Source organism: Phocoena phocoena, chromosome 6, assembly GCF_963924675.1.
Source record: "Phocoena phocoena chromosome 6, mPhoPho1.1, whole genome shotgun sequence".
In the NCBI taxonomy this organism is placed as follows: Eukaryota; Metazoa; Chordata; class Mammalia; order Artiodactyla; family Phocoenidae; genus Phocoena; species Phocoena phocoena.
Window position 1 is genome coordinate 94,604,965 of NC_089224.1, and position 143,833 is coordinate 94,748,797.

Sequence of the window (143,833 nt, forward strand, 5' to 3'; positions counted from 1 at the left end):
ATGTGTCATAACTCCTCTTATCCTGGGTTATTTCAAAGGCCAGAAGATCCCGACTCACGTGCGTGTCCTAAAGCCCCCAGCCCCAAGCGTGGCTGCACCTGGGCGCAGCAGTAAACGCGGGTGGAATGGAACAGGATCCTCCAACGTCTTTTTCCACCTCTGATTTCCGTTAAACATTAGCTCCGGGGTCTGCGCGCAGCCCCCTACGGGCCAGGAGGCGAGCTTGGACTCTCGGTGGACAGCGGCGGAGGGCCGAGAGCGCACTTCCTGCGGGACGGCGGGAGAGGGCGGAGCTGCCCGCCTCCCCCCCTCCCCCTCCCCCGTTCTCCCCGCCCCCTCCGTCTCCGTGGGCTGCCGGGGGCCGCGGGGGCGGGGCGGCGAGCGGGCTGGGCGGCGTGGCGGGGCGGGCTGGGCGCCCTGGCTAAGGTGCGAGCGGGTCCGCCGCGGGCTCCGGCGCGGAGCGGAGTGGAGCAGAGCGGAGCAGTCCAGCCCAGTCCAGCCCAGCCCAGCCCAGCGCAGGCAGACGCGAGCCGGCGGGTGGCGGTGGCGGTGGCTTCCAGCCCGGCTGGTGCTGGGCCTCCGACCGAGCTGCGGCCGAGCGGGGCCTTGGCCCGGGCTCTGGGGAAGCCCGCCGCGGCGGGCTGCAGGAGGAAGCGGCGGCGGCGCGTCCCGAGCCGTGCGCGCCATGTCGGGCGGGCCCCCCAAGGCCCTGCCGTCCACTGGGCCCCAGTCCCTGCGCGACATGCCGCACCCGCTGGCCGGCTCCAGCAGCGAGGAGGCCGTGGGCGGCGACAGCACGCCCAGCCCAGACCTGCTGACGGCCCGCAGCTTCGGCGACAAGGTGGGGCGCGCGGGGCTGGGGACTGGGAGGCTCGTTTCGCTCCCGAGCGGGATGAGGGATCTGGAGCCCCGCTGGGCACCGGGCCGCGCCCACTCTGGCGCCCCTTTCCGGGGGACAGGCGTGCCCTTGCCCCAGAGCCTTGGGGAAAAAGCGTCTCCTCCCTACCGCCCCCGCGGGGTCGCAGCCTCCGGCGGAGCGGCCAGAGGGGACGGGCTTGCCCGGCTGTGACTGGTCGCGAGGCCAGTGACAGCTGGTGGGGAGGGGTCCCGCCTGCCCGTTGTGGCTGGAGGCGTGCGTGCAGTGCTCAGAGCCTGTGTCCTGGGATGGGGTCCCGGTTCCTCCAGGTGCATCTCTGAAGGCTGAGCTGCCGAGTCACTTGTAGCTCCTCCAGTTTGCTGCGACTGCAAAGAAGCAAGAGTTAATGGTTTTCCGTGGTCTTACTGCCAGAGGCTTCTTACCCCTGTCTGTCATGGGGGCAGTGATCTTTGTTTAGGTTTGCTTTGTGCCCTGAGGAGTCACCTGACTCCGACCCCAGCCGGCAGCGGGAGGAGAGTGGCCCTGGGGTTTTCTGTCTGGGGCTCCATTTACCTCTCACTGTCTCCCACGCTGTTTAGGTTTGGCAGAGGCTGGTTTTGTGGCTGAAGGGAAGAAAGGTCGCCCTTTGACCTTTTTTGCGTAGAGGGGGGCTCCTGATTTTCTTAGAGCAGCATATGACCCTCCTGCTGCTTTGAGAGACAGTGAGGGGTTAGGGGCGGCATCTCCCTTCCTCCCCGCCGCCCCGTTGCCACTTCAGCTGTGATCAGGACTTGAGCTGATTGTATCAGCGCTGCTGTTGCCACTTAGTCAATAATTGCAGAAATTAGAATTGTTATCCACACCTGTGATCAGGTGTAAATACTAAGTGAATGCCTCTTAGTAAAATACTAAGTGAAGGCCTCCTTGTCCCAATACTGAATGGAATCAGGGGACCCAAATTTCTTTCCCCCTTAGATGGGAGGGCATGTGGTACAGTAAAAATGAGTGTGAGTGCACTGAGCAGTCAAATTAGCCAGGAAGTGGGATTTGATGTACCTTCCCAAGAGGGTTTGTGAAAGCAAAGAGTGGGGCAAGTTGTGGGGGGGGAGGCAAAGCATTAGTAGCAAGTAAACTTTAAAAAGCTAATAAAACCAATGGATTGAGCAGCTGGGTGTGTGTGTGTGTGTGTGTGTGTGTGTGTGTGTGTGTGTGTGTCTTTGTAAGTCTCTTTATTTTATAGACGATTATAGACTATATGAAGGCTTGAGTTGCTTGGAAATACCTTGCCCATATTTGACACTCAATAAGTAATTGTTGAATAAATAATTTGCTTTCTTTTTTTTTGTTTTTGTTTTTGTTTTGCGGTACGCGGGTCTCTCACTGTTGTGGTCTCTCCCGTTGCGGAGCACAGGCTCCGGACGTGCAGGCTCAGCGGCCATGGCTCACGGGGCCCAGCCGCTCCGCAGCATGTGATATCTTCCCGGACCAGGGCACGAACCCGTGTCCCCTGCATCGGCAGGTGGACTCTCAACCACTGCGCCACCAGGGAAGCCCAATTTGCTTTCTTATGTACAGAGAACTTGGTCCTATGTGCATGTAGGATAGGAATTGAGGTTAAACTTATAATTTTTTTCTCAGCTCTGTGTAGGATAGTGAATTAATTATATATTGCTGTGTAACCAATTACTGCAACATTTATCATCTGAAAATAGTGTCTGTGGGCCAGAAATCTGCAAGCAGCTTAAATCTGGGTGGTTCTGACTCAGGTCTTTAATGAGCTTGCATTCAAACTTTGACTAGGGCTGCAGTCACTGAAGACTGGGTTGGGGGTACGTCCTCTTCCAAGCTCACTCTCTTGGCTGTTGGCAGGCCTTAGTTCCTCTCCATAGGGCTTCTTGATGTGGCAACTGCTTTCCCCCAGAGCAAGTGATCCAAGAGATGGAGAGATCCCAAGACTCAAACCACAGTCCTGTGTAATCTAGTCTTGGAAGCGACATATCTCTGCCGTATTCTGTTGGTCACACTGGCCATCACTGGTACAACCTGGGAAGAAGGTATGAATAATACCAGGAAGTGGGAATCATCGAGGTATCTTGGAAGCTGCCTGCTACAGATGGCTCTTTTAAGTATCTGCTTAATGATCCGTTCTTGGAGGACACCTGATGCAGAAGTGTGGGCATTTTGCTACTAAGTACTGGGAGGACAGATGCCCTGTGTCCCTGAGATCTAGTTGGTGGACAGGAAGTCGAGCCTAAGTCTAATTACTTCTGGCTTCCTTCACAGGGACAGTTCCATGAGAGAGATGGTCTTGAAGGCATTATTATTAATTATTGAATATTTAATAAGTATCCTTAGAGCTGTGAGGAGCATCAAAATGACATGACTCCCAAAGGCCTGATTTATAGTTAGCCACTTTTCCTTAGAGGGCAGTATAATTTCTTCCTCTGACTGGGAGTAACATTTTCCTTGAAACTTGGCATACACATATGTTCTCGTAACTCTGGAGAAATTTCTGCAGAGAGAAGCTACCAAGCAACAGAGGTGAGTCAGGACCAGTGGAAGGAAGCCTTCCCTTTGCTCTTTCTCTTGCCCAGGCAGTGTGGGGTTCACTGGAGGGGAGGTAGGAGCGTTGAGTGCTATGGTCTGTCTTTGAAAAGAAGCCTGTGTCTTCTTGCCTTTTATAATGGACCTTGGGGTTGTGATCCTGGATGCCTGATTCAGAGTCAGTTCTGAGGGTTTGACAGGCTGCTCATAGTACAGGGTTATTGTATTATGCAGAGGGGAATTGCTGAGGTGCCAGGAACAGGAAAGCCTTTCGTCTCGGTCCAGTGGACACTTCTCAGTGGCCTCTGGGGTTCTGGGAAGGAGGAAAAGACCAAATGTCATGGCCTCTTCATCCACAAAATTGAAAATCATTCAAACCATGGTGTGAAGAGAAGAATCTTTTCTATCCACCAAGGGTTGCTAGGAATTCTTTTGATGCTGGCTATACTCCCCAGGCCTTCTAGCCCTGTATCTTTCATCTCCACCTGAAATGTAAATACACCACTTGGCCCTTTCTGTCTTTTTTTACTTTCATCTGCAAACCACTTTGGGCTTGCTTCTCCCCTGACTCAGCCTCTAACTCCTGTGTACCTCCCAAAGCTTAACACCAAGCCCTCTCAAGCCCCACCTGTGGTTAACACCTCTACCCACATCCTCAGTCTCTTCACTGAACTCTTCCACCTACTTCCTGCCCCCTTAAGTCACTGCTTCCCCTGAAGTCTTCAAAATGGAGGTGCCTTTTCCTCCTACACTCCACTTATTTCAGGTTCAGGAGATGCGGGTTAGTGTCCTTTCTCTCTCCACTGCCTTTTTTTTTTTTTTTTTTTTTTTTGGCCATGTTGGTCTTTGTTGCTGTTCGCGGGCTTTCTCTATTTGCATTTGCTGCGAGCGGGGGCTACTCTTCGTTGCGGTGTGCGTGCTTCTCATTGCGGTGGCTTCTCTTGTTGCAGAGCACGGGCTCTAGGTGCACAGGCTTCAGTAGTTGTGGCACGTGGGCTCAGTAGTTGTGGCTCACGGGCTCTAGAGCGCAGGCTCAGTAGTTGTGGCGCATATGGGCTTAGTTGCTCTGTGGCATGTGGGATCTTCCCGGACCAGGGCTTGAACCCGTGTCCCCTGCATTGGCAGGCGAATTCTGAACCACTGCGCCACCAGGGAAGTCCTCTCCACTGCCTTTTAATGATCAAGTGCTGCCCCTTTGAGGCTCATGTCATTGTATTTACTCACTCAGCAAATATTTGAGGGCCTCCTATGAGCCAGGCACTGTTTTAGGAACTCAAATGCACCAGTTGAAAACCCCTGCCCTCATTGGGTATATTTTAGTGAGTACGTACTATTTTATGTAATAAATGCTGTGAAAGGAAGAAAAAGTTGGGGGGGGGGAGGGAGTGTTCAGGATCACTGGCTGAAGGGAGGCAGCTTCAGTTAGACCCTACTGAGAACTTGAGATTTGAGCAAAGACTTGAAGGAGGTGAGGCAATTGGCGAGTGGATGTCTGGAGGAGTGTCCTGGTGGAAGAAATGGCCAAAGCAGAGGCCTGGCAGCTCCTGCCCGCTGTGACGGGGACTACCCTAGAAGCCAGTGTGGTTGGGGCAGAGTGAGCAATGGGGAGTCCTTGGCCAAGGGCTGGGAGGAAGGGGGCCAGATGGTCTGGGTCACTCTAGGAACTTCGGCCTTTACTTTGAGTGCCATTGCAGGGACTTGAGCAGAAGGAGTGTGTGATTTATGTGTTGAAAGGATCACACAGGCTGTTGAATTGAGAATCCTTTATTTGACTATTCCACTGAATTAGGTTTCTTTTCCGTCAAAAACACATAAATCCAATGCAACCTGGCTGAAGAAAAGAAAAAAATCTATTGGCTCATGTTGAAAAGCCCCAGGTATTTTGGTTTCCGGAATGGCTGGAACTAGGTATTCAAATGATGCTGGGAGTCTGTCACTTTTCATCTCTTGACTCTTTCTCCTCTCTGTGTTAGCTCTGTTCTCAAGCCGGTGAAGGGATATAGCTTTGCAACTCCAGCAGAAAGAGAGCACCTCTTTCTTGATAATTCCAGCAAAAGCGCTGGGCTAGTGTCTCCTGGGCCTAAATTGGGTCAGGTGCTGAAGCCAGTCTTTGTAACTGACTGCCCAAGGCCTGGACCAGGTCCTTATCTTTGGAGGGTGGAGAAGGGAAGTTTTTGTGTGTATGTTTTAACTGTGAAATATAAATATGTGAAGTATAGAAATGCATCTGTATTAATAAAATGTATCTATACAGTTTAAAGAATAATAAAATGAACACACATACAGTTAAGGCATAGACTCTTACCAGTATTTTGGAAGCCCTCTCTGTGCCTGGGGAGGAAGGAGGTGGTTTCCAAAGCAAAGTCGGGATGCTCCTCCTAGAAGGAGGAGGAACGAATGAACGTTGGACCAGCGTCTGTTGTTTCACAGATGTCCATTACAGACCTTCCACTGCCTTCTTTGCTGTCACTTTGTAACTTCCCTGTTTCTCTTGTTCATTAAAATCTTGAAACCCCCCAAGTAACTGTCTTCTCAAATCATGCCTTTACTTCAGGGGACTCTGTCCAGATCTCTAAAACTATCAGTTTTTTGACCTTTTATCTAGTCACCTTCCCCTTTTTTCCAGTTCATTTGCCCTCTCCCCCGGCCACGTCCCTGCATTATAATACCTACAACTGTTCCTTCCCTGAAATAGTGCCATTACAAAGCTCTCATCTTGCGGTGCCCTCCTCCCAGTCAGTGAGAACTGCCTACACCTGTTCCCTGACGCCTTGTTTTCACCTGCCTCCTTTAGATTCCACGGCTTAACTTGTCAGTTGCTCCTGCCACTGTCCTTTACGCAGTTCCCTTGCTCTCCTTTTACATCCAACTTGGGTCATTCCATTTGTTCCTGTCTTTTGCCTGCACCTCAGGTGCGGAGTTACCTTGAGAGTTGCTGCCAGTGTAACCTCACAGCTTCCAAGCACAGTTGGGGCCTCGGTGGTGCTGAGCCATCCTTTCTTTCTTTCTTTTTTTTTTTTTTTAATGTGGGGTCCTAGTTCCCCGACCAGTTGCCCGTGCCCCCTGCATTGGAAGTGCAGAGTCTTAACCACTGGACTGCTAGGGAGGTCCCATGGGCCATCCTTCCTTTCCACAGAGGCTCCCACTCTGTACTGTGGCTGGTCTGAAGCTTTTCTCTGCTCCTCACACCTTCCACGCCCCTACCCCACCCTCCTGTTCTGCTGATGGCCTCACTTTCTACCTTAGAGAAGATAGAAGCCACTGTAAAAGAACTTACACCAAACTCAAAATGATCAGAATCTGTGGCCGCCCTTTCTTTGCCCCCGTTTGCTAAGGCTGATCCTGGAGTATATAGCCCGCCCCCTCTGGCCTCTTAGAGACCCTGCTGTCACTCCTGTGTCTTCAGACTATCAACTGGCTCATTCCCATTAATTTTTTTTTTTAATTTTTAAATTGAAGTATAGTTGATTAACAATGTATTAGTTTCAGGAGTACAGCAAAGTGATTCAGTTATATATATATATCAGTATAAAACTGAATCACTTTGCTGTACACCTGATGTATATATATGATATATATAAATATTTCAGATTCTTTTCCCTTGTAAGTTAGTACAAAATACTGAGTATAGTCACCTGTGCTATACAGTAGGTCCTTGTTGGTTATCTACTTTATATATATACTAGTGTGTATTTCGATCCCAACCTAATTTATCCCTCCCCCTGCCCCTTTCCCCTTTGGTAACCATAAGTTTGTTTTCTGTGTCTGTGGGTCTGTTTCTGCATTCCCATTAATGTTTCAACATGCTCAAGTTGCTCTCATTTCTAAAACAAACCAAGTAAAGAAAACTGTTGTGATGCTTCCTTCTCCTCCATCTCTGCCCTATTTTCTGACTCTTCACCTTGTGAAAAAAAGGTTTGCTCCTCTTGTCTCTACTTCCTAACCTCTGGCTTACTTCTCAGCCTACTGCTGTCTGGTTTCTGGCTTTACTACTCAAGGTCCCTCGTGACTTCCTTATTGCTAAATCCAGTAGACGCTTCACATCCTTGTCTTCCTTGACCTCTTGGTAGGTAGCACTTGATCCTGTTGAGTAACCCGCTGCTTGAAACTCTCCTTGCTGGGATTTGTGTTTTAGAGCGTGCACTCTGGAGCCAGGTTGTCTGGATTTTAATCCCAGCTCCACTACTTACAGTCTTTGTGACAGTAAATTATTTAACCTCTCGGAGCCTCAGTTTCCTCCTCTGTGAAAAGGGGATAACAGAAGTAACCTACATCACAGGGTTGATATGAAGATCCATTGCATTCATACTTAGCATAGTGAGCCTTTAATAACTGTGAGACGGTGGTGGTTATTCCCTGATACTGACCTCTCCACATTTTCTTTGTACATTGTTGCCTATTCTTTGTCAATTTCAGTATCATTTGTGGTCTGGTCAGGAGATAAAAACCACTGTAGGTTTTTCAAACTGAGAGACTTAATACAGGGAATTAGCTACATAGGTGCTGGGAAACATGTGAAGTCAAGCAGAGGACAGGGAGGTAACCCAGAGAGTAGCGATAGCAGGAAACTGCAGTCACCCTCAGGGCTGGGGGCGTCAATGGGAGGAGGTGAGATTAGAAGAATCCAGGAGCTTCTGTGGGAACTAGACCATGGCAGGGCTGCTCAACAAGAGTAGGGACCTCAGGCGGAGGGAGCCCTGGAGAGGAAGCAGCTAAGGCCAGGGATGCTTATCTGAACCAGAGAGGAGGGGTTGGGGTAGGGGAGAAGCACCCTGGCTTCTCTCCTCCTCCTGCTCTTGGTCTTTCACCTGTATCATCCGTTGGCCCAAATAGCTTCCTTGGTGGACATGTGACCCTCGCAGAGTCAAATAGCTAAAAAGAGATTTGCTCAGATGGCTGCTGGGGGAAAGAATCTCTCTTTTTGTTAGATTGTGAGCCTTTGTTTCTTGTGATGTGGAGGGTGCCTGCTTAAGAGTGAAGCCAGAGAGGAATGTGGAGCTGGAGAAAAAGAGGGCGACAGGCCCTGAAGATCCCTTGAATCCCGGATCCACCTGTGCCAGCTGTGCCTGAAGCTGGCACCGCTGCTCCGCGGGCATCCTGGTTACAGGAGGTCATGAATGCCCTTTTGTTTATACTATTCAATTTGATTTGATTTGTCACTTGAAACTTAAAAAAAAAGACCAATACGTCGACCTTAAAATGTTAAGTGACAATTAAGTTTGACTTTGGGGTCGTTAAGAGGAGGGTGCTTTGTTCCTGTTGGTCAGCCCCACTCTCAGAGTGTATTATCTGCAGATCAGCTTTGGTGGCGGAGGTGTGTTTTCACCAGCTCCTTGAAGTTTGAGGAGGCTTTCAGGTGCCAGGTGGGGAAGGCGTCATGGGCCAGGGGAGCAGCTTGAGCAAAGCTCCTGAGATGGAAAAGACTTGTGCCTGCTGGGGTTGCACTGGGTCGGCTCATGTGTTGGGAGTGGGTTTGGAGAGTCCAGAGGTGGGGATTAGTGAGAGAGGAGGTGGGAAGACACAGCAGGAGGAGGCTGTGACTGCTCCGAACGCTCTGATGTGGAGGTTAGCTTTTATTCTTTAGGCAGGAGCCAGCCGTAGAGGGTTTCTGAGCAGGGGTATGTGTGATCAGTGCTTGGGACGGGGAGAGACTGGCAGTGAAAGAGGTAAGTTAGAAATGTGTCGGTTTGGTTTAGGTTGAAGTTGTCGCCTGGAAGAACAAAGCACAGAAAATGTAAAGGTGACTAGTTTTGATACAGTGGGGATGACTGGTTTTCTACTCTAGGAGACTGGTGCCGACTGGTGCCCTCACTGAGAGGGGGAACACAGATTGGGAAGCAAGTGTGAGCAAGTGTAAAGATGACTAGAATGCAGCGTGAAGTCAGGAGCTGGGTCAGTTTGTCTGAACACCGCCGTTGAAAGCCCCCTCAGACTTCAAGGCTTAGCACACATGCTGCCTCCTGGCAGCTCTTCTGTATTATATAAATGTGTAACCCCAGCAGATCCAAAGAGAGATGGGAGTGGAAGATGTAGAGGTTGAAGTCAGAATTTAAACAAAGTGAATATTAGCAATCAAATGTAAGGCGAGAGGTCATAGCAGTTTGTAGTAAGAAGGGTGGTAGCTTGGGGAAAAAGCAGGGTTGAGGGAAGGACAGGGAAGAGTTGGGGGTTAGTGGAGGTTACCGGGAAGAAGGCAGATGAGAGTCTCTCAAAATAAGTACATAAATAACAGCTTGGCAAAGGTGCAGTAGTTCATATATGGGCAATTGGGTTTGTTTACTAGATTCTAGAGGGGGTCATATGCTCTCTCCTGTTTGCCTTGCCCAGCAGAATTCCTCATTTTGGCTGCCACAGAGCAGGGATCAGGAATTATTGTCGTGTGTGTGTGTGTGTGTTGGGGGTAGGAGGAGACAAGGGCAAGAGGTACATGCAGAAAAGGTGTTTCAGGGGTCCTGTTTGAGAAAAGGCACAGAGGCGGGAAAAGCACACGGCATGTTTGGGCGGCAGAGTGCAGACACTTTCCGAAACTTGAATCTCTTGAATGTCTGCTGCATGCCTGGCTCTGTGCTGGATGCTGGAGAAGTTGAGAAGGATTAAAAAAAAGTACTCTCTTGAGAGGGTCATTGTCCAGTGCAGAAGAGAGACGTATATCCAGAGGGTTGCAATAGAATCTGAAAAATACTAGATATATTTACTAGTTCTGAGGCCTTGGGCAAGTTTCTTAACCTGGTAATGCCTCAGTGTCTCCCTAGTTAAATTTTGGATTATTTCGCAGTGGTGTTCTGAAGATTAAATGAGTGGGTTTTTTTTTTTAATGTTTATTTATTTATTTGGCTGCGCCGGGTCTTAGTTGTGGCACATGGGATCTTCATTGCCACGTGTGGGATCTTGCAGTTGTGGCATGCGGGATCTAGTTCCTTGACCAGGGATTGAACCTGGGCCCCCTGCACTGGGATCACGGAGTCTTAGCCCCTGGACCACCAGGGAAGTCCCTTAAATGAGTGTTCAGAATAGTGTCTGGCACACAGTAAGTACTATGAAAATGCTAGGTGTTGTTATTGCCTTCGAAGCAATAACTGGGACCTCTGGGAGCCTGTACAGAACACGTACCTCGGTCATCCCCACCTCAGTGAGCGACCTGGGGTCTTCAAACAGCAGCCCGTGTCAGTCATTGGTTGAGCGCCCCATGGATGGGGCGTTTGGGCATTAATTCCGAAGCACTTTCCAGCCTGCCCCATGGGTGGGCGAAGCAGGTTGAGCAGCCGGGGGAGCAGTCGGGCCAAGAAGTGCGGGTGCTGGCGTGGAAGTCAGGCCAGTGGGCACTGAACTGGCCAGTGAGAGGGGATAGGTGGACACCCATGACATCTGCACGGTTATTATGGAAATAACATGTAGGGAGTGGGGCAAGGAGTGACTGTGCTCAGGAGGGTGGTGGCTTTTCCAAAGGAGATGATATCTGAGCCGGAGAGTGAAAAAGTAGATATTTCCCAAACGGACAGAGGCAGGAGGAGTAACTAGAGCAGAAGACCCAGCCTGTGCCCAAGCCTGGCAGTGTCAGTTTGCAGGTGTGGAGGGTGAGGGGAGGCAGTTTCACAGGGCTTTGACCTCCTGGATTCAGGGGTGTACTGGTCAGGAGTCTTGTTTGCAAACAGTAGGAATCTTACTCACACTACTTCAAGCAACACCATACGCACATACCCTAAAATCCACCTTTTAAAAACATACAGTGTAGTGATTTTTAGTATATTCACAAGATTGTATGACTGCCGCCATTATGTAATGCCAGAGGGTTTTTGTCAGCCCCCAAAGACACGTGATACTCAGTAGCAGACGTTCCATTTTCCCCACTCTCAGCCCCTGGCGGTCACTCGTCTGCTTTTGCTCTCTATGAATTTGCCTATTCTGGGTATTTCATAAAAATGGGATCATAGAATATGTGGCCTTTTGTGTCTGGCTCCTTGCACTTAGCCTAATTTTTTAAAATTAATTAATTTGTTTTTGGCTGTGTGGGGTTTTCGTTGCTGCGCGTGGGCTTTCTCTAGTTGTGGCGAGCGGGGGCCACTCTTCATCGCGGTGTGCGGGCCTCTGACTGTCGCGGCCTCTCTTGTTGCAGGGCACAGGCTCCAGACGCACAGGCTTCAATAGTTGTGGCTCACGGGCTCTCAAGTGCAGGCTCAGTAGTTGTGGCGCGCGGGCTTCGTTGCTCTGCAGCACGTGGGATCTTCCTGGACCTGGGACTGAACCCATGTCCCCTGCATTGGCAGGCAGATTCTCAACCACTGTGCCACCAGGGAAGCCCCCCAGGATATTCTCTTTTAAAACTGAAAAATATTCCGTTTTATGTATATACCTTTTTTTTTTTAATCAGTTACCTATTGATGGACATTTAGGTTGCTTCTACCTCTTGGCTGTTGTGACTAATGCTGCAGTGGACATGGATGTGCAGATATCTCTCCAAGATCCTGTTTTCAATTTTTTTGGACATATAAACCCAAATGTTTATATATAAAAACTGGACCATATGGTAATTCTGTTTTTAAATTTTTGAGGAACTTGTATACTGTTTTCTATAGTGACTGCACCATTTTACAGTCGCATCAACAGCGCACGAGGATTCCAGTTCCTCTGCCTCCTCACCAACGCTTGTTATTTTCTATTCTTTTGATAGTGGCCATCCTAATGGGTATGAGGTTATATCTCATTGTGGTTTTGATTTGTGTTTCTCTGATGATTAGGGATGCTGAGCATCTTTTCATATGCTTGTTGGCTATTTGTGTACCGTCTTTGGAGAAATGTCTATTCAAGTCCTTTGCTCATTTTAAAATCAGATTATTTGATTTTTTTATTGTTGAGTTGTAGGAGTTCTTTTTATATTCTGGATATTAACCCCTTATCAGGTATATGATTTGCAAATGTTTTGTCCCATTCCTTAGTTTACCTTTTAACTCTCTTGATTGTGTCCTTTGCACAAAAGTTTTTAAGTTTGATACAGTCCCATTTGTCTGTTTTTGCTTTCGTTGCCTGTGTTTTTAGTGTCATGTCCAAGAAATCACTGCCAGGTCCAGTGTCATGAAGCTTTTTGCCCTATGCTTTCTTCTAGAAGTTTTATAGTTTTGGGTCTTAGGTTTAGGTCTTTAATCCATTTTGAGTTAATTTTTGTATATGGTGTAAGATGAGGGTCCAATTTCATTCTTTTGTGTGTGGATATCCAATTTTCCCAGTATTACTTGCTGAAAAGACTGTTCTTTACCCTTTGAGGGTGTATATACTTTTAAATCTAATTTCTAACTAGAATCGATAAACCACATTAATACTTTGAAGCGCTAACATGAATTTTGTACATGTGTTTGAGTGGCTTCTCTGTACTATGTGCCGTGTGAGGCATTATGTTCCTTGGGAGTTAAGATATCTACATTTTGGAAATAACATTAGCCTGGGACAGGTCAGGTCTCAGACATTCCAGGAGAAAGATGTCTTACTGTAATTAGTATAAAAATGGTTGTGGAATAGTTGTTTTATTGCAAAAATGGAAACCTAGACCTTCTTTTGGGCTATTTTATTTAATTCGAGCAGAGGTATGTTCTGAGGAACTGGGCTTATTATCATCTTGCTGCGTCAGCATCTGTCCTGCAAGAATGTAATATAGCAGGCGTTTTCTGCACTGTCCGGTCCAGTAAATCTTGTTTGTTTCATGACTTGCGTCAGCAATTGTGAAGGACACTTGGACTTTTTTTTTTCATTTCTCAAACATTTATATGAGCCTCTCTGTGCCATGCTCAGGAGATACACAGATGAACAGATGGCCTTACCTTTTAGCTACCCAAGGTCCAGGAAGGGAGACAAAGAAATACAAGGGAGTCATTGCTGTTTAACATGATGACAGGGGTATGTGCAGAATGCCATGGGGGTAATCAGAGTGATTTATTAGCATTAAAGACATTTTTGAGTGAAGCACGTTGGAAGGAGGTCTTGGGTTACCTGTTATAGGTAACAATGGTCAATGTTGGGATATGAGTGAGAATTTGAATTTGAATCCAAGATTGGCCATGTAATTTGTGGGACCCAGTGCAAAATTAAAATTCTTATCCCCCTGTTAAAAAAATTATTAAGAATTTCATGATAGTGACTGCAGAGCATTAAACCCAGTATGGAACCCTTCTGAGTATAGGATCCTCGTGAAGCTGGCCCTGAGTATATCCTTTGGAGGTACTGGTTTCCAGGTCCTGTTAAAACCACCTCTTACCCATCTTGGTGTTCTGGGTCAGGACTGCTACCATCCTGAGGGTGTGTTGTAGTGAGTTGGGGTCCCCAAGGCGTGCTTCTCCAGTCTGGGTTGACTGTGGGGCTTGCCTGGAACACTCCATCCGCTGTCAACATCCTAGCATCTTAACACGCTCTCCTGTATGCCCAGCCTTTCATGTTTAACATACGCTTGGGACTGTTGTCATTTCCCTAACTGTTGCTTCTCTTCTCTTTTCCTTTTGTTCTGATTTCTTCCCCATCAAGAGTGTCCAGCATATGTCCCCTCAGTTATCCTCACCTTTACCCAGAGATAATAGTAACGTGTGTCCACAAGATCCTTGTGAACCTTTGGGGAGCACTTCCTTTGGTTGGGAGCTGTACTGCATCATCTTGAAGCACTCCCCAAGTTACTGTCTCCTTCCCCTTTGACAGCTGGGGAAATGTAGGCTTTGAAAGGTGAAGTAACTTGTTCAAGGTCACAGAGCTAGATGAGAGTGGGGCTGGGATTTGAACTAGGGTTTGTTCAACTTTAGAGCCCACTCTCTTCACCACCACCACTGCTACAAATTGGCATCCTTTTCCAAACCTGCTTCCCACTTTTTCGAGTGCTTACATGCATTAGACACTGTAGGTTGCATTTCTTAGGCGAAGCACAGTTTCAGGCCAAGGGAAATGAAACCAGCCCCTTCTGTATCTTAGGCTGTGTTTCTTCCCTCATCTCAGTTTGTTTTTTTCAGCCTCTTACTCCTCACTGTAGCCGGTCTCCCTTGTGAGAGAAGTTTCCCAAGGCTTTCTGCCTTCTGCCTGCTCACTCTCCCGTCACTGCCAGGCTCCTTGGATGAGCGGTCTTTGTGCACCGCTTCCATCTGCCTTGCCATCTGCCTCCTCTTGCCTCAGCATCGAGCCCCATGGGCCAGGTCCTGCCTCTACCACTCACGGAGAACTGCAGCGGCTGTTCTTCTGCTGTAGCATCCCAGGCCTTTAGAGCTGCAGAGGGCTTGGTGGTCACTCCCTCCAAGACCCTCTTTTTACAATGGAGGAAACTGTGGCCCAGGGAGAGAAGTGATTTATCAGATCAGGGTAACCCAGCTAGTTTGTGGCAGAGCTGAGGTTAGGACCCAGGTTTCCAGACCTTTGGTTCAGTGCTCATTTTCCTTGACTGACATCATTAACCAACTTCCCCTCAATGCTTTTTTCCCTGTCTTTTTTCTCAGGGTCTTACTCTGTTCACTGCTATATTCCCCAGCCCAGTGCCTGGCACATAGCAGATGCTTCATTCACTGAATGAATTGGTTCTCTCCTCTCTTGACCCTCCCCTGGTCTGCCCCTGCTTCTCTGGACCCTCCTCTTTTCTTTTTTTCTTTCTGAGCTCTAACTGTGAGCCCACCCAGCCATGGTTCCTGGCCTTTGCTAGTTCCTTATGTACCATCTCTGGATGGACTTTACTACTGCAGCAGGGCTTAGGATTTCTAGCTTTAAACCCATCTTTCCAAGTATTTCTGTGATTCTTGTTTTTAGCACCTTATAATCACTCCATGGTGAGAGTATTTAAAAACCATGCTTTTCTTCACCTCCCCTTTTAAATATCCCACTTTTGTATATAAGCGTCACTGTTCTTTAATGTCTGTCTTCATTTCCATTGTCATTGTGAATATCCTAATCAAGATGTATGATTATCTAACTGGCTTTCCTGCTTTGAGTCAGTCAGGTCCCTCCTCCCCAATCTATTTTACTCTGAACACTGGAGCCAGAATTCACCTTCCTAAAATATTGTACGTGTCTGAGTCCTTAGTCTGGCCTTCGGTGATCAGGTACCTATTTACCTCTCTGATCCTCTCCTAGGAAGTTATGTCCCTGCCAAAGGATTTTACTCATGAGCTGCCTGGCATGTCATGTGAATTCTTGCTTGCCCACCTTTGCTGAGCTTTTGTCCTCTGTGTGCCTTTCCAGCTGCCCCCTGCTATTGCCATAGACCTTTGCTATTCAAGGTGTGGTCCATGGACCAGTGGCATTAGCATCACCTGGGAGCTTGTTGGAAATACAGAATCTCAGGCCTAATTCCGGACCTACTGAATCAGAATGTGCATTTTGACGTGATCCCTAAGTCATTGTATGTGCATTGAAAATAGAGAAGCACTGTTTTAGAACAAGGTTATGGAGCTTAGCTAAGTACTCGCATCATCTGAGGACCTATTACAGGGTGCTCATGCCTAGGGCCCACCTCAAGAAATGTGGATATAATGAATCTAGGATGGCCCAGGGAGCAGTATTTTGTAAAAAGGCTTTTCCAGGTAATTCTAGTGTGCGGCCAAGGTTGAGATCAATTGCCTTAGAAGAATTTTCTGATTCACTCAGGGGGAATGTGCCATCAGATGTATGTCTCCTACACTGTGCTATAAACTCCTTGAGGGCAGGGGCTCTATCTGATTGCTTATTGCTGTAATGTCAGTGTACAAACAAAGCCTAGGATGGGGTGGGTACCCAAATATTTGCTGAGTCAGTAAATGGACATGAGCTAAATGACATGTACAAGAGTATTTGCTGCAATATTAGTTTTAATGGCAGAAGATAAGAAGGAGCCTAAATATCTATCAGTGTGGAGCTAGTTTTATAACTAGGGTCATTTAAAAAATGTAGTGTTAAAAAGAATATGGCGGGGCTTCCCTGGTGGCACAGTGGTTGAGAGTCCGCCGGCCGATGCAGGGGACACGGGTTGGTGCCCCGGTCCGGGAAGATCCCACATGCTGCGCAGCGGCTGGGCCCGTGAGCCATGGCCACTGAGCCTGCGCGTCCGGAGCCTGTGCCCTGCAACGGGAGAGGCCACAGCAGTGAGAGGCCCGCGTACTGCAAAAAAAAAAGAATATGGCAGCCCCTATATATACTGATATGAAATAATGGCAAGATATAGTAAGTAAAAAAAGAAAAAGTACAAGCCATGTGTAGTCTGCTATCATTTGTAAGAGTGTGTGTGTGTAAGAGTACAGGTGTGAATGTGTACACTAGCCTTGGAAGGATGCACCATTTGCCTCTAAAAAGGGTAATTTTCTGACCCTTTGAGAATGTAGTCTTCCTTCCTTGGAGACTCTGACCAAATTAGAGAGAAAGAGCCCTCCTCCTCGCTGCTTAATTTGGTTAGTAAGAGTTGATATTGATTAAAAAGGAAAAAGTTGACTAACCCCTAACTCCAATTAAATTTCAAATAGGCAAACAAGAAAAATGGGGCTGTCACTTGTAGTCCTGTGGGGTGGGATGTGTATGTTGTCCCTGCCTGGAAACTGAGTCATAACCACTCAAAACCTAAAGAGGACAGAGCTAAACTGTTACTGAGGGGCTAGAAGAGAGAATGCTCTTCTGTAGTCTTTAATCTGTTCTGATCACATACAGGTGAATACTGGCTCAGAGTGAGCTTTGACCCTTTTCTCCTGATGGTCAGTCAATATTTTGAACTATCTGTTTTTCCCCTGAGTTAAGAATTAAGAAATTCTTTTCTTTCCTGGTTCAAGTTACTGAGGAGGGGCAAGACCTTCCCTTGTTTCACCAGTTGGCCAGACTTCGTCCAGCTCTCATTTCATGCTCTTGCCTCTGCCCTCCCTGACCAAGGGGCTGCCGTGGACCTTGCCTGTCTCCATGAAAGAGAATGAGGTGTTTTCAGCCCATTGACGTCAGTTCTTCTTCCTCCCAGTTTTCTTCATGGCAATCCTTATCCTGGTGAGGGGTTCTGGGCTTAATTGCAGCTTCTTAGAGAGAGGGGCGGCCAACTTTCAAACACGTGGACATGGAAGATGTGGTGTTAGGAGGTGGTTATGTTAGGGATAGACTGACAGCTCTTTCTAAGACGGTGCAGTTGACTTGAGTCTTCCGCTGTAACCGAATTCTCCTCCCCTGGTCTACTGGGAGGCGTGGCACATTACTGTAGGTATCTGTGGAGCTTTTTGAGTAACCTAGGTAGTCTTTTATATAGTATTTCAGACCCGACTGTTCAGACTTTTAGATTGAATGAGATCCAAATTCAGGGCTAACATGTGCATCTACAGATTTCTAAGCAAATCTCAAGTGCCGAGGTTTGAGCAAAATGGTCACCTCCCCACTTTCAGCTTGACTCTGAAGAAGAAGGTAGCCACTGTTTTTGTTTTTCCTCAAATCATTCTTCTCTTGGACATGTGAGTGGAAAAGGGTAACATTTATTAAAGACACATCGCAGTGTCCCAAGATTATAAGTTGTAGAAGCAGCGGTTGCATTTTACATAAACCAGTTTTGGTATCACACAGGTGAGTATGTTTTCAGGTGTTGACCTTGGCAGGTTGGCTACTTATTTAAAGCCAACAAAATTACGACACTGTCCATTTTAAACTTTCTTTGTGGTTAAATTATGATGAAACTGATAGAAAAGTCTTGCTGTTGACTTATTCGTGAATCAAGGAAACTTCATGTATTATATAGGTTTATGATATTGCAGGAAATGGGTAGAGGATCTGTCCATCATGAGAAACAATGTTGCCAGCAGCAGAAGGAATAAAGTTTATTTGCTCCCTCTGGTTCCAAATCAAGGAGGTACACTATGTAAAGTAATTTAGAACTGCTACCTTAGAGAGGTTAATGTTGTAGGTTTGAAGCAGACACAGCTGAGTAGGAAAAAATGGAGCTTTCAGACTCAGCCAAGGGAGTCCTAATACAGTCACTTACTGGCTGGGCAGTCACTTACCTGCCCTGAACCTCTGTTATCCTGTCAATAAAATGGGAATTCTAGCAGTACCTACCTAATAAGGTTGTTCTGATAACATAATGAGATTATGCATAGTAGGCCCCAAAAGCTCTTCTCATAACTGATTCTCATAACTGATCTGAACAACATATTTTAGATGACTACGAAGATTCCTTGCCTGTTTTTGATAGGTCCTGTTGGTAAGCATAGGTGCACGATGTGGTGTGTTAACATTCAGAACATAGTAGATGAAAGAAAGGAAAAATGCTTCCCAGAATATAGCAAGGCTGTATAGTTAAGGATTTTTATAAGACTGAACAGAAAAAGGAAGAAGAAACAGACCCAGTTCTGCAGAAAGAATCCATAAATTGTGGGAAAGAAAATCTTGAGTCAGCTCTAGGCTTATTTTCTACAGTTCAAGGCCAGATTATGGATAGCTTTAACAAAAATAAACAGGCCACAATAAACATTTACAATCATGTTATATTTACATTACCGTTGATCTGATTATTACTGTGATTTGATTATGGTAGATATTTTCACTTCCTCTCCTTTATTGGATTTTCATTTTATTTGAGTAAGTAAATTACTCTTGGCTCATTCAACGTGATGCTAAAAAAGGAAAAGAGGAATCTTTCTGATATGTGAGCTATATACCTTGAAAAGAAAGGTCTGTTTCAACTGGCAAGAAAACAGAATTCCCTCCCAAAGGAAGTAGATAAGAGGAACCAGACCTAATCAGGAAGCTCATATTCCATTCATTTATTCGTCAAATATTTATCAAGTGCCTGGCACTGTTCTAGGTGCTTCTAGCTGAATCCCCTTTGGACAGACCATTGCATTTCGGGACCTTTCGGGTTCCAGTTTCTCTTCCTCTGCCCCAAGATTAAAAGATAAAGTTCTAAAATAAAAATTACTATTGTTTGCAGTTTCTTACTGCCAGTATATAGGGAAGCTATATTATTTTTGTAATGTTATCATGCATTAGCCACCTTACTGAATTCCTAACACATTTTGAATAATTTTTCAGTTATTTTCTACTTAGAAATCCAAAGAATCATATATTTTGCAACTCACTGCTGCTTTTCAAAAATGTATGTTTTTTTTTTCATTTTATTACATTGGCCAAGACCTATGGAAATTCTTAAAATATTGAGAGGATTCTTGTTGAAGGGAATATATTGAGTATTTTCTTACTAGATATGTTGGCTGTTGTTTTCTTGTCAAGAAAGTTTTTTTTATTCATAGCTTACTAATTTAAAAAAATTTAGGAATGGAATTCAGGTTTAATAAAATGCCTTCTCAGCATCTATGGAAATTATCATTTAATTAAATTAATTTCTTAATACTGAAATTACTTACATTTATACTTAGGATAAGTCCTACTTAGTCTTGGGTACAGTTTGCTAATGTTTTATGTGGAATTTTAGTCTTTATTTTCTGTCTATTATGCTTTTTTTTTTTTTTCCTCATTTTCTCCATTTCCTGACTCTGGTTACGTTGATCCAGGTGTGCTTTGTTCAATTTTATTTTCCTCCAATTTCTATTTCCTGTTTCTATTTGACTAATGTTTATAATTATGTTTTTCTACCATAGTCAAGATTTAATTCGTATCTGTAACTTTCTCCAGAACCAGGAGAGACCTTGGGCTTGCTTTTACTTCCCCTTGTAGGTTTTAGTGAAATTACTGAGTTTTGAGTTCCTGATTTGAAACCACTCTCACAATCCAGATACAGAACATCACCTACAAAAGTTTTCATGCACTTTTGTAGTCCATACGTTCCTCCACTGTTGTCCTAGGCAATCACTAATCTACTTTCTGTCACTACGTTAGTTTGCATTTTCTAGAATTTTGTATAATTGGAATCATAAAATCTATATTCTTTGTGTCTAGTTTCTTTCACTCAACACTTCTATTGTTGCTATATCCATAGTTCTTTTTTTAAAAAATTGAATATATTCATTCATTAATTGAATGAATATATCACTATTTGTTTGTCTGTTCACTCATTAACGAACATGTAGGTTGTTCCCAGCTTTGGGCTATTACAAATTAAGCTACTACACTGAACCAAGGAGAGTAAACTAAACTTAAAGCAAGCAGAAGGAAGGAGCTAAAGATTAGAGTGGAAATTAATGGAATAGAGGATAGAAAAACAGTAGAGAAAATTAATAGGACCAAAATTTCGTTCTTTGAAAAAATCAAAATTGACAGACCTTTAGCTGAATCGACCAAGAAAAGAGGATTCGAATTACTAAAATCAGAAATGAAAGAGCAGACATTACTGACCTTACAGAAATAATGAAGGGTTATAAAGGAGTACTGCGAACAATTCTGTCCGTAAATTGTGTGACTTAGATGGAATGGACAAATTCTTAGACACAAATAAAGCTGCTGTGAACATTCATGTACATGTCTTTAGTTGACATGTTTTCATTTCTCTTGGGTAAATACCTAATAGTGGAGTTGCAGTATACGAGAGTTCTAGTAGCTCCATATCTTTGCCAAGACTTGGTATTGTTTGATCAATTCTAGTGGATGTGTAGTAGTATCTCATTGTGGTTTTAATTTTCTTTTACATGGTTACTAATGATGTTGAACCTATATTCGCATGCTAATTGCCCGTTTGTATATCTTTTGTGAAGTATCTTCAAATCTTTTGCCTATTTTTATTGGGTTGTTTTTCTTACAGAGATATATACATATCTATCTATATATTGAATGTAATATCTATACTGAATTACTTAAATATTCTTCAGTAAGGTGAAAAAATCACTTTATTTAGGTATGATTGACATACAAAAAGCTGTATATGTTTAATGTATACAACTTGATGAGTTTGGAGATAAGTATACATCTGTTGAAACCATCACCACAGTCTGTGCCATAAACATCTCCATCACGTCCGAAAGTTTCCTCCTACCTTCTTTATATTATTATTACTAATATTGTTACAATTTGTGATAAGATGTACCCTCTTAGCAAAACTTAAAGTACTGTATACGATACAGTATTGTTAACTATGGACCCTGTGCTATATACATTAGATCTCTAGGACTTACTCATTTTGCATAGTTGAAACTTTGTACCCTTTGACTAATACCCCTGCCCCCAAACCATCTTCCCCTTCCCCACCCCCTGTCAATCACCTTTGTACGCTTTGCTTCTATGAAATGGACTATTTTAGATTCTTCAGATAAGTGGAATCATGCAGTATTTGTCCTTTTGTGACTGGCTTATTTCACTTCGCATGATGTCCTCCACGTTCATCCATGTTGTTGCAAACGGCAGAATTTTCTATTTTAAGGCCGAATAACATTCCACTGTATGTATATGCCACATATATCCTTATTAAGAGTTTTTGATATATTCTGGATACAAGTGCTCATCAGATATATGTATTGTATTTTCTCCCATTCTGTGGCTTGTCTTTTTTACTTAAATTTTTGAGTGTGTGTGTGTGCGCGCGCATGAGAGAGAGAGAGAGAGAGAGAGAGATTGAAAATTTTGGGGTGTTTGGTGTGGCCTGTGCATTCACATGGCACAAAATTCAGAAGATACAAAATTTTATCTGGTGAAAAGTCTCCCATTTGCCCAGGCCCCATCATTTCCCTTCCTCTGGCAGCAGGTTTCCCTCCCCAGAAGCAACCAGTGTTACCAGTTTCTGGAGAAACTTTCTGGAGGTAGATGTTACGCATAAATGTGAAAGTGCGTACATGTAATTCTTCTAAAAGTCAAATGTCAGCATACCGTACACAGAGTCTTGTACCTTGCTGTACACAGTCATAGATCTTGGAGATCATTCCGTATGGTACATAAAGCTCTTCCTCCCGCTCCCCTCCCTTTCCCTCCACTCCCTTCCTTTTTTTTTAATGACCCTCTAGTATTCCTTTGTTTCTGTTAGTTCAGTGCCTACAGTCCCAGATGAGAAGCCTGTGCCAGTGATTCTTTTTCTTCTGTACCCAATCTTCTACATATCCCTAGAGTTTTCTTCTTAAATTGAGAAATTTACCAGCCTGCTTGTATTTAGGTATATATTTTTCTTAGGTATTTCTGCTTTAAACCCTTTCAATTTTACCACTTTGTCTACATCCTTTTTTATTCTTTTTTTTTTTTTTCCGGTACGTGGGCCTCTCACTGTCGTGGCCTCTCCTGCCGCGGAGCACAGGCTCCGGACGCGCAGGCTCAGCGGCCATGGCTCACGGGCCCAGCCGCTCTGCGGCACGTGGGATCCTCCCGGACCGGGGCACGAACCCATGTCCCCTGCATTGGCAGGCCCACTCTCAACCACCGCGCCACCAGGGAAGCCCACTTTTTTATTCTTTTTTTTAGGAGAAAGGACTTGTGGATATTTGGATTTTAATCTCTCCTTTTTGGGTCTTCACTTTTTTTGGGCTCATTTTATCAGGTTATATTTTCATTCTTTATGTTGAGGGAATTCCTTGATTTGATCTTCTGAATGATGGATTTATTTTTAATTTCATTCCATTCCACTATTTCTACTTTTCTGTTTAATTTAAATTTAATCTCACTTATGTTTGTTTTAGCAATCATGTTTTTGGACCTGCTTTCAGATTGTGATGTCCAAGATGGTGATCCTGGCTCAGGGCAGGAGCTGACCACCTTCAGACGGGAGTGCACTGACCTTCTGGTCTGCACGAGTGGGCTGCTGCTTCTGCCCTCTTGGGGAGACACATGCTGTTGCCCACCCCCAAGTAATGAGACTTGCTCTTGGGCCTCCTCTGGGGCATGTATTTGCGTGGCCATGCGTACCTGTGTTTGCATATAAACATGTACATACGTGCGCGTAAGCAGCGCACAGACTCTGCAGTCAGCCTTTGCCTGGCTGCAGTGGTTAGGGTTGGAATGGGATGCGGTAAGAAGAGAATGCAGAGTAGATCCTTGGAATTGCTCTTGGGCAGGCTTCCTGTGTGTGTGCTTGGCTGATAACAGGACAATAGGCTGGGTGGACCCTTCTTAATTGAGGAAGTGGGGAAAGAGTTGCCCTGCAGTTGGAGAACTTCACAGCTGATCCCAAAATACCCTTCCTCTTTTCTTTCTTCAAGCTGCACTAGAAACTCAGCATTCCACAACCCTTTCCTCACCCGACCCGCCAGCTCAGTGAGTGCCTGCTTCTGTTCTCAGTCACTCACTTCTGAATTGGGGTTTTTTTGTCAGAACCTTCCCGTGTCCAGCATTTCCCACTGTGGCCCAATTAGGTTTTGGTTTCTGAACTCTGGCTAAATTTGATTTTTCTGTAAATTTGATCCTGTCACCTCTCTTCCAGAAATTCTGCAAAAAAAAAAAAAAAAAATTTTTTTTTTTGACTGATGACATCCATCCCCATTTTCTGGATTTTAAAAACAGATTATCATTAAAAAAAAAAAAAAATATATATATATATATATACACACACATTTATTTGGCTGTGCTGGGTCTTAGTTGTGGCACTCAGGATCTTCATTGTCACATGTGGGATCTTTAGTGGCGACACGCGGGATCTTTAATGTGGCATGTAGAATCTAGTTTCCTGACCAGGGATCGAACCCGGGTCACCTGCATTGGGAACACGGAGACTTAGCCACTGGACCACCAGGGAAGTCCCTAAAAATAGATTTATTCTTAATTTTATATTTCCTTTGTTATTGAATTTGGAGGAACATGAGCGTCAAGCCCAGGGCTCAGCCCATCCCCACCGTGGACGTAGTGGATTTCATTATTTTTCCCTGGCAGGGATGTAACGGCCTCTTCCACCCGTTTCTTTGTTCCCCTTGCACATAACTTCAGTAAGAGCAGCAGCTGTTAAATTGAGCGCTGTGTGCCGTATCTCACGTCAGAGCTGATTTAATTGTTCTTTCGTTCTGTACCCGCTGTGTCCCAGGCGGACATTGTTTTGGTTATGCACTGCTGCTTAACAAACCACCCCAAAATGAAGTAGGTTAAAATACACATTTATTCTTGTCGCTGTGGCTGTATGAGTTGCCTGGCCTCAGCTGTATGGTTCTTGCTTGGAGTCTCTCACGTGGTCATCTGAAGGCTCAACTGCGCTGGGGGCCTAAGGTGACTTGTGGCTGGCAGTTGACTCGAGTGACATCTCCATGTGGCTTGGGCTGCTCCAGGCAGGCTGGATGGGCTCCTGGAGGATGCATCCCAAGAATGCGCATCCCAAGAGACAGGAAGTGGAAGCTACTGGGCCATGTGAGGGCTGAGCCCAGAAAAGGCACGACATCAGTTCTGCCGTATTCTTTTTTTTTTTTTTCCGTACGCGGGCCTCTCGCTGTTGTGGCCTCTCCCGTTGCGGAGCACAGGCTCCGGACGCGCAGGCTCAGCGGCCAAGGCTCACGGGCCCAGCCGCTCCGCGGTATGTGGGATCTTCCCGGACCGGGGCACGAACCCGCGTCCCCTGCATCAGCAGGCGGACTCTCAACCACCGCGCCACCAGGGAAGCCCTGCCATATTCTTTAGTTCAAAGCATTCATAGGGCCTCCCCAGGTTCAAAAGGGGGGACTGATAGACTCCATCTCCTGATGGCGGAAGCGGCCAGGGCACACTGCAGATAAACATGTGGGTCGGGAGATACCGTAATGGCCATCCTTTAAAATATATGAACTGACACAGATGCCATGCTGCAGATACAACGATAACCGATCCCAGGACCACAGATCCTCAGACCTTACGGGGCAGAGGCAGGTACATGAACAGGCAGTAACAGCACAGATGATGAGTGCTTTGAGAGGACCAGGCACGGGGGCATGATGAGAGCAGGGTGGGGGTTATCTAACCCAGACTGGACAAGTGCTGGCATGGATGGGAGGTCAGTGGAGAAAGAAGGCATCTCAGCAGGGATATCTTTGGAGCTTCTTGGAGCACAAGGGGACATTAGCTAGGTGAACAAGGAGGGAGGAGGCATCCCAGGGAGAGGAAGCATCCCTCTCTGAGATGTGGTAGGGTGTGTGAGAGCTCATGGCACTCTGGGGGAATTGCTGGCAGACTGAGGATTGGCAAGTAATTGGGTGCTGCTGGCACATGTGATGGGAGGTGAAACTGTAGCAAAAGTAGGTATGTTCTACCTTCAGATTCTGTGCACCCTTGGCCTGGCCTGTGAGCCCTCAGTTGGTTCTGTATCCAAAGTATATTAGGGGTGATGGCTGGGCCGCTGAGGGAGGATGGTGGGAGAGCAAGCCTCAGCAGCTCCACTTTGGGGATCCTCCCTTGGATCCTCTCCATTCTTCATCCTTCAGTTCCCCTTGTTCCTTATACTGTGCTTCCCTTCTCAGTCTGTAGCTTAAGTGAGCATGTAGATAAGGATTCTGTTTGTGGTTGAAGGATAAGGGCAGACATGGGAAGAGGAGGATGGGAGCTGGAGCACCTAAGTGCTTGGCTGAGCATTTTATTTTATTTTATTGGCCGTGAGGCATGTGGGAGATCTTAGTTGCCCGACCAGGGATTGAATCCACACCCCCTGCATTGGAAGCACAGAGTCTTATGCTTCCAATAAGTGGACTGTGGGGGAAGTCCCTTGGCTGAGCATTTTAGATTCTCTCTCATTTGATGCTCTCCAAGACAGGCAAATAATAAAAATACTATCTCTGTTTTAAGGCTGGACTCTCTCAGCTTGTTAGGAGTGGACATGGGACAGGGTTACTTGTCACTGTACCCCCAGTGCCTTCAGCCATGCTTATCTCCAGCCTGTGTGTCCAAGATGCTGATCCTGGCTTAGGGCAGGAGCTGACCACCTTTAGACGGGAGCGCACTGACCTGGTCTGCACCTGGGAGCTGCTGCTTCTCCCTTCTTGGGGAGGCACATGCTGTCGTCCCCAGGCAGTGAGACTTGTACTTGTGCCACCTGGGGTGTGTGTGTGTGTATAAACATGTGCACGTGTGCACAGGCAGGCAGACTTGGGTGAGGGGGCAAGTCCGATCATAACCCCAAACTCCTTTGGTTAGAAAGAGAAGGTTCTGAAAAGAGTTCTGGAGAGCAATTGGACAGCCATATGAATGGACTTATTTGAATTGTACACTTAAAGATGACTAAGACAGTAAGTTTTATGTTGTGTGTATTTTACCACAGTCAAAAAAAAAGAAAAAAAGAGCAAATGTGGTAATACCCGTTTGGCACAGCCTAAGGAAATCATTCTAGAGTCCTGAAAACACTTGACGTGTGGGCTTGCTGATGGCAGCTGGAAGGAGGTGAGATCTCTAAGCCTTTCACGTGTACTTTTGGAAACTTGTCTTTGCACCAGAACCCAAGAAGAATGGGTTTCCTGCCTTCTTTACGTGGACTCCTCCCTTGGTGAGTAACACCATCGGGCATAGAATCAAACATGTTCCTTACACTGAGTTTGAGCACAGCATTTGGCTGGCTGCTGTTTGTGTCCTTTGCTTCTTTGGGTGATTTTGAGGACTGTTTGTTTTCCTGGGGCTTGAATTTCATAGGAAGATGAAATTCACTGGGTATAAATATTACCATCTGCCATTAGTCCCAACTGACAGAGGACAAGGACTTGGTCATTGAAGACAAATACTTGCGGGTCATGTCTCCTGCATCTTTGTTCTTGGCAGAGGCATTGATGGCACCTAGGCGTGGCTGAAGATGGAGGAGGGGACACCAGTTCTATCACCAACATTTTCTCGAAGCTGATAAAGGTAGTTCAGCCAGTCACAGAGTCCCCGAACCATAGTGTTGTCCCACAGTCTCTCTTCTTGTTTACAGAGTCCTTCCTTGCTGTTCTGGCTCTGAACAGAGCTTTGAAAAAGCCATTTTATTTTGTTGTTGTCCTAAAATTTTTTTAGTGTGATGTAGTAGAAACTGTGTGGCTTTAGAACCAGAGGTAATCTGTTTAATCTTTACCAGTTTGATAGGAGAAATGATATCTTGTTTTCATTTTCATTTTGTTGTTTGCTATTGAAGTTGAACAATTGTTATTATTTTTATTGAAGTATAGTTGATTTACAGTGTTGTCTTAGTTTCAGGTTTACAGCAAAGTGATTCAGTCATAAATGCATATATATATATATTATATATATAATATATATATCCTTTTTCAGATTCTTTTCCCTTATAGGTTATTACACAATATTGAGTATAGTTCCGTGTGCTATGCAATAGGTCTTTGTTATCTATTTTTTTAAATTTATTTTATTCTTTTTGCTGTGCCATGTGGCTTGTGGTATCCTAGTTCCCCAACCAGGGATCGAACCTGGGCCCACAGCAGTGAACGTGCCGAATCCTAACCACTGGATCTCCAGGGAATTCCTCTGTTATCTATTTTAGATAAAGTAGCGTGTATATGTTTTTTATTTATTTATTTATTTATTTATGGCTGTGTTGGGTCTTCATTGCTGTGCGAGGGCTTTCTCTAGTTGCGGCGAGCGGGGGCTACTCTTTGTTGTGGTGCGTGGGCTTCTCATTGCAGTGGCTTCTTTTGTTGCTGAGCAAAGGCTCTAGGTGCGTGGACTTCAGTAGTTGTGGCACTTGGGCTCAGTAGTTATGGTGGCAGGCTTAGTTGCTCTGCAGAATATGGGATCTTCCTGGACCAGGGCTCGAACCCATGTCGCCTGCATTGGCAGGTGGATTCTTAACCATTGTGCCACCAGGGAAGTCCCTCCCCTCCCTTTTGGACTTCCCTCCCATTTAGGTTACCACAGTGCATAAGGTAGAGTTCCCTGTGCTATACGATATGTTCCCATCAGTTGTCTGTTTTTTACATAGTATGTCTTTAATGCTGATTTTCAAAATCCTTAATACGTTGAAGCAAACAACCTATGGTCATAGATGTTCAAATCCTTTTCCTGGTTTGCTGTTTATCTTTTCACATTTATTGTTTCTTGACATAGAGAAAAATTTGTTAAATATGTTACTCTTTCTTTATGGATTCTGCTTTTGGTTTTTTAAATTTATTTATTTTACTTTTGGCTGCGTTGGGTCTTCGTTGCTGTGTGCGGCTTTCTCTAGCTGCAGCGAGCGGGGGCTACTCTTGGTTGCTGTGCGCGGGCTTCTCATTGCGGTGGCTTCTCTTGTTGCCGAGCACGGGCACTAGGCGCGCGGGCTTCAGTAGTTGTGGCACGTGGGCTCAGTAGTTGTGGCACGCAGGCTCAGTAGTTGTGGCTTGCGGGCTTCAGAGCTCAGGCTGAGTAGTTGTGGCACGCAGGCTTAGTGGCTCCGCGCCATGTGGGATCTTCCCAGACCAGGGCTTGAACCCTTGTCCCCTGAATTGGCAGGTAGATTCTCAACCACTGCACCACCAGGGAAGCCCCCATTATTAACTTTTTATTTTGAAATAATTATAGATTCACAGGGAGTTACCAAAGATGTGTATAGGAAGGTCCCAGTTTCCTCCAATGATAACATCTTGCCTAACAATACCAGCAAATTGACGTTGGTACAGTCGACAGAACTCATGCAGATTTCACCCATTTTACAAGCACGCATTTGTGAGTGCGTGCATGTGTGTAGTTTATTCTGTGCAGTTCTATCAGGTGTGTAGATTTCTGTAACCAGCACCACCACAGTCAACATACAGACAGTTCCACCACAGCAAGGCTCCTTCCTGCTGCCCCTTTATAGCCATGCCCACCCCATCCTCCATCCCCAACCCATGACACCTTCAGTTCTAAGAGGTTTTTTTTTTTTTTGCAGTACGCGGGCCTCTCACTGTTGTGACCTCTCCCGTTGTGGAGCACAGGCTCCGGACGCACAGGCTCAGCAGCCATGGCTCACGGGCCCAGCCGCTCCGCGGTATGTGGGATCTTCCTGGACCGGGGCATGAACCCGTGTCCCCTGCATCGGCAGGCGGACTCTCAACCACTGTGCCACCAGGGAAGCCCCTAAGAGTTTTTTAATGGCATTTTTAAATGACTGGAAAAAAGAAAGATGTTTATTTCATGCCATGTGAAAATTAGTGAAATTCAGACTTCTGTGTCCATAACAGTTATGTCCGTAATTCAGACATAACTGTGTCCATTCCATAATGTTATTGGAATGTAGCCACACCCATTTGTCCATCTACTGTATGAGGCTGCTTCTGCACCACAACAGCAGACAGGAGTTGTTGCAACAGAGACTGTGACCTGAAAAGCCAGAAATATTTACTCTGTGGTCCTTTACCAAAAAAGCTTGCCAACCCCTGATATAAATCATCATCTGGTTTTCTTTTTTAATCGTGCATTTCATTCTTTTTTCTTTTAAATCGAGGTATAGTTGATGTAGTGCATTTATTTCTTTACATGACCTGATATTTATTTTTGCATTTGGCATTAGAAAAGGATATAACTTAATTGTTCCCTAACTGGTTAACCAAATTCTCCATCAGCATTTATTGACTAATCTCTTCCCTCCTCACTATTTGAAGTTCCATGGTTATCATATACTAAATCTGTCCCATCAGTTTAGGGAATGACAGGGTGAATCATCGAGCTATGTGGGCAGGATATATATTACCCAAGAGTTCTCTGGGGATGAGAAGCCCTCACCCCCTGCATTAACACTGAGTGTTCAAGCCAGATGTGCCCGTGCACCATGGTGTCTAACCACTCAGGTTTATTTCCATGTGCAGACACTGTGGTGGGGTCTAGCTTGATTTTTCTGGAGTCCATGGGGGATTGCTGATGGCCAAATGGAGCTGTTTGTTAATGGTTTCCCGTCCTTTATGTTGGATCCTCTCTGGAGCTGGCTGGCTCTTAAAAATCCTTTGAGAGGCAAGGTGACTTGGTTTATTTCTCTGGCACTGGTGGATCAGGAATTTAATCGTTTGAAGGGACACATGTGAAGGATTGCTCACCACCAGGCCCTACTGCAGATGCGAAGGTGGATGTGGGGGCAGTGGGTACGGGGTCTCTTGTCGGGTAGGTGCTTGTTCCACGAAGTCTCTTGCGACCAGGGGGCAGGCGGTGGCCAGCCACCAGCCTCTGCTCTGGCCTCTTGGGGCTGGGCTCCGGTTGTGCCTCTGCTTGTTACTGGCTGAGTGACCTTGGGCCCGTCCTGTAACCTCCCTGGACCTGCTCTCCTAGTAGGAACACGGATAATAAAGCCCACCCTCCACCCCCACCCCCATCCCTACCCTTATGTTATTTGAAGGGTTGAGAATACTGTGTAAAGCTTGCACAGTGCTCAGAAGATAGTATGAACGTACAGTATTTAATTTCTTTATTTTCCCTTGACTTAGAGGTGTGGTGTGTAGATCGCTGTGAAAAAGTATGGATTTTTGTCTCCAAGTCCTGTCATCTTTCTCAGCCCCAAGAGTTTGCTTTCTGTTTTGGAATTTTGTTGTGTCGTGAGTCACTTCAGAGCCCAGGCTCCCAGAGCGCTCAGCGGGCCACCTTCTGCTGTCTGCCAAAGGTGGGTTCAGGCGACAGAGATCCCGCTGGCCAGGTGTTGGAGCCAGGCGGCGCTAACAGCCCGTGAGCTGTTTGTTCATCTGGCCTTAAGTGGATGGCGGTGCGAGATTCCCCACGTGAGTTCCTGCCGTGAGCGTGCTGGCTGTGACAGTGGAAAAGTGACTTGAGTCGGGTATCCCTGAAGAAGGTGATGGAAGGTGAGTGGGAGGAGTCTCCTCTGGGAGGCAGCTCCTCCCTGGGTAAGAATGTCAAGTGCCTGGTGACCTTGGTGGACCTTGGTGTAAGCCTTTGCTGAGCACGGTCATTTTGGCAGGACTCGCCCTCTTGTCCTAAGGATGGGCTTTGTGGATTTAACCACAGCACAAACGGCAGTTGAACTTGTGTTTGCTCGATTTTGCTAGAACTGCAGGAATTTCTAATCCTCTGTAATTTACCTGTGTTTGAAACATGATCCCCCTGGTGTGGCCAGACTCTTTTTTTCTGCTGAGGAGACATTCATCAGAGTCTCCCAGGGCACCCGACCTTATTGTTGACGACACTTCTCACCTGTCCTTTCCTCTCTGTGGCATCTACCACCTGGCTCAGGTACCATTCGGGGGTGGGGGGAGGTGTGCCTGGACAATTACAAGAGCTCCCTAAATGAGCCCTCTCTTTTCTCCTATTTCTTTCCCTTTCTCTCTGATCTGTGTTTTTTCTGAAGTCTTTTTGAAAAAGTTACGTACGAGTGCCACTTTTCTGCTTAAAAGCTTAGCCGCGGCCTGTGGGGTGCGCCTCAAATTCTTAAGCCTGTTATTTAAGATCCCTCAGAGTCTGGAGCTCATTGGACCTCCAGGCCTTGCTTCCAGCCACCGCCCCTGGGCGGCTCATGTTCTGTCCACGGTGATGGTCCCCAGCTGTGCCCTCCGCACCTCACCCTGTGGCAGTTCTGCTGAGGCCGCGCTCCACGCCAGGAGCACCTTTTCCCTGCCGAGTGGCTAGTCGCTGTGTACAGGGGCTTTCACAGACATTCTCCATACTCTCCGTGCGGCCTGGCCACCTGGATCGGGTGACCTTGCCATTTTCCAGTGAGCGTTGGTGAATTTAAGTGGTTTTCTTACTGCCGCATAGCTGGTGGGAGAGCTGGAATGTGAGGCCAGGCCTTGTGCGGTCAGGCTGCCTCTCTGGAGCCGTCCTCGGAGGGCAGAGTTACTCTTGGCTGCTCTGGACTCCAGCACAGCAGTTTTTCCTTATTCACGTATTTATCTCATTACATCACGTTGCTGTTTGTCCTGGGTCTGTGCCACACCCCGTACTCCACCCCAAAACTTGTTTCCTCAAATAAATCCCTTATCAGCTTGCTTTCCCGTGCATCTGGAATAGTACCTGGTACTTCGTGGGAACTCGATAAATGTTTGTTTGGATGAATACATGGATGAGTAGCTTTTTCTTTCCATATCCTCTAATTTGTGGTTTGAGGGAGGATAGTACCCTGGTAATTAGGCTACTTAAAACTCCCGTGTGTTGGAAAACATCTCTCTTTTGGTCTATAGAAGAAATAGAAAGTGATAATTATTTTGTCCCATTCCCTCTGCCATCTCACAGAGATTCCTTGGAGAAAGATGCTGAAAACATATTTAATTATATATATTGTAGGAATGTAATCTTTTAGCGAAATTTTGTCAAACAAGCTAGACCTAGGAGTGGCTTTGAGGAAAGCTGACCCTCCTTTAATCTATCAGCCTCCACCCACCCCATGATAACAACCTGAACTGAAAAATATTAGTCATCTTCGCTTTGGACAGTTGACGTTTCTCTCTGTCGTACGTAAAGTGTAAATGAAAGCATCTTGAGAAATCCTTGCTGTTTATTGATCTCTCGTGTATTGGCTTCAAGACAAGCCTCCCCGCCTCCCCATGGGGATGGATACCTGCACCACCATGTGGGAGCTGCCTCCTTTCTGACTTTGTTTTATCCTCATGGTTTATAGGAAAATAAGGTTGCAGTTTTTCCCCTCATTCATTCCTTGACTTCCTTTATCTGTTTCTGCCCCCTTGCCATTTGTACCCTCCTTCCACTGACCCTTATTCACAGGGCTCGTTTCTGCCTCTGAGCTCAGAATGCCCACACGAGGGGGCCACACCGACTAGTATGAAGTGTAGGGCCCTTTTCTTGCATGTCCTTCCTTCCTGCCTTTTTCCCACTTTTCTTGTCTGGTTACTTAGTTGTGAAACTCCTTTAAGCTGTTTTGGTTTAGAACGTCCTATTCCCGCTTTTTCTTTCACTCCTTATTGTTTACACTATGATCAGACTCTTGGTTGTTGAGTTCCTTCTTCTTTCCCGATAAATCTACTCACTGTGGAAATAAAAAGAAATCCCCTATGTCCAGTCTGAGTCATGTCAGTAGGAATGTGGGAATTAGAGCTGGAGCAGCCAGGCAGCCAGGTGAATCTCAAGCCTGGAAATCCATCTGCACTTTTGGGGGGAGGAGGGCATGCTTCAGGCTTCTAAAAAGGATGCCATGGGGGCACCCGTGTCTCAGGCTTCGAAGAGTTTCACAGAAAAACATCTCTTTTAGCTCCTAGCTCTTTTAGCTCCTGAATCAACACAACAGTGTTTAATGCCACAAGACCAGTATTGAGAGAATCATTTTAGGTGAACACTTGTTTCAAGCTAGTGTGACCTATTTGAGTATAGCCACATGTTTCCTAACAAATTCTCATCTCAGGTTAGTTTCAGGTTTGGGTTGAGGGTTTAAGGACTTCCCTACCCCTAATGGTAGGGTCTGAGCGTCACAAATCATTGAACGTCACAAATCATTGAACGTGAGAGTACTCTGCTGAGGGGCAATTTGAACTTGGAGAGCTTGTGGAAGTTCACATGTAGTTCTGCTTCCTTTTTTGAGAGACACAGTTTAGAATCAGGAGTGCTTAACTTTTTTCCCCCGTAGGTATTTTTGGGACTCTAAAAATGATAGGTTCTCTCCAAAGGAAAATTCAGATTCATGAGTGCACGTGCAGAACCTTGCACATAATTTTTGGCATGAGGTGTCTTTGGATTCTAGAGAAAGAGTCCCTATTATAGAGGAATGGTGAGCTTCAGGTAGTTTCTGAGGCAAGGACACTTTTAGTCTTGCTCAGTGCTCAAGGCTTTTTAAAGCACAGCTGAGTGGTGTGGCTGTAAGCGTGGACTTAACAGTAACCACTTCACATGAATTGGTAGTAGGGTCCTGCCCCGGTCTGTTGCTCACTTGAATGGTTTTTGCCCTTGAAAAGGTTTGGTCTGAGGTGATGATTAATCAAGTATCTGATCACCTAGTAGATATTCAGCTCTGTATAGTATATTGTTTCATCTAGGTCCCTGTTGTGACAATGCGCTTTCCTTTAACTTCCCATAGGCATCTGACTTGTTTCATCAGACACTGAGGGCATTCCACATATGCAGTGCTGTGTCAGATGGTAGCACAAAAACATGTCAGTTAGGACCAGCTTTGAAACGTGAGCAAATGGTACAGTTAAGGAGTGTTGTATGAAGGGTGGGAAAGAACTAACGTATATTAAGGGATTAAGTAGCACATTATTTGTGTTTTCTTTAATCCTTATACCCTCCATGTCATAGATGGAGAAACTGGGTCTCAGAGAGATTGAGTACCTTACTCCAGGCCTCTGAGGAGCAAAGCCAGAATTCAAGCCCAGTCATGTGGACTCTAAGCCCAGAGATCTATCTATCTATCTATCTATCTTCTTTCCTCCCTCCCTCCCTCCCTCCCTCCCTCCCTCCCTCCCTCCCTCCCTCCCTCCCTCCCATGCCTCTTCTGTTAAAGACCAGAGGTGGATGGAGTGGGTTAGTGTTGGGAGAGCGTAGAAATGAGACCCTTAGACTGAGTATCCCCAGTAGGTTAACTTCATGGCCTTTATGAAACATTATTTCTCCTCTGTTAATTACCACCCATCATGTAACTGTTTCTCAGTTGGTCTTTAGAGCTGTTTATCTGTTGTGTGCATCCCTCTCCTTCTTCTGTGGAGCATCCAGTTTGTGTGGTACCACAGCCCTGGGTGAGTGACCAAAGACCTGGTGGTCACGTTACCACCTGAGTGGCCTCATGCGTGCTACTTCCGAGTCTTTTCTTATAAGTGACACAAACAACTTGGATGATCTGAGGGGTTCTCTGCCCCAGGCCCTTGCGTGATTTTGGTGCAGAAATGTCAGAGGGGAGTGCCTTTATTACTTAGCTTTCAGTTGGCAGAATGCATCAAGGTGGGAAGGAAAGAGAGCAGGTGTTTAGTTAGAGTCACATTCTCTTTGTTGTGTACTTTTGGGGGAGGTTTAATTCGTGTCTTTAGAAAGCTGTCTGCTTGGGCATTTGAGTCCTCCAGATCATGCACGTACTTGACCAGCAACAGAGGCAGAACCTTTGTGTGGTGGGTCCTAGTTATCATTCAGTTAGGGACAAGCTTTTGGAAATACCTCTCCTCCTTCAGAGGTCGTGATTTCTCAGCATGGAATGTCCATGCCAAGCTCTCCCACCATCTTGTTTTTCCATTTGGCAAATTTTCTTGTTCTTCTCCAGTTGCCCCAGCATCTTTTGTGCCCCTCCTTCATTTTGCATGGACCTCCGTTATAACCCATATTGCGTTGCATCATAGGTAGAGGTTTTTGTGTACACATGCCCAGCCATACTGAGTCATTTGAACACATCCTGGTAGCTCTGTGTCAGCACTTTGTCCAATGTGTGTTAGGTGTTTCACTCTGTGGTTGAAACAGTGTATCCTCTTTAGAAGGAGTGAAAAGAGATCATATTTAAATTCATCTGAGAGTGGGAGAAAAATCTTTGCTCCCGACAATCACAAGAATGTCTGGAGAGCTGATTGCTAGTCTGGAGATCCTTAGAAAAAGCTAGTAATAGACATTGGAAACTGAGCCAAGGAATGTGGACTTGGGCTCTTGCATTTTGACTTCCTTTGTGATCTTGTTGGAGGTCGTCTTTTGCATCAGGCCAATGGGTGGATTTTACTTGAAGGGAGAGTTTCTAATAGAAAAGCTGGGGAAACATTTTCAGGTTTGTTTTTTTTCTCTCTCTCTTTTTTTTTTTTTTTTTTCCGGTACGCGGACCTCTCACTGCTTTGGCCTCTCCCGTTGTGGAGCGCAGGCTCAGCAGCCATGGCTCACGGGCCCAGCCGCTCCGCGGCATGTGGGATCTTCCCGGACCGGGGCACGAACCCGCGTCCCCTGCATCAGCAGGCAGACTCTCACCACTGTGCCACCAGGGAAGCCCACATTTTCAGTTTTGAAACGACTTTATTAACCTACAGATAATTAAAGGTGATCTCTTAACCTATGTGTAAAGAAGAAGAGTCTTTCCCTCATATGTGATGATCCAGAATCCAAAGTGGGGAAATGTAAGACTGTTCAGAGAAGATGCTAACCTAGAAACCACAGACAGCTGGGCCTTGGGAACTTGGAGAAACTTGTGCAAGCAACCTTGGAGGTTTTGGAGAATATTGGAGATGGGATTCTGGGGCAGGGGTGGGAAAGAAGGAAGACTGAACTTCTACTGATAATCAAATAGGGTCCTAGGACTTAAGTCATATGGTTAAGGTGCATTTTGAATAATTCTACAGTTACTAAAAAAAAAAAGATAAATCCCTACATCTTAAAATTCCATATTGTTTACACACTATCTCTTACCTAGATTTTTTAAATTACATAGACATTTTAATAATTATATGTATTAGTCATGCTGTGGTTAATAAACCACAAATTCCAAAAATACAGAGGTTTGCAGCAAACATTAATTTCTAGATCGAGTTATGTGTCGGTGGCTGGGAGTCCATTGCTATGGCTCTTTTCCATAAGTCTTCCCTTCTGAAGGCAGGAGAGAGAGCACATGAGGAGGAGAGAGCACATGAGAGCTGATGGAAACATGCAGTGGCTCTTAAAGTGTCTGCTCCCATCTGGTGTACGTCACATTTGCTCATGTGCCATTGTCCAGAGCCTGTTACGTAGCCAGGCCAACAGTCACTGGACTCGAGTGGAGATATGCCCTCCGGTCGGCAGTCACTTGGCAATAGTGAGTGTGTATAATCCTCTTAAAGGTACAGAGTTAATAATTGCAAACGATACTACAGTCTACCATGTGGTTTGTGTCTTCTCCTTTTGTCACTGAATGTTATTTAGTAAATACCTGACATCAGTTTAGATTTATCATTTTTAAAAGTTTTAAATACATTTTCTCCCTATTATGTGTATTATAGTTTTAGATTAATTTGCGAAGAAACCAACCTTTTGCAAGGAAGTGATGTAGATCACTGCGAGTTTCTTCTTGAATGATTGCAGTGCGTGGAGCTCTGTTGTACACCGTTGCGCTAGCTCAAGGCTCCAGAACAATTTGAATAATGGGGTGATTCTGTATCAGAGTCTTGTTTCTGAATTTTGTAGACATGACTCCAGTGTTTTATATTGTTTCCTGCTTAAGAAATATATTATTGAGATCTAATTCACATACCGTAAAAGTCACCATTTCAAACTATATTACAGTTGAGTGGTTTTTAGTATACTCGCAGCATTGTGCAAACATCATTACTGTCTAATTCCGGAATATTTTGTTACCCAAAAAAGAAACCTCATATTTATTAAGTGTTCACTCCCGTTTTCCCCTTCCCTTCAGCCCCTGGCAACCAGAAGTCTTCTTTCTATCTTTGTGGATTTGCCTGTCTGGATTCTTCATACAAATGGAATTATATATGTGGCCTTTCATGTCTGGCTTCTTTCACTTAGAGCAGTGTTTTCAAGGTTCATTGCTGATGTTTTCCGATTTATACCCTTTAACATATTTAGGAACCTTCCTTTTATTTCTTAATTTTACTTAGAGATTTTAATAGAATGGCTGATATTTACCAGTGTATGATACCAATAAGCATTTTGGTAGTTGTGGGCGTGATTATATTGGACAGTGATCCTATTATCAGTTAATGTCATAAATAGCATTAATAAATTTCTTAATGTTAAATCACTTTTGATTTCTTGGATTATGTTTGACTCAATCCTGGTATATTATTTTTCTTTCTTTCTTTTTAAAAAAATTCTTCTAATGTACCATTTGCTGTTACTTTACTGATGAAGTCTACACTTACATCTGATTTCCTTTTTTGTCATACTATTTTGATATCAGATATAGGTAACCCTTATAAACTGATTTGAAAGTTTTTTCATTTTTAAATGTGTTTTAGAGTGTTCAAATAAAACAGGACTTGCTCCTTGAGGTTCATTAGAGCTCAGTTGTAATACCATTGGGGCTTAGCTCACCTTTCAGTAAAAGTTCTCTGACAGCAGTTCTGAGGTTATTTAGTTGTTTAGGTTTTCTAGATCAATTTAATTTCTCTTTGGCCGTACATTTTCCTGCAATGTATGGCCAAAGAGGCTTCTAGGTTTATTAGCATAGCTATTCATAGCACATCCTTGTAATTTATAATCATACACAGAGGTAAGATTTGAATCATTATTGCCTGCTCATTTTTCCCCTCCTTCTTTCTGTATTTAATTCTATATTTATTCTATATTAATACAATTCTATATTTAATTCTTTTAGAAGAATTAAATTTTGGTTTTATTTATAACTTTTACTCTTTCTTTTCTGTTTTCAATTTATGCTTTAATTTTTTTTTTTTTTTTGCAGTATGCGGGCCTCTCACTGTTGTGGCCTCTCCCGTTGCGGAGCACAGGCTCCGGACGTGCAGGCTCAGGGGCCATGGCTCACGGGCCCAGCCGCTCCGTGGCATGTGGGATCTTCCCGGACCGGGGCACGAACCCGTGTCCCCTGCATCGGCAGGCGGACTCTCAACCACTGTGCCACCAGGGAAGCCCTGCTTTAATTTTTTTATTCCCTCTTCCACTTTCTTTTTTTTTTTTAGATATTTATTTATTTATTTGGCTACACCGAGTCTTAGTTGCAGCAGCTGGGCTCCTTTAGTTTCAGATCGAGTGCTCCTTAGCAGTGGCATGTGAACTCTTAGTTGAGGCATGCACATGGGATCTAGTTCCTTGACCAGGGATCGAACCCGGGCCCCCTGCATTGGGAGTACGGAGTCTTAACCACTGCGCCACCAGGGAATTCCCCCTCTTCCACTTTCTTTTTTTTTTTTTTAATTGGGGTATAGTTGTTTTACAATGATGTGTTAGTTTCTACTGTACAGTGAAGTAAAGTACAGTTCTCTTCCACTTTGACTTTTTTTTTTAAATGGGAGCACAAGGTAGATGTGGACTAAAGTGTAGTGTTTTATGGGATAAATCTTTTCAAATGTATATATTTATCTGCTCTTAAGGACTGTGCTGCTTTTCCTCATGTATTGGTTTTCTTGGGTCTGAATGATGAGTTGATATAGGCTGGTATATTTTTCGGTTTTCTTGTGTCTGATGAGGTAATACAGGCCTGCTATTTGCCTCTCACCAGAAGAAGTGAATTATTGGATCCCCTGTTTCTTTTTTCTTTCTCTCTCTTTCTTTCTTTCTTTCTTTTTGTTTTTTTTTTTGCCTCACTGCACGGCTTGCGTGATCTTAGTTCCCTGACCAGAGATTGAACCTGGGGCCCCGGCAGTGAGAGCACCTAGTTCTAACCACTGTACTGCCAGGGAATTCCCTGGATCTCCCTGTTTCTACTTGATGTTAGAATTGTCTTCTCGGATCTTAGGTTGAGTGGAATAATAGTTGACAATAGTTGACAAATCAGTTGAGTGGAGTGGTCTCCCTTTGGGAAAAGGAATCAGAAGAAAGAAAACCAGGGTCAGGGACAATCGGTCAGGAAGACTTGGCCTAGTTCCTCTCTGTATCTGGATCCAGTATAGCCTGGCTTCCATCTTGTTTTAGGTGCTCTCCCCATCTCGGTAGAGTCCAGCCTTTTCAGAATTTGCGGTCTTGCCTCCTTTGTGCTTGGTGGACCTACCCAGGGCAGCTGACTTCATGAAGGTGCAAACAGGCGCCTTCTGTTCCCCTGACCTTTCTCTTGCATCTCTACCCCTCCTGGCTAGATGAAGCCCTGGGGGCAAGGCACCCTCTGCTGGTGGGCCTCACATGGTGTATGTCTGTGCTGGCACCCCCTTGCTCACAGCAGCCGGACACTCTGGGGGTCCTCCTTTGCCCCACTGTGGGCCCTTCCATACCCTCATCCCTCCAGACAATTGCAAATTCAAATTAGAGTGTCTGTGAGGGTTCAGGACACTTTCTACTTTTTAGGTAACCTTGAGAACCGTAAGTAACCTCAGTGGCATGGGTTAAAGATACCTCTTGGTTCTTTTCTCAGTTGAGTCCCAATTGTCTCTGTAGGAAATCTTCAAAACTTTTGGCATTTGGATGATGCCCTTTCCTAGTTTCTAATCTGGTACTCATTCCAGTCACTATGCGCCCCCCCCACCCCCGCCACTGCTCTTTCTCTCCCGTTCTTCAGGTGGTTGTTGTCTGGAAGGGGGAAAGAGGGAGAAAGCAAAGACCTGAGCTTATTAATTCGCTGCATTTATCTAGAAGTCTAGATTTATAATTTTTTCAATGAGTGTGTAACATTGTTATTAATGTAAACACGATCATTTCCTGGTTAGTGAGCCTTTGGAGCTTTTCCAGGGTTCACTCTGTGTTCTTTGATCTGTTATGAACATCTTTGAACAGAACAATTTTGAGGTTTTCCCCTTGAAGTTATTGCCCATAGTTGGCCTAAATTTAACTTTACAGCAAAGTCAGCAGTCAGGAGTGTTCTGTTCAGTTTGTGCAGGGCACATTCATTCTTCAGGCATCTCCTGTGTGCCTGGCAGGAGGGAGGTCCATTAAGACAAGTCAGGTACAGTCTGTGCATTCAGAGAGCTCTCATTCTCCTGTAGCGGTCAGGATGCCTCGAGAGGCTTTGGCAGGCTCTTCTGAAACGAGATCCTCATGTTGCCCACACTCCTCTAATAGTATCAAAAAGAGAAATTAGAGTGTTTTTGCATGACTTGTTTTTATTAAGTCTATATTGGCCCTTAAGGTATGCCACTTTCTTTCATAAACCCTATGTTTAATGTAATATAGAATTTTGCTGGTGACTAACGTTATTTTAATAACCTCTCTTGTGGCTGGCTGACCACAATGGTGGATCTTATAACTGAAATTCTTTGAGCGAGGGCAGTTTCCAAAGTGTCCTGGTTATGTATTCCTCTTCCTAAGTAAAAAGGGGTGATGGGGAGAAGAAATTCTCTTATAACTGAAACTACATAGCAAGAATTGATATTTTGGAGCGTTGAGGAGTTTTCATGTATTTATCAACTAGGTAGTTGTAACTCTCACAAAGGCTATTGTAGATATATCTATTGCTACAGGGAAGTCATTAAGGAAGATGTGGTTAAGGCACCAACTGTGACTCTAGGTGCAATTTTAATTTTCAGCAGCATTTATGGTCTACTGTGAACCCAGCCCCATAGTCTAAAGGGGATGCCAGAATACTTGCAGACAAGTTGACTTTTTTTTTTTTTTTTTTGAGTATTTTAATAGTGATATAACGCCTACCATGTTCCAGGCACTGTTCCAATTGCTCCATATGCTAACTAACTCAATCCCATTATACCCATTTTATAAATGACGAAGCTGGGGCAATAGAGAGATTAAGGAATTGACTTAAGTCATGCTGCTAGTAAAGAGTAGAACCGGGATTCAAAACTCGGCAGTCCGTCCAGGTTAGCCTCAGTTTTGTTGTCATTCAACAGACGTTTATTGAGTACCTTGTATTGGCAAGAGATTGAGTTGGGTCACTTCTAAAACACATTTATTCATCAGATACTTACTGAGTACCTACTGTGTTCCAGAAGACACAGTCTCTGCTCCTGTGGAATTTACAGACTGGTGGGAAGTCAGACAGACAGACAATCAATTAATATATAATACATTTTTAGACAGTGGTTAAGTCCTATGAAGAAAATAAAGCCAGGGAAGGGACTGGAAAATGATGGAGGGTGCAGGGATGCTTTTAGATTTTTGTGGGCTGAGAACGCCTCTCTGAGTAGGTGTCATTTGAGCAGAAACCTGTTTGAGGAGAAGCGCCAGGCCAGTGGCAATCGGAGGGGAGAGCAGTGTTCCAGGCAGAGTGAGCAGCAAGTATGAAGGCCCTGAGGTCCAGACGAGCCAAGGCCAGGTGTGTAGAGCAGGATGAGCTGGAGGGCAGTGGGGAGAATGTCTGGGATGAGGTCAGAGACTGTGGTAAGATCACGTTGGCCCTTGTGGGTTATGGGAGGGAGTCTGGATTTTATTTTGAATGTGTTTGGATGGATGTCTTTCAGAGTTCTGAGCAGGGGGTAACATGTTTTGATTGACCTTTTCCAGGGAGCATTCTGGCTGCAGTAAGGAGGACTGACTGTAGGGCAGCAACAATGAAACAGGAGCCAAGGGATTCTCTCACTTCTTGTAATTCGTGTTAGTTGTAAAGGTGCTGCCCTCCCACAATACGTGCTCTAGGACTCAAGTCTCAGTGAAGCAAACCCGCTACTGGAGGACTCTGAGGGCAGAGGAGCCTGGGTCACTGAGTCCACCTAAGCCCCTGCCCTTCTAAGATTTTTGTCTTTTCCCTCCACGTTTGTTTCTCATGGGGACCATATCTTGAGGGGAGTTATCTGGGGGATAACTTGTATTAAGACCCTAAAGGAAAATGTAAGCATTCCTCGACTGGCTTTAAAAACAGAAGCTTCATGTTTACCCAGAAGGATTTATGGCCAGAGAATGGAGATGAGGGACAGTGTTGGGTTGGGGAAAGCCACACAAAGGGGATCCAGCTTGATAACACCCTTGAACTAGGAACCAGATACCTGGCTTCCATACATTTGGATACAGAAGTCCTTCACCTTTTTGAGTCGGCTTCCTCATCGGTATAGTATCTGTCTGCTAAGCTCACCACGTTGAGGTTGACGTAGAGGGCAGCGAAATAAGAGTGTGGAAGCCCCGCGCACAGATGTGCCATGGAAGTCGGAGATGGTAGCAACCCTTTATAGGAAAGTCCAGGCATCCGTAGCTCATTTGCTACTCATATATGCTCAAATAATATTACGGGAAGCACCCTGTAGTAAGGGTGTGGATATCTTCCCTGGTTGTGTAGTCCTAAAGGAAAGAATCTGCTGTGTGACAAGGTCTGGGTGACTTTCTCCTCCCCAGCCCCCGCTAACTGATTTGAGAAATAGTCCAGTTCCCACTCTCTGGCCAAGATCTTTTAGATCTTTATGTGGGCCGTTCCTGGAGGGTTATTGGCTGAGGTCCCCAGGGCAAAGGTTAGGGGAGTTGAGGTTAGGGGAGTTGTCCTGGAGTCACTGGGAGACGGGCAGACAGATGGATAATCACAGACACACACACGAAGGTGAACAAGGCACAGTTACAGTTGTTGGATGCACAGTGCTTATGGATAAGTTATATATGTAAATAAACAATTAAAACTGTGAAAATTGCTTCAGTGGAAGTATCTTCAAGGTATTGAGAAGGGAGTGACTAATTTTGTCAGGGGCTGGATCCAGGAAGGATTCTAGGAGGAGGGGGCATTTGAGAAGATTTCTGTGAGATCCTGGGAGCCCTCTACATAAAAAAGAGGGGTGTGTGTGTGTGTGTGTGTGTGCGCGCGCTATGTAAGCAACGATGAGAAAATATGAAACAGCATAGTGGGTTCCAGGATCAGTTCAGGCCAGATTGTGGAAAATTGCTGTCTGAGCTGATGTTGGCTTATCTGACTAAAGGTTTTGAATTCATTCTTTCTTTTGTGCAATGTTTAGCCATAGGTGATGGAGCCTTTCTGAGGCCCAGTGAGCTAGTGTTGTTAAAATATAAGGGTGGGCCCCTCAGTGCCTAGCATGGTGCCTTGCCTGAGGTCAGTGTTTAAATATTTACTGAAATGATGAAGACGTGATGGTTGTCTCAGAGCTCCAGAGAAGATGTCCCCCCGCTGATCCTTAGACCCTCGGATTTGGACACTGCATGCCCTCAGTGACATCAGTGTGCTGAGGAAGCAGGTCGTGGGATGCTGCTGTAGCTAGGTTCTGTGGTCCACACGGAGAGCAGCTGCTGAGGGGCTTGCCTTCCCAGCTGACAAGACCCTGGGCTGAGAAGTGGAGGGGCGGTGGGGTCCATTCCCATGAGTACCTTCTGTGAAATGCTACCCTTTCAGTAATTATAAAAGTATTTTTGACATTGCATAAGTAAGGATGTGATTAAATTATCTGTGGTCAGGGAGACAAAGTTGTTTAGTTTCCATCACCCACTGAGTTGGGTGACATTGCCCTTGACCCCAGACCATGCTTCCCTCTGCCTTGTTCCATACTCTCTTTCCAGATGTGCCATCTTCATCTGGAGCTTATGGACATGACTGCTAGATTGACTTCTCATTTCCTGTATGTTCTCTGCTCTGGGGGCTAAGTCATATCCAGCCTGCACACAAGAAGAGATCATTCTGGGGAAAGACCCACGCCCAGCCTGTGATCTGATTACCCACAGGTCAGGAATGCAAAAAACATTCCTGACCAAGGCTCTTTGCTTAGTATCATGTCACTTTCTTGCCATATTCCTTAGTCTTTGCCTTCTAATGATTCCAAGGTGACATTCAGAGGCATTCACATCTACTGCTAGATAGGGCTTTGTTCTCTTATCAAATCTTAAAGCCAGAAAAGGTAACTGGAAGACTGCATCTTTTTTGAATATTATAGGGACATAATTGATTCAAGTGGCTTCCTACTGAGGCCTAAGAAGAAAGAAGTCCATAAGTTTTTAATCTTTCCTTCCCTTTCTTTTCTGGTACTTGCTCCCCCCCAACCCTTTTAAACTTTTTTATTGTGAAAAATTTTAAACACATACAGAAGAGGTGAGAATTTATAGTGAACCTGCAAGTACCAGCTTCAACAGTGATCAGCTTTGGGCCATCTTGTATCATCTATATCCTAACTACCTGACCTTAATTATTTTGAAGCAAATACCACACATCCTATCATTTCATCTATGAATACTTTAGTTATGTGTTACTAAAAGATGAAGACTTTGTAAAATCATAATACTTCCATTATCACACCTAATAATTCCTTCATGTCATCAAATAATTGATCAATATTCAAAATTTCCTGAATGTCTCAAAATCTTTTAACCCTGTGTTTTAATCAGGACCCACTGCAGTTGTTGATAGGTCTCTTAAGTTTCATTACATCTATAGGTGCTCTTTCCAACTCTGTCTTTCTTTTTTCCTTACAATTTATTTATTTATTGAAGAAACTGGGTCTTCGGTTCTCTTCAGCTTCACATTGTGTAGCTGCTGCTGATTGCATCCTCGCAGCACTTGTTTAACATGTTCCTCACTCTTGCTGTATTGCCTATAAATTGGTGTTGTGTCTAGAGATTTGTTCAGGACTCATATCCAGCATATTTGGCAAGCATGCTTCATAGGTGGTGGTGTGAACTCGTTCCAGGAGGCACGTAATGTTTAGCTGTCTCTTTGTGATGGTTGATTAGGTTTTTAAATGTGTTGGATATTTAAGAGGGTTCTGGCCCCTTAATGTTTACCTGGGCCCAAGTGGCGGTCTTGAGAATGTGGGAAAAAGAGACAATGTGGTGTGCTCAGGAGCTCTTTCTCTGTCGAAGTCTGACGACGGTGGTAGCTGTCATGTTCTCTGTCCTTGAACTGTTGGTTCCTGCAGCGCTTGCTGACACATGAATCAACGGGATTTGGTGTAGAGCATTGCCCGTCGTGTTTCTCTTGGTTGTAAAAGACTCGTTCACTTAAGAAATGGTAAGGAGAGGATCAGATTCTTTGAAAGTTATTTTTGTATTTAGAGGTGTTTCTTGGTTTGGCTAAAGCAGCCTCTGTTGCTGGTGTTCTCCAGGTGTGTGTTTTTAGCTACTTTGTAAGGTGATTCTTTTCTTCTTTCAGGATCTCATTTTGCCCAACGGCGGTACTCCAGCAGGCCCTGCAAGTCCAGCTTCTTCATCTTCCCTTCTCAACAGACTACAACTTGATGATGACATTGATGGTGAGACCAGAGACCTCTTTGTCACGGTTGATGATCCCAAGAAGCATGTCTGTACGATGGAGACCTACATCACTTACAGGATCACCACCAAAGTAGGTCTTTTTCTTATCTTCCACCTATCTAGAGTGTCTTGGAGAATTGAAGTCCTACCGCCATGATTCCTGCCTTTCCTTTTTCCCTTCCTTTGTGCAACTCTGTTCACCTTTATGACAATTGTGAGTATAGCTTTTTGGGAGAGTGGATATATTCAGATTTAAAAGGATTATGCATAAGTTTTTTTTCTTTTAACCTTAAAATGAAGGAGAAATTGTGACTATAGTCTTTCAAATGAAACTTTTTTTTTTTTTTTTTTTTTTGCGGTACGCGGGCCTCTCACTGTTGTGGCCTCTCCTGTTGCGGAGCACAGGCTCCGGACGCACAGGCTCAGCGGCCATGGCTCACGGGCCCAGCTGCTCCGCGGCATGTGGGATCCTCCCGGAGCGGGGCACGAACCCGTGTCCCCTGCGTCGGCAGGCGGACTCTCAACCACTGCGCGACCAGGGAAGCCCTCAAATGAAACTTTTAAACCCCGTACTTTCACTTATTTTCTATCATGATATTGTTTAAGCTGTTAATATCTCATTACTCCTGAAATTTATTAATCATTGTTTCAACCATTGTATCAACCTGAAGCTCTGTGATGAGAACATGATTATAATCTGGTGTAATTAGTCTTTTTACAATTTTTTTTTAACGTCTTTATTGGAGTATAATTGCTTTACAATGATGTGTTAGTTTTTTATAACAAAGTGAATCAGCTATACATATACATATATCCCCATATCTCCTCCCTCTTGCATCTCCCTCCCACCCTCCCATCCCACTTCTCTAGGTGGTCCCAAAGCACCGAGCTGATCTCCCTGTGCTATGTGGCTGCTTCCAACTATCTATTTTACATTTGGTAGTGTATATATATGTCCATGCCACTCTCTCACTTCATCCCAGCTTACCCATCCCCCTCCCCGTGTCCTCAAGTCCATTCTCTACGTCTGCATCTTTATTCCTGTCCTGCCCCTAGGTTCTTCAGAAGTTTTTTTTTTTTTTTAGATTCCGTATATATGTGTTAGCATACAGTATATTTTTCTTTCTGACTTACTTCACTCTGTATGATAGACTGTAGGTCCATCCACCTCACTACAGATAACACAATTTCCTTTCTTTTTATGGCAGAGTAATATTCCATTGTATATATGTGCCACATCATTTTTATCCATTCATCTGGCCATGGACACTTAGGTTGCTTCCATGTCCTGACTATTGTAAGTAGAGCTGCAGTGAACATTGTGGTACAAGACTTTTTGAATTACGGTTTTCTCAGGGTATATGCCCAGTACTGGGATTGCTGGGTTGTATGGTAGTTTTATTTTTAGTTTTTTAAGGAACCTCCATACTGTTCTCCATAGTGGCTGTATCAATGTACATTCCCGCCAACAGTGCAAGAGGGTTTCCTTTTCTCCACACCCCCTCCAGCATTTATTGTTTGTAGATTTTTTCCATGATGTCCGTTCTGACTGGTGTGAGGTGATACCTCATTGTAGTTTTGATTTGCGTTTCTCTAATGATTAGTGATGTTGAGCATCCTTTCATGTGTTTGTTGGCAATCTGTATATCTTCTTTGGAGAAATGTCTATTTAGGTCTTCTGTGCATTTTTGGATTATGTGTTTGTTTTTTTGTTATTGAGGTGCATGAGCTGCTTGTAAATTTTGGAGATTAATCCTTTGTCAGTTGCTTCATTTGCAAATATTTTCTCCCATTCTGAGGGTTGTCTTTTCATCTTGTTTATGGTCTCCTTTGCTGTGCAAAAGCTTTGAAATTTCATTAGGTCCCATTTGTTTATTTTTATTTCTATTTCTCTAGGAGGTGGGTCAAAAAGGATCTTGCTATGATTTGTCATAGTGTTCTGCCTATGGTTTCCTCTAAGAGTTTGATAGTGTCTGGCCTTACATTTAGGTCTTTAATCCATTTTGAGTTTATTTTTGTGTATGGTGTTAGGGAGTGTTCTAATTTCATTCTTTTACATGTAGCTGTCCAGTTTTCCCAGCACCCCTTACTGAAGAGGCTGTCTTTTCTCCATTGTATATTCTTGCCTCCTTTATCAAAAATAAGGTAACCGTATGTGCGTGGGTTTATCTCTGGGCTTTCCATCCTGTTCTATTGATCTATATTTCTGTTTTTGTGCCAGTACCATAGTGTCTTGATTACTGTAGCTTTGTAGTATGGTCTGAAGTCCAGGAGCCTGATTCCTCCAGCTCCATTTTTCTTTCTAAAGATTACTTTGGCTATTCGGAGTCTTTTGTGTCTCCATACAAATTGTGAATTTTTTTGCTCTAGTTCTGTGAAAAATGCCAGTGGTAGTTTGATAGGGGTTGCATTGAATCTGTAGATTGCTTTGGGTCGTATAGTCATTTTCACAATGTTGATTCTTCCAATCCAAGAACATGGTATCTCTCTCCATCTGTTTGTATCATCTTTAATTTCTTTCATCAGTGTCTTATAGTTTTCTGCATACAGGTAGTCTTAATGTCAGGCAGAGGAAGAGTAAGAGAAGAGTGGGAACTAATATTTACTAACTTTCTGCCTTGTACCACTATATTACTGCCTTGTCTTTTCCACACCTGGTTCACATTTGAAAATTTGTATGTGTGCAGAGGCATATGCGCTCACACAGTCTGCCCCTGTCTCTTTTGGCACTGGGTAGTATTTCTCAACATTGCTAAATGCTTAGATGTGTATTATATCCTCAGAGGTCCTAGGATGATATACATACCCCCCATGAATCATTTCCAGTTACTTATTTTTTTCTCCCTAGCGTCAACTTGTACCCTGTAGTCAGTGAAATGCAAAACACGTTTTTCTTGAATTTGTGCTCTAAACAGCTGAATGTCAAGGTGATCGCCTGGCACAGCAGTGCTCACCTGTCTTGATGCTTCCCCAGCCCTGCTTGTCCTCCACCCTGCAGTTTCTCTCCCTGTCAGCGGATTCTCAGGCTGATGCCCGTGCTGCAGCTCACCACTCTCTCCTCTGCTGTCTCTCTGTCCTTCCTTCCCCTTTCTCCATTGTGCTCTTATTTCTGTCTCTTTTCCTCTAAGTCAGATAATGTCTTAGGATAATCTTTCCAAGTTCCAGTCCCACATTTTCACTTGGCTTCGAGGACAGCACCTTAAGGGTGAACTTGTTGCAGGATTAAGTTTTACTTCTTACCGTGAATTCCACCTCTGATCTCAAACCAGAGTCCTTTTCTTTTCCTGTTTCAAATAGCGACACCAGGTTTAATACGTTGGTGATGCATCTGGAACCTTTTTTCTGAGTGTTGTATTAAAGGACGTGTAGGGATGCGTGGGGATGAGAGAGAGGAAAGACGGGAACACAGGGTCGCAAACTCCTGATCTTGTCCCAGCACCCCACTCCTGCTGAGCTTCTCAAGCAAAGTTAATGGTCAGAGGACGAGGTTGTACAAATACTTACTTTATGACTTTGAGCTTTGACTCCCAGGCCTGATTCAGATTCCTGATGACAAAAGCTGGACAAAGTACAGAGCTGCTTTTGCCTGAGCTAAAATGAGCCTAGGGCTGAGAGCCAACGCGGGGAAGGTGTTCCCCACCGAGGTCTAAGGCGTGGCTGTCTTCTCTCTCCAGTGGTGGAGAGAGGCTTTCTCAGGGCTGGCAGATCCTGGCAGTTTTCTCTGTAGGCGTCTAGAAAGTAACATCTTAGTAATAGCTAATTATTGAGCATTTACCATATGCTGTACTTTTTTTTTTTTTTGCAGTAGAAACCCTTTAAATTTTATTTTATGTAAGTAATATGTGCTCATTATAGAGAAATTGGAAAACTCAGGTAAGCTAAAACAATAAAATAAAAGAACAGTTACAAGCTCACCAGCCAGAAATAATCATTTATAATTCTCTGAACTATTTGTCTCTATCCATTCACAAAAATGAGTATTTTACTTGCGGCCAATTCACTTAATACAATGCAAATGTCTTCCTCTGCTAGTAAATGCCAGTGAGCACAGTTATGCCATTGTTTCTAAGACTGCAGTAGTGCTCCGCCATGTGGATGAGCTGTCATTTATTTTGTGCTAAGTGCTTTAAATATATCCTCAGTTAATCCTCACACTCAGTGAAGTAGGTACTGGTAGTATTCTTACTTTTGCAAATGAGGAAACTAAGACACAGCGATATTAAGAAAATTGCTCAAAGACATGCAACTAATACGTGTTAAAACTTGAACCCAGATCTGTCTTGAACCCAGATCTGTCTTGTGCTGTGCTTTCAGAAGATGTGGTTTTCGAGAAAGTAACCCACACCGCCTCTCCCAACCCCCCCACCAGCACTGTCATCTACTACCACGGCCTGACTGTTGAAATTGATGATGATGTGCAGATAGACTGGAGGTTGGGGAAACAGAGAGCAGCCCTCAGCTCCCTTTGGAAGCCGTCCTCCTCTTGTCTTTTATCCCATCGCCAGATAGTCATCTCTTAGGCTTATGCCCCAATTAATTCCTCTTTTCAGGTGTCTCAGTGGTCAATGCAGGCTAAATGCTGCTGAGGTCAAGTTATATGTAAGAATTACAAAGTGAATGTTAGATTTAATGATGAGAAGGTTATTGATGACTACGGTGAGAGCAGCTTCATTGGGGTGGTGGTACAGCAGTGTGCAGTGGGTTAGGATGAGTGGGAAGTAAGGAAAAGACGTGGTGAGTGTTGGTAGTTTGGCAGTGAAAGTGAGTGAGAGAATGGTAGCTGGAGGAGGGGGATGTGGCTTTGAGGGGGAGAGGCATTTTGTTTGTTTTTTAAGGGTGAAAGACTTGTTTAAGTGCCACGTGGCCGTTGTTGGTGGAGAAGGAGACTGTGGGTTGAAGGTTGGAGAATAGGATGGAAGCCTCTGAGGAGGTGGGCGGAGAGTGTCCCCGGCAGAAGTGGAGGGAGGGAGTGGCCTCTCATGGGGGAAGCATACTTTTTCCATTGTTTCTGGAAGAAGGGAAGTGGTTTGTTTTTGTTTTGTGGCAGGATGTTGAGGGGTTCTTTGCTTATATCTGCAGTTTTCTCTATGAATAGATGATGAGGTCTTCGTGAAGAGTGAAGGGGGAGGTTTTGAAGTGGGGCTTAGAAGCTTTCAAAACTTCTACAGGCTTCACGTTAACTCTCGGAGAGCCGACTAAGGAAGTATGGGGAAAATGGGGAAGAGAGTTGGCTAAGGAAGTATCAAGAGATTGCTTGACAGTGTTGAGCGTCCAGTTGTAGAATTTATTGCTTCAGTCAGTGTGTTTCCCTGATTTTGTTTTTCTTCCAGACTGTGCCTGAGTCCAGAAAAGCAGGCAGTAGGTGGCTGCATTTTTGCCAGAGTTGTATGAATGACAGTGTGGAAGGGGCATTTAGGATGTGGGCAAGTAAGATGCTGAAGTGATGGTTGGTGGAATTGATGCTGAGTAAGGAAGAAAGTAAAGACAGGAGTGGACGGATTGTCAAGAACTGTAGTTCCCGAGGCTGAAAAGCCAGGGGTACTGGGAGATGGAAGAGTCTGAAATATAGGAGGTGCCAGTTAGAGAGGGAGATGTCTGAATTTCTGTGTGATGACAAAGTCTGTGGAGAGGCCATGGCAGTGGAGTGAGGTGTAGTTGGCTTAGTGGTGGGTGTTGTGTGTGGGAACCACCTGCGTCTTGAGGGCACCCAGATTATGAAGCCCGAGAACGAGGTGCTCTCAGGGGAATCAGGAGAAAGGCCAGAGGTGTCAGCAGATGACAGGTGTGAGGAGAGGTAGAGGTGTCTATAACCTGATGACATGAGCCTCGAAAGGATTTTCCGGGGTGGGAGGAGTGGTGTGGAGGGAGCAGGATGTCAACAGCAACTCTTTTTTTTTTTTTTTTTTTTTTTTTTGCGGTACGCGGGCCTCTCACTGTTTTGGCCTCTCCTGTTGCGGAGCACAGGTTACGGACTTGCAGGCTTAGCGGCCACGGCTCACGGGCCCAGCTGCTCCGCGGCATGTGGGATCTTCCCGGACTGGGGCACGGACCCGTGTCCCCTGCATCGGCAGGCGGACTCTCAACCACTGCGCCACCAGGGAAGCCTTCAACAGCAACTCTTGGTCTTGGTCTTAGAGGTTTGTGAAATGTAAGAACACCAGCAGCTTTCCACTTCATGGGACAGCAAGGGGGCTGTATTCTCGGGAGAGCCAGCTTTCAGAATTTGAGCAGGTTGAGGAACTACAGGACTTTATTACTTACGGGACGAGTGTTTCAGAGAGCTGGATGGGAAGATCTGAGGAGGAGGAAATAAATGGAAGCTCGTTTCGGAAGAAGGAGGCCAGAACACTCTTCATCATTCTCAGGTGCTCTTAGAGCTACAGGGCTTTGAAACAGAATGGGATTAGCTGGCTAATATTTGATAAGGGAAGAGGTTCTTTTTTGGGGGGAGGGGGTTACTCAGACTTGTTAGGATCCAGCTGTGGCCTGGACGGATGGCATTTCTGATAGAGACAAAGCCTCTCTTTGTGAGTGAGTTGACTGTAAAATCAACTTTTCAGTTGACTGAAAATGCTTGGGAAAGGCTCCAGGCCATAGTCACTGGGCCCATGAGCTCCTAGGGAATAAAGAGGAGTTCTTTTGTGGGACGGTGAGGCCCAGGGGACTGGATGTGCTCCTGGGGGATTGATTTTACTGTGGCTCTGTGCTGGGTCTTCCAAAGTATTAAACTTAACAAAATTTGGCAGCGATGCCTAGAGATGACCAAGGAGATATTCACAGGGTGCAGCGGTGAGAATGAATATTCTTCATTACAACTCTTGTGCTCGGTTACCCATTTGTAGATATGACTTTAGGTGTGTACAAATGACCTTATCTTGGTGGGGCATTCTAGAGTATGGAACACAGTAAGGAAGGACACAGAACAAAAGTGTAAAGTGGTCGCCTCTGGTTATGGAATTGTGGGTGTGCACTTTCTTTTTTATTGTTTTGTTTACCACAGATACTAGAAAATAGAGATAAACACTTATTAGTACTTTATTTTTCTTTCTAAGTCAGACCCTGAATTTCACAGAGGAAAATCTTACTACAGACTCATAGTTGGGGTTTTATTGGCCTGCATATTTTATGAGCACTGTATGTCCTATAACGGACTAGATTTCTTTCCAGAGATTCACAGTAATGTCTGTGGCCCAATTTTAACAAGTGTGCAGAATTTCAAGGTGAGTGTGTTTTGCTAGCCTCGTTCCCAGCTCTACTTTTTCTCTCTGTCCTTGTTTTTCTTTATCTTGCTCACCTACTTCTAATTTATGTCATTTGATCATATTCCACATATCGCTCTATCTTTTCTAGAACAAGTGGTGGTAAAAATAAGTAAAATAATTATCAGGTCAGAGAGTGTGAGCATCCTTCTCTTTCATGATGGTTTTTCTTTTATGTTATTGCTTTCCAAAGTATCAAACAAATTTTACTGATTTATTAAATCCCCTGTCCTTAAAGGAGCTGTTTTAAAAAATGAGTTTTTTGTGTGTGTGACTATAAGTATTGTATAAGAATGTTAGAAAGTTTGGAAATAGAGTTGAATGTAAAGTTGTCATCATAAGTCCTAGATTTTTCTTCTAACTTTTTATGTCGAAAATTTCAACACCAATGAAATCATAAAATATGTACAATTAATTTTGTATCCTGTTTTTTCTTAAAACTATCACTAAAGCATTTTTGTCATTAAAAATGTTTTACAGACATGATTACTGATAACCATAGAATAAATATACCATAATTTCCCTGACTGTTTTTTATTGTTGGACATTTAGGTTGCTTTGAATTTGTTATTTTAAATAATATTCCAGTGAACATCATTATACAGGTATCTTTGCCACAGTTTAAAAATTATTTTCTAATGATAGGTTCCTAGAAGTAGCATAGCAGCAATTTTATATATATGTATACATGTATGCCATAAATAAAGGAGATAATTCAGGTGAATATTTTCAAAAGCTTGCAATGAAGACAGACTTCTTATCAATGACACTAAAAGTAGCAGCCACAAAGGGAAAAAATGGATGAATTTGACTATATAACAATTTAAAAATTCTGTATAATAAAAGCCATTTGGCAGTTATGATAGGTAGATCGCTATAAAGAGCTTTCACAAATGGAGAAGACTAGACTCACAAATATATAAAAAGACTTCTCACAAAAGAAGAAAAATGTACAGCCAACAAACACTTGAAAGGATGTTCAACCACGACAGTCATTAAAGAAGCAAAAGTAAAACAAAGATGACATGTTATTTTTCAGTTATACTTCCATCAAAGAGAACCAGTATTGAGCCTATATGCTAAGAATATAAATCAGTCTATAACTGGAAACAATTTGTCGATTAAAGATACATATACTCTTTCATGTATATTCTTTCGTAATTTCAAGAGAATTATCAGTGATTTTTACCGTAGTATGGTTTATTGATTGAAAAATTGGTAACAACCTAAGTGGGGATTTGGTTTAATTATGGTATCTCCATGTGTGTTAAAGATGATTATGTAGATCTGAACTTACTGACACAGAAAGATGTCCAAGATACATTAAAGAGACGTAGGAAACTATGAGTGCCTGTGCATAGAAAAAAACATGGAAAGATATAAACCATAATATTAATTGCATTTATCTCCATTTAGAGGGATTATGGCTGATCTTTTATTTTTTATTTCTTTAATTTTCCTGAAGTTTTAAAATAAGTGTGTCGAACCTAAATAAATAGAAAAAAAAAAAAGCAGTTGCTTGAAAGTAAAATTGGTTACAGCAGAAACAAAACTTGTGTTTTATCATACATACCGCTTTCTGTAGTTACCAAAGATTGATTTCAAAGTTAGAGTAGAAATGTTACATAGACTATAATTTAATGAAGTGGTTTTGCAAGCCATAATAAAGAGGAACAACCAGTGGATATCATGTGACAGAAGAGGACAGAAAGTAGAGCCCTCTATTAGTTCTGTTTACAATGAAAATGAGTTGCATTCATTTGTCACCCTTCAAAATCGACCTTTCCTGAGCCCATAATCATCGACAAGTCCCCAGACAGAATCTGCTGGGGCACTCCGTGCGGTCTTGAAGAATGCCCCTTCCAAACTGCCTCCTTACTGTTGAGGACACTGAGGCTCCGGGAGGCTTGGAGGCATCTCAGGGATGCTAGGACCGCTCATGCCCCTGCCTCAGGAGGAGTGCCAGGCTACTGCTGCCAGTATCTCTGTCACCCTTATGCCTAAAGATTCATCAGTAGTGATTTGGATTTAACTATTCTATTTATTTTTTTCCCTCTCTCTGCCTCCCTCCCTCCCTCCCTCCCTCCCTCCCTCCCTCCCTCCCTCCCTCTCTCTCTCTCTCTCTCTCTCTGTCTCTCTGTCTCTCTCTGTCTCTCTAGTTCTGAAATGCTAATTCTTTTGGGGAGTCTTCTAATAAATCACAAATGCCTAAATTAAACAAATTTCCCCATGTCTTCCCACCCCTACCCCTGCATCATACGGGAAGGTTGTGTTTCATGGGTGTATGCCGGTGTGTGAAACTTTGAAAAGGGGAGAAGAGGCAGAAAGATTGTTAGTTGGGGTTTAGTCCAAGACTGAGTCCTTTAACTTCACAGTTTTGCTCAGACCGTGAGCCTGGCTTCTGGGAAGGATGAAATCATAATTTTTGATGCCAGAGCTGTTCACTGGCTGCTGCTTTGATGGATGACTCTTGTTCATGTGTTTTTTAAGTTACTGTCCTTTTAAAAAATTAATTTTTTGGGTACATTGGGTCTTCGTTGCTGTGCCCGGGCTTTCTCTAGTTGTGGCGAGTGGGGGCCACTCTTCATGTGGTGCACGGGCTTCTCGTTGCCGTGGCTTCTTTTATTGCAGAGCACAGGCTCTATGCACGCAGGCTTCAGTAGTTGTGGCACGTGGGCTTCAGTAGTTGTGTCACGTGGGCTCTAAAGTGCAGGCTCAGCAGTTGTGGCGCACAGGCTTAGTTGCTCCGCGGCATGTGGGATCTTCTTGGACTAGGGATTGAACTTGTGTCCCCTGCATTGGCAGGCAGATTCTTAACCACTGCACCACCAGGGAAGTCCCTTGTTCATGTGTTTTTAAGATTTTCTTGGTTCCATGGATTTAAACAGACTTTTGGCTTGAAAGATTTCAATAAATTCATAAAATGTAGTTTGAACCATTTTTATCTTGTGCTTTAACCTCTGAGAACTGTGACCGTCATATAGTCGGTACCCTCACAAGGAAAAATGGCTTATCTGAGACATAATTTTGGTTTGGGCAAATTAATGTATGAAAATCCTGCTTTGGTATAAATTAGTTTTATTTAATATTGGTTTTTGTTATCAAAGTGTTGTAATCACATTTCAGAAAACTTAAATTCAGGGAATTTTTTTTTTTTTTTGCAATACAATGATATTTTACAATTATTTCCTTCTAGATTTAAAAAATCACCTAAAATACAATGTAGTTTCAAGCTTATTATGGTCCTGGCAGAATATGGAAGAGTGGGCAAAACCTTTTCTGTTTTCACCTAGTCTGGTTCCTAAATGAGCAGGTGATCTGTTATCTCTACTTTTTGCTTGTTTCCCCTCTGCCTTTGGCAAAACTTGTCAGCATATTTAGCAGATGGTGGAGACTTTTTTTTTTTTTTTTTTAAACAGATTCACAGATTTGGATTCAGTAGCAGTATCCTCGGTGGAATTATTCTGCTAAAAGAAATTCTCAGAGTTAAACTTGGAGGAAATGAATCAAATGTTTCCAAGCACAATTCTGAGGGATAGTTCCATTTCCTGAGATAGGGGGAAATGAAACCTCGACATTTTCATTCTAGATCCTTGAAATTTTTAACTGGACCCTGTGGCCCGGACTTGTTGTTCCGTGTTGGTAAGCCCTGCCACTTGGCTGGTGCGTTTGGTGGAAGAAAAGCGTGTTCTTGCCCAGGTTATTCAAAGAGAGCTTTTTTCCTTCCATTCTGCCAAGGTATGCTACTCTTCCCTTACCCTGATTTTGTTCCACTGTCCTCATTTGCAGAGTACTCGGGTGGAGTTTGACCTGCCAGAATATTCTGTTCGTCGAAGATACCAGGATTTTGACTGGTTGAGGAACAAACTGGAAGAATCTCAGCCCACTCATCTCATTCCCGTAGGTACTAAGTCAGTACAGCTTGTTACTCACTTTTCCTGCATTCTCTTTTCTGACGGTGTTCACTCAGCTCTCGCCCTTTAAACTATGGATGAACTCTGCCTTACATTTCATACCAGAGTCACCCATCAAATGCACATTTTATGGCTGCTGTATGATACAGTTCGCCTTCAGGGTTTTGATTTCTGATTCGCTATACAGTATACTGGTTTCTTGGGTGGGTTGGGTTAGATTTTCACTTTTATTATAACAATTTTTTGAGGTATGGAGAATCCTAATTCTCATTTGCTGCCTCCTTAAAGACTGTTTCACCCTTCCTAGACTCCATTCTTGCGGTTTGGATAGCTGCCCCCAGGTGGAGAAAGATGTCTCAGATTACAGCTGGCTGGGCTCTCTTTAGACATGGGTATTCTGAGAGCAGGAATCTAGCACACAGTCCACTCAGCCACAGTTTTTCCTTTAAGAAAACAAACCAAAAGCCAGTTAACTATCTATGGAAGAAGCATATGATTTATTTGTTATTTTAGCTGCACATTTTAAAAAGCAAAACTAGAGCAAATAAAATTTAAAAGACTACTTAAAATCAACATATGTATTGAGTACTTCTCTACTTTTTTTTTTTAGTATAAATAACTGTTTAGACCTCAGATGTTTCTTGGGCTTTGGGGCTTTAGGGCAATTTGGATCATAAAACTCTTCAGCAGGGCTTTATCTTTCAGTAAAAACCTTGGCTGGATAACTTCTTAGCACTGCCAGTTTTCCTGCTACCACTGCATCTTCCAGTCTTCCCTTCATGGTTGGAAAAGGCTGACTGTGCTGTGAACGCACTAGCAGTTTTCTTAGTTTTCAAGGCAGAAGTGGCCACGTTGCTAGTGCTGTGATGGGGATGATGGGTTTTGCTTGGGGCTCCATTCTTTCTCAGGGAAACCACTGCCCCCCACCCCACCCCACCTATTCCCTCCGCTCTCCAGGCCTGAGGTTTTGCTTTTCTGTCTTCTAATCACTTAAAAACATGCCAAAAAAGAAACTATAGTTTTAAACAGTTGGAACTATTCCTTAAAATCTTAATGTGGCAAAATTGGCAGCTAGTGAAGTTTTTAAAAACAGACTTTTTATTTTAGAACAGTATTAGATTTACAGAATTATTGCAAAGATAGTACAGCAAATTCTCATAGTCCCCACACCCAGTTTTGCTCATTAGTATGGCGCATTTGTCACAAATAATGAACCAGTAAATGATACATTATTATTGACTAAAAGTCCTTTATTCAGATTTCCTCATTTTTTGCCTGATGCCCTTTTCCTGTTCCAGGATCCTATCCAGGGTAACACATTACATTTAGTCGTCATGTCTCCTTGGTCCCAGGCTCCTCTTGACTGTGACAGTTTCTTTGTTTTTGATGACCTTGACAGTTTTGAGGAGTACCAGGCAGGCATTTTGTAGAATGTCCCTTCGTTGAGATTTGTCTGATGTTTTTCTCATAGTTAGCCTGGGGTGATGTGTTTTGAGGAGGAAAAGCACAGGGGTAAAGTACCATCCTCATTACATCATATGAGGGGTATATACTCTCATTGACAGTATTTTATCACTGTTGATGTCAACGTTGATCACCTGACTTGGGATAGTGCTTATCAGGTTTTTCCACTGTACAGTTACTCTTTTTTCTCTCCCTCTCCGTACTGTACTGGAAGGAAGTTGCTTTTTATGTGTAGCCCACACTATGCATAAGGGGAATTATGCAGCGCTTCCTGGCAACTAGGAGTATATGAAGTTCGGTACTTAAAGACCAAAGGTTAGACAGCGACACCTGCTGGTAAAACATAGTAGACTCATGCATAGACTCTGAAGCCAGAACTGAGAGAATGGAAGTCTCCAGAATGCCCATGGTGGATCCAGAGTATCTTTAAGTCTGGTTTCCTATGGTCTGGATAAAAGCAGTGAGTAGAAGCATCTAGAGAATTAAATTTCTTCATAAATTTTTAGTGCATATCTGCTGTGGAGAGAGATTTAATGTAGGAGAGCATCTCTGACTTAAACATGAAAGTCAGACTGCAGACAAACTCTTTTTTTCCCCCCAAAGAAATTCGTCTTACAGCAGCTTTGCTGGGAGGCGTCTGTTATTAATAATCGACTTTGGTCCTTTTACTAGGCCTTTTTACTGCCCTTGGGAAGGTGAAGGGTAATAAGATAGACAAGGGACTCCTGCCCAGGGGAGTTAACTATCAGATGGAGACCCAGTAAACATGTAACATAATTATTGTTTAAATTTTCATTTCTTTTTTTTTTTAAAGCTTTATTGAGGTATAATTCAGTATACCATACAATTCACCCATGTGAAATGTACAAGTCAGGGGCTTTTGGTATATTCATAGAGCTGTGTAACCATCAGCGCAATCAGTTTTAGAATCTTTTCATCACCCCCAAAAGAAACCTCTTACTTCTGGCCTGTTGCTTCCAAATCCTCTATCTTCCCCATTGCCTGGCAACCACTACTCTACGTGTCTCTATAGATGTGCCTGTTCTGGACATTTCATGTAAGTAGAATCATACACAATGGCCTTTTGTGACTGGGTTTTTTTTCGTAGCATAATGTTTTCAGGGTTCATTCATGTCGTAGCATGTGTCAGTGCTTTGTTTTTATTGTCAAGTAGCATTCCATTCTATGGATATATTATATTCTGTCTGTCCATTCACCTTTGATGGACGTTTGGGTTGTTTCCACTTCTTGGCTGTTATGAGTAACGCTGCTGTGAACATCCATGTGCAAGTTTTTGTGTGGACATATGTTTTCATTTTTCTTGGGTGTATACCTAGGAATATAATTGCTGAATCATGTATAACTCTATATTTAACCTTTTGAGGAACTGCCGGACTGTTTTCCAAAGTGGCTGCATCATTTTATGTATGCACCAGCTGTGTATGAGGGTTCCATTTTCTCTACGTCTGCATCAACACCCGTTATTCTCTTTCTTTTTGATAATAGCCACCCTAGTGGGTATGAAATGGTATCTCTTTGTGGTTTTGATTTGCATTTCCCTGACAGCTAATGATGTTGAATTTTTTTAAAATGTACCTTTATTATTTTCTTTGGAGAAATATCTGTTCAGATCCTTTGCCCATTTTAAAATTGGCTGTGTCTTTTTATTGTTGAGTTAAAATGGTTCTTTATATAATCTAGAAACTAATCTCTTCTCAGATATATGATTTGCAAAAATTTTCTCCCATTTAATGGGTTGTCTCTTTATTTTCTTGATGGTGTCCTGTGGAGTACCAAGTTTTAAAATCTTGATGAAGTCCACGTTACCTATGTTTTCTTTGTTTGCTTGTGCTTTTGGTATTTTAGCTAAGAAACCATTGCTTATTCTTAGGTCATAAATATTTACACCTATGTTGTCTTCTAAAAGTCTTTATAAAAATAATTTATTTTTGTCTGCGTTGGGTCTTCGTTGCTGCGCACGGGTTTTTCTCTAGTTGCGGCGAGCGGGGGCTCCTCTTCGTTGTGGTGCGCGGGCTTCTCATTGCGGTGACTTCTCTTTGTTGCGGAGCATGGGCCCTAAGCACACGGGTCCAGTAGTTGTGGCTCATGGGCTCAGTAGTTGTGGCTCACGGGCTCAGTAGTTGTGGCACACAGGCTTAGTTGCTCTGCGGCATGTGGAATCTTCCTGGACCAGGGCTCCAACCCGTGTCCCCTGCATTGGCAGGCAGATTCTTAACCACTGCACCACCAGGGAAGTCCCTTCTAAAATTTTTATGATTTTAGCTTTTAGAAAATGTAGACCTTTAATCCGTTTTGAGTTTGTTTTTATACAGTTAGTTTTCATTTCTTTAACCAGGGAAGCTACATATCTTCTTATGACTTTATTGAATGTTGGCATTTCTTTAATGAATTGCCTCTTTGTTTTTCTATTTTTTTTCTTAGTGGTTTGTAAACACTCCGTATCTGCGAAGGAAATTAACCCAGTTGAGAATATCTATTTTTTTCTCTAGTTGTCTTTTGTCTTCAGCTTGACTCCATAAAAGATAACAAACATCCCTTCCCTCCCAGCCAAGTTAATTTTTCCCTTACAGTTTCTGGCTTTGAAGCTTGTTTCTAACCTAGGATGTTAAAAAAAAAAAAAAGTTCTGTATTTTCTTCTATTACTTTTATGTCCTCATGTTTTATATTTAAATCTAGAATTTTTTCTGATGCGAGATGGGAGGATCTTATTTTTTTCAGATGGTGGGTTGTTCCAGAACCATTTAGGAGTACTCAGTCGCCGGTGTCATCGTTTGTGTATTAGACTATGTCATGCATTAGATTTGTACATTTTGGGGCTGTTTCTGAACACTTTGGTTCATCGATCTCTTTTCTGTTTCGTGTGGTACACTACTGTAATAACTATAAGTGCAGTGTAACCTGCTACACTACTGAATTATTACAAGTTTACAGAACGTTTCATCATCTGGTTCGATAGGCCCCCATCTATGCCCACAGTAGTCTTTGTTTTCTGAGGTGTTCTGCCTATTTGCACGTTTTGTTTTTCTGGTGAATTTTAGAATCTTTTGAATCAGTTGGAGAATGGCGGGTGGTGGTGGGTTCTTGGGGGTTTTTTGTGGGTTTTTCTTTTTGCCAATTTTAGTTATAGCTGTGGTTAAAAATAGGTGAGAATTCCGAAGCTTTCAGAGTCTATCGCTTACGTTGTGAGCCTGGAGATAAAGTTCCCACTTTTTTTGAGCTTCACTGGAGCCATGTGAAATTGTAGGTGAACAGCCAGCCAGACTGTGGTTCTGGGGAGGCCCCAGGTTCTTTCATCTGCCTCTCCGCATTGGCTGTCCTGAGACCTGCCCTGTTTGCAGCCCCTATGGCTCTGAACTTGGCAGCTTCTGGGGCTCTACTGGGGAAATCCAACCCCTTACTTCCTTAGCCGACTGTTCCCTTGCCTGAGTAGTGTCACAAGATGGTTGATACTGATGGATTTTTCTCTCAATCCAATCTTTTCTGCTTTGTGTCTTTAACAAATTCTGTCCTGTTAACAGTACCTTTATATTTTCTGGTGCTGCAACAGATTTTTCTATTTTTATATTGCTTTGTTTTTCTGGAATTTTAAAAGCAGAAAGAAATAATCATATGTTCTTCAAATGCCAACCTAAAACTAGAACTGTGCTGGATGTGTTATGTTTGTCATCTCATGATGGTAATTCACTTTGTTTTTCTTTGTAATCTAATAGTTGGAGCCACCAGAGAGTCTTCATTGTGACGTGGTTTTTGCTTTTTAATTTATTTTTTGTCTCAGAAGTTGGTTTTAACACCGCTTCATTTACTGGGGCACAAATAATTACACAGCAGAGGGATTTCATGACTCGATGGATGCACATTTTGAAGATGAAACAAATACATTTATTAAAGGCTTTAGTTTTTAATTTCACTTAGAAATTTAATGTTTGCTTCAATTTTTATGAAGGGAGCTTTGCTGGAAGGATGCATTTGTATTTATTATGGACCCAGTTTTGTTTTGGGTAGTGGTAAACTCATGGGAATTAATAGGAAGAAATTCGTAATGCAGCATTTGTTTTTCTTAATATGAAATAATCAGTAAGAAGTCTAACTTCACTTTCTAGTCGGCTCCTTTTTTTTGTACTGTTAAATATATATGCTTTTAGCTTACCAAGTAGATAAGTTAATAAATAGTGAATCATTAGTTGAACTTTCCAGTACCTGAATTAAATCAGGCTTTGTGACTGTTCTTTAAAAAACAACAAACTTTGTCCCTATAATTTTATTGAAGTATATTTAATGTACAATATTATGTAAATTACGGGTGTACAATGTAGTGATCACAATTTTTAAAGGTTACACTGCACTTATAGTTACTATAGAATGTTGGCTATGTTCTCTGTATTGTACAATATATCCCTGTAGCTTATTTTATACATAATAGCTTGTACCTCTTAATCACCTACCCCTACATTGCCTCTCACCTCTTTCCTCTCCCCCCGGTAACTACTAGTTTGTTCTCTATATCTATGAGTCTGTTTCTTTTTTTGTTACAGTCACTACTTTGTTGTATTTTTTAGATTCCACATATAAGTGATATCATAACAGTATTTGTCTTTCTCTGTATGACTTATTTAGCTTAGCATAATACCCTCCAAGTCCACCATGTCGTTGCAGATGGCAAGATTTCCTTTTAACCTTGATGGTTAGGAGCAATATTTTCTGTTAGTTTGATATAAATAGGAAAAATAGTTTTCTGTCAGGTAGTGGGTATGCAGTAAATATTTGTTGAATTGCATAGAAGAAGCAATTTAAAAGCTGACAAGAGGAAACGGGACATATCAAGACTGAGCAAATGAAATCTTTGTCCAGATTTCCCACCCAGAAATAGTAGCTTTTCTGGGACAATCTACTATACTTTTGTTTCATAGATTATAAAATACTTTCTTACAAACTAATATAAAATATGATGTATGTGAAAGTGCTTTACCAAAGTATCAAGTGCTATAAAATGTAAATATTTTAAGATTAAACCTTGAAATATTTAACGGGTTATTGTAATGCTTTGCAGATAGGATTTTTTTAAGGTTCTAACATATATATGCATATATAGTTTAAAAAAAAACTTTTTCATTATGGAAAATATCAAGCATACCAAAGCAGAGAGATTCAGTGCAATGAACCCTCATGTTGTCATCACTTAGTTTCAGCACTTATCAACTCGTGACCAATCTTGTTTCATCTCTGTCCTTACCCACTCCCTCATCCTCACACCAGGTGATTTTTTTTTTTAAGTGACATAAACAACAAAAATTTTTTATCTTGTAGTTCTGGAAGTTAGAAGTCCAAAATCAGTCTCATTGGATTAATATCAAGGTGTCAGTGGAACAGGATAGAAAGCCCAGAGATAAACCCACGCACATATGGTCAATTTATCTTTGATAAAGGAGGCAAGAATATACAATGGAGAAAAGACAGCTTCTTCAATAAGTGGTGCTGGGAAAACTGGGCAGCTACATGTAAAAGTATGAAATTAGAACACTCCCTAACACCATACACAAAAATAAACTCAAAATGGATTAAAGACCTACATGTAAGGCCAGACACTATCAAACTCTTAGAGGAAAACATAGGCAGAACACTCTGATAAATCAGAGCAAGATCCTTTTTGACCCACCTCCTAGAGAAATGGAAATAAAAACAAAAATAAACAAATGGGACCTAATGAAACTTAAAAGCTTTTGCACAGCAAAGGAAACCGTATACGAGACGAAAAGACAACCCTCAGAACGGGAGAAAATATTTGCAAATGAAGCAACTGATAAAGGATTAATCTCCAAAATTTACAAGCAGCTCATGCAGCTTAATATGAGCTGTAGTGAGGTAAGTGTCTGTCGACAGACGAGTGGATGAAGAAGATGTGGCGCATACATTCAGTGGAATATCACTCAGCCATATAAGAAACGAAATTGAGTTATCTGTAGTGAGGTGGATGGACCTAGAGTCTGTCACACAGAGTGAAGTAAGTCAGAAAGAGAAAGACAAATACCGTATGCTAACACATATATATGGAATCTAAGAAAAAAAATGTCATGAAGAACCTAGGGGCAGGATGGGAATAAAGACACAGACCTACTAGAGAATGGACTTGAGGATATGGGGAGGGGGAAGGGTAAGCTGGGACAAAGTGAGAGAGTGTCATGGACGTATATACACTACCAAACGTAAGGTAGCTAGCTAGTGGGAAGCAGCCACATAGCACAGGGAGATCAGCTCGGTGCTTTGTGACCACCTAGAGGGGTGGGAGGGAGGGAGATGCAAGAGGGAGGAGATATGGGGATATATGTATATGTATGGCTGATTCACTTTGTTATAAAGCAGAAACTAACACACCATTGTAAAGCAATTATACTCCAATAAAGATGTTAAAGAAAGAAGTGGGTGGGGGGGCGGTAGGCAGGGCTGTGTCCCTTCTGAAGGCTCTAGGGGAGAATTTGTTCCTTCCCTTTCCAGTCTCTAGAGGCCGCCTGCATTCCTTGGCTCAGGCCTCTTCCTCTTTCTTCAAAGCCAGCAGCATTGCATCTCCTCTCCTCTCTGACATCCGCTTCCATCCTTGCATTTTTTTTTTTAATTGAGATAAAATTCACATAACATAAAGTTCACCGAAGTGTATAAGTCAGTGGCTTTTATTATATTCACAATGTTTTGCAGTCACCACCATCTAATTTCAGGACATTTTCATCACCCCAAAAAGAAATCCCATACCCATTAAGTAATCACTTCCCATCCCCTCTTTTCCCCAGCCCAAATATCATGAATAATGTCGTTTGAACATTTGTTGTACAAGTTTTTGTGTGAAAACTTGCCTTCAATTATTTTGGCTGTATACCAGGGGATGGAATTAATTACTGGATCACATGGTAACTCTACGTTTAAGTTTTCGAGGAACTGCCAAACTGTTTTCCGCAGTGACTGTGCCATTTTACATCCCCACCAGCAAGGTATGAGGGTTCCGATCTCTCTATATACTTGCCAAACACTTGTGATTTTCCTTTTTTTTTTTTTTTTTTCCTTTTATAGCATCCTAGTGGGTTCAGAATGGTATCCCAGGTGATCTAAAAAAAATTTTTTTTTGGCTTAAAACATATGTGGAAGTTTTATGTTTAGTCCACTTCCGTTTTTTGCTTTCCGTTCTCAGTATTTACCAATTAATACAAATAGTTGGCATTCATTCGATATCTACCATGTGCTGGGAGCTGTGTTGAACTCTTTCTTCACTTGTATTATTTCATTTACAGAGTGTAGATGCTCTTGCTTTTACCAGCAATCCAGATTCCTATGCATAGACAACCCAGAAGGTAATTATAAGGGTGAGGCAGAGAGTAGGTATGTCGCTTTAAGGAAGCTTGAAATAGGAAGAAACAAATTTATGAAGCCATGTACATTTGGCAGTAATGATGCTTATTACAGAAGGAAATTCTGTTCGCAGAGGGATTCACCCCAGGGTTCCTTTCAATAGCAAGCTCCCCTGATTCATTAAACAAAGTTCAATGTATTAAATCTGAAGAGTGGATAACTCTTTTCAGAAGGTTATCTGTTACGTGAAGTGAGGCATACTTAATTACTTATTTGCTCATTAGGCCTTTTCCCTAAGTCCTGTTCAGCATAGGCAAATGAGAGTATTGCTCGACAGGACTCCTGAGATAAAAATATCCCCTGGGTTTGGTAGTTACAAAGTCACTGATCATCTTTAAAAGAGCGGTTTCTGCATGAAGCAGGGATAGGGCAGAGAAACGCAGCATTGAAGGCAGTACCAGCGATGGCTTCGTTTGGGGGTGAAGAAAGGTTGGGGGTTGAGAAATCAAGGGGAAGAGTGGAAGTAAAGGTAAATGCTTCTTTTCAAAAAGGTTGAATGAGACAGGAAGGAGAGTGGAGACGATGAAAGGTCAAGAGATAGATTATTTTTTTCTTCAGGTGGAAAGAGAACCAACCATCTTTTTGTAGACTCAGAATAGAACTGTATGAGGAGATGTTGAAGATAAACAGTAGAGAAGGTATAATTAATTGATGGTGGCAGGTGCGTGATAGTGAGCTAATGGGTCAAGGACACAGATGGAATAGTTAGCTTTGGGGAGGGGGCTCTTCTCTACAGCCACTTGAGGCACGGAGGCAAAGGTGGCACCCAGTAGAGTCTTTACTCTTGAGATCTAAAGCATACGGGCTTTCCAAAGCTCTTCAAGTCGAGGCTGTTGAATTCTCTCATACCCAAGTGCTTCCTTTCCAGCAGTGCTGGTGTTGCCAATTTCTAAATATTTGAAAGCTTTCGTGTTATAAATTGGGTTGCTTCTTGGCTTTCTCACTCTAAGTGCTTAGGTTTCCACATTGCCTAAGTCCTTGTTCCTGTATCTTATTTATTTCAGCATTTGTGTGTGTGTGTGTGTGTGCGCTTGGGGGTCTATAACTTAAAAAAAAAATCTCTGTTTTCACACATTACAGAGTTTAAGGAGGTTGCAGACTTAAATGCTTGTTCCAGTTTTTCCATCTCCTCGTCAACACTTGTTCTTTCCTTTCCTGTCTTTCTCTGTCTCTATTATGGTCATCCTAGTGGGTGTGAAGTGGTATCTCACTGTGTTTTGTTTTTTTTTTTTTAACATCTTTATTGGAGTATAATTGCTTTACAGTGGTGTGTTAGTTTCTGCTTTATAACAAAGTAAATCAGCTATACATATACATATATCCCCATATCTCCTCCCTCTTGCGTCTCCCTCCCACACTCCCTCTCCCACCCCTCTAGGTGGTCACAAAGCACCGAGCTGATCTCCCTGTGCTATGTGGCTGCTTCCAGCTAGCTATCTATTTTACATTTGGTAGTGTATATATGTCCATGCCACTCTCTCACTTTGTCCCAGCTTACACTTCCCCACCCATGTCCTCAAGTCCATTCTCTACGTCTGCGTCTTTATTCCTGTCCTGCTCCTAGGTTCTTCAGAACGCTTTTTTTTTTTTTAGATTCCATATATATGTGTTAGCATACGGTATTTGTTTTTCTCTTTCTGACTTACTTCACTCTGTATGACAGACTCTAGGTCCAGCCACCTCACTACAAATAACTCAATTTCGTTTCTTTTTATGGCTAATATTCCATTGTATATATGTGCCACATCTTCTTTATCCATTCATCGGTCGATGGACACTTAGGTTGCTTCCATGTCGTGGCTACTGTAAATAGAGCTGCAGTGAACATTGTGGTACATGTCTCTTTTAATTATGGTTTTCTCAGGATATATGCCCAATAGTGGGATTCCTGGGTCATATGGCAGTTCTATTTTTAGTGTTTTAAGAAACCTCCATACTGTTCTCCATAGTGGCTGTATCAATTTACATTCCCACCAACAGTGCAAGAGGGTTCCCTTTTCTCCACACCCTCTCCAGCATTTATTGTTTGTAGGTTTTTTGATGATGGCCATTCTGACTGGTGTGAGGTGATACCTCACTGTAGTTTTTTGTTTGTTTGTTTGTGGTACGCGTGCCTCTCACTGCTGTGGCCTCTCCCATTGCGGAGCACAGGCTCCGGACGTGCAAGCTTAGTGGCCATGGCTCACGGGCCTAGCCGCTCCGCGGCATGTGGGATCTTCCTGGACTGGGGCACGAACCCGTGTCCCCTGCATCGGCAGGCGGACTCTCAACCACTGCGCCACCAGGGAAGCCCCTCATTGTAGTTTTGATTTCCATTTCTCTAATGATTATCTCACTGTGGTTTTGGTTTGTATTTCCCTAATGACTAATGATGTCGAGCGTCTTTTCATGTGCGTTTTGGCCATTTGTACATCTTCTTTGGAGAAATGTCTACTGGGTCATTTGCCCTTTTTAAAATATAAATGTTCTTTTAATATTTCATAACCAGAACATTTTCAAATTGTGCATTAGCAGATACTCTCTTTCCCTGTGGTGGCAGTAATGAGGAAGGCCTTTTAATCAAGCTGCTATGGAAATAGGTTAAAGCTCAAAGATCCCTTGGAAGCCAGGTAGTTTTAAATTGCCGACAATATTGGCTCAGAGTAAATACGATGGAGAGATTTATTTGAGTGAGGAGTAAAGGAAGTTATATTATTAAGAACCTTTAAGCATAAACCTAAACAAAAAAATTGCCTTAGAAAAGGTATTTTTTTAGATACATGGGTTTCCCTAATGTACTTATTTTTTCATTCACCAAATTCTTTTACCCCTTGAACTGGGAGTAGGATGTTAAGGTATTTAAATAAATTTTTGTGTGGCTGATGTTGTCTGACTCCTTTCCTTTCTTTCTTATCTTGCCTTAACTTTCCCATTATATCACCTGTGCATCAAGCAACGTAAAGATAACTATACTGTCCGATTTACCGGTAGATGTTAACTGACTGTTTTCTGTGTTCCAGGGACCATGCTCTACTGTTTCATTTCTTGTATTATAAAATTGACCGGGTAGTTGTGATTTACTCCACTGGTATTTTTTTTTCAGAAATATTTATACTGATGACTACATAAAGATCTGACCGATGAAGAAAGACTGTTCTTGACAGATGGGTCCTAGGACTTATTTGCTAGCCTGGTTTTTCTTTGGACTTTCTTATCAGTTACTCTGAATATTTTTGTTCATGTCATTGTAGCCACTTCCTGAGAAGTTTGTGGTGAAAGGTGTTGTGGATCGTTTTTCAGAAGAGTTTGTGGAGACCAGAAGAAAAGCTTTGGATAAATTCCTGAAAAGAATTACGGATCATCCTGTGCTTTCTTTCAATGAACACTTTAATGTTTTCCTTACTGCTAAGGTAAGCAGAATTTTTCATGTTCCTCTCCCAGGTTAGCATTCTTTGGGCTCGCTCTTAAAAGCTGTTTTGATCTCTCACAAGCCACCCCTGTAGTGGGTGTCACAGAATTGCTCTGGGTTTGTTTTGTTTTTGTTTTTGTTTCTGGTGCTCATCGGCCCTGGCACGGTTTCCATGTTAGAATTTAGGAGAAATATCCCCCTGCAGCAGTCAAGGAAGTTACAGTAGTTTCACTTACCAAAAGCAGGGATAAGTGTTTCCCTACACACTTAACCGGCGATATTACTGGGTGAGGCCGTTGTGACCAACGGTGGGCACGAAAGGGAAAGAATGTTTATTGAGTGTTTGGTAAGGACATATTTCACAGGAGCCCTGTGAGTATTTGCTTATAGCCTCATTTCACAGGCAAGGAAACTAAAGTTCAGGGCGTGTGTACTAGTTCAGCTGGCATCACTAGGATGTGAAGTAGGGTCATTGTGGCTCCTGAGGCCACAGTTTGCACAGACTGCCCGACCAAGAGTAGTTCAGCATTACTTGCCCACGGCCAAGTTCCTAGCCAGTGGGCATTTCCCAGGCACTTGTATTCAAACTCAAGCTGGCGCCCCCGACTTTTCTCTGAACTTCCCTGTTGGCAGAACTGACCGGCAGCCTGAGGCGCTCGACTCTGATTGTCTGCAGATATGGGAGCTTGTGTTCAGACCCTTGTGCCAGCTTCCCTCTAGCCCCATCTGTTTAGTTTCATGTGTCCTATTCTCACATTCAGGCCATAGGTAATTCATTCCATGTTGGCAAGGGTATTAAGGCCCAGGTACTTTTCAGTTTTCTTTTTCAAAATGGCAAAATGGAGAAATATTTACAGACAACATCAGTGGCCGTCAAGACGTTGGAGGGGATGCCATTCTCCAGACGTAAGAGCCACCTGGCAAAGTCCTCCAGTGTTGTGGGTTTTCTTTTTTACTTTTTCCTGGACCTCAGTTGGCACTTAGCCTCCTTGATGACATTCCTGTTCCTCTTCTTTTTTTTCCCTGGAAACCTTTCCCACACAGGTCAAACTTGTGTTCTTTTTAAAAATAAGTATTTCCTGGTGAACTGCTTCTCGGACGTAGTTCTTCCAGTGACTACACAAAGTAAAATCCACTCTCTTCTCCAAAAGTGCAACTCACTGTCTCACCCAGATTAGTGGTTCGTTGTCCAGGCAGGCCCTCAAGTTTCGTCATTTTTATTGAATAAAGAAAGAGACAAAGGAGGAGAAAGCTTGGACCGCCAGTCGTTAGGAATTTTTGTAAAGAATAAGTAGGAAAGGTGGTTTTTTCTTTTCTTTTCTTTTCTTTTTTGGGTATATGTGGTGTTCATCTGTGGACCAAGCAATATGAACTGATTTTATTTTTAATTTGCTCAATTTTGTTACTGAAGTATAACATACATAGAGAAAAATATACAAATCACAGCTCAATAAATGATCACAAAATGAACATACCTTTATAATCACTACCCAATCAAGACAGAAAATCCCCAGCACACTGGAAGCCTCTCATCTCTGCTCCCAATCACTACCACCCCCCTCCTCCCCAGGGTAAACAGTATCCTGATTTCTATCATCAGAGATAACTGATTTTTTTTTTTAAAGCCCTCCAAAGTCTTAATCAAAATCTAACTTGACGTGAGTGAGTACGGGGGAGTTGGCTTGTTTAAAAACAACAGCCTCCTGCCTTAGTTCAGTTTTATTTGCTGAAGCAAATGCACTAAATAACCTCATCTTTTCTTTTATTTCTTTTTAATTGTGGGAAGATACACATGACATAAAATTTACCATCTTAACCATTTTACAGTGTACAGCTGGGAAATGTTAAGTATATTCACCCTGTCGTACATCTAATCTCCAGAACTTTTTCATCCTGCAAAACTGAAACTCTGTACCCACTAAACAATAACTCCCCATCTCACCCACCCCGTACCCCCATCTTTTCTCTTAAAACGCTTTGAATAACTTGGTCCTTTCCTTAGATAGGCCACTGACATGCTCTGCCATAGTGAACGCAGAAGCTCTCCTCTTCCTTGTGATGACATGATCTTACCACAAATTAGAAGGGTCCTTAAGAAGAAACCACTGATGCTGGGGGAGGTGGAGGATGCTTAGTATCAGCTGTGTTCAAATCAGTGTTTTCATCGTTGGCAGAATGGGTGCAGCAGTCAGATAGGTACGACTAAATAACTGTACTCAACACGTTAATGAACTTGGTTAACTGGGGATTCTTTGTAAAGTGCTACTTGAAGTAGAGTTTATGCAGTCCAGTGAGTCCATTTGGATCGAACCCTGATCCAAAAAAACATTGTGGAGCAATTCCTAGAACTCCAGGGCTTCAGTTACGGTCTTGTGAAAGCCTGGTGCCTACAGGGATGCTTTTATCTAGAGTGTATGAGGTTAGAAGGGGAGATAAGATCATTATTTTATTAAAAATGTTTTTCTTTGGCTGTGGCATGCAGGATCTTAGCTCCCCAACCAGGGATCCAACCCTCGCGCCCTGCAGTGGAATCGCGGCGTCCTAACCACTGGATCTCCAGGGAATTCCCCGAGATGGGATCTTTAGAACATTGTCTCAGGCAGGTGGCATAGAAAGGAAGGACAGAGATGGAGGAGGGAGCTTACAGGAGGTTGCTGCCATTTTTAAGATCGGTGAGCTTCGCATGTATTTCACATGCTGACGGATTAGAAGTTGAAATTATAGACAGGAGAGAAGGGATGGTTGAGAGGGCAAGGGCCTTGGCTGGTGGGGGAAGTGTGGACAGGAGAGGGCAGAATCAAGAGCAGAAGTGAAGGCCTTGGCTGCGTGGAGGAGGAGGACGTGAAATCAGGAGGGATCTACACTTCAGGCACTTTTGGAGACCTGAGCGTGGGATGGTGTGTCACGTGGGAAAGGGCTGTCAGACAGCTGCGTTAACCTCTGCTCTATCCCTACATGAGGCGAGGTCACCAGAAAGCAGTGGCCTTGTGCCGTGTTCCCTTCTCTCCCTGTAGACCTGTCCCTCTAGGACTGGGAATTATCATTCTGTTAGTATCGAGGGTAGACATAAGGAACAGACACCGGCATCTTCTGTAAAACCACTTTTGAAGGCACCATTAAGGTAAGTGACATAGAGCAACGGGAAGATACTGAAGATTCCCCTTAGAGTTTATTGATAGGAAGAAACTTATTTTACCTGGCAGACTAATATGCTTTTTAGGTTTCAGTTCAGTGGAGTATGCAGCTGAACGTATTTCCCATTAATGCCTCAACCAAGAAATCCAGGGTAAAATGTTTTGTCATTGGCAGCATCTATCCTCGGCCTGGGTTTTGTAGCACCACCTTTCCTGTCACTGTCTCCTGCTTCCCACCCTCCACTTCCCTTATATGGCTTTGGTTAGGATATAAATAAATGAATGGAATGAATCTCAGCTCTTGAATTTTGCTCCTAAAGACAATTTAGGATATTTTGTATAGGACAAAGGGACACTTTTTTAAAAACTTGTATTTAAACAGTTGTGTTTAAAGGAAGGTGTACTGGGTGAGTGAACGTGATTGGAAAGGTAGGAGTCCAGCTCTGTATAAAGAGACCTGGGCGTAAAGGTGCAGGAGTATGAGCATGGTGGCTGTGATGGCTGTGATGGCAAGGAGAGGAGACGTGTGTGTGTGTGTGTGTGTGTGTGTGTGTGTGTGTGTGTGTGTGGTGAGCGCCTTAACCTAACTCACCTCCTTATTTTCTGAGTCTTCCATTTCCAAAAGGAAGTTGCCTAAAGGAGTTGGCTTACTGAGTCCTGGCCATGTGAGCAGTCGAGTCCTTTGAGTTTGTTTGTTCATATGTCATCCTTAGGACCTGAATGCCCATAAGAAGCAAGGGATGGCGTTGCTGACTCGAGTGGGTGAGTCGGTCAAGCATGTCACTGGCGGCTACAAGCTGAGGAGTCGGCCTCTCGAGTTTGCAGCCATAGGCGAGTACTTAGACACATTTGCGCTCAAGCTGGGAACCATTGATCGAATAGCCCAGCGGATCATCAAGGAGGAAATAGGTGAGCTCGCTGTTGAGTTCTTGATCAGGCCCAGGGGCCACGTTTGCAGAAATGGCATTCATTGCGCCAAGCAGAATCAAAATGCAGAAATGCTGGAGCAGCAGAACCGGGCCACATTTTGCTTATAAAAGTAATAAATAAATACAAGAAGCGGGGGAGGTAGTTGTGACCAGAGTATAATTTTGCACCCCGTCCCTTGCCCTGCATTTCATCCTTGTGTTTGCTTTCCCCATAGCAAACAACTACTCTGAGCCTCTAGGCTTTTCCACTTTTCTCTGGCTCAACTTCCCTTCATCCATAGCAATGATCATTTAAGAAATAAACTTAAGTATCTTTTCTGGCAGAGAGATGTTTCAAAATGAGAGCAGTGTTAGCCAGAGTTACTATCCTAACGAGCCTTCAGGCTTGAAATCGACTCACCTGCCTGCCCTTGCTTCATTTCAAACCCACCCTTCCTGACCCAGGGAGTTACGAGGCCTTTGTTCTTGCCACCACTTCCTCCCCACCCTTCTCGTGGCCACTTGCTTTTTTGTGTCCCAGAATGTTGGGGCCCTTTGTTTTCTTACACGTATGTAGGCCAAATAGACCTGAACAGTGTTAATGATCATGCTGGCATGTGATGTGAAACACATAGAGAAGGATTCTCCGGTAGTTGCCATCCATTGGTTACTAAAAAATGGCAACAACATTTTGTGGTAATGGCAAGAATCCTGGTGACAAATGATAGGCCAGGTTTTTTTGTGGGGGAAATCAAACAACATTTTTCCTTGTTCCCTGTGCTTTAATTCTCCTTTACCTGCTGTTGGTATCCTGTAGGGCCTGCAGGTTTTAGAAATGGCTTTAGGTACCATCTACACCTAAAGATCATGTGGGGTAAATTCTGATGGGACCAAGGTGTTGGGGTGACCCCTGAATGAGAGAGTTGAGTCTGCTTAGGTAAGACCACATTTCTTGTATCAACTGTTTCCTAAAATTCCATTATTTTTCCATTGTGACTGGTTTTTTTTTTAATTTTTAAAAACACCCCCCTAAACCTATATGAAACTCTACCTCCATTGCCTGTTAAAATATGGCTTCACTGTAGGGGTAGGTGAGTAGGTTTCTAGGAAGATATTTGGTGGATGTAGCTCCCACCACTTTTCCCCCAAAGGCATTGCGGTCCCCATTATCCAGAGGCATGACATTCCTATTATGGAGTAGAGTTGATTGATGTTATAGTGTTAGCTGTAATATCAGCTTTTGGAGATTAAAAAAATTGGTTATAAACAGTGTTGTATTTAAAGGAAAGCATACTCAGAGAGCTCTTGGCTGCATTGGTTATTGAGTCAGTAATACCAGTGATTGCTACCCAGCCGATCTTAATTGGTTTCTCTTCCCCCTTTAGAGTACCTTGTAGAGCTGAGAGAATATGGGCCTGTGTACTCCACATGGAGTGCGTTAGAGGGGGAGCTGGCTGAGCCCCTGGAGGGTGTGTCAGCCTGCATTGGCAACTGCTCTACAGCCTTGGAAGAGCTGACAGAGGACATGACAGAAGACTTTCTACCTGTGCTCAGGGAATATATTTTATACTCTGACTGCATGAAGGTAAGCTGACTCACTTCTTGTGCACTTAGGTACTTTCTTTGTTGTAGTCGTTAATCAAAAAGTAATTGATTATTGCCTATTTGCATGTGGTACAGATTTCCTTCTTCCTGGGTGGGCAGGATCAGAAATGTGGACTTGACCTCATGGACATGTGAAAAGAACACATGGTGAACCAAGTGTGTGAATTAAATGAAAGAAGAAAAGTTTAGAAGAGATTCTTATTAGTGTTCTCTGAGAGTTTGAGAATAGCATCTGCTGATTAAGAACAGTATGTTGTGGAAAAAGAGCAATTGGATAATTAGAGCTCTTGGAGGTTAAAATATGATGGCTGAAATAAAATTGAAAAGTAAAGTTGGAAGATGAGGCTTAGGAAATCTTGGAAAGTAAAACAAATTTTAAAAGTAGTTGGAGGGCTTCCCTGGTGGCGCAGTGGTTGGGAGTCCACCTGCCGATGCGGGGGATGCGGGTTCATGCCCCGGTCTGGGAGGATCCCTCATGCCGCAGGGCGGCTGGGCCCGTGAGCCATGGCCGCTGGACCTGCGCATCCGGAGCCTGTGCTCCGCGGCGGGAGAGGCCACAACAGTGAGAGACCCGCGTACTGCAAAAAAAAAAAAAAAAAAAAAAAGGTAGCTGGAGAGAGGGCAGACAGCAGAAGCAAGAAGAAGAACTACAGTCCTATAGCCTGTGGAATGAAAACCACATTCACAGAAAGATAGACAAAATGAAAAGGCAGAGGACTATGTACCAGATGAAGGAACAAGATAAAGCCCCAAAACAACAAATGAAGTGGAGATAGGCAACCTTCCAGAAAAAGAATTTAGAATAACAAGAGTGAAGATGATCTAGGACCTCAGAAACAGAATGGAGGCAAAGATGGAGAAGATGCAAGAAATGTTTAACAAAGACCTAGAAGAATTAAAGAACAAACAAACATATGAACAATAGAGTAACTGAAATGAAAAGTACACTAGAAGGGATCAATAGCAGAGTGACTGAGGCAGAAGAACGGATAAGTGACCTGGAAGGCAGAATGGTGGAGTTCACTGCCATGGAACAGAATAAAGAAAAAAGAACGAAAAGAAACGAAGACAGCCTAAGAGACCTCTGAGACGACATTAAATGCACCACATTCGCATTATAGGGCTCCTAGAAGAAGAGAGAGAGAAAGGACCCGAGAAAATATTTGAAGAGATTATAGTCGAAAACTTCCCTAACATGGGAGAGAAAATAGCCACCCAAGTCCAGAAACGCAGAGAGTCCCTGGCAGGGTAAACCCAGAGAGAAACATGCCAAGACACATAGTAATCAAATGGACAAAAATTAAAGACAAAGAAAAATTATTAAAAGCAACAAGGGAAAGACAACAAATATCATACAAGGGAACTCCCATAAGGTTAACAGCTGATTTCTCAGCAGAAACTCTACAAGCCAGAAGGGAGTGGCACAATATATTTAGAGTGATGAAAGGGAAGAACCTACAACCAAGAATACTCTACCTGGCAAGGATCTCATTCAGATTTGACAGAGAAATCAAAGGCTTTATAGGCAAGCAAAAGCTAAGAGAATTCAGCACCACCAAACCGTCTCTACAACAGATGTTAAAGGAACTCCTCTAAAGTGGGAAACACAAGAGAAGAAAAGGACCTACAAAAACAAACCCAAAACAATTTAGAAAATTGTAATAGGAACATACATGTCGATAATTACCTTAAACATGGATGGACTAAATGCTCCAACCAAAAGACACAGGCTTGCTGAATGGATACAAAAACAAGACCCACATATATGCTGTCTACAAGAGGCCCACTTCAGACCTAGGGACACATGCAGACTGAAAGTGAGGGGATGGAAAAAGATATTCCATGCAAATGGAAGTCAAAAGAAAGCTGAAGTAGCAGTACTCATATCAGATAAAATAGACTTTAAAATAAAGAATGTTACAAGAGACAAGGAAGGACACTACATAATGATCAAGGGATCAATCCAAGAAGAAGATATAACAATTATAAACATATATGCACCCAACATGGGAGCACCTCAATACATAAGGCAACTGCTAACAGCTCTAAAAGAGGAAATTGACAGTAACACAATAATAGTGGGGGACTTTAACACCTCACTTACACCAATGTACAGATCATCCAGACAGAAAATTAATAAGGAAACACAAGCTTTAAATGACACAACAGACCAGATAGATTTAATTGATATTTATAGGACATTCCATCCGAAAACAGCAGATTACACTTCCTTCTCAAGTGCACACAGAACATTCACCAGGATAAATCACATCTTGGGTCACAAATCAAAACTCAGTAAATTTAAGAAAACTGAGATCATATCAAGCATCTTTTCTGACCACAGTGCTGTGAAATCAGAAATAAATTACAGGGAGAAAAATGTAAAAAACACAAACACATGGAGGATAAACAATACATTACTAAATAACCAAGAGATCACTGAAGAAATCAAAGAGGAAATCAAAAAATACCTAGAGACAAATGACAATGAAAACACAACGATCCAAAACCTATGGGATGCAGCAAAAGCAGTTCTAAGAGGGAAGTTTATAGCAATACAGTTGTACCTCAAAAAGCAAGAAAAATCTCAAACAATCTAACCTTACACCTAAAGAAACTAGAGGAAGTAGAACAAACAAAACCCAAAGTTAGTAGAGGGAAAGAAATCATAAAGATCAGAGCAGAAATAAATGAAATAGAAACAAAGAAAACAATATCAAAGATCAATAAAATTAACAGCTGGTTCTTTGAGAAGATAAACAAAATTGGTAAACCTTTTAGCCAGACTCTTCAAGAAAAAGAGGGAGAGGAGTCAGATCAAAAAAATTAGAAATGAAAAAGGAGAAGTTACAACAAACACTGCAGAAATACAAAGCATCATAAGAGACTACTACAGACAACTCTATGCCAATAAAATGGACAGCCTGGAAGAAATGGATACATTCTTAGAAAAGTATAACCTTCCAAGACTGAACCAGGAAGAAATAGAAAATATGAACAGACCAATCACAAGCAATGAAATTGAAACTGTGATTAAAAATCTTCCAGCAAACAAAAGTCCAGGACCAGATGGCTTCACAAGTGAATTCTATCAAACATTTAGAGAGAGCTAACACCCGTCCTTCTCAAACTCTTCCAAAAAATTGCAGAGGAAGGAACACTCCCAAAGTCATCCTATGAGGCCACCGTCATCCTATGAGGCCACCATCACCCTGATACCAAAACCAGGCAAAGATACTGCAAAAAAAGAAAATTACAGGCTAATATCAGTGATGAATATAGATGCAAAAATCCTCGACAAAATACTAGCAAACAGAATCCAACAGCACATTAAAAGGATCGTACACCATGATCAAGTGGGATTTATCCCAGGGATGCAAGGATTCTTCAATATACGCAAGTCAATCAATGTGATACACCATATTAACAAATTGAAGAATAAAAACCATATGATCATCTCAATAGATGCAGAAAAAGCTTTTGACAAAATTCAATACCCATTTATGATAAAACCTATCCAGAGGCTGGGCATAGAGGGAACCTACCTCAACATAATAAAGGCCATATATGACAAACCCACAGTAAACATCATTCTCAAGGGTGAAAACTGAAAGCATTTCCTCTAAGATCAGGAACAAGACAAGGATGTCCACCCTCTCCACTTTTATTCAACATAGGTTTGGAATTTCTAGCCACAGCAATCAGAGAAGGAAAAGAAATAAAAGGAATCCAAATTAGAAAAGAAGAAGTAAAACTGTCACTGTTTGCAGATGACATGGTTTTATACATAGATAATCCTAAAGATGCCACCAGGAAACTACTAGAGCTAATCAATGAATTTGGTAAAGTTGCAGGACACAAAATTAATGCACAGAAATCTCTTGCACTCCTATACACTAACAACAGAAGATCAGAAAGCGAAATTAAGGAAACAATCCCATTCACCATTGTACCAAAAAGAATAAAATACCTAGGAATAAACCTACCTAAGGAGGTAAAAGACCTGTACTCAGAAAACTGTAAGACACTGATGAAAGAAATCAAAGATGACACAAATGGAGAGATACACCATGTTCTTGGAAGAATCAATATCGTGAAAATGACTATACTATCCAAAGCAATCTACAGATTCAGTGCCATCCCAATCAAATTACCAATGGCATTTTTTACAGAACTAGAACAAAAAATCTTAAAATTTGTGTGGAGACTCAAAAGATCCCAATTAGCCAATCCTGAGGGAAAAAAATGGAGCTGGAGGAATCAGACTCCCTGACTTCAGACTATACTACAAAGCTATAGTAATCAAGCCAGTATGGTACTAGCACAAAAACAGAAATATAGATCAATGGAACAGGATAGAAAGCCCAGAGATAAACCCACGCAGCTGTGGTCGCCTAATCTATGGCAAAGGAGGCAAGGATATAAAATAGAGAAAAGATACCCTCTTCAATAAGCGGTGCTGGGAAAACTGGTCAGCTATATGTAAAAGAATGAAATTAGAACACTCCCTAATACCATACACAAGAGTAAACTCAGAATGGATTAAAGTCTTACCTAAATGTAAGACCGGACATTATAAAACTCTTAGAGGAAAACATAGGAAGAACACTCTTTGACATAAATCACAGCAAGGTCTTTTTTGACCCACCTCCTAGAGTAATGGAAATAAAAACAAAAATAAACAAATGGGACCTAATGAAACTTAAAAGGTTTTGCACAGCAAAGGAAACTATAAACAAGATGAAAAGACAACCCTCAGAGTGGGAGAAAATATTTGCAAATGAATCAACAGACAAAAGATTAATCTCCAAAATATATAAACAGCTCATGCTGCTCAGTATCAAAAAAACAACGCAGTTCAAAAATGGAGAGAAGACCTAAATAGACATTTCTCCAAAGAAGACATACAGATGGCTAAGAGGCACGTGAAAAGCTCTCAGCACCACTAATTATTAGAGAAATGCAAATCAAAACCACAGTGAGGTGTCACCTCACACTGGTTAGAATGGGCATCATCAGAAAACATACAAACAGTGAATGCTGGAGAGGGTGTGGAGAAAAGGGAGCCCTCTTGCACTGTTGGTGGGAATGTAAATTGATACAGCCACTATGGAGAACAGTATGGAGGTTCCTTAAAAAACTAAAAATAGAATTACCATATGACCCAGCAATCCCACTACTGGGCATACACCCAGAGAAAAACCATAATTCAAAAAGACACATGCATCCCAGTGTTAACTGCAGCACTGTTTACAATAGCTAGGTCATGGAAGCACCCTTAATGCCCATCGACAGATGAATGGATAAAGAAGATGTGGTACATATATACAATGGAATATTACTCAGCCATTGGGTCATTTGTAGAGATGTGGATGGACCTAGAGACTGTCATACGGAGTGAAGTAAGTCAGAAAGAGAAAAACAAATACTGTATATTAATGCATATATGTGGAATCTAGAAAAATAGTACAGATGAACCAGTTTGCAAGGCAGAGGTAGAGACACAGATGTAGAGAACAAACATATGGACAACGAGGTTTCCCTGGTGGTGCACTGGTTAAGAATCCGCCTGCCAATGCAGGGGACACGGGTTTGAGCCCTGGTCTGGGAAGAGTCCACATGCTGTGGAGCAGCTAAGCCCGTGCACCACAACTACTGAACCTGTGCTCTAGAGCCCGTGAGCCACAACTACTGAGCCCGTGTGCCACAACTACTGAAGCCCACGTGCCTAGAGCCTGTGCTCCACAACAAGAGAAGCCACCGCAATGAGAAGCCCACACACTGCAACGAAGAGTAGCCCCTGCTTGCTGCAACTAGAGAACGTACATGTGTAGCAACAAAGACCCAAAGCAGCCAAAAATAAAAAAAATTAAATAAATTTATATTTTAAAAAAATTGTATGGACACCATGGGGGGAAGCGGGGGTGGGTGGTGGTGGTGGTGTGATGAACTGGGAGATTGGGATTGACATATATACACTACTATGTATAAAATAGATAACTAATAAGAACCTACTGTATAAAAAATAAAAGTAGTTGGAAAGTAGAACAAAAATGCAAAAATACTGAAAATGTGAAAGAATGATAAGAGACGTGGAGGGTTAATCTCAGAAGTTCAGCATCCAACTGATAGGAGTTCCTGATTGAGAGAACAGAGAAAACTGAGGGAAGGAAATTATGAAAGAAATAATACAAGAAAATCTCCCTAAGCTGAAGGCCGTTACAGGTTAATTACCCAGCAAAAGGAATGGACAGAGAACCAATGCAAAGCATATCATTGTAAAATTTTAGAACAAAAGTGGTAAGGATCAAATGCTTTAATGTCCACATTAGAAACTGCCCCAGTCTGCACTTAGACTGGTTGGAGAGCATAGCTTCTGGGGACTACTACGATTGTAGACAAGGTTCATCTTGTCTAACTTGCTCATTTTATAGATGAAGAAGCAGAGCCCCATGGGTAGATCTTTTCTCTGTTCCATGGCCCCAATTCTCATGAGCAGCCACCTTATATTTGTGTCTTTACTGTTGGCGAGAGAAACTGGATCAGTTCCTGCTTTTCAAAGCTGAGGCTCAAATTATCTCTCTCTAAGTATAATTGTGGCTGGGTACATTCTGTTCCCTTTGGAGGCAGAGAGAAAGCACCGAAAAAGGAGGGTCGTTATCAGGCCATGTGGAACAGATGAATAATGTTCAGGGAACAATGAGGACAGCTTGTACTGGAAAGATGGTTGAAGATGTGTATTCCAAAGTTGCTACGGAGTGAACAGTGCTTGAGAGAGAGGGGTACCAAAGTTACCCTCAGGCTCAAGACTCAAGTTAAGCACACTGTAGACATCTGCAGGTGAGCCCTTCTGTGGGCTCACATCCTATACACAATGTGTGTGTAAAATGTAATTATGATAGTAACGGGCTGAGAGAGAACACGTTAGAGTCTTTAGCAAAGTTCTGGCAGTGCCTTTTGAGTACTGGCATCACTACGACCAGGCCAAAAGTTGGAGAATTTTTATTTAAGAAGATTAGGGCAGGGCCCTATACTTCATATCCCACACTGCCTCATTCATAGCAGGTAGTTGGCAGATACTGAAGTTGGCAGTGTGGTGCAGTTGGAACATTTACAGATATATAACTATTGTATGTCATGTATCTTTTTTTTTAACTTTTTATTTTATATTGGAGTATAGTTGATTAACAGTGTTGTGATAGTTTCAGGTGTACAGCAAAGTGATTCAGTTTTACGTACACCTGTGTCTATTCTTTTTCAAAGTATAGGGAACTCTGCTCATTGTTATGTACCTTGTTATTTTTAAGAGAGTTTTATCTGCAAGTCAAAGAGCATGCTTATCTCAGAGGTCTTCGTGATGACTAGTGAGGTGAGAGTCAGAAGAGTGGTTGATAAGGTAAAGGCCAGTGTGAGTGGGGCCAGTTGAGCAAGGGAGCAGGTGGCAGGTGGGGAGGTCAAAGAGATAAGTAAAAGCCAGGACATACGGTAATATCTTAAAGGCCATGGTTGGTAAGAGTCTGGATTTTGTTCTTAGGAATAAAAGAGAAGCCAGTTAGTTTCCTGCAGGGAAATGACAGGGTACAGTTTTTACTTTAAGAAGACAGCTAGTGCTGCAGTATGGAGAATGGGTTGTTGGGCGGGGGACGGGGAGAGGAGGTCCGGAGACCATTAGGAGACTGTTGCAGGGAGCCAGAGGAGGTCCGGAGACCATTAGGAGACTGTTGCAGATAACTGAGGTGGTGGAGCTTGGAGAAGTGGGTGGATTTGGTGTATATTTTGTATGAAGGGCCAACTAGACTTGCTGCTGTATTAATGTGAAGTGAGAAATGGAGGAATTGAGGATGACTCCTGGGTTTTTGGCTTCAGCAACTGTGTTGATAGTGGTCCTGTTTAGTGAGATGAGGAAGTTTGGGGTGGAACAGATTGGGCAGTTGGGAATCAGGTTGTTTTGGCCATATTCAGTTAAGAAAATGCCTGTTAGTCATTAAAGTAGTGATGTCATGGCAGCTGGTTATGAGTTTAGAGTGGGAATAGAAATTTGGCAGTCATTTCTGTATAGACGGCGTTTAAATCTATGAGAGTCAGGGAGATTATCTGGTGAGGTGAGATCGAGGTAAATAGTCCAGGCCTGCTTCCTGAGGCATTGGCAATATTTAGTGGTCTAGCACCTAATTAGGGGGTGGAACAAGTAGGAAAGTAGCCTGAGAAGGAATGGTCAGTGTAGTAGGAGAAAAAGAGTAGAGGATGACCTTAGGGAAACCAAGAGAAGTGTTTTTAGAAAGAGCATGATAAATGGTGGCCATCGGATTTAATAATATGGAAGTCATTGCTGATCGTGATTAGAGGTGTAAGATGTGGATGCAGAAGCTTGGGTTTGAGGACAGTTTGAGTTGGAGATAAATACTTTGAGCAATGTTCCAGGATTGCTGTTTTCAAATGCTGGTTATTTAATTGCCGGATGGTTTCTTCAGCCTGCCCACCTTTTCTCCTCAGAGGCCACAAGGCGGAGCTAATGAGTCAAGTGACTAGTCAGTGCTTTAGGTTGCCCACTTCTGGTGCCTTTCAAAAACCAAAGAGATTTTCTGGAAGATTGATTTCGGGGAGAAAAGTCCTCCTTCCTAAACAAAAGTGATTATGGACTGAGGGCCTGATTTCTTGAAAATGTGAAGAATCAGGATGTAGAAATGTACATGATGATCGCAAATGTTTTTAAAAATTAGAAAAGTATAAAAATGAAAACTCTGAGATTCTGAGTTAGGGCGGACTGGATATATATTGAAACTTCCTCTTTTTCATGAAACCAAAATGACACTAGAATGACTTTTTGTTAAAGGTATGCTTCCGCAAAGACAAAGAGCAGCAGGAAGGGAAACAATCACAGTACAGTGAGGAACTGAAAGCAAATTGAGAGGTGACAGGGACTCGGGTGACTCAAAGCCGCCTAAGCTGACGGTGGGGAAAGACTAAGAAGCCACCTGGTTTACACCAGGGACTCCTTCAAAATGGTCAAGAATTGGCAGCACCAAGTACCTTGGGACTGAGGGAAAGATGGAGTGAAAGAGAAGGATTAGTCAGGGGTCTGTTTCAGAAGCAGATAGAGCTTCCAATTCTGTCCTCCCTCCTCACACAGGGGCCACTATCGCTTTGCCACTCGGGCAAAGCTGGAGGGTGATTAAAAAAAAAAGAGAGGGTCTCTGGACCGAGAGCCGCCAGGCACAGTTAAAGGTGGCGGCTAAGATCCTAAAATCTAAAGCAAAAGGTTACTGAGATTCGAGATTCTTAGTCGTCTTCCTCTGCTTGGCTCTCAGCCTTATACCTTCCCTGCAAGCATTAAAAGAGCCTTTTGGAAAAATCTAAACAGGTTTTGGGAGAAGAGACTAGAATATACTGATATTGAGAAGGATGGGGGAATCTTCAATGAAATGACCCAGCAGAGTCCCTGTAGAGAACTGTCAGCAAGACCTCGAAGTCACAGAGCTTTCAACCAGTTTTTTAGTGTCTCCCTCTTAGGTGAGTGTGCAGATAAGGGTCGCCAGATATTTGAGGGAAGGTTCTAGTATGAGTATCAAGTAAATACAGAGAAGGAAAAACATAAAGCATCATTGAAGGAGAAGAAAACTTGCAGGAAAAAAAAAATCAGTATCTTCAGAAAGAGAAGAGATGTCACAGCCATAAAACAAGCATTTTTTAAAATCCAGAGAATAAACAAAGAGCTCATGGAAATGAAGATCATGATAGAAATGAAAAAACAAAGTCAATAGAAGAGTTAGCAGAAAAAGTTAAGGAAATCACTTTAAAGTGAGACAGAAAGACAGATGGAGGATTGGAGAGAAAAAGAATATAAAAGTGAGAGGGCCAGACCAAAATATTTCAGGTATCCAACATCTGAAAAACAGAAGTGCCAGGAAGAGACACAGAGAAGTGGGGAGCATCAAAGGAGTCATTCAAGAGAAAAGACTAAAAGTAAAGACAAAACGTGTTACTGGTTGTGCCTGAAAGATGAGATTGTGGGTGCTTATTCCCCCCTCCTCTACCTTTTTCTTTATTTTCCAAATTTTCTGTAACAAGTATTTTTTAAAACTAAGGCAAAATGTGTGGTTTTAGTATTACCAACATTGCCCTAGAAAATTTAACTCACAGGTTGTCTGTCATCAAAGAATGAATATGTAAAAAGAGCATGTTGAATGGGGCAACCTAAGTTCAGTCATTTAATCAGAAATTATGTCATCAGGACCAAGTTCAGACTAATTTTCCTCCCCATAGGAAAATGCTCTCCTAGAGGGGCACCCAAAGACAAGCCATAGGGCTATGTCGGGTGTCAGATTTCTTTTTAAATTATTATAAATTTTAAATATGGAAGTATATTTGACATATAATATATGTTTCCACATTTGTATACATTGCAAAACAATCACCAAAATAACTTTATTTACCCTGTGACCTTACAGAGTTAGTACTGTGTTATTGACTACTCTCCATGCTATACAGTACATCCCCATGACTTATTTTTATTTTTTAAATTTTATTTATTTTTGGCTGCATTGGGTCTTTGTTGCTGCGCATGGGCTTCCTCTAGTTGTGGCGAGCGGGGGCTACTCTTCGTTGCGGTGCGCGGGCTTCTCATTGCGGTGGCTTCTCTTGTTGCAGAGCATGGGCTCTAGTTGTGCGGGCTTCAGTAGTTGCAGCATGCGGGCTCAGTAGTTGTGGCACACAGGCCTTAGAGCGCGTGCAGGCTTCAGTAGTTGTGGCTCGCGGTCTCTAGAGCACAGGCTCAGTAGTCGTGGCGCACGGGCTTAGTGGCTCTGCAGCATGTGGGATTTTCCCAGACCAGGTAGGTATTGAACCCGTGTCACCTGCATTGGCAGGCGGGTTCTTAACCGCTGTGCCACCAGGGAAGTCCACTTACTTATTTTATACCTGGAAGTTTGTACCTCTTGATACGTTTCACCCATTTTGTAACCCTCCTAACCCTTCTTCCCTCTGGCAACCACCCATCTTTTCTCTGTATCTGTGAGTCTGGGTTTTGTTTGGTTTTGGGTGTTTGATTATTTATTCTCATTTGAGCTTCTTTATTACGGAACCCTCATTATTCTACACAAATTCCTCCTGGGTCTTTTGGGCTGTCAGCCCTTGGCGCACCAGAATACAAGCCATTCTGTACTGTCAACCCTGCATCCTAATGTCCCTCTTACAGAAAGACTTGAAGCTTAAAAACCTTCCGGACCTGTGGAGGCTTTTTGGTAGCTGCTGACCATTTGCATTGGGGCTGTTTTTGGCTGCTCTCTCCTCCTCCTCCACGTTTGTGAGCCGACAGCCTCCTCAGGGGGAGATGTGAGCATGAGCTCTGGGGGTGGAGACGTTCCTGTTCCCTGGATGTTGGACTTTCTATTGATACTGACCATTGTGGCACGTTCTTGGAGAAAATCCAGTGCAGATGTTGAGAGCCAAAACACAGAATGTATCTGTGATTGAACTTCCAAACACTTCTGTTTAATGGCTGTTATTAGTTCGTAAAGTAAACATTTTGGATGACAGGTGTTATGCTTCCATTGCTTAACTTGTTTATCATGGAAAAATTCAAACATATCCAACAGTAGGGTGGAAGTATAACTGTCCCCCACGTACCCATCAGCCGGCTGCAACAGTCGCCCACTCACGGTCCATCTTGTTCTAGCTCTCCTCCCCCTGCTCCCAGCCCCCGCCCCCTGGGTTATTTTAAAGCAAATCCCAGGCATCACCTCACTTCATACAAAAATACATATCTCTGAAATGCAAACATTCTTTTAAAAAAGAAAAAGGACCACATTATTATCACACCTAAACAGATTTTTTCCCCTTAATATTTCCTCAAATATCCAGTTAGTGTTCAATTTCCCCAGTTGTCTCAGACACTGTTTTTCTAATTTTTTTCCCAAATTGGGATATAAATAAAATCCATACATTGCTTGAAATATTGTTTTAATATTTTAGAAATCCCTCCCCCTCTGTTTTTCCTTGCAATTTATTTATTAAAGAAACAAGTCATTTTTTTCCTCTGCATTTGAAAAGAAGGGTAGCGAAGTTGCAGCTTACTAGGATCATTTTGAAATTGTGATGAAATGCTCTACATTAAAAAATATATATAGCGTTTGAGAGAAATGTATTCTGTGCCTCTAATTAAAAGTCACCTCTCGGGCTTCCCTGGTGGCGCAGTGGTTGAGCATCCACCTGCCAATGCAGGGGACACGGGTTCGAGCCCTGGTCCGGGAAGATCCCACGTGCCGCGGAGCGGCTGGGCCCGTGCGCCACAACTGCTGAGCCTGTGCTCTAGAGCCCGCCTGCCACAACTAATGAAGCCCTCGGGCGTAGAGCCCGTGCTCCGCAGCGGGAGAGGGCGCCGCAATGAGAAGCCGGTGCACCACAACGAGGAGTAGCCCCCGCTCCCTGCAGCTGGGGAAAGCCCGCATGCAGTAACGAAGACCCAACTCAGCCAAAAATAAATAAAAGAAAATAAATTTATTTAAAAAAAAAAAAGTCACCTCTCATTGAGGTCCTCCCTGGCCACCCAGTGTACAATTCGTCATCTCCCAAACCCTCAGTGCTTTACCTCCTCCTTTCCTATTTTATCTTTCCTCCTGGACACCTAGCACTGCCTTACACGCGCTATATTGTTACATTTTACTTGTGTGTTATCTGCCTCCCCTCTAGAATGTAAGCTCCAGGTGGGCAGGGGTTTTGTGTGTTTTGCTCTCTGCTGTATCCCCAGCACTTGGGTAAGTGAATGAAAGAATGTTAAGGCAAGGCAGAAACAGGGTGAGTATGGCTGTGTAGGGCGGGGCAGGGGCATGCAGAGTGGAACGCAAGTATCTCCACGCCCCTCACCTTGTTGATTTCTGGTATCCACTAGAATCAGAGATCCCTACAGATCTCTCTGAGCTCAGATGACAAATGTCTTTTGCTTGTCACTCAGTGACAGAAGAGCCTCTCTGCAGATGCTGACACAGTGTCTTGGCCCTTTCACTCCATCGTAGGCTCAGGCCCCCTCAACCGGAGTCTAGTCTGGCCAGGTTAGTCTGCAGAATCTGTGCTGTTTCGGCTGGGAGGGCAGTCCCTACAGACCATCGACCGTGCTGTTCAAAGGTGCTCCCAGCGAGGATGGTAGTCTCCACAGTTTATCTTGATTCAGAACAGGTTTCCCAGCCTTTAGCCTTCAGCCTGGTTGGATGGCAGGCAGGCTGGGAAACCACGCTCTGCCCTGGAACGCGGCAGGAGAAGCCTGAGTGAGTCACCACCGTGCTCTTAGCCAGCAGTGTGGCCTCAACCAGGTCCCTCCACGGTGCCTTAGTGTTCTTGCCTGTAGAATGGCGGTGGCATCCTTTCACTGCCGCAGGGTCGTTGTGAGCTTTTGTTGTTGTTGGGAGTTTTTTCCGCTGTCCACTGAGGCAGGGATGTTAGCCCAAATCCTCCAGTCAGGCTTCATGAGAAGGCAGTGTCTGGTTGCTCCAGGCGAGGCTGGGATTGCAGTGGCTGAGGAGACAAAGCCCTTACCTCTCCTCTGGGCCAAGGAAGGCACGGTCCCAGTAGTGGGAGGGGGTGTGTGTGGCTGAATCTTGGGGCCCCCTTGCCTACTTTGGGGGTAGGGAGAGGAGATGCATTTAGCTGAGTGGAGCTGACAGGGCTCCTCTCACCATCCCTCCCTGCCTGGGGGCCTGGGCAACCTCTACAGAGAGACTTGGAGCAGAACTGGGGACAGGAGGCCCCAGGAACTTCTCTGCAGATGCTGACAAGTATCTTGGCCCTTTCACTCCATTGTAGGCTCCGGCCCCCTCAACCACAGGCTAGTGTGGCCAGGTTTATCGGCAGAATCTGCTGTTTTGGGTGGGAGGCTAGTCCCTGCAGACATTTACCATCTGAGCTTCTCACAGAGATCTATAGGGGTCTCTGATTCTAGTGGATACCAGAAATCAACAAGGTGAGGGGCGTGGAGATACTTGTGTTCCACTCTGCATAACCCTGCCCCGCCCTACACAGCCATCCTCACCCTGTTTCTGCCTTGCCTTAACATTCCTTCATTCTCTTACCCAAGTGCTGGGGATACAGCAGAGAGCAAAACACACACAGCTGTGCTGTGTTCCAAGGTATTCTTTTAAGAGCATTTCTAGCCTTGGTTGTGAGGTTCTTGCCACACTGACAGGGGTGTGTCACTGGAACAACTCATCCTAGTTCCTGGAACCCTGTTCCTAGCCTGGATGTGTGCTTTTCCCAGTAAGATGTGAGGCATCCTGTGAAGGGAGTCCATGGCATGGATTCTAGGTGCCCCTGCCCCTGGCCCCGAGGGAACCATATTTGTGTCTCCATGGAGAGCAGCTAGTGCTGACACCAGACCAGTAGATTTAGAGTGCTTTCGGCTCTGTGAAATCCAGAAAGGACCCCTGTTTTTTTGTTGTATTTTTTTACTTTATTGATTTGTTCTGTTCAGTATGGCAGCCCCTTGCCATAGGTGGCTATTTCAGTTAAATATTTATTTATTTAATTTTATTTTTGGCTGTGTTGGGTCTTAGTTGTGGTGTGCGGGCTTCTCTCTCGTTGTGGCATGCAGGCTCCAGAGCGTGCGGGCTCTGTAGTTGTGGCTCACAGGTTCCAGAGCACACGGGCTCGGTAGTTGCAGCACGCAGCCTCACTCATTGTGGCTCACGGGCTCAGTAGTTGTGGCGTGTGGGCTTAGTTGCCCCGTGGCCTGTGGGATCTTAGTTCCCCGACCGGGGATCGAACCCACATCCGCTGCATTGGAAGGCAGATTCTTAACCACTGGACCACCAGGGAAGTCCTGTTATTTCAGTTTAATCAAATTAGGTAAAATTAATAAAAATTTAAATCCAGTTCCTCAGTCACACCAGCCACGTTTCAAGAGCTCAGTCGGCACGTGGGGCGAGCGGCCGCTGTACTGGGTAGTGCAGATCATGGAACGTTTCCATCACAACACAACGTTCTATGAACAGCACCATCAGGGTTCCTGCTCAGAGGCTGATGAGTGTGGGGAGGTAACTTCAGAGCGCCGAAGAGAATGCTGAGTGACAAACAATGAAAAGGGAAGCTATTGCAAGTTTTACTTCATGTTCTTCTAGTGGTGAAACACTTTTCCAAGTAAATACTTACTTAGGGGAGACTTGAGGTTCCCCATGCTGACGCCTTCCATTAGAAGCGTCAGAGCGTTGTCAGTGATTCAGTCACTCATCACCTTTTAGCACGTGCTAGGGACACAGGGTGTCCACTTCTTTAGCCAAGGAATGGCTCCTTCCTGCCCGGACTCCATGCTCTGCCAGAGAGCGTGAGATTCGAAGCTCTCATAGCAGTTTGTGTCTTCTGAGTTAGTGGCAAAGAAAGTTCTTATTACTCTTGGTTTGTCACTTGTGGTTCTACTAAAAGAAGAAAAAAGAAACCCTGGGATGAAACCGATACTTTTCTGTTCTACCTGGTGAGGTCTTAGCGGCAGAGCCAGGAGCAGATGAGGCGAGGGAGGCGCCCAGGGCACAGATTTAGGGAAACACACTCAGGTGCCAACCTTGAACTTGCACAGGGCCCAAGACTGAGTGTCTCCTTAAATTTTGCATCCTGGGTGCCTGGCTTGCCTCCGCCTTGTTCCACCCAGCCTGGCTCCCATCACCGCTCACTCTGGCGGGCTCTCTGCATGGTTGCAGGGCTTCTGGCCTCGTCCGTGGCGCTCTGAGCACAGGCAGCCTCCTACCGTGTCTGAACCTCTCCCTTAGCTGGAACCCCTCAAATGCGAGCTGTATCTCCTTGCTCTTTGCATAACTGGCCCAGAGTGGAGGACAGATAAGTAGCCAGTAATGATCAATGAGCAACTCAGTCCACCAGGGGTCAACTCAGTGTTAAAGAGACAAGAACTCTCGTGACTTAGACTTTCTCATTAACGGTTCAGAGAACGTCCCGCCTTGTCACCTGCCAGGCTCCACGTCTTGGCACAGCTGAGTTCTCCCTGTGCGCATGCCTGCTGGTGGGCACCGCTCCCCCTACCTCGCCCTTTCCCAGGCCTCTGTCGCTTTCAGCGTCAGGCTGAGTTACCGTGCTAGAAAGCTCCGTCTCTGAGCACGGTTCTCCCTCTCTCCCTCCTCCACCCCTGCTGCCTCCAGAGCCTGTGTCATGCTGCAGCCAGACCGTCCTAGGAGCACTTGGCTGGCTGGGGCCATGATTCAAGGAGGAACGGGGTACAGAAGCAACAGCTGTGTTCACGCTGCCCTTTCTCCCTCCCACAGAGCGTGCTGAAGAAAAGGGACCAAGTGCAAGCCGAGTATGAAGCCAAACTGGAAGCTGTGGCTCTGAGGAAGGAAGAGCGGCCCAAGGTCAGGGGAACCCCCCGGGGCGGGCGGGCGGGCGGGCTACTCCGGGCTTCTGGCAGTGATGCCTCCCGGATGACGAGCGAATTCGTGTCCCTAGATCCATATGACCAAGATGGTCAGTGCTAACTGGGCGGGGTTGATGCTGTTCTTTTCCTCTTTTTGCTCCCTTTTATGTCTAATGTACGTTGGCGGTTGACTCTCCTGCTGTTTCCTGGGTTTTTTTTGTTTTGTTTTTTTGTTTTTTTGTTTTTTTTTTTTTTTTTGCGGTACACGGGCCTCTCACTGTTGTGGCCTCTCCCGTTGCGGAGCACAGGCTGCGGACGCGCAGGCTCAGCGGCCATGGCTCACGGGCCCAGCCGCTCCGCGGCATGTGGGATCTTCCCAGACCGGGGCACGAACCCGCGTCCCCTGCATCGGCAGGCGGACTCTCAACCACTGCGCCACCAGGGAAGCCCTGTTTTTTTGTTTTTTAAGGTTTCCAGCTCTGCCATTTATAGGCAGTTCCTGTCTATGAAATGGGGCTGAGGAGACTGGGGAAGAACAGTCTAGATCAGTGTTCTCAGAAGTGTGATTTGCAGACTGGTCCACAAACTGTAACCAACCCAGGAGGAGAAAAGCACAGAAGCTGAGAGTGAGCACTTTTACAGCACTGTGTGCACAGCTGCCCTCTGTCTTCAGCAGCCCGTCCCGCCGACTAATTCCTAGCTGTCCCTCTGATGTTGTGGAACACGGCCTGCTGAGCCCACGTCTCAGTCTCACTTAAAGGGATGACGTGGAATACTGTATTTAAAAAGTTCACTCTTAACAATTTAGCTTCTAAATATAAGTATAGAAGTCACTCTTCCTGGCTAGGGAGGGAAGGAAAGACAGCAGGTTCTGCCACTAGCCTAGTTTGGAAGCTGAAGGTCCTGTATTTAAACAATGTCACTTAAATAGTTCTGTCAGCATTCGTACCTGCTCAGCACCGAATGCAAGCTTTGTCAGAGGCTGGTTTTGGCATTTAGTATATGTTCAGCCCTACTGGGGACAGTTCCTTTCCAAAGACAGGAGCTAAAGGTTATTAATAATAGGCCGAATTAAATGTTGACTGTGCCCTGGATTGCTGGCTGACTGCAGGTCACACCCACTCTGGAGCAGACAGAGCAGAGGAAACAGCTGTTTCTGGCTCACGTGTTCCACCTGGGAGAGCTCCCACCTCGTGCTCTACCCTACCCTTCTTGCTGGCCTGGGTGACTTCCCTTCTCCTCCCAGGGAGTGTTGAAATCTTCCTGCTGCTGCTGTTCTCACCTCCCTGGAGCATCACTTACCCATACGACTCATCCTCTTGGCCACAGGAGTCCTTACGAGATGGGGAAGGGTTTCTTTCTAGCCAAGGAGACCAACCAGGAGGTCCCAAACACGCCTATACCCTCTCAGCACACCGTGGGGAGGCGGAGTTTGTCTTCCTTCTCTCTCGTGGGATGCTGAGCCACACCAGAGTGAACTTGGCTACTTATTTAGCAGTGGTGATACTTAACAAAACAGGGGCTGTCCCGACCATGTACCAGTGAGTGGGATCCAATGGTGGAGGCAGCAGAAATTGTGTCTCCAGTTTAGGGTCTGGGGCAGCCACTACTTTGGTGGGCAAAGGAGGGCTCAGTTGGCAGCCTATCCAAGTCAACCATGGTTTGGTAGACAGAGCACAGGATTTAGAATCACATGGCCCTGGGTTTGAATCCCAGCTCTGTCCCCCAGCTTGGACTGGTTTGCTCATTAGCCTTTGTGGGATTCGTACATGTGATTGCTGTGAAGATGGAAAAATCAGCCCAGTGTCTGATGTAGTAACAGGTGCTTCATTGGTAGATCCTCTGTTTTCCAAACTAGCTCCTGTTGCCTCCAGTAGGACTGCTGAATGAGAGCTTCATTTTCTGGGTTTGTTGCCACTTTTTTTTTTTCTTAATTATTAAAAATGTTTTTTCTCACTGCACTGTTGGGGGCATTGTTTCCTTGTGTCCCAAAGTGTCCCCTGCTTCTCCACGCCTCCTGAGCGTCTTTCCTCCCTGACCACCCATCAGCAGGGAGAGACCTGTTGTAGGAAATGAGTAGCTTAAGATTTTTCTGTGCTTTGTTTATTGTTTTATGTTTTGAGCTTCACTTTCCAGATTCCCACTGAAAGATGGAGAGTTTTCACAGGGAGGCGCCGGGTCTGGGCATGTTAACAGAAGATCTGAGGGAATCTTGGGGCTGATTCTGTTTTGAGGTGAAATCTTGAAACGTTGCTCTGAGGAGTGAGGGAAAGTTGATTTTATGTGAAGCCATGGAGAGGTCACTTCTCTGTAACCCAGAAGAAGGAAATGGCCTCTTGGGTCTCCGTGTCCCTCACCGGGATTTCACACTGGAGTGGACATCTGAGGACAGAGGACTGAGCCCCGTGGCTCCAGCTGCCGGACGGAGAGCCCCGTGGAGCTTCTCGGCGTGTGCTGAGGGCAGGCAGCAGTGAGGCCTCTAGAGCTGAGGGAGAACGTTCGTATCGCAGCATTTGAAGTTTTGCTTTGTTTTTAGGTTGACGAAATTCAGCAGACCCCGAGGTGGCTTATTCTCAGGAAGATGGAGCTTTGATTTTGCAGGCTTGGCTTTCCTCACTTTAATTTTGAGGTTGGAGAAATTACAGGCACTCAGCTGGGGGTTGCAGGGGGCGGGGGGCTGGCTGCCTTCTGCTGCATCTGTCAGGACCACAGACTGGGGGAAATCTGAGAATTTGCCCCTCCTTAGAAGCTTGAGACAAAGTTATTACTAGAAACACAGGGGGCTGAGGAATGGCATTTAAAACTGGACGGGAAGCATGCACAGTCTATTGTGGACTCATATGAGGGTAAACCATGGGGGGAACCTGCACATTTTATTCTGCATTTGACTCTTTTCAAATGCTAATATATTCACAGGTTGCTGGTTCAAAAAATAAAAGAAGAAGGGATGCCAGGAGAGAATGCTTCATACAAGGTTAAAAAAGAAAGAAAGAGAGGGAGTATTTCAGGCCCTGAACCACTGGTAGCTTGTACTGGCTACGGGCCAGGTGAAGAGGCTGCTGGGAGTGGGCAGTGTCATCGTGGAGCTGAGGTGTTGTGGTGCGGGGCCGGGCGGAGCGGACCGCGAGAGGGGCTGAAGTGCCGCTCCTCGGGGTGAGAGCAGGTGAGGAGAGGAAAGAGCACCTGCGGTCAGTGAGACAGGCCTCTTGAAGGCTGTGGACCTTCGGAGTCTCTTAGAATCACCAGAATGGTGCACATTCTGGAATGGGGAGGATGTGGCAGAGAGCAAGAACTTCAGCTGTGAAGTAGCAGATAGGAACAGGGAGACTCGTTAATATGGAGCTTCGGCAGACCTGAGAGTTTTGCAGGGGTATCTGTTGTTTCCAGATGCTTTCGACAAGTGAGGAGACACACACCTGATAACTCCCAGTCCTGTCCGCGGTGGCTGTGATCTCAGCCTAGCTTAGGAAACCAGACTCATCAGCCACAGAAGGGCAGGACTCTGTCAGCTCCCTTACTGGATTCCTATAACAGCCTTTGTCAATGCGGTTCCTCATCTGTAAGATGAGGAACCAGTGCTCAGGGGAGTTATATGACTAACACGCCAGTGCTCGCACACGGTGGAGCTGGAATTGGGCCACGGATGTGTCTGGTTCCAAAGTGGGAGCCCTTTATCCCCACCACAAGGGCTCCCAGCCATCTTTGCTTCACTGAGGGGTGAGGCTTCCGGCTTTCGTAAGATGCACGGCTGATGCTAGAGGGACTGGGCAGAGAACCTGGGCCTGCCGCTGGCTCTTCCGTCCGTGTCTGCTAGTCCATTCAGCGGGTGTTGGGGGACTCGTGGCTCCTGTTCTCATTGCATCTGCTCTCCACTTGGGCGCTCGCTTTTCCCTCCTCAGCTGCCATTCTCTGAAGCTTGTTTCTTTTTATGTATTTTTTTTTCAAAGCATTCTTTCAGGGCACCAGTGACTTCCTATTTGCCAAATTCAGTAGCCTCTTCTCAATCTTTACCCTGCCTCAGTGTTTCCTCAACTTCTCTTCGTCTCACAGCTCCCATAGAAAATGAAAATATTTGTATGGCGCACTGAGATCAAAGACCAGGTTGCTTGAAACTGGAGGTGACCAGTCAGGAACTCTGGCTTCCCAGAGGGCTGGGGGGATAATATTGCTGTCGTTCACACAGCACCAGTTAGGAGGCTGTGCCCTGCTTTTCACTTAGTGGCATATAGCCGAGAAGACAACCGTCTTGAATTGGTTCTGTCATTGGTCCTGGCACCTCTCCCCCGATACTGGGATCATGTCTGCCTTATATAATCTTTGGGGACTTTATTAACCTACTGCCCTCATGGGAGCAGATAATGTGATGCCTCCAGCCTAGCTCCAAGAAGGATACTTAGGTAGAGATTCGTATCGTAGGGCTGAGAGATGCCTGGCACGTGGAAAGAGTTCATTAATACATTTTTCAGTGAATGTTGAGTGAATTCACATTACCACCCTGCTCTCCAGCGCACACGTGCTGAATCTCATCCCGTGTTACCCTTCTCCCATCGCTCCACAACCAATATTCTGTAATGGAACTTCTCACGAGAGGTAGGGGAACCAATGTGAAGAATGCAGTCTTGTCCTCTGTTTAGAAATTGTTGTGTTTTGAGGTCTTGGCTGGAGATTCTTTTCCCTTCTTGGTATCTTGTGATCAGCAACACCTGACCGTTAGCATCGGATAGTCCCATCTCTACCTGCTCCAGGTACAAGGTAGCATAACTCGGTAACAGTACCTCAGTCAAAAAATCAGAACATTGAGTTAGGAAGGGATGCAGGGTGTTACTAGTCAGTGAATCGATTGTCACAAAGACACCATCCAGAAAGAAACAAAAGTGGGAGGAACGCAAGCCCAAGCACCTGCTGCCAGCAGCCCTCCTCTCCGCAGGGTTGGGCAACTTCAGCAGCTGGTCACTTCAGGCAGCTCACGCAATCTCTCTTATTCTCTTCTTTTTAAGCCCTCCCATCTCCTCCCTCTTCTAACCTCCTCCACCCTTGTGCTTCTATGGCTCTGCTGTCTCTGACTCACTTCCTGCTTCTGTGCCCATATTTCTTAGTAACTTTTGCTGACTCCTTTATTAAGCCTACACATGTAGGCTTTTCCATGAGTTTTTCTACCCTTTGGCTCTCCCCTCCTTAGCCCCCTCTTTTATTCCCCGATATATTAAAAAAAAATTTTAATCATGGCAGAATACGCAAAACGTAACCTTTACCATCCCAACCATTATTAAGTATGCAGTTCAGTAGTGTTACAGCAAATTCACATTATTGTTGCAGCCAATCTCTAGAATTCCTTTCATCTTATGGAGCTGAAACTCCATATTCATTGAACAACAAAGCCCTGTTTCCCCTCCCTCTGGTCCCTGGCAACCACCATTCTCCTACTTTCTGTTTCTATGAATTTGACTACTCTGGGTATCACTTATAGGTAGTTATAATGAAGTAGTATTTGTTTTTTTGCGACTGGATTGTTTCACTTGGCATAATGCCCTCAAGGTTCATCCATGTTGTAGCATGTGTCAGAATTTTCTTCCTCTTTAAGGCTGAATGATACTACATTGTAGGTGTATATCACATTTTATTTATCCATTCATCTGTGGACGAACACTTTAGTAGCTTCCATCTTATGTCTTTTGCGAATAATGCTGCAGTGAACATGGGTGTACAGATATCTCTTTGAGGCCCTGCTTTCAGTCTTTTGGATATATACCTAAAAGTGGAATTGCTGGATCATACGGTAATTCTACTTTTAATTTTTTGTTGAACTGCCATACTCTCTTCCACGTGTGCAAAGGTTCCAATTTTCTACATCCTTGCCATTACTTGTATTTTCTGGTTTGTTTGTTTTTTAACAGTAGCCGTCCTAATGGATGTGAGGTGGTAGCCTATTGTGGTTTTGATTTGCATTCCCCTAAGGGTTTGTGATAGGGAGCATCTTTTCATGTGCTTGTTGGCGATTTATATAACTTCTTGGGAGAAATGTCTGTTTGAGACCTTTACTCATCTTAAAATGGGTTATTTGTTTTTGTTGTTGTTGAGTTGTCTCAGCCCCCTCTTGTGGAGGGAGGTCTCACCCTTCCCATGGCTGCAGCTACCTCCTTTATCTGGTCTGTGGACCTGTCCTTTACCGTGAGCCGTATGGTGGACTACTGCCACCCAAACTTTAGTCTCCTCTCTGACTTCCTATGTTTTATTTCTTGTGTGCTGTTGGTTGCCAAATCTGTCAGTTCTGTCTCCACCAGGTTGGTCTGATCTGTCCCTTCTGGTATTTCAGCCATTACCCTGGCTCCAGGGTACTGAGGGTGATCGCAGGCCAGTATAGTTTGGTGTTGACTCATCTCTCATCTCTGGTGAAATCTTGGGGTGAGGTAGCATGGGTGAAGGGTGGCATGAAGTTTGAAAGAACATGTTTAATGGTATTATAATATTTTATATTTGGAAAATAAAAAAGAAACCTTCTGATGTGACATGGAATAAAGTTCAGTAAAATATTCTTGACTTGAGGGGTTATGCAAATGATAGATTATCTTTTGTGAACAGCGCTTTACAATATTGATACTGATCAGAACTAACAAATAATTGGTTCAGCGCTTAACACATGCCAGGTACCAGGAGTTTTAAGCATGTACTGCCTCATCTAACCTCATTCCAACCTTATAAGGTGGAGGGTATTATCCAGAAAAAGAAACTGAGGCATGGAGAGGCCCAACGTCACCCTTCTAGGAAGTGGTAGCTGCAGTAGTCACACCCTGGAAGTCTGGCTCTAGAACTGTCTCTATAGTAAGAGGAAGCACAAGGCGTTTCTATTTTCCAAAAAGGACGCCTGAGTTAAATGGGCCTCAGAACCCCTGGCCTTCAGGAAGAGCCCCAGGTTTCTCATCTGCTCCCCGCCAGCTGGGGCTCTCTCTCTCTCTCTCTCTCTCTCTCTCTCTGCCTTTGAGGGCTCTGTGGCCTCTGAGCTGGCTGTTCCTGAGGTGGGTCCAGGTGTCGTCTCATCTCTGTCACTTGCACGTACCATCCCTCTGGAGTCACAGGCCCCACTTCCATCATCTTTGAAGAGTCGCCTCTTCGGGGAAGCCAGCTCCCCCATCCAGGCTGTCCTCAGCCTCCAGCTGCTCCTCACGGTGTGCGTATCACAGGCTCCAAGTGAAGTGAAAGCGCTCGAAACCTCCCCGCAGGGTCCAGCCATGTTCATTTTCTTCCCAACTAGACTGGGTGACTTGAGATAAGATTTGCCTGCTGAGACCTAAGCACTTTCCCTCTGTGCCCAGCGTGGAGTGTGTTGGGAAAATGATAAGCTAAAAAATACTTCCCACATCGAGGCTCAGGCAATCATGCAGTCCAGAGTTTCCATCCGCAGACCAGACCCAGGAGTCTTTGCTAGGTGAGCACTCCTTGGAATCAGAGAGCCTAGCTCCTCTCTTCTCACCGTGTCCCAGGAGGTTTTCCTCTCAGAGCTTTGCTCTCCTCCTTGCTGCAATAGTTAACTAAACAGGAAGTTGATCGTGGGCACTTTTCCCCAGATGCTAAAATGAGCAGTGGCCAGGAGAGGAATAAGGGAACTGGACTGTGCCTGCGGGGAGGGAAGGGAGGTCAGCCCAGAGACTGGTTCGCTGGGTGCCTGTTGAGGGTGGTTCCTGGGCTGTTTGTCAGGGAATGGCTCTGGAGAGGCAAAGCCAGGGCACTCCTGTTTACACTTTGGTTTCCCCCAAGGTGGCCAACAGTAACAGGTCAATCAGCAGGGAAAGGCAAAGTGACTTCAGTCCTAGATCAGGAGGGAAAATCGAGTCCTTTTAAAAATTTCTTCCGGAAGTTTAAGTGCTTTGGAGAACGCTCCCCTACCCCCACCCCCCAAAAACAGGTTCCTTGTTATTGGTTTTTTTTTTTTTTTTTTTTTCCGGCCATGCTGAGCGGCTTGTGGGATCTTAGTTCCCCAACCAGGGATAGAATCTGGGCCCATGGCAGTGAAAGCACCAAGTCCTAACCACTGGACGCCAGGGAATTCCCCAAAGTTCCTTGCTTTCAAGTCTCCCAGGATGCCTGACTGTATACCTTCCTCCCTGACTCATCCTTGTCTCTCCCAAGTTTAGTGCCTGTGCCAGGCACATTTGAATCCCCTCACCTAGGCGGCTCCACTTTCCCTGCTCCTGTGTACTGCAGCCATGGCCAAATGGTCTAGGTGGCAGACGGCTAAGTGCCCTCAGCACTTTGGAAGCCCTGAAGGCGTTGGCTCCCTCAGGCTTGGCCTTGCCTGAGGTGTTTCTGGGTCAGCTCCTGCCCATAAGGTCTGGGTATAAAACTTCCCTGGTTGGTAGAGATTGACCTTGACGGTTACATTTGGGATCAGAGGCCCCAGCACACAAAATGTACAAGGCGTCACTTGTTTGGGGAAAGCATTTGGCAGGTGGGTGTGTGACCCAGCTTTGGGCATGTTGACCGCCCCCCTCCTCCCGCACACCATCCAAGTCCAGTGGAGCTCCTGTGTTAGGAGAGAAGCCAGCTTTGTGCTTTGGGTACCAGGGTGATCATTTCCCATTACCTTCTTATAATGTTGGGTATTTTCTTTCTAGCTGTGTAGGATGGATGAAGCTCACCGAAGCAAAGTGAGAGTTGTGAAATTCAGGGGACCTAGTTCCATTTTGAGAAAGCCTTCTAAACTTCTTAAGAAATACTAGGAACAGCCTGCTGTATAGTTCTTCTTTGCGTTTCACGGTTTTTGACCTGCATAAACAACTTTCTTTCCATTTCCCCAGAATTACCCAATTTTAATTCTTTAGTTTTGGTTATCTGCTATCTGGGGATTGCGTGGACAAGTCTCCAGTTGATTTAGAAAGTGGGCCAGTAGTCTTATTGCAGTGAATTCTCTGGTTAATGGAGATAGGCATCATCAAAACGTCACGGTTAATGGGACAGTTCATGTTATATGGAAAACCCTCTTTTCTAGTTTCAACATGGGGCATAGGAGAATAGCAGCGCAATACCAACTAGTGCTGTACCCTTGCAAAATCTGCACACATTTCCACTTTTGGATGGGTAACTCCTGAAGGGAGCCAAGGACATATGACTCTGAATCACAGCGTTTCTTCTTCCTGTTTGTAAACAGGCAGGTGTTCCCCCCACAAGTCACTGTTTGGCTTGGATGGGTTTTAAAGTTTGGGTCAGGATAGCACTTTTCAGAATTCTTTCTTACATCTGGAAACCCAAGGCTGTGCCTACAAATAAATGCCTCCAGAGGAGGGAGTGTGTTCATGGCGTTTTCTTTCTTTTTTTTTTTTTTTTTTATCGGGCTAAGTGACTTTATTAGAGAAAGCCAAGATGACAACGGACTTAAGGGTTGGCATTGGGGCCCTTCTTCTTGCCAAAGGTAGGCACAACATTGACAAAGCGCCGGTTGTACTGCATACGCCTCTTGGCCCGGCCCGTCTTCTTTTCTCTTGTTTGCCCACCTTTGGTGTCTGACCTCTTACTTTCCCAGCTCGGGCCAGGGAACCATGGACTTTACCTCCAAGCACGCGGCCGGCTACTTCCGGAGTGCTCAGAGCCTCCACCCCACACTGGCCCAGGGTAGCCTCATCCTCTAGGGCCGTGCCTGCCATGAGCAGCACTTGATCTTCTGGAGCGATGCCCTCCAGTGAGGCTACATGAGCCTTGATCTGGGCGACCGTCTCCTGGCCGGTCACCTCGAGAGTGTGTAGCTCCTGGGCACGGACAAAGAGCTGCATGTGGGCGACTGAACCGCGGATACCGCTGCCGCTACCGCGAAGACGGAGTCGAGAAAGAGCCATGGCATTTTAAGGCAGTAATCTGGCCTCTCACAAATGTTTGAGCATAGGGGCATGAGGTACCCGTTACACATACAAAGCTCCTGTGTATGCATCCCCCTTCCAGGTACCAGCAAATGTGGAGAAATGTCAGGATCGGATGGAGTGTTTCAATGCTGATCTGAAAGCCGACATGGAGAGGTGGCAGAACAGCAAGAGGCAGGACTTCCGGCAGCTGCTCATGGGAATGGCCGACAGGAACATCCAGTATTATGAGAAGGTAATGAGCAGGCTGACAGGATGACAGTCCTCTCCTTGAGGAAGCGTTTCTAATGGCCGGAGCCTCTGGTCAGGGCCTCCCAGAGTCCAGAAGGGTCCTGCTGGGCCCGTCTCCTTCCCTTAATTTATGTGTTTAGTCTTAGCAACCCCTGTGTGTCCTCACCCTGCTGTGCTAGATGTGGTGCTGGGTTTGGAAGCCGGCGGGGGTGGGGGTGGGGGGGCGCCTGGGTGCCCACAGGAGTTTTACTTGCACACCCTGCTGATGGAAGCAGCAGTTTTAGCCTCCAAGCCCTTTAGTTCTTCCAGCGGCTGCTTCCCAGTCAGGCCTACAGCGCAGGGATGTCCCCAGTTGATAGAGGCTTCGGGGTTCCTTTAAGCTGTTCTGTGGTCCTTCACACAGGGGTTCTTCCCTTCATTGTGCCGTGGGTCCCTTTGGTCATCTGGTGAAGCCTAGAGACCCCTTATCAAAATACTGTTTGTTTTTTAAAAATAGACTTTGAAGTACTGTTTTTAAGTACCTAAAACAAAGGGATGTAGGATTACAAAAGAAAACTTTTAAAAACAGTTTTTTTGCTGAGTCCCCTTAATCTGTGGACTTCAAGGTAAGCGTCCTGCCCGCCACCCTCACACATGCAGCTGTCGTCAAGCTGCAGTGGAGTTTCCTCAGTCAAAGTTTGCTCCCAGCGTATCCAACCCTAGATCATTTCTGCTAACGAATTCTCATATTCCTTAAAGCTTAAAGTTATCGATGAAGAACGGCCCAGTGGTAATTCAACGAGTAACCTGTAGACTTAAAATCAAGCTGAACAAGCATTAACTCAGCTACTCCCATCACAATTCTAGAAACGTGTCGTCATCTCAAACTGGAAGAATCCGTCTTTTTCAAAAGCTCTGCTGGTTCTGGCTGCTGTGCAGAGGCAGTGTGTCTGCATCTTGATCGGGAGGAGGCTTAAGGAAGAAAGTCATGGAATGGCCCTTACGTGCCAGGTCTTAGTAAGGGCTGTTTCATAGGGGGAAGGTGGCATACGCCTTTCCTCAGTACCTTTCTCATGGGACCCCCACTGTGTGTCTGCATTGGCACTGGGCTGAATGCTTTGCGTATGTGATCTCATTAAATTTAAATTTAACCCCCATCATGACACTGTGAAGTGAGTTTTAGGGGCTTTCAACTGAAAGCTGAAGAAATGGAAGCTCAGCAAGGTTTTAAAACTCTGCCCAAGGTCACTCACCTTGTGAATGACTGAACTAGGATCGGACTTGGCTCTCCGGGTCCACAGGTCTGAGAATTACCACACACGGTCAGTGAGGGGGACAGAGACCACGGATCTTTGGGGACAGTCCTGACTGCCCAAAGGTGGAGACATCATTCCATGTGCAGCCACGGCCTCATTCCTCTACCGACTGTGCTCGTAGACAGGGTGCCTCTCTGTGCCTTTGTTTCTTCATCTGCAAAACGGGAGTGATCCTTACCCATTGAATGATGGTGAAGAAATAATGAAATGAAACCTGAGAGCCTCTGACGTGCCTGGCAGATGGTGGATACTCAGCGAATGGTGCTTCCTTCCCTCACGCGCTCACTCTAGCCCCGCTCCCCACTGCGCCAGTGCTGACTCAGTTGCTGAATGTTCATTCCTCCTCTTGGTGACTAATTCCAGTGTTCCCAAGGCCTGCATCCCAGGGCTCAAACCCAGGGCCTTTATCCACGTCTTGCCGCTATACTGCAAACAGGGCCACTCTCTTGGGGCCTCGTCTTGGCTCCTTCTTACATTTAACAGATGCTTTTTGTGTACTGTCTGTGTACAAGGGACCAGGTACACATCGGTAAACAAAGTGGCAGGACTCCTGCCATTAAGGAGCCCTCTGTCTAGTGGAGGATAGACGTTAATCCAAGAATCCCACCTCTTCAGAGAAATACGTGCCCTACAAGAAAACAGGAAACTGGGAGGAAAGACCAGGGGGCATCATTCAGATCAGGATGGAAGGGGGCAAGTAGAGTGGGCAGGAAAGGCCAATCTGTGGAAGTAACATTTAACCTGAGTCTCGGAGACAAAGAACAAGTATTCCAGGCAAAGGGAGCAACATATTTAAGGGTCCTGGGGTGGGAAAAAGCTTGAGTGTTTGTCCAATAGTTAACTTTGTGAAGAAAGCTGGCATTTAGTTGGGTCTGTGGTCAAGGGGACCTTTTGCTTCCTTTGTAGTTTTTGAAGTTTTTTACAATGAAAATGTTTCCATGTAATAGTTGTATAATAAAATACGTTTTAAAAACGCTAAAAAGAAAAGAAAGGAAAAGCAAGCTGGTGTGGCCTTGGTTCCCATCATTGACATAGAAGAACCTTCCAGATCAGAGATGATGGCCGAGGGAGAGAACAGGACCCAGGATGCCACAGACCCCACACACTGGGCCTCTTGCTGACAGCAAGCTCCTTGAGGCTCCCTAGGCTTCCTTCATTTTTTTTTTTTTTGTTTGTTTCCCCTGGGCTTCCTTCTGTAGGGCAGGGTCTGAGTCCAGCTTCTTCTCCAACCTCAGAGTCACCAAGGAAGGAAGCAAGGAGCTGTTTCACCACTCCCTTCATCCGGCTTGATCTAGGGATGCGTCTCTCCTCCCCCATCCTCAGGTCTCCTCCCCAAATGACTTAGCACAAAGCCTTGCTTCACCCTTGGGCTGCTCCTAAGAAAGGCCTTATGTAGTTCTTCTCTCCTCCTTATGCAAGAGACTGCTCAAAGGAGGGGTCATTCCTGCTGAGCAGCGTGCTCTCAGAGAAGAGGGCCGGCGTCTTCCAGGTTCTTGGCTCTTCTGAAGGGTCTGGAATGAAAGGCATGTGTGTAGTGGAAAGAACATCCACTTGGGAATCACGAGCTCTGCCACTCATGAGCTGTGTGTCTTGGGAAAGTTTTTTTTTTAACCTCTCTGGGTCTCATTTTCCCTACCTGTGAAATGTGTGTTTGTGTAATAAATAATAATAATTCTACTTCCTAGAGGTGTCCCGAGGACTAGTGACAATGAATGTAAAATACATAACAGTGTCTGGACATGATAAAACTCAATAAGTAGAGTTCCCTCTCCCCATTTTCCTTTATGGGAGATCCAGGAGTGGCCCATACAAGGAGATCTGAGGTAGCTGAAGAAGAGCGGGTTTTCCGCCCCCTCTGAGTCAGGTGGCTGGCCCGTTCTAAGATAATTTATATACTCCTGCAGGCACCACCCACACCTGGAGCAGTGTCTTCATCCCGGCTGAGAACCTAGGGCCTCACCAAGGGTTTGCAGCCTGCCCTCTCTTCTGCATTTGGAATGGAGGGAATTTCTTTGAGTGAATACATTTCCACCCACTGATACGAACTTTACGGACAGTGCGTTTAGGCCTCATAGAGACGCTGCAGTCTTTCTTAGAGATGGGGGCAGGGGGACATGTAGTCAAATGCCTGTTGCCTCCCTTCTTGCTGCTAGCTCTGTGTAATACATGTAGGTGTCGTTAGACCAAGGTGACCCAGCAGGATTGACAGTGTGAGGGTATAGATCAAAGCAGAATGAAGACGCTGACCCTGAAATCTGAAACTCCACGCTGATGCTCTGTGTGTGTGTGTTGTCGTTCCAGTGCCTCATGGCTTGGGAGTCGATTATCCCACTACTGCAGGAGAAGCAAGAGGCCAAGTAAGCTCCTTCTTGGGACAGAGACTCTCCTACCTATGCCGGGCATGGCGCCCACACCGGAATGTCCCTGCAGTGCTAGAGAGGTAGCACCAAGAAAACAACCACAGAAACATCTCTCTTTTGTGTATTTCTTTCCCTTCCCCCCACCTTTGTCCGACAGTTGTTTTCAGTGAGTATTTATTCCTTGGTGGCGTCTGTAAGGCTGTCATCATCTCTCAGCAGAAGAAGCATACCTCCGTGGTGTGAAGGAACCTGTTCGGTGGGACACGACGAGGATTTGAAACTGAGGGGCAAGACAGCCCTCAGCTGACATTCTGACATCTCGTTACAGTCCCCTCTTTGGGGACGGCAGAGTTGCCTGCCATGGAAGAGAACCCGGGTCCTGCCTTGCAAGGCCGTGAGGAAGGCACGGACAGAAGGCAGCTCCTGCCTTCCGTGGATGCGCAGTGGCTCTGGAATCGACCTCCACGGGCCTCGACTCGTCTTGGCCTAGAAGGAGGTGTTGGCGCCTCTGTGGAAAGCCCTTAATGTACAGTGTAGCTCTGAGTGTGGCCTGCTGCCTGCCTGTCATGAGTGACACCTGTGTTATGGTTTCCGGTTCGCGTAGGACCGTTTAATCAGTGTCTAGGTGCATCCGTGCTAGAGCAAGCAAGCTAGCATCCTTGTCCTTTATGCGATGCCTTGGGAAGCTGAGGGGGCAGTGCTCCCCGAACTTGTTTCTGACACTAAAATGTAGTAGATTGGAAACTGTTTTGTGTAAAATGAAAAAAAGGTGCATTTTTCTCTGTGACGTTCTTCGATGTTCTTTTGCTTGTTAAATGTCATCAGGGTAGAGAGTTAGGCCTGTTAGGGGTCATCTGTTGTCTTGAAGTCAGAGTAGCTCCGAGGTGTTGAGGTCAGCGGGCATATACCAAGCCCCACCTCCTATGTCTGCCTTGTGCAATTTGCCTTTACCTCACCAAATAATGTCTCCTGCTGTGTCGGCTGAATGTTTGGGCAACCTTTTGGGGGAGAGGCTGGCATATTCTTATGATACAGTCAAGATTTGTAAACTCAGTCTGAATGCTCTACGTGAAGTGCTTTAACCTTACTCTTTCCTAGTCAGGAAGAAGAGTCTGTATCCAGGTGGGCCTCGAAGATGCCAAGTGTGACAGCGAACTCTTTGCTACTGGTTAAGCTGAAACCTCAGTTTGCAGCCATGTTCCTGGGGACGGCTGCATCTAAAGTCTTCATTTCAAACTATTAGCAGGTTTCCTTTTCAAGTGTGTCAGCACAAAACAGACAGACAAAGAGGATCTCTCTTCCAGCTTGTTTTTTTCCCCTCATGAAGTTAAAACGACCTGTGTCATGTTTGTGTTCTCTCGTCTGTGGCTCATCTCTATAAAATTACAAATCTGAGCCTCAAATAAGCGGTAGTATTATTTTTTTTTTTAATAAAGCAGCTGTGCTGAGACACTGCTGCGTTTGCAAGTGAACCTGCAAATACTGGTCAACGTGCAGACTGCTGAGGTCACTGCATTCCGCTTCTAGCTGCAGATCTTGGGGCAGCCACGGCTGTGATGCTGGTGGGGCAGCCGTTGGACAGCCCAGGACAGTTTGGTTCTGCTTCATCGTGTTTGAAAAAGTCGCGGTTTAAGTGATAATTTGTATATCAGTTGGTACTTTGCACACTGTTAGACCCCATTTGTGCCATTCTGAAATCCTTTGATGTGAATTTTCTGTTTGGTACAATTAGAGATGATTCATTGAAGCAGAAGGGTAAGAACAGTCCATAGACCCCGAGTGGTGAGTCAGTGTTGCCTGCTACCTCTAAACCATCCTGTTGGTGTGGGTGTCGATGTCCAGGTCCAGCCTGAAAGCTTGCTGGTAGAATCGGGGCATGTATGTGATAGTGGGTTGATGGCCTTCTATGGGTATTTGGCAGAAAACACTAGACTGACCCAGAGGCGAATGCTCATCTTGGGGAACATGTGGAGTCTCGCCTGGTGGAACGTATGCTTTAAAAATGTTGTCCAGTGTGACGAAAGCTTGGAGAGAACTGTGGAAGGAGTTCCAGGAAGACTAGACTCTAGTCTGCTGCTAGTTGCCAAAGCCCAGGCACATTCCTGTGGAAGGAAGGGTTAGATGGGCAAGAAGGCAGCCCTACCAAAAAAAAAAGAAAAAACCATCAGGTTCCTTGCTAGGATATATGGGGAAGGGGTTGGGGTACACAGTCATCCCCTTACATTATTGGAGGCAGAAGACTGGTTCTGAAGGGATGCAGGCATCTTGGGCTTTTATCTTTCTCTGTTTGTTTGGTCTCCCTGTGATGTGCCTGTGCTTTAAGGCTCCAGAGAGAGCTGGAACAAGGCAAACCGACCTCCAGCGTGCCATTGATAGCAGAGCTTGGAGGACCAGGGTATCTTGCAGCCTTCCTTGGAGAAATGGTCTTTGCAGAAAAGGGACCTTTGTCCCTTACTTCTGGCTGGCATCTGATGAGGTGAGGAGGCTGGCGCAGAAGGCAAGGGACAGTAGGTAGCGGAGGAGGCCCTCCAGCCCTTCCCACCCCCGCGGCTCCCTCGGGCCCCCGAGGGTCAGCAGCCCCAAGCATTCACCTCTCCATCTCCATCAGCATGAAGGTGATTCCCTGTGAGAAGTGTAACCCAGAGACTTCTGTGCCAAAGACTGCCCCGTAGAGGCTTCATCACCCCATCCTTCTTGGCTCCACAGAAGTCGGGGTGCTGAGATCACTGACTCCTCTCTCGTATTTATTTTCCAAGAGGTTTTTGCTTGAGGATGTGTCTTACCTCAGGCAGACACGTGGACAGGCTGAGACTTGAGCACGTGGCAGTGGAGTGGAACGCCATCCCTGTCAGCTGTCGCTGGGCCGGGGAAGTGAAAGGTGTAGTTCACCTGGGTGAGAGATCCAGGCTAGGGCAGAAGAGAGAATTCCTAGAAACTGAGCCGATCTTAAAGATGCAGGTGAGGTTGAAGAGAGCAGTTGTGATTTGCAGCCGATATGGACACTGCTCGTCCTTACCACGTGCTGGATCTCCAAGAAGACTCCAGGCCGCTCCGCTCAAAGCAAGGAACCGCTGCCCCCGCTCGAGCCAGGTTTGGGGTTGGATTTTATCATTTTTTAAGACATAGCGATGATTCCTGGGTGACCTCAGAAAAGTGTGATTATGGGCGTGACGGGCTCGTATTTCACCGTGCTGCTCATTGAAGCCACCACACACCTTTCTTTAGCTGAAATAACAAATACCAGCACGACTCTGGGGATGGTGGTGGATGTAACCTAAGTTTGTCTTCATGCCAAATTTCAGCCACACCCAGAGTGTGTCCTTCACGTTACTGACTTGAGTGTGTTTTCTCAGTGGCTGTCCACACAAGGGAATTAAATGCACACCTGCTGCTCATTTCCTGTGAGGCTGCCACTTGTGTTGGGATGATGGGCTGTTCTGTTTAGAGAAGGGCACGATGCCATGTGGCAGTGTGCATATGGACTTTCCCTTGGGACGGTATCAGCCCAAGAGGCACCCAGAGGTTGTGTGACTTGGCCCTGCTGTTGATAGCATTGAAATCACGGGCACCTGGCTCTGTTTTTTTTTTTTTTTTTTTTTTTTTTTTTTTTTTTTTTTGCGGTTCGCGGGCCTCTCACTGTTGTGGCCTACTCCCGTTGTGGAGCACAGGCTCCGGATGCGCAGGCTCAGCGGCCATGGCTCACGGGCCCAGCCGCTCCACTGCATGTGGGATCTTCCCGGACCGGGGCACGAACCCACGTCCCCTGCATTGGCAGGCGGACTCTCAACCTCTGCGCCACCAGGGAAGCCCCCCTGGCTCTGTTTTGATGCCATTCGTTGGGCTACACAAGAGTCATCCTCCGCTGTGTGTCCTGAGCTGGTGAGAGTGGAGGGAGAGCCAGGGCCAGAGCAGCCTGTCTTCTGAGCAGAAACGGCCCTTTAGAGCAGCCAGAGTAGAGCCCAGTTTTAACCCATCCCAAGACCCAACACAGGTCTGCCTGTTGTCAGGGTATGGCACACCAGTCCTGGCCCCCACCTTCCCAGACACCTACTTTCAAGGTCTGTGGAAACTGGGTCATCTCATCCTGAGGCTGGGGTAACACTGCTTTGGCCACCCCTGTCTGCAAAATTGTTTTGGGAATTTGGGTGTACCTTCTCCCTTTCAAAAATCCTCCATGTGCCACCAGATTGAACACGCCCTCTCACTTACTGTGTTTTCTCTATTCAGATGACATTTCCCTCAGATTTACCTGCCATCCCCCGGGCCAGACCTACAGATTGAGCTGGGTGTGTTGGGAGTTGTTAGCCTCTTTGTGGTTTGTTAATTCAGTGAATAAACCAGGAACCTGATTTTTCATCAACCCACCCAATAGGTGGTTTTGCTTTCTGTATTAAGGATATCTGGTCTCTCCATAGTTGCACAGATCAGAGCGTGCGCAGGGCTGTCTATGTTAGAAAAGGTTTGGGGTGGGGGGCAGTTACAGGGAGTGTGACTGTTTTTTCTTAATCAGATGTCTTTGAAATGCTCTCCGGGTGTGACTGTCTGACCCCTTCTGTGTGGCAAGAGAAATATGTTATCGAGGTAGTTTTTACTACTGTAGATAGTCTGTAAATAAGTGCTTTGAAAAAATAACGTTAACAAACCAGTAAGATATTTGTCTGATTCATAAACATTTTGTGTATTTAGCACTTGAAAGTCAACAAATCCAGACTTTTAGAAATGCCACAGACTGTTAAAAGCCTAACTCTACTTTTTGAGAAGTTGTCAACACCTGCTAATATGCCTTATTCTTCAACTACTGTTTTTTAGATTCTGGATAGAAAGAGTTTTTAGAGATGTAATCAGTTCAGTTTAAATACTTGAGGCCTAACATAGCCAGTCTTTGTTCCTCTTAAAGAAACAAGCAAGAAAGTGAGGTTCATAATTAGGGCTGCCTTTTGGGAGGAGAAAGCTAAGTATTGCTATTGCCAAATGATATTTTTGATAATGTAAGGAAACACAGGGACCACAAAACCTTTTTGTTGTTGTTGTCGTTGTTGTTTTAAAGTGTGAAAGATTAATTTAGTGCCTTTTGGCACATTTTTGATATCACGGTATCAGCATCGACAAATCACTTAGATACAGAGAACTCTATAGATTATGACAATATTAAATGTTTACCCTGATTCTGTAGAACAGCTTCTTAAAAGATACCGTGGGGGCCTCAGAGCAGCATATTTTACATAGAAATTCTCCGCAGGTTGAAATGCCAAAAACGCGAAACGTGCTGTTGACTCACGTAATTTAGTCCTTTGTCTTAGAGCTTTTACTATTAAAACCAGTGATTGGGTACAGCACGTGTGCCTCTCTGGGCGGCGCTGCCCTCTCACCAGGTGATTCTGGGTGGCCTGTAGGCCAGGTGTGAGCAGGTGACATCTGCCCGCTCCCCTGTGTGACAGGCTGGCTCACAGTCTCAGACCATCCCTCCAGTCACAAATGATACTGGAAGGAGGGAAGGGGGATTGCTTTTTCCCCAGTGGGGAAGTGGGGAGGGGAAAGTACATTGCAAACAAAAATGTGACTCAGTGGGATAAAACAAGGCCCGTGTCAGCTGGGCCCCCGTCGAATAACAAACCAGCAGTTCTTAGCAGTCAGCACCGTTCTCCTGGGCACCCCTGAGGTTTTGGTCCGTTGTACTCTTGTACCTGTTCCCTTGATGTCTGTGTGTCGGGAATGCGTTCAGACATGATGTACATCTGATATATTCCCGTGAAATAAGCTGCCAGCAAACTTTCTAACTTGTATTTTAACTGTTGGAAAAACAAACAAACAAGCAAAAAAAAACCTTTTGCTTAGGTCATGTCCAAATTATGGACTGTTTATTATTTTAGAAATCATTCTTTACATTTAAAATTTTACAAGAAAAACCCTGAGGTATTGATCAAGTCCTCCGTGTAAATGTGTGCTCTTCTCTCCATGCTGCTGTTCAGCCAAATCAAAAGCTGTGGGGAAAAAAAAAAATAAATGTGCTTGAGAATGTGTGTCCTAGATGAGAAGGCAACTTATTTCCAGATCAAAGTCTTTGTTTCATGAAGCTACCAAACTTTAAAAAGAATGTCACCTTTTTTTTTTTCCTTTGTTATGGAACCCAGAGATTATAAAGAGAAAAATGTTCTTGTTGCATTTTTGATGCTGGCATGAGGTTTTTGTCCACTTTTTTTTCATATATCTGCGTATAAAAAATTCTGTCCATTGTGTACTATGGGATTAGTATTACATTTCAAGGTAAACAAAAGAATTTGTATTGCTTGATAAACTATTAGCTTGTAAATTTAAAACAGGTTTCTTTACCTCAATTAACTTAAAGTAATGGACCAATAAACCTATAAAAGACGCTTTCTTTACCTTGAGTCACGTTCCGTTTGTACAGCTTTATAGGACAGGGAAACATGCGTGCCTCTTGTTATTTTCTCTGAAGAGGTATCCGTTTGCCTGCAAGAATCAGGATATGCATAGCGACAGGAAAAAAACCTATAATTTAACTGTTTTTATTTTTCATTTCTTTTTGGACTTGTCCTCAGTTTGCCCTCTCCTACATCTTACAAGGTGACACCAATCTGAGGACATGAAGAAACCACCCAATGTCCATCTGTAACCGTGATTGGCAAGGAAGGCTGGCAGCCAGCGCAGGTAATTACATAAAGGATTTCTTCCTATTCTATCCCGTAGCAAAGCACAAGGTCATATTCTGAGAGCCAGTCATTTCCTGATTTTTTTTTTTTTGATTCCTACGTTTTAAAAAAATCTGTAAAGAAAGAAGAAATGTCTGTAGCTCATTAGAGCGTGCAAGTGTGTTGTAAATTAGAGACCAGAATGCTCAGTTAAGCTTACCTAATGATGGCAATGCACTGGAAATGGACTTAAACTGGTGCTAAACTTGGCTTACGGATAGTAGACACCATTAATATAAGACTTCAGTTATACAAAATGAGGCAGCAAGGTGTGGGATAAGAGATTTGGGATCAAATGTCAGCTTTTCTACTTTCTAGGTATGTGGCTTTGGGCAAGTCTCATCTCTCTGAAATTCAGTATTATGATCTTTGAAATGAAGACATGCCTTTCCCGAAAGGTTGCCGATAGGACTAGCAATAATGTATACAAAGCACCTAAGGGTCTGCTGGGCCCACATTATGTGATAACCCTTATGGAAAGACTTGTCCTGTTGTTCAAATATGGCCAACTTAAATATCAAGGATGTTCCCATAACAGTCCTTCCTGTGTGCTTTGCCAGTTGAAAATTTAAAAGGGAGATATATCATTTTTTAAACTGTTTTCCTTTCAAGAAGATTATGAAAATAGTATGCTGGAGGATTGTAGTCAGACTGAAGGTCTGGGGAATAGATGGGACTAGATCATAAAAAAGAAGTGATAGAAAGGGGGATGGATTTCTGTGGTGAGGGGAAGGGGTCAGAGATTACTTGGAGATTTCCAGCCTGGGAGCTGGGAGGTGATGCCATTTACTGAAATATGAAATCAATCAAGAGGAAAACAGAAGGTGAAGGATAGGCTTAGATGGTGGGGTAGGAGAAGAATTTGGTTTGGACTTAACGTTTGAGGAAACCCAGGGGGAGGTGTTGACTAGATTGTTGGAAAGAGAGTTCTGGTAGACTGGATTACCTGGGAAGGGAACCAAGGGCAGGGCTTTGGGGGCCTCAAGAATTAAGGATGCAGGGAGAGGAGGAGGGGGACTCAGCAAAAGTTCGTAAGGAGAAAAAGGCCCATAGCTTAGAACAGTGGTTCCTAAGCCTGAGAGCTTGTGAAAACACCAATTTTGGGGCCCCACCCCCAGAGTTTGATTTGGGTAGGGCCTGAGAATTCGCATTTCTAATAGGTTCCCATGGGACGCTGATGATGCTGATCCAGGAGCCACACTTTGAGAACCGATGGGTTAGAACATCTGCTAGAAGACCTGGAGAAAGCTGAAAAGGTTTGACACTACTACCCTGGTGACAGGTGGGGTTGAAAAAGAGTCAATACTAGGGTGTTGAGAGCCCAGCTTAGGTGAAAACACCCAAGTTTATGGCAGGGTCAAGGTGGACAAATAAGGAAATTATTCTAGATGTTAAGAGCAAGTTTTTTAGGACAGGAATGGAGAAGCCAATGATCAGATTCATTTAGGTTGGGGAACCGGTTCAGGGGCTAGGGTTGGGGAGGCTAGGTAGTCCAGGGGAACGAGCATATTGGTGAGAGTTTGTTTAGCGAGGTAGAGCATGGCCTTGAACTCATCTTCCCCATCCCACCTTCTCTGCCGATGTTGCCTGTCTCAGCGAGGATCTCTGCCTCCTTAGGAAGGAGATTTGGGGTTGCCTGAACCCCAGATCTGAGTCATTCTTGCCTCCCTCTACCTCACCCTTTGCAGTTCATCCGTCACCAACTTCTGTTGACCTCTAGCTTGCAAGTATTTCTCCAAGTCCATCTAACCTTTCTCCATCCTCATAGCTTCTTGCCCAGTGTCGGGCCACCACCATCCTTCACCTGGATTCATGCAGAGGTCTCTGCTTGTCTTCCTTCTGCAAGTCTTGCCCACTCCTTCCTCCACCAGTTCATTCTCAGTGCTGCGGGAATCCTCTTTCTAAGATAGAGGTAAGCATTCCACGTTCCTGCTTAAAACCTTTCAACACCTATGCCATTACTCTAAAGAGAAGCTATTTTTTCCTTTTAAAAAAACTTTTTATTGAAGTGGAGTTGATTTACCATGTTGTTAATTTCTTCTGTTATATATATTCTTTTTCATATTCTTTTCCATTATGGATCGTCACAGGATGTTGAATATAGTTCGCTGTACTTTGCCATAGGACCTTGTTGTTTATCCATCCTGTATAATAGTTTGCCTCTGCTGATCCCAAACTACCATTCCTTCCCTCCCCCGCCTTTCCCTCGGCAACCTCAAGTCTGTTCTCTATATCCGTGAGCCTGTTTTTGTTTCATAGATATGTTGATTTGTATTGCATTTTAGATTCCACATATAAGTGACATCATGTGGTATTTGTCTTTCTCTGTCTGACTTACTTCGCTTAGTATGATAATGTCTAGGGCCATCCATGTTGCTGCAAATGGCATTATTTCATGCTTTTCATTGGCTGAGTCGTAGTCCGTTGTATATATGTATATATATGTATCACATCTTCTTTATCCATTCATCTGTCAGTGGACATTTAGGTTGTTGCCATGTATGGCTATTGTAGGTGGTGCTGCAGTGAACATTAGGGTGCATCTATCTCTTCGAATTACAGTTTTCTCCAGATACATGCCCAGGAGTGGGATTGCAGGATCATATGGTGACTCTATTTTTAGTTTTCGAGGAACCTCCTTACTGTTTTCCATAGTGGCTACACCAATTTGCATTCCCACCAGCAGTGTAAGAGGGTTTCCCCACCCTCTCCAGCATGTGTTATTTGCAGACTTTTAAATGATGGCCATTCTGACTGGCATGAGGTGGTACCTCATTGTAGTTTTGATTTGCGCTTCTAAAGAGAAACTTAAAAAAATTTTTTTTATTGTGGTAAAAGTCACATAATATAAAACATACTATTTTACCCATATTGAACTGTACAGTTCAGTGGCACTAAGTACGTTCACATTGTCGTGCAACTCTCACCATCATCCATCTCCCGAATTTTTCACCTTCCTAAACTGAAATTCTGTCCCCTTTAAACACTGACTCCCCATTCCGCCTCCCCACCCCACCACCTGCTGGCATACCAGTGTACTTTCTGACTCTATGAATTTGACTATTCTAGGTATAAAGGGACTTTTTAAAGGCTCTGTCTTGATGTTGCTCCTCCTCACTGTTCCAATCTCACCTCTTGATTCCATTGCCCTGGATACCTCTCCCTCCGTCCCTCTTTTCTCCCCTCACGTTGATTTCGTATATTTGGGGATATTTTCACCTTCAGGCCTTCCAGCGTGTTCTTTCTGCCAGGAACGTCCCTCAGCGTCCCACCTTGATAACTCCTTATCTTTCCAGTCTTATGCCACTTCTTCTGAGAAGCCCTCCCTGCGCTCTTGTATCTGCATTACATGCTCCCTTATGTTAGCGTTTACTATAGGATACATCGTTGTTGCCTCCTGTTCTGTCTGCTCCACCCATTCGATAATACACTGGTAGGGCAGGAGCTGTCGCGTTCTTGCTGCATCTCAGCACCTAGCACGGTGCCGGGACCTTAGTAGATGTGCCATAAAGTTTTGACCAGTCCCTGCAAGGGATCAGCGATACAACTCTGAGCCCAAATGCTCTGAGATTTAAATGCTAGCTTTTAAGCATTTGCAAGCTTTAAGTTTAACCCTAGTCTAAGAATGCTATGTCTGAGTTCTAGTGGGAACCTGACCAAAGAAAGAAAGAATGATTCACACACGCATGCCGTGAATGTTGATTTTATTAGTAGGTGAGTCTTTTATACACATAATTAAAATAGGCTGTAAAAATAAGTACCTCAAAATAAAATGGCTCTTCGTCTATCACCCCTCTCCGTTGACACCTCCCACTTTGGGAAATACTGTTGACTGAAAGTATCCAATTATATTCCTTTGAAGAAAGCCTTTTGATATTTGCTTCTTAAAAACAACAGTAACAGCAAAACTACCCTGAAGTCAAATGCCTGAGCTCCAGATTTCTCTGGAGTTAGTTGTTCACAGATAACAAGGCCTTCCGGGAAGAAAGCTAACTTTTTTTCAAGTTTCTATTTTAAAAATATTGACTGACGTCCACTGTTGGCAGTGCTTACAAAACATCCCTTCCCTGTTCCCCTCGGGCTGTTGAAAATGTGTGCCTTTGAGTTCTCACACAGGACTCCTGGGTGTGACTAGTTACCATATGTTGGAGCCCTCATACCAGACAGAAGCCCCTTCCATTCCTGGAAGGAAAGGGGCTTCAGTGTCTGGTATGGCTGTGTGTGCGGCCTTCATATGAAAGTTCACACTCTACTGTCTGCAAAATGCTTTTTCCCTACCCACTAGGGACCCTCGAGCCAGAGCAAGTCGCTCTGAAGCTGACTCTGGCTGGAACTCGGGTTTCTTGAGTAATGGGTAGACTTTGGGGGCCCCGGCCATTGCTGGTGTTTCCGGCTCCCGCAGTTCAGCACCTTCCTCTCTCTGCGACGTCTCCATGCTGCAACCACGAGGCTTGCTTATAGGCCACGATGCTGTAAGAATTTACAATAGAGAATTATGAGAGAACAGCTGGACTGGGGCGGGGCGGTCTCTGGCCACCTCTGTATCACCGGTAGACGAGGAGGTTCTATCGGTTAGGGCAGCGGGATGCTGTACTGCATGAAGGGAGAGGGCCCGAGGGAACTCCTCTCACTCCAGCCTCCTTCCTGTCCCATAACGTCAAGAGCCCTTTGCATCTACATCTTCCTTTTCTTGGAGTCTCTTTCCATCTCACTTCTGCCCGGTGATGAACTCCCATGTGCACCTCGAGATCAAGTTTCGCTCCTCCCAAGCAGAATTAGCTGCATCCTCTTTTGCCTTTCCATAGCCCTTTTCTCTCTTCCATAACTCATTACATTGTTTAGAAATATTTGGAGATAAGTGAATGCATAGGAACGAGGAGCTCTAGTTGAAATCTCAGAAGTCTTTGTGACCTTTGGCATGTCCTTCGACCTCTGGTGTCCTCTGTTTTCTCAACTGTTTTGAGCTCTAGGAACCTCAGGTTCTAAGCTGGCACACAGTTCCTCCTGATGGATGGACCACATCTGGAGCTGCTGGATGGGGTGTGAACGTAAATCCAAACCCTTCTAAGGACAAGCTTTGTGGAAACTTCCAAACACTGATTCCCCACCTTCCATGAGCCCCAGGGCTCTCCACGGGGGAGCACTTACTGTACTTAGAGCTCATGGTATGACAGAGCTGGTAAGAGGCAAGCCAAGACTTAGAGGCTGCTAGCCCAGGAACACATGAACTCCGGTTGTAGGTCTGACTCCACAGCTCACCCCTCCCTACTGTGGACCATGACAGCACAGCCACGTGGTTGATAAATTAAGACGGGACAAGAAAACTTGTAAACCTAAGATTCTCTGCCCATTCGAGCAACTACCTCCTCCCCTTTAGTGTGCATTGTGTGCCTGCATTATACGCTAACTAGATCCCCTTAGAAGACACAGGAATTCCTACTCACCAAAAAAAAAAATAGCTATTTCCTCCTGGTGCCAGCAAGGTGACTCCCTAGGAGTTAACATTCCTTTCTCAATCCTGTAAGGGGTCACAATAACCCACTGCTCACCTTGTTGGACTATGTAAACTGTCAGTGTGTTACTTTGGTTTTGTTTTCTGGTCCACATTGGGAAATTTTTTAAAATTGGAGTATAGTTAATTTACAGTGTCGTGTTAGTTTCAAGTGTGATCACAGCAAAGTGATTCATGTATATATTCTTTTCCATTATAGTTTATTACAAGATACTCAGTATAGTTCCCTGTGCTATAAAGTACGTCCTCGTTTACTTACTTTATATATGGTAGTGTGTATATGTTAATCCCAAACTCTTAATTTATCCCTCGCCCCCCCACCCCCCCGCCCGCCCTGCAGTATGTTACTTTGATGTATAACCCATTGTCTGAAAAATTTATGTAGGGCTTCCCTGGTGGCGCAGTGGTTAAGAATCCACCTGCCAATGCAGGGGACACGGGTTCAAGCCCTGGTCCGGGAAGATCCCACAAGCTGCGGAGCAACTAAGCCCGTGAGCCACAACTACTGAGACTGTGTGCCACAACTACTGAAGCCTGTGCACCCCAACAAAAGCCACGGCAATGAGAAGCCTGTGCACCGCAAGCCTGTGTAGTCTCCACTCGCCACAACTAGAGAAAGCCCACGCGCAGCAACGAAGACCCAGTGCAGCCAAAAATAAATAAAATTAATTTTTAAAAAACTCAAGAAACAACTTATGTAACTGTGCCTTGACCTCTAACAGGTGGAACAGTCCTCAGAGTTTTCTGAAATACTGTCTCCCGGGTTATAATCCTTGGGATAGCATGACTAAAATTTTCTGTTTCTTTCTTAGATTGACTGTTGATCGATTTTCATTGATATGGTGATGGCCAACCCCTGACTTCATGGCCAGTCAACAGGCAGCTCTGGGATATGGATGGTCAGCAGTGCTGGCTAGTAGGTGTCACACCCTTCTGACAGATTTTTCATTCATTAAATACTTCGAGTGCACACTAAGCTCTCTGCTGGACACAGGATATGAGGTGAGCCAGACAGGTGTGGTTCCTGCCCTCAGGGAGCCTACAGTCTAGTTAGTGAGCAGGCTTGTAAAACATGATAACCACTAAATAATCATCAGCTATCACGCCATGGAGGAAAAGTACAGGAAGCTTGGGGAGCATATAATAGAAGGAGCGAAGTTAGATCGAGAAGGGATTTTTCTCAAATCCTCTTTGAGAAAATGGTGTTCAACTTAAGACCACAGCTAAGTTGTGTTAAGAAGGATGTGTGGGTAAGGAGCACGAGGGTAGGCTCCTGGGGCTGAAGCTTAGAATGGGGAGGGTGGTTAGTGGCAGGAGTGGGAGGCTGGATTATGAAGGACCTGTGGTCCACGGTAAGAAATTTGGGTCTGAAGAGCAGTGAAAGCCAAGCGCAGAGCTTTGGGCAGGAGGTGATGTGAACTGATGTACACACTCTAAGGAAATTGCTCTGGCCGCCTGGTGGAGAGAGGATGAGAGGGGAACACGTGTGGATGTGGGGAGCATGGCTCAGAGGCGAATTTGGTCCCCCAAGTGCTTGGGTGGCAGCAGTAGGCATAAAGAGAAAAGGATGAATTGGAGGCATATGTTGGAGGCAGAATCAATGTAGACCAGGTGTAGACCAGAACTGGAGAACATGGCTGTAACAAAGGAGGAGAGAAGGTGGTAGAGATCACGTGTCACTTCTGATAGGAAGAATTCAGGAGAGGGAGCAGCTAAGTACTGCAAGTAAGCTCTCTAAGGAGAAGGGGAGAGGTGGCACCCAGGTACCCAGGGACTCTTCTAAGAAGCAAGTCAAGGAGTGGCTGAGAACCAACTGCCTGGGTTCAAATCCTGTCTCTGCCACGTATTAGCTCTGTAATCTTAGGCAAGTTCCGTGACATCTTAGAGTCTGTTTCTTCATCTGCAAAATGGGGATAAAATAGTAATTGTCTCAGAGGATTGTTTGAGAAGGTTAAAATATATGAAATATTTAAAGTAGTGCCCCACACACATAATAAGGGCTGTTTAAGTGTTTGCTGTTATTATCTTTCAGAGAGGTTGTGGGGAGGAGAAGAACAGGATGGATGCAAAAGAACATAGGCTTGTAGATCTACTTTGGAGAAAAACGAGCCTACTCTCCTCTGAGGGCATCTGTTTTCTCTATGAAGCACGAGGTTTGGGTGGCCAGTGGGTTGCGGATGGGCAGAGCCAGAGAGTTATTCCCTCAGCATCTCCCTGTCGCGTGTAAAGAAGAACAAGCAGGAGAGGGCAGGTTCTCACGGTGACATGAAATTGACTCACTTTGGTACCAGGAAGGGCTGGGGCCACACTCCCTTCCTGCAGATGGGCTGTTGGCAGCTCAGCCCAGGAACCTCTCTCCTCCCAGCCTTCTGCCTTCCATGGCCTCCTCCACTCCCTGCTGTGACATGTCTTCCTGGGCTTTTATGTCATTGGAATGTAGCTTTTCTTTCTGTGGTTAGAGTTCTGGTCTTTCCTGCTAATAGCGCTTAATGATTGATGGTGCAGCCTTGGCCTCTTGTAATAATTTTTCAGGATCTTATTTACTTGTGACTTCGTGGAAGGGAAAGGTAATAGAAAAACTCCCTTTATACCAGAGGTTCTCAACCTTGGCTGTGTATCCGAATAAACTGGAGAGCTTTAAAACATTCCCGTGCCCAGGCTGCATCCCAGATCAACTGAGTCAAAATCTCTGCGGGTAGGAGCCAGACATCAGTAGTTTTTAAATCTCTCCAGGTGATTCCAGTGTACAGCAAGCAAAGGAGGCTTCGGTTGCACATGGGTCCCTCTACAGCTAAATGTCTACAACAGAGGAAAACAATTAGCAACTACTTAAGTGCCTCAATTCACATAAGCATTCAGTTACTTAAGATTGGGTCAAGATTCTGTCCCTGCTTCTGTGATACAAGACCATGCATATCTTAATCAAGATTCCATGCACACAGTGTAGGGCTGGGTCCAGGTGCATATTACATAGTACATTGGGGGGTAGGTGTCAAGGGCAGCACACCTGTTTCATGCACCCCAAAGTCTCTTAAAAAAGGGAAAGCATCTCTTTAGCACACATATGAAGCAATGAAACTGCAGAAAAGAACCAATTACTGCATATTCTCAATGCTTTCATTTGTTTATATCTCTAGCTATGACACACATTAACTAGTCAGACTTGTTTTCTTTTGTTGTTTTTTGTTGATTTGTTTAGGTCAAAGACACTATATTTCAACCAACTGCCAATCAAACAGGACTGGATAACTTCCAAGCGGCACGGCTACTAACCCATTACTCACATGGACAGAGAGCTGGGACTCCTGAGAAGTTTGCATTGTGGGTCAGCTCTAGCTAAACCCAACCTATTCAGCTGAGACTCTCATGAAAACAGTGGCACATGAAAAGGCCTAAGGGCTGGGCAGCTTGAGGACAGGTCTGGCTCAGTCCCACACCTTGAGAAAATGAGAACTGGCCCAAGAAGGCACTAGTAATCAAGTCTGCTGTTTTGTACAAATTCTCTCAGCTGTTTGATCCTCATATCTTATTATTTTCTCAACTATGAAATAAAGCAAAGAGCCTTCATGATTGATGGCTCCTGTCTCAGGAGGCTCAGGCTTCTGTGCAGGCAGGGACCTGTGCACTGCAATGTGAGAATTCAAAGATGATGGTGAGAATTCCACCATCCACTTCCCACCTGCCTTCAATTCTGGTCTACTCTGCTGCCTATAGCACCACCATTACTGATATGTAGGGCCCTGGTGTGCTACTGGTCCCTTTAAAATGCAAATCTATATATCAAGTCCCTTGTATCTTACTGTGGATATCAATAATCCTCTGGTGGGACTGATGCAAGTGTGAGATAACCACACCTTAGGGGGCCTAAACAGACCGAAACTGAGCTAATATGTAGCCACTAGTTAACATCGGCTACTGAACACTTGAAAGGTGTTCAAATGGAGTCCAAATTGAGGTGTGCTGTCAGTATAAAATACCAGAGTTTGAAGATTTAGTTTAAAAGACTCATTGATTTCATAAATTGATTACAAAGATATTTTGGATCTATTGGGCCAAATCAAATGTTATTAAAATCATTTCGTTACTTTTATTGTTTTTAAACATGGCTACTAGAAAATTTTAAATCACATAATATGGCTTGTACTTGTGGCTCGTACCAAATCTCCCTTGGATGGGGCTGGTCGAAGACTAGACTGTTCCATGTGGTCCATTTTGGTGACGATCTAGGCTGGCACTCTCCCCATGGGCCTGGAGTACCCCTCCTTTGCTTCTCTGTCCTTCCTCCTGCCTGTTATCTTCCAGACTTCAGCGCTCTTGTTTTGCAAACAAGAAAAGTCCCCCAGAGAGATCAAAGGAATTGCCCACGTCCTACAGGGAAGCTCACACAGTCCGGTGGCCGTGAGATTTAAAGGGCACTGAGCACAGAAGTTGCCAAGCCCTTGGAAGGTACAGACAAGAAAGAGTACCTGGAAGTGAGGCCGGCTGACTCTCACCTAAAGGAGACTAAACAAAAGAGGTCTGAGTGGTACAAGAAGGTTTCTAATCCCAGCCCCTGATTACAAGGAAGTATATGAGTTGCCTATAAATAAGTTGTATTACAAAACCACCAGGAAGTGAGCAATCTGGTCCCTCTGTTTATTACTTATAACTTTAGGGAATTTCCAAATCTCCAGATTATTAGTTTGGGGAAACAGGAGAACTTTTTCTCTGTGAGAGAGCCTACTCAGAACCCATTGTGTAATTGTTGAAAATAAATAATACTTTATGATAATGGGCTGGAAATGCTCCAGCAGTCCTTGACCTAAGCCCCAGGCCCCAGCCCAAAGAGCAGACGCTGGTTCTGTCTTACCCAATCGGGATGATGGCCAGGAAGGAGAGAAAGGAGGAGAGTGCAAAGCAGGTGCCAACGAACTTCTCCATGGTGAGCTGATAGATCTTGTTGAACATGGTGGATGTCACCACCCCGGTCAGAGCCAGGGACAGCTGCAGGATGACAAACACCTTTCCTGTGGAAGGGACCGAGGTTACCAAGGTTTTACTAAGCTGTCCCTCCATGTTCCCTGAGAGCTGAGTCTCCGGGGGGTTCTCAGGAGACCCCTCACCCTCCCCAGACTCCCTCTGTCTTCCTGGCTCATTTTACAGGATTCTTGCCTCCACCCAGCTGACTCTTCCCGTGGCCCCTGGATGGCAGTATCTCCCTTTGACTGTGGCTTTTCAGCGGCTGACTTTCCGAGTCTTTCCCACCCTCCTGCTCTCACTCGCTCCACTCCGGTTGGACACCAGTGTGTTTCTAGTGTCTTCAAGGCTGCTTCTGGAACTCTCTCCTGTGCCTTCTGCCAGTCCAAACCCTGTGCCTCAAGCCGACTGGCTCTGAAACCGTCCACCCAGAGAGAACCTCCGAGAAATTCCTTTCACTCACCATAAGAGGAGCCCTTGATGAGCTTGGACATTGCCGATCGGATGGTTGTGATGGGGATGAGAGCGAACAGCATGACGGCCCGAGCTGGAAAGGAATCACAGGAGAACACTCCTCACTGTAGCCCAGGCTTGGCCAAAGAGTAAATTAGAATAGAGCAAAGGCCTCCCCTACCCGCTCACCCACAATCCTATGTGGCCTTGAAGAAACGGTTTCTCTCCTGGCAGACTAGGACCCCCCCCCCACCTCCTCCCCCTGCCCCGGGCAGGCTGATTCTCTGAGCACATTGCTGCAGACCCGTCTGCATGGTGCCAAGCACAGTGGTGACAGAGGGTGAAGGGTGTCTTTATTGGTAGAGTTGTTTCTAGGGAAGTGGAGCTGATGTCACTCAGAACTCATTGCCTCCTGGGAGAGAGGTGTCTGCGCTTGCCGTTCATCGTCACCTCTGGGAGATGGTCCCAGGAGCTTTGGCAGACTGCATCTAGAAATGTGTGCCACTAACACACCTGCCACACACCCCTCCTTCCCTCGGGCCCTGTTCATTATCCCTTGGCGTGTGTGTGTGTGTGTGGTGGGGAAGGAAGGGGAGGGGGGACTCTGGCTCTTGCACACGGCCTGTTGAACTGGGAGCTGGCGAAAGGTAATCTTGCCATTTTGTGAGGGGTTTTTCTGAGTTGTGTGACCTCTGCCAAAGGACGGTCTCTGGGAACCATCTTGAGTTGTTCGAATATGTTAGCCACTAGCCAGCCACATGACTATTAATTTAAATGAAATAGTATGAAAAATTCTGTTAAGTTGCACTGGCCACATTTCAAGGGCTTCATAGCCATACGTGGCTAATAGCTAGTGTATTAGGCAGAAAGATACAGAACATTTCTATCACTGTAGAAAGGTCTGTTGGAGCACGGGCCAGAGCTCTCTGCTTGTGGGCTGTCTTTGTCCTCAGATAGGAACTTCATTCGCTTCCTTGAGGGAATGAATGTATTACATTAGCTGTGGAAGGCATTTATGGAGAATTTTTCTCTCTTTTTAAAAAGCTTGTGCTTGACCCAAAATGATTTTAATTAAAGGACTTTTTCAGCTGGATTACTTAATGTTTTATCCCTTTAAAACTGGGGAGAAGAAACTCAACCCCATCTCCTCCACTCGAGGGCATCCTGAAGGCTCTCCTGCTGACTCCAGGCACCACTGACCAGCCCTCCCTTGACTTCCTAGAGCTTTGGGCACCGCTCTGGTAACATTTCAGGGGCCACACAGGTAACAATACCGACAAACTCAAGTGCACATAATCCTGTCTCCCTTGTGTCTCCCAGATAGCAGGTATAATCTCCGGTGCTGAGCTGGGACACCTAGACCACAGCATCCCTGGGGTCAGCCCCATGACTCGGGGGATGTGCAGTGTCCTTATCCTGCCTCCCCAAGAATGCCAGACTCACCAATGTAGAACATGTATGTCTCTTTCACAAAAGCCAAGAGAAGGGCTCCAGACGCAAAGGAGACCATTCCAATCATGATCATGGTGGTGTCCTGGAAGTAGCGGGAGAAGACCAAGACGCCCAAGAAGCTGGTGATGAAGATGGTGTACCCTGAAGCCATACCATAGCCCAGCTGTACTTGGTTCCAACTCAGAGGCTCCCTCAGCACAAAAAGGGGCATCATGTCCACTGTGCCCACCACTGCCAGGTCATATATGATGGCACCCACAAAGAGCAGAGCAATAATGGTTTTCTTGGGCTTTGCTTTTGCAGGAGATGAAGGGTGCCTTAGCACACACTGCTTGTCTGTCGGATCAGGATCCAGGGTGTTATCGGTGCAGACTGTGCCAGACACCGGCTTGGCCGTGGACTCAGGGACCTTCAGCACCAAGAGGCTGTAGAAAAGGGCACAGGTGGCACAGCTCACGCTGAAGGCGGTCAGCACCAGGCCCTGGCTGGAGTGCCCGACTATCTGCTTGAAGAGGTGCCCAGAGATCATGCTCCCGCAGAATCCCGCCAAGCCCAGGATCAAGTCGATCACGATGAGGCGCAGGGAGCGGCGGCCCTCCGAGGAGCCGAGGGATCCCAGGGCCATGACCCCCGACCAGAACGCCGAGAAGCCACCGCACAGCCCGTTCAGCGCTGCCGCCCCGTAGAGCATCTCCACGGGCCAGTCTAGCAGCACCTTGAGCAGCAGCGCGAGGCGGGAGAGCATGAAGCCCAGCAGAGACATGCAGATGGAGATCTTGCGGTGGTAGCGGTCGCTGAGCCAGCCCAGCCCATAGGCCGACAGCAGGGGTGTCAGGCCCAACACAAGGTTGTAGATGATGTAGAAGTTGGAGATGGCCCTCTGCTGTTGGTTCTCTAGAGCCCCCGGGGTAGACGGGCTAGCGCTGTGGTTGGACAAGATCTCGCCTCCGAAGGACGCCTTCACCACGAGGAGCAGCCCCGCGTCGTAGAGGGAGGCGGCCATCTGGGTGGAGGCGACCACGGGCTCGATCCAGGTCGACACCTGGGAGCGAGACAGGGGGCCCCTGCACGGGCAGGTGGTCCCCGGGCCCATGTCGTCTCTCTGATGGGGGATGGAGGGAGGGGTTGTCCGCTGCTGCTGCCGCAGCTACTCCCGGGAGGGCGGGGGCGCAGCCCGGGTGCGCGCGGGGAAGCCTGCGAGCCAAGCTGCGCCAGGCGCAGGGCGCAAGTGACAGCAGCCAGCGGGGCAGCCCAGTGACCTCCGGGACCACGGCCACGCCTACCCGGACCAAAAAGGGCCACGCTCCGCCCCCGGCGGCGGAGCAGGACTGGCGGCGGCCCAGGGAAGTGAGGCGCGGGGGAGCGCGCGGTGAGTCTGGAGTCCGGCTGCAGCCCAGGGAAGCGAGGCGCGGGAGAGCGCGCGATGAGTCTGGAGTCCGGCTGCGCCCCCGCGTCACGCTGCTCCGGGCAGCGCGGCCGCCTGAAGGGCCGATTTCCGCACGGCCGGGCGTGCCTGGACCTCCCGCAGGTCGCTGGGCACCTTCCCCTGGGACTTGGCCCCCCCAAGGCAGGGGGCAAAATTCTGTACCTGGAAGGCAGTTTGGGGCAAGCCCTGAGGTGCCTGGGATCAGCGTGTTGGCGGCGGTGGGGGTGGGGGGTGGTGAGGTTTTATTTTGGGGTTTAAAAGTGACGAGGACCTATGTGCTGTGGGGAGCTGGGTAGCAGAGACTTTGAGAGAAATTTTTAAAACTCAGGAGTCCTAGTATCTCTTTGAGGTGCTGATTTCAATTCTTTTGGATACCGACCCCGCAGTGGGATTGCTAGATCATAGTGCTGCTTTTATTCTTTTGAAGAAACTTCGTTGTTTTCCATAGAAGCTGCCCATTTTCCTTTCACAGCACCAGTGCACAAGGGTTCCAGTGTCTCACATCCTCACCAACACTTACCTATTCTGATAAATAGCCATCTTGACAGGTGTGGGGTGATACCTCAGTGTGGTTTTGATTTGCATTTCCCTGATGATTAGCTTATCTTTTCATATGCTTCTTGGCCATTTGTATATCTTCTTTGGAGAAATGTCTATCCAAGTCCTTAGCCCATGTTTGTTTTACAACTGAATTGTAGGAATTCTTATGTATGTTCGAGATTAACTCCCTTTCAGAGATATGATGTGCTATATTTTCTCCCATTCTGTAGGTTGCCTTTTCACTGTTGATTTTTTTTATTTTGCAGTGCAGAAGCTTTTTAGTTTGATGTAGTCCCACTTGTTTATTTTTAGGTTCTTTTTTTTAAATATATAAATTTATTTATTTATTTTTGGCTGCATTGGGTCTTTGTTGCTGTGCACGGGCTTTCTCTAGTTGTGGTGAGTGGGGGCTACTCTTCGTTGCGGTGCACGGGCTTGTCATTGAGGTGGCTTCCCTTGTTGCAGAGCATGGGCTCTAGGTGCGCAGGCTTCAGTAGTTGTGGCTCGTGGGCTCAGTAGTTGTGGCTTGCGGGCTCTAGAGCTCAGGCTCAGTAGTTGTGGTGCACGGGCTTAGTTGCTCCACGGCATGTGGGATCTTACCGGACCAGGGCTCGAACCCATGTCCCCTGCATTGGCAGGTGGATTCTTAACCACTGCACCACCAGGGAAGTCCTAGTTTTAGGTTCTTGAAGAGAGATTAGTACTCCTGTGTTCGTTGCAGCACTATTCACAGTAGCCAAGATGTGGAAGCAACCTAAATGTCCACTGATGGATGAACGGAAAAAGAACATGTGGTATATAAATACAAATGAATGTTATTCAGCCTTTAAAAAGAAGGGAATCCTGAGATTTGTGTCAGCATGGATCAACCTTGAGGACATTATGCTAAGTGAAATAAACCTGTTGTAGAAAGACAAATGCTACATGATTTCCCATATGAGGTATCTAAAATTGTCAGAGTCATAGAGTGGAATGGTGGTTGCCAGGGATTGGGGGCGGAGGGAGGGAGAAATGGGGAACTACTAGTCAAGTAGCATAAAGTTTCAGCCAAGCTAAATGAAGAAGCTCCAGAGATCTGCCGTACGACATTGTATTTACAGTCAGTAGCACTATATACACTTAAAAATTTGTTAAGAGGGAAGCTCTCATGTTAAGTGTTCTTACCACAATTCAACAACAACAGCAACAAAAAACAAACAAAAACCCCAAACAAGACCCACAGGAGCAGCTAGGCTTAGCCCTTCCTCCAAGACAAAGGCCTCTTGGAGAAGAGTCCTTCCTTGAGCACCTGAATTAAAGGGCCAGGAGCCAGCACAGGACCCAAGCCAGCGTGGGTCCCAGCCTGGAGGCTTTGTCCTTAAACCCCAGCGCCAAGGGAGAGACGGGGAGGTCCTGCCAGCCCTGTGTGTCCCTGCAGATGCTAAAATTGGACTCTTGCAGGGTATAGATCCCACAAGAACAGCCAGGGTCATTTGCTGCTGAATAAAGTCCCCAGGACCCTTTCTATTTCTTTGCAGCTCTTCTTCTGTCTCATGGGCTCACTGCCTTGGACTAGGTGGAGACCGGTTTCCCTGGCTGGCTTGCTTCCTCTAAGTACACACTCCTGCAGAGAGGACCTTCTGACTTGAGTCTCCCTTGTATGACTTTAGGTTCCTGCTCACCAGGGCTGCCGTGCCTGTGTCGGGGTCGAGCAGACAGGGGGAGAGGTGGAGCGTTTGTTTTGACTTTCCATTGGGGTGGGGAGCAGAAAAGAGGCATGGGGAAGTGAGACTCGGGTCTGCTGGTGAGAACAGGAACCCCCGCGTCAGTGTGGTCAGAGGAACTTTAGAAGAATAGGAAGGTCCAGTAGGGCTCTAAACAGCTTGCTGTCTCGTGTGTATATGAATCCTTCCTGAGACCTCACCCTACCTCCTTGGTTCTTTAAGAAAAGTCTACTCATGAATGTCTTGTGTAAGTGGGATTCTTTATTTTTTTAATTTGGTGGAAGCTGGTGAATAATCTGTGATTCATGTCTGGATTAACATAACTCTGGGCAGAGATCATGAGCAAGCAGAAGGAGAGGAGACCACAAGAACACCAGTCTCCCAGGGACTTGCTGAAATCTGGGACGGGCTTGGGAATGTCCCAGGCTGTGGACTTGGGTGGTTAAGCCATCTGACCCAGATCCTGAGGGCCCAGGGAGACCCTCGCTGCTGATGCAGGCTACACTGATGGGAAAAGTGTTCTTCTCTATTGTTGGTATTTTAGGGGCTGAGGTGAGCCTTTTCCCAAGACATTACAAGTGAAGGAAAGAAGATGCCCTCCAAGACATAAATATATAATGAACAAAGCAAAGATATACAAACTCATCCTAGGAGACAGAGATAAACCTTGTCAGTGACCATCCCAGAACTTTCTTTCTAGGGTTTCCCAATGGCTGGCCCATCGCTACATGCAGGGGCCACCCCAGGTTCCCTTGCCTGAACACAAGCAATCTTCTAGTTGTGATTTTACTTCCCAACAGAGCTGAGCGCAGGAAGAAAATGTGCTAGTTACGCGAATACTCCAAATAATTTCTCGTGGTAAGTTAATACATTAGCATTCTGATTTCTCTGCCTTTCTAATTTGGTTAACGTAGGCCTCTGTCTGGGAAATGACTTCCCTCTCCGAGTGCTGATGAAGTTTTTTATTCTGTCAGGCTGAGAGCTACGCCTCATTTATAATAAGCTATCAAAATAATGAATGCCACCCATGGATCTTCTTGGGAAATTGTTTCATTGGCTACTCCTCCTCAGGGTGGCACCCTAACATTGCCCAATTTTATAGGTGAGGAAACAGACTTAGGGTGGCTAAATCATTTGCATGAGGTCACACAGAGCCAGAATTCACATCTTGGTCTGTGTGACTTGAGAGTCCATGCTATTTTCACAATGCTCCATTTCTGACATAATTGAAGAGATACATTTTCAAAATGCATTTTTGTGTTCAAAACTTTGTCAAATACTGTAAGCCTATTCCTAAGGTGTTTTCAAACTCAGTGATTCATTTGTCCATTCATCATCCATTCATCTACCAACCATCCATCACTCACAAGCATTTTTTGAGTATCAGGCTCACTACTTGGTACCAGGGGTACAAAATCCTTTGCCCTCAAGGATCTTTCAAGTCTGAAGAGTTATCAAGAGGCATTGTACAAACACTCCAAATTCTGTTTCACACCTGTAGTCACTGACGCCAGGCCACGCCTCCTCTTTCAAAGATTATGGCTTAATGGGATTCCTGTCTACCCCAAGCTCTGCTCCCAACATGAATGGCCTCATGAACGACCTGCTCAACACCGTAGAAGAAGTAAGACATCTGTTTTTACTGGCCAGGATACATTGATTCTTCTTCTGGTAAGAACACCCCATTTTTCCTCTGATGAACCATCTGCCAAGTGAAAATGAGACTCAGGTCTGGCCAATCACAGCACTGAGTGCCTGTGATGACAGTGATCGGTTTGGAGATGGAAACGTGACCCAGATTTGAACCCGTAAGAATGAGGCCCAGGACTCTGACTTAAATAGTTAGGGAGGAGACACTTATTCTTCTCTGCTCATCTTAGACTGCTGAGGATGAAAGCCTGGAGTTACTGGTAGCCGTTTTGCTCCCCCTAGAGCAGAGCTTGCCTGAGATCTCCCTATAGAGGACAGCAGAGCTGAAAGATGGAGAGTCAGATCCCGATCACATCCTATGAGCTCTGCCTGAAGCTAAACTACCTCTTCACCTTTTTTTTTTTTTTTAACATCCTTATTGGAGTATAATTGCTTTACAATGGTGTCTTAGTTTCAGCTGTATAACAAAGTGAGTCAGCTATACATATACATATATCCCCATATCCCCTCCCTCTTGTGTCTCCTTCCCACCCTCCCTATCCCACCCCTCTAGGTGGTCAAAGCACCAAGCTGATCTCCCTGTGAGATGCAGCTGCTTCCCACTAGCTATCTATTTTACATTTGGTAGTGTATATAGATCAATGCTATTCTCTCACTTCGTCCCAGCTTACCCTTTCCCCTCCCCGTGTCCTCAAGTTCATTCTCTACATCTGTATCTTTATTCCTGTCCTGCCCCTAGGTTCTTCAGAACCTTTTTTTGGGGGGGATTCCATATATATGTGTTAGCATACGGTATTAGTTTTTCTCTTTCTGACTTACTTCACTCTGTACAACAGACGCTAGGTCCATCCACCTCACTACAAATAACTCAATTTCGTTTCCTTTTTATGGCTGAGTAATATTCCATTAATGTATGTGCCACATCTTCTTTATCCATTCATCTGTCAATGGATACTTAGGTTGCTTCCATGTCCTGGCTGTTGTAAACAGTGCTGCAAATATTGTGGTACATGACTCTTTTTGAATTATGGTTTTCTCAGGGTATATGCCCAGTAGTGGGATTGCTGGGTCGTTTGGCAGTTCTGTTTTTAGTTTTTAAATTTTTTTTTGCAATACGCGGGCCTCTCATTGTTGTGGCCTCTCCTGTTGCAGAGCACAGGCTCCGCAGGATGTGCAGGCTCAGCGGCCATGGCTCACGGGCCCAACCGCTCTGCCGCATGTGGGATCCTCCCGGACCGGGGCCCGAACCCGTGTCCCCTGCACCGGCAGGTGGACTCTCAACCACTGCGCCACCAGGGAAGCCCTGTGTTTAGTTTTTTAAGGAACTTCCATACTGTTCTCCATAGTGGCTGTATCAATTTACATTCCCACCAACAGTGCAAGAGGGTTCCCTTTTCTCCACACCCTCTCCAGCATTTATTGTTTGTAGATTTTTTGATGATGGCCATTCTGACTAGTGTGAGGCGATACCTCACTGTAGTTTTGATTTGCATTTCTCTAATATTAGTGATGTTGAGCATCCTTTCACGTGTTTGTTGGCAACCTGTATATCTTCTTTGGACAAATTGTCTATTTAGGTCTTCTGCCCATTTTTGGATTGGGTTGTTTGTGTTTTTCATATTGAGCTGCATGAGCTGCTTGTATATGTTGGAGATTAATCCTTTGTCAGTTGCTTCATTTGGAAATATTTCTCCCATTCTGAGGGCTTTTTGTCTTGTTTATGGTTTCCTTTGCTGTGCAAAAGCTTCTAAGTTTCATTAGGTTCCATTTGTTTTTATTTCCATTTCTCTAGGAGGTGGGTCAAATAGGATCTTGCTGTGATTTATGTCATAGAGTGTTCTGCCTATGTTTTCCTCTAAGAGTTTTATAGTGTCTGGCCTTACATTTAGGTCTTTAATCCATGTTGAGTCTATTTTTGTGTACAGTGTTAGGAAGTGTTCTAATTTCATTCGTTTACTTGTAGCTGTCCAGTTTTCCCAGCACCACTTACTGAAGAGGCTGTCTTTTCTCCATTGTTTATTCTTGCCTCCTTTATCAAAAATAAGGTGACCATATGTGTGTGGGTTTATCTCTGGGCTTTCTATTCTGTTCCATTGATCTATATTTCTGTTTTTGTGTCAGTACCATACTGTCTTGATTACTGTAGCTCTGTAGTATAGTCTGAAGTCAGGGAGCCTGATTCCTCTGCTCTGTTTTTCCTTCTCAAGATTGCTTTGCTATTCGGGGTCTTTTGTGTTTCCATACAAATTGTGAAATTTTTGTTCTAGTTCTGTAGTTCAAACTACCAAAAATGCCATTGGTAGTTTGATAGGGATTGCATTGAATCTGTAGATTTCTTTGGGTAGTATAGTCATTTTTACAATGTTGCTTCTTAACAAAAACTTCTGTATTCCCCTTTCCCAATCCCAGTAGTATTTAGGTTTTCCATCAATTGCAAGTGAAAGAGATTTGATGGAATCAAACCCAAGGCCTCTAATCTCTAGTGACCTCCACCCTTCTTCAGCCACAAACTCCCTTGGATCCTGGATCTGATCATCAACCGTAGCTGTGCCACCTCCAGAATCACTAATTCCAATACCCCACTCTGACTACAGCCTCCTCTCCTGTGTTGTTTGTTCAGCTACTTCTACTTCAATGTTTCTTTGATCTTATCAGGATGCACACACCCCTACACTAATGTATGATTTTTCCAAATCGATGTATGATTTTTCCTTTCTTCTCTTCCTCTGCTATCTACCTCTGTCTATCTAACTTAGGTAGCAGAGGTACATCATTTTGGTAACACCCTTTTCAATAGATCAAACTCTCTGGCTCTTTTATCTTTGCATGCCAACCTTGGATAAACCCAGTTATCTGCTGGCATTCAAGTAGCTGAGGACTAGTTGGGGGGAAGTCTCACAGTTAGTCAGATTTTAACTATAAATTTACAGACTCCAATCTCAAATGAGCCCTCTAAACTACCCAGCAGTCCTATGCTGTTTCTCCAGTCAAGTCTCACTCTTTCGTGCTCCAAAATTACAAGTTCAGAACTTTGCATTCCTTTCAACCTTTCAGACTCTTCTACTATTTTCTATTTTACTTCCAGCCAGTCCCTTCAAACTCTACTATTTTCTATTTTATTTTCAGCTCTATCGTGTCACTAAAATGGATTTTCTGAGGTCAGTGATTCCATGTCATTAAATCTAATGGACATTTTCAGTCCTTATCCTACTTGACTCTGAGCAACCTTTGAGAGTTTTAGCCTCTTCCTTAAATCTTTGAGAGTTTATTCTCTTGCTTCAGTAATACCACACCTTCCTGGTATATCTCCTTTCTCTTTGACCACTCTTCCCTTTCACCTTTGGAGACTCAAACTCTAACCAGTCTTTTTTTTTTTTTTTTAATAAATTTATTTATTTTTGGCTGTGTTGGGTCTTTGTTGCTGCGCACGGGCTTTCTCTAGTTGCGGCGAGCAGGGACTACTGTACGTTGTGGTGCATGGGCCTCTCATTGCAGTGCGTGGGCCTCTCACTTCAGTGACTTGTTACAGAGCATGGGCTCTAGGTGCACAGGCTTCAGTAGTTGTGGCATGCGGGCTCAGTAGTTGTGGCACACAGGCTTAGTTGCTCCACAGCATGTGGGATCTTCCAAGACCAGGGCTCAAACCCGTGTCCCCTGCATTGGCAGGTGGATTCTTAACCACTGCACCACCAGGGAAGCCCTAACCAGTCTTTAAAGTTAAAATTCCTTGTAAATTGGTGCAGCCAATGTGGAAAACAGTATGGAGGTTCCTCAGAAAGCTAAAAATAGAATTACCATATGACCCAGCAATCCCACTCCTGGGCATATATCCAGGCAAAACTATAATTCAAAAAGATACATGCACCCCTATGTTCATAGCAGCACTATTCACAATACCCAAGACACGAAAACAACCTAAATGTCCATCGACAGATGAATGGATAAAGAAGATATATACACAATGGAGTACTACCCAGCCATAAAAAAGAATGAAATAATGCCATTTGCAGCAACATGGATGCACCTAGAGATTATCATACTAAGTGAAGTAAGTCAGAAAGAGAAAGAAAAATACCATATGATATCACTTATATGTGGAATCTAAAATATAACACAAATGAACCTATCTATGAAACAGAAACAGAATCACAGGCATAGAGAACAGACTGGTGGTTGCCAAGCGGGAGGGAGGTGGGGGAGGGAAGAACTGGGAGTTTGGGATTAGCAAATGTAAACTATTACATATAGAATGGATAAACAACAAGATCCTACTGTATAACACAGAGAACTATATTCAATGTCCTAAGATAAACCATAATGGAAAAGAATATAAGAATGTAACATTAAAATTCCTTGTTGGCTCAGTCATAGGCTTTCTTCTCAGTCTCTAAACAATCTCACCTACACATATAGCTTTAAGTACCATTTATATATAGATGACTCATTGTTATGTCTCCAATCCAGACCCTTTTGAGCTCCAGACCCACATATCAACTACCTACTTGATATCTTTCCAACGTGTGCAAGTCCATACTCATAGTCTCCTTTCCCCACCCCCATTATAGTGTTCACTACCATCCATCCATCCAGATGTATAAACTAGAAAGGTATCCTTGATATCTTTCTCTCTTGCCTTATTTATACAATTCTTTACCAAATCATCTTTACTTAACCTCTTAAATATCTCTGGAATCCATCTAGTTTTTTCCATTTTCATCTTAGCACCCTAGTTCAAAGTATCATTATCTCTTGCTTGACCTACACCGTCAGCTACTAATTGGTTCATCTTTATCTATTTTCATTCTTCTCCAGGAATGAAATCAGATTTCTCTCTTCAAGATACACATCCTATTCTAAAGCCAAATCCTCTTACCGTGGTCCGCCAGCCTTGCATAGTCTGGTGAGTACCTTCCCTTAACCTTCAACTCGTACCATGCTCCTTGTTGTCTCTACTCCAGCCATACTGGCTTTCTATTTCTCAAACGTTCTTTGCGCTCTTCCTACAACAGGCCTTTGCACATACTATTCCTTCTCTCTAGAACCAGTTAAAATCCTATTTTTGCCCAGTGCACATCGAATTATTCTTTGGGTCTCAGCTCAAGTACCATTTCCTCAGGAAAGTATTCCCTGACTTTCCTGGCTGTCATTCCACCCCACCCCCATTAAAGGGTCTCTCAGCACCATGTAACTCCTCTTCTTGTCACAGTTGCAATTTTCACATTTGTTTTGGTGATAAATTTGATTCATGTCTCTTGGTGCCATGGGACTGTAAAAATCAATGAGGGCCGAGACCATATTTTCATTGCCAAAGCCCCAGAGCCTGATACATTGTCTGGCACCTAGCAGGCGTGCAATCGGTATTTGTTAAGTAAGTGAATAAAGATATTACATTCCCACCGTCTGGGAGACCCATGGGTTTAGATTTGAGATACAGAGAATTTAAATATTAGTCACTGTTTAAACCAGTCATATAAAGAACTTGAGGCCCCAAACCCACAGTTAGTAAGTCCTAGTCTTCTAATTCTGTGACTCACACCTTCCATTGTGTCACTCTCCCTCCCATCCAGCAGTAGTGATGGGTTACACTAAACCAAACCCTCTGACATCTTAGCATGTATTTGTAGCAGAGTAGCATGAGACCACGAGGCTAAGTTTGAGTCACTGGTACCTTTGGGATGAGACTCTTAGCCTCAGCACCACTATACTTTGGACAGGCTGTAGATTTTATTTAGTGGTGACAAAGGTGAACTCAGAATCCCGCTATTCCTGCAAGCCCTGCTTTACTTAAAGTTTGCAGTCAGTGGAGCTGGATGTAGAGGCAGAAGCTACAGCCCATATTTCCAGTCTCATCACCTTCTGGCAGCCCCTAACATACCAAGAAACTTTTTTGGCAAAAGGGCCTTTGGGATATTAATTTCAGCTAAGAACCTTGTTGGTTCTCCTTGGTCAGGATATAGCAACCCTTAAAAACACACACACACACACACACACACACACACCTGTGCTTCTCTGTCTCAGTCAAAAGTTAATGTCACCATTCCCTCCACTCAGGTGCTTCACCATAGGGATTCTCTAGGGGGAAAGATCCCTATCTTTCAGGAGCTGACAGAGACTTGAAGTTCCCTAATTTAGGGAGTGGAATCCATCTAAGCTACAGTCCTTACCCAACACATGCTCAACCACCTCAAAGTGAAAAATCTCCACAATGTTACCAAAAAAATTAAGAAATTAAAATAAAGTTCCTATTCCTGATTAAAGAAGCTTTGTCTCAAAATACCATCCTGCATAATTCAGGAAGGAGAGGAGACAAGGGGGAAAAAAGGAGGCAGTTTTCCTGTTTTAAACCTGAAATATAATGAGTCACCCTGACTCACTATTTTCTTGTCTGCACTATCATTTTTAGGAGTCAGATTTTTCTTTGTGAACCAGAAAAAGCAGATCTTGGAGAGACATGGATGGCACAGGCCTGGAAACACCTCTGTAATGAGTTAAATCAAGTTAGGACATGATCACTTTCTGATTTCAGAGAGTGAAAGTGTCAGTGAAACACAAACGCTATGAAAAAGGCTGAAACTAGTCCAGAGGAAGAAAAGAAACAATCAAGGGCATTTCCCACATGTAGATATTGCCAAACTTTTAGAATCACAGTAGGGCTGAGGAGAAAATAAAACCCATCTGCATCCCCTTTCAGAAATCGAGTTAGGGCTTCCCTGGTGGTGCAGTGGTTAAGAATCTGCCTGCCAATGCAGGGGACACGGGTTCAAGCCCTGGTCTAGGAAGATCCCATATGCCGCGGAGCAACTAGGCCCATGAGCCACAACTACTGAGCCTGCGCGTCTGGAGCTTGTGCTCTGCAACGAGAGGCCGCGACAGTGAGAGGCCCACGCACCGCGATGAAAAGTGGCCCCCGCTCGTCACAACTAGAGAAAGCCCATGCACAGAAACGAAGACCCTACACAGCCAAAAATAAATATTTTTTTAAAAAATTGGATCATATATTCACCTTTCTCTTCATAAAAAAAAAAATCGAGTTAACGTTTTGAAGATTTAGGTTGTGTCATCATAGATCTGGGTTAGAGTTTATTCCACATCACTACCCTTTAATAACAGTGCTATCTCCTTTTTCGACCAGCTTATGTTTTGGGACTTCTCTGTTCATGGATTTCACCTTCAATCTGACTATCTGCTCAACAGTTTCCAAAAGTTCCTTGATGGTTCTGGTTCACTCATGGCACCTATTCTGATTGCCTCTGACTCAGTGGAGTTATACTTATATTCCCTCTGCATTCAATAATATTCTGAGAGGAAGGAGAGGTAATGCATATATCCACCCCCCATCTTGAGATAAAAGCCATAGACTATCTTCAAGTGTCAAGGCTCTTGTATAAGAGATAGCTTGTGACTCCTTTGATATAAACTCATATTTGTGATTATAAGACCTAACTCCTGAATCCAGAAATTAAATGAATATAGGATTAGTGAGATCTATTGCAGTGATACTTAGTGCATGTAAAATTGTGTCCTTTTGGCTAATCACTTAAAATATTATACAAAATATATTCTGTTGATTATGGTAAAAATTCGTGTCATGATTTTTTATAAAATTTGTTAGATGGTGACATAAAAGTATAAAAAATGTGTTTTGATTGAAGCATTTAGTTCATTTACATTTAGAGTAATTATTGATATGTATGTTCTTATTGCCATTTTGTTAATTGAGGTTTGTTTTTGCAGGTTTTTTTGTTCCTTTCTTTTCTCCTGTGATTTGATGATTATCTTTTAATTTTTTATTTTTATTTCTATTTTTAGGCTGTGTTGGGTCTTTGCTGCTGCATGCAGGCTTTCTTTAGTTGCGGCGAGCAGGGGCTACTCTTCGTTGAGGTGTGTGGGCTTCTCATTGCAGTAACTTCTTTTGTTGCGGAACACGGGCTTTAGGTGCATGGGCTTCAGTAGTTGCAGCTCGTGGGCTCAGTAGTTGCAGTGCACAGGCTCTAGGGCACACAGGCTTCGATAGTTGTGGTGTACAGGCTCAGTAGTTATGGCTCACAGGCTTAGTTGTTCCGTGGCATGTGGGATGTTCCCGGACCAGGGATTGAACCAGTGTCCCCTGCATTGGCAGGTGGATTCTTAACCACCAGGGAAGCCCCCTGATGATTATCTTTAGTGCTATATTTGGATTTCTTTCTCTTTTTTGTGTGTATCTACTATAGATTTTTGGTTTGAGTTTACCATGAGGTTTTAATATAGCAGTCTATATATTATATATGATTGTTTTAAGTTGCTGATCTCTTTATTTTTTGCCTGATTACTTCCTTTTATATTTTTAAACATCTTTATTGGAGTATAATTGCTTGACAATGCTGTGTTAGCTTCTGCTTTATAACAAAGTGGATTAGCTAGCTATACGTATACATATATCCCCATATCCCCTCTCTCTTGTGTCTCTCTCCCACCCTCCCTATCCCACCCCTCTAGGTAGACACAAAGCACTGAACTAATCTCCCTGTGTTATGCAGCTGCTTCCCACTAGCTGTCTATTTTACATTTGGTAGTATGTATTAGTCCATGCCATTCTCTCACTTCATCCCAGCTTACCCTTCCCCCCCACCCCATGTCCTCAAGTCCATTCTCTACGTCTGCGTCTTTATTCCTGTCCTGCTCCTAGATTCTTCAGAACCTTTGTTTTTTTTTGATTCCATATATATGTGTTAGCATATGGTATTTGTTTTTCTCTTTCTGACTTACTTCACTCTGTATGACAGACTCTAGGTCCATCCACCTCACTACCAATAACTCAGTTTCTTTTCTTTTTATGGCTGAGTAATATTCCATTGAATATATGTACCACATCTTCTTTATCCATTCATCTGTCAATGGACACGTAGGTTGCTTCCATGACCTGGCTATTGTAAATAGAGCTGCAATGAACATTGTGGTACATGACTCTTTTTTTTTTTTTTTTTTTTGCGGTACACGGGCCTCTCACTGCCATGGCCTCTCCTGCTGCAGAGCACAGGCTCTGGACGTGCAGGCTCAGCGGCCATGGCCCACGGGCCCAGCTGCTCCGCGGCATATGGGATCCTCCCGGACCGGGTCACAAACCTGTGTCCCCCGCATCGGCAGGCGGACCCCCAACCACTGCACCACCAGGGAAGCCCCATGACTCTCTTTGAATTATGGTTTTCTCAGGGTATATGCCCAGTAGTGGGATTGCTGGGTCGTATGGTAGTTCTGTTTTTAGTTTTTTAAGGAACCTCCATACTGTTCTCCATAGTAGCTGTATCAATTTACATTCCCACCAGCAGTGCAAGAGGGTTGTCTTTTCTCCACAACCTCTCCAGCATTTATTGTTTATAGATTTTTTGATGATGGCCATTTGACTGGTGGGAGGTGACACCTCATTGTAGTTTTGATTTGCATTTCTCTAATGATTAGTGATGTTGAGCATTCTTTCATGTATTTGTTGGCCATCTGTATATCTTCTTTGGAGAAATTTCTGTCTTGTTTATGGTTTCCTTTGCTGTGCAAAAGCTTTTCAGTTTCCTTAGATCCCATTTATTTACTTTTGTTTTTATTTCCATTTCTCTAGGAGGTGGGTAGTTGCTGATCTCTCAATCTTAAATACGTTTTTAAAACCCTGCATTTGTACTCTCCTCCCCTCATGATTACTATTTCTGATATCATTGTACATCTAACTGTTTTGTGTTTCCCTTAACTGCTTATCGTGGATATAGACGATTTTAGTACTTTCATCTTTTAACCTCCCTACTAGCTTTGTGTGTGGATGATTTTCTACCTTTACTGTATGTTTGCCTTTACTGGTGAGCTATTTCATAATTTTCTCGTTTCTAGTTGTGGCCTTTTCTTTTTTGCTTAGAGAAGCTCCTTTAACTTTTGTTGTAAAGCTGGTTTGGTGGTGCCAAACTCTTTTAGCTTTTGCTTGTCTGTAAAGCTTTTGATCTCTCCATCAAATCTGAATGAGAGCCTTACTTCGTAGAGTATTCTTGGTTGTAGGTTTTTTCCTTTCATCACTTTGAATATATCATGCCACTCCCCTCTGGCCTGCAGAGTTTCTGCTGGAAAGTCAGCTGATAGCCTTATGGGAGTTCCCTTGTATGTTATTTGTTGGTTTTCCCTGCTGCTTTTAATATTCTCTTTAATTTTTTGCAATTTTAGTTGCAACGTGTCTTGGTGTGTTCCTCTTAGAGTTAATCCTGTATGGGACTCTGCACTTCCTGGACTTGGATGTCTGTCTCCTTTTCCAGGTTAGGGAAGTTTCCAGCTACTATGTCTTCAAATATGTTCTCACCTCCTTTCTGTCTCTTGTCCTCCTTGGAACCCCTATAATGCGAGTATTACTGCACTTGATGTTGTCCCAGAGTTCTCTCAAACTGTCTTCATTTCTTTTTATTTTTTTCTATTCCGCAGCAATGATTTCCACTACTCTGTCTTCCAGCTTGCTCTTCCATTCCTCTATCATTTAGTCTACTGTTGATGCCTTCTAATGTATTTTTCACTTCAGTTATTGTATTCTTCATATGTTTGGTTGTTCTTTATATTTTCTAACTCTTTGTTAAAAACTAACGTCTCTCTCTGTGTATCCATTTTTCTGAATACTTTGATCATCTTTACAATCACCACCCTGAACTCTTTCTCAGGTAGTTTGCCTATCTCCACTTAGCTGTTCTTCTGGGGTTTTATCTGGCTCCTTTGTCTGTACTATGTTCCTCTGTTGCCTCACTTTGTCTAAGTTGCTGTTTGTATTTTTATGTATCAGGTAGGTTGGTTATGTTTCCCAACCTTGGAGAAGTGGCCTTTTGTAGGAAATGTCCCATGCGTCCCAGCAGTGCACTCACCTCTCATCATCCAAGCTATATGCATTAGGAGTTCCCCCTATGAGGGCTGTGTGGATCCTTCTGTTGTGGTGGGCTATATGGGCATTCCTGGTTGGCCCCCAGTCTGATCAGTTGCCAGGCCCTGCCTTGCACAGAGGCTGCTGGCCACTGGTTGGCAGGACCAGGTCACAAGGTGGCTGACTATGGAATCCTAGGGGGCCCCAGGGCTAGTGCTGGCTCACTGGAGGGCAGAGCCAGGGTCCAGAAGACTCCAGAGCTGTTGCCTGCCCACTGGTAGGTGAAACCAGGTCTTGAGGTTAGCACCAGCCTACTGGTGGGCAGAGCCATACCCTGCAGTCTGGTTGTAGGGTCGAGGGGTCTCAGAGCTGGTGTCAGATCACTGGTGGGGGAGGGAGACTGGTTTCTGACACAGCTGGGTACCCGGTCTGTGGTGTCCTGAAGCTTGTGTTGTCCTACTAGTGGGCAGGGCTGGGGCCAGCTGTTCTCAGGACAGGGGATGGTGTGCTGATGGTCAGGCTGGGTCTGCAGGCGATGAGGTTGTGGTTTTCTTGCATCTGGTGTCTTTCCCCTTGTGGGTGAACTGGTCCAGTGGCTAGAGAAGGCTTCCTGGAGGACAAGGCTGGGGTTCAGGGGATTCTGGGGCTGGTGCCTGCCCACTGGTGGGTGGAGCTGAGTCCTGAGCTCTCTAGTGGGCAGGGCCTTGTCCAGAGGCTTCTGTGGGCACAGGGGGTCTTAAGACAGCCTGTCTGTTGACAGGTGGGACTGTGTGCATGCCTAGTTAGTTGCTTGGCCTGAGGCATCCCAGCACTGGTGCCTACAGGCTATTGGGCCAGAACAGGGACGGGTCCAGGGACTAACAAGCTAGAGGGAGGACTCCATAGAGTGGCTGAATGTATACAAAAACATATATGCTGCCAACATTACTCAATTCAAATCTAAAGACACACACAGACTGAAAGTGAAGGGATGGAAAAAGGTTCCATGCAAACAGAAAAAGAAAGCTGGGGTAGCAATACTTATATCACACAAAATAGACTAAAATGAAGACTGTTAAAAGCAACAAAGAGGGATACTGCATAATGATCAAGGGATTAATCCGAGAAGACATAATAATTGTAAATATATGAACCAAATGTAGGAGCACCTAAATACATAAAGCAAACATTAATGGACTTAAAGGGAGAAATCAACAGTAACACAATTATAGTAGGAGACTTTAACACCCCAGTTACATCAACGTACAGATCATCCAGGCAGAAAATCAATAAGGAAACATTGGCCTTAAATGACACATCTGAACAGATGGACCTGATTATATATAGAACATTCCAACCAAAAGCAATAGAATATACATTCTTTAAGTGCACATGGAAGATTCTCCAGGATAGATCTACATCTAGGCCACAAAACAAGCCTCAGTAAAATTGAAATCAAGCATCTTTTCTAACCACAATGCTCTAAGACTAGAAATCAACTACAAAACTGCAAAAAACAAAACAAAACAAAAAACCACACACACAGAAAAAACAGAAAACAAACAAACGAAAAACACAAAGGAGGCTAAAATATGCTACTAAACGACCAAAGGGTCACTGAAGAAATCAAAAAAGAAGTTTAAAAAATACCGGAAGACAAATAAAAATGAAAAAGATTCAACAATTTATGGAACGCAGCAAAAAGGAGTTCTAGAGGAAAATTTATAGAAATACAAGCTTACCTCAGGAAACAAGAAAAAACTATACCTATGTCGATACATATATATAGAATGCTATATCAAAACCTCACAGGAACTGCAAAGCAAAAAACTACAATAGATATACACACACACAAAAGAAAAAGCAACCCAAACGCAACACTGAAGACAGTCATCAAATCACAAGAGAGGAGAAGAAAAGGGGAAGGGAAGAAAAAAGACCTACAAAAACAAATCCAAAACAATTAAGAAAATGGTAATAGGAACATACATATTGATAATTACCTTAAATGTAAATGTATAAAATGTTCCAACCAAAAGACGTAGACTGGCTGAATGGATACGAAAACAAGACCCTATATATGCTGTCCACAAGAGACCCACTTCAGATCTAGGGACACATACAGACTGAAAGTGAGGGGATGGAAAAAGTTATTCCATGCAAATGGAAAGCAAAAGAAAGTTGGAGTAGCAAAACTCAGACAAAATAGACTTTAAAATAAAGGCTGTTACAAGAGACAAGGAAGGACACTACATAATGATCAAGGGATTAAGCCAAGAAGAAAATATAACAATTGTAAATATATATGCACCCAACATAGGGGCACCTCAATATATAAGGCAAATGCTAACAGCTGTAAAAGGGGAAATCAATAGTAACACAATAATAGTGGGGGACTTTAACACCCCACTCACACCAATGGACAGATCACCCAGACAAAAAATCATAAAGAAAATGGGCCTTAAATTACACATTAGACCAATGGACTTAACTGATATTTATAGAACATTCCATCCAAAAGCAGAATACACTGTCCTCTCAAATGGAACATTTTCCAGGATAGATCACATCTTGGGCCACAAATGAAGTCTCAATAAATTTAAGAAAAAAAAATCATATCAAGCATCTTTTCTGGCCACAATGCTATGAGATTAGGAATCAATCACAGGGGGAAAAAAAGCCTGTAAAAAAACCACAAACATGTGCAGACTAAACAATATGTTACTAAACAACCAATGGATCACTGAAGAAATCGAAGAGGGGAAAAAAATACCTAGAGACAAACGACAATGAAAACACAATGATCCAAAACCTATGGGACACAGCAAAAGCAGTTCTAAGAGCAATACAATCTTACCTCAGGAAACAAGAAAAACCTCAAATAAACAACTTAACCTTACATGTAAAGCAACTAGAGGAAGAAGAACAAATAAAATCCAAAGTTAATAGAAGAAAAGAAATCATAAAAATCAGAGCAGAAATGAATGAAATAGAGATGAAGAAAACAATAGAAAAGATCAATGAAAGTAAAAGCTGGTTCTTTGAAAAGATAAACAAAACTGATAAACCTTTAGCCAGACTCATCAAGAAAAAAAGGGAGAGGACTCAAATCAATAAAATTAGACATGAGAAAGGAGAAGTTATGATGGACACCACAGAAATACTAAGGATCGTAAGAGACTACTGCAAGCAACTATATGCCAATAAAATGGACAACCTAGAAGTAATGGACAAATTCTTAGAAAGGTACAACCTTCCAAGACTGAACTCGGAAGAAATAGAAAATATGAACAAACCAATCACAAGTACTGAAATTCAAACTGATTTAAAAACTTCGAACAAACAGAAGCTCAGGACCAGATGGCTTCACACGTGAATACTATCAAACATTTAGAGGAGAGTTAACACCTATCCTTCTGAAACTCTTCCCAAAAATTGCAGAGGAAGGAACACTCCCAAGCTCATTCTATGAGGCCACCATCAGCCTGATACCAAAACCAGACAAAGGTACAACAACAACAAAAATTACAGGCCAATATCACTGATGAACATAGAGGCAAAAATCCTCACCAAAATACTAGCAAACAGAATCCACCAATAAATTAAAAAGATCATACACCATGATCATATGGGATTTATCCCAGGGATACAAGGATTCTTCAATATATGGAAAATCAACATGATATGCCACATTAACAAACTGAAGAATAAAAACCATATGATCATCTCAATAGATGCAGGAAAAGCTTCTGACAAAATTCAACACCCATTTATGATAAAAACT

The 143,833-nt window shown here is 44.4% G+C and overlaps 2 protein-coding genes and 1 pseudogene across 2 annotated transcripts; 1 reads left to right on the forward strand and 2 right to left on the reverse strand.

Moving 5' to 3' along the window:
• Positions 1–431: 431 nt before the first annotated feature.
• SNX30 (sorting nexin family member 30) lies at positions 432–105,603 on the forward strand. Its single transcript, XM_065879427.1, has 9 exons — positions 432–841; positions 45,558–45,749; positions 56,707–56,817; positions 68,939–69,097; positions 72,944–73,139; positions 74,524–74,723; positions 90,997–91,083; positions 101,013–101,165; positions 104,758–105,603. Exons 1-9 carry the CDS (start codon positions 686–688, stop codon positions 104,815–104,817), a joined length of 1,314 nt encoding a protein of 437 aa, XP_065735499.1. The 5' UTR covers positions 432–685; the 3' UTR covers positions 104,818–105,603.
• Positions 100,452–100,846, reverse strand: LOC136124472 (ubiquitin-like protein FUBI pseudogene; annotated as a pseudogene).
• Positions 105,604–115,879: 10,276 nt separating the features above from the next.
• Positions 115,880–125,128, reverse strand: SLC46A2 (solute carrier family 46 member 2). Its single transcript, XM_065879480.1, has 4 exons — positions 123,891–125,128; positions 122,458–122,541; positions 121,888–122,044; positions 115,880–115,996 (listed from the first exon to the last, which is right to left on the reverse strand). The coding sequence occupies exons 1-4, from the start codon at positions 124,990–124,992 to the stop codon at positions 115,930–115,932; spliced, it is 1,410 nt and encodes a 469-aa protein (XP_065735552.1). The 5' UTR covers positions 124,993–125,128; the 3' UTR covers positions 115,880–115,929.
• Between the last annotated feature and the right edge of the window lie 18,705 nt (positions 125,129–143,833).

Bases quoted from the DNA above. Each gene is read 5' to 3' on its own strand.
- SNX30 (XM_065879427.1), top strand. From the start codon at position 686: ATGTCGGGCGGGCCCCCCAAGGCCCTGCCGTCCACTGGGCCCCAGTCC. The intron at 842-45,557 runs GTGGGGCGCGCG...TTCTTCTTTCAG, and splicing joins CCCGCAGCTTCGGCGACAAG to GATCTCATTTTGCCCAACGG. The intron at 69,098-72,943 runs GTAAGCAGAATT...TGTCATCCTTAG, and splicing joins ATGTTTTCCTTACTGCTAAG to GACCTGAATGCCCATAAGAA.
- SLC46A2 (XM_065879480.1), bottom strand. From the start codon at position 124,992: ATGGGCCCGGGGACCACCTGCCCGTGCAGGGGCCCCCTGTCTCGCTCC. The intron at 122,045-122,457 runs GTGAGTGAAAGG...TCCCTTCCACAG, and splicing joins CATCAAGGGCTCCTCTTATG to GAAAGGTGTTTGTCATCCTG. The intron at 115,997-121,887 runs GTAAGACAGAAC...AAATTCTTACAG, and splicing joins CTGGCCATCATCCCGATTGG to CATCGTGGCCTATAAGCAAG.